At 44.2% G+C, this 144,179-nt stretch overlaps 2 protein-coding genes and 2 non-coding genes across 4 annotated transcripts; 2 read left to right on the top strand and 2 right to left on the bottom strand.

The window, feature by feature from the left end:
• Positions 1-824: 824 nt before the first annotated feature.
• p4htmb (prolyl 4-hydroxylase, transmembrane b) lies at positions 825-86,340 on the bottom strand. The gene is made up of 9 exons (XM_087994080.1): positions 86,005-86,340; positions 68,333-68,414; positions 38,449-38,639; positions 32,332-32,428; positions 24,828-24,990; positions 18,159-18,344; positions 14,676-14,766; positions 6,255-6,378; positions 825-5,268 (listed from the first exon to the last, which is right to left on the bottom strand). Exons 1-9 carry the CDS (start codon positions 86,287-86,289, stop codon positions 5,057-5,059), a joined length of 1,431 nt encoding a protein of 476 aa, XP_087850206.1. The 5' UTR covers positions 86,290-86,340; the 3' UTR covers positions 825-5,056.
• LOC122558826 (secreted frizzled-related protein 5) lies at positions 44,475-62,590 on the top strand. The gene is made up of 4 exons (XM_043707635.2): positions 44,475-44,680; positions 49,975-50,144; positions 58,124-58,210; positions 61,891-62,590. Exons 1-4 carry the CDS (start codon positions 44,502-44,504, stop codon positions 62,211-62,213), a joined length of 759 nt encoding a protein of 252 aa, XP_043563570.2. The 5' UTR covers positions 44,475-44,501; the 3' UTR covers positions 62,214-62,590.
• Positions 86,341-90,209: 3,869 nt separating the features above from the next.
• trnan-guu (transfer RNA asparagine (anticodon GUU)) lies at positions 90,210-90,283 on the top strand. Its single transcript has one exon. It is a non-coding gene; the product is annotated as a tRNA-Asn (tRNA).
• Positions 90,284-91,677: 1,394 nt separating this feature from the next.
• On the bottom strand, positions 91,678-91,750 carry trnaf-gaa (transfer RNA phenylalanine (anticodon GAA)). The gene has a single exon. It is a non-coding gene; the product is annotated as a tRNA-Phe (tRNA).
• Positions 91,751-144,179: the final 52,429 nt, after the last annotated feature.

Genomic DNA, 144,179 nt, shown 5'->3' on the forward strand with positions numbered 1-144,179 from the left:
TTAAATATTATCTTTCAAATTAAACCAAACAAAACCCAAAATTTGGTTTTTTAAAAATATTTCCAGTTGATGACTAGGTTGTTCTCCTTCAAGTAGATAATGTTCAAGAGAAATTTAACAGTGGTATTCAAAACTGAGGTGTTTTGATAAAGTAGAACAGGAGAAATAGTTTTTCCCTCACAGGAGAGTTTGTAATTATAGGATATGAATTTAATGGAACTGGGAAAAGCAGAGCATGACGAGTTGGTATGATTTAGTATGTATTAGCTGTAAAGATAGTGGAAGTAATTTCAGCAGTAACAAAGGAGAGTTGATAAACACTTAAATTAAGAAATATAAATTACAGCGTTATGACAAAAATTGAGCATAGACATTTTGTGTTGTGTATTTGGATGGGCAAGGCACAAGAGTAGGATTATGAAATTATTTGGTGTATGGACTGTAGTGTAAGCGCTTTTTTGTCTGTGTTTTATGGTAACATAATGTAGACATGCCAAATCTACAATTTCCTTCAGTCTCATTCCTGATCCAATACTGTAGCTGACAAACAGATTAACTGTAGTACTATTCCAGTGAAAAAAGGTCAATTCAACACACATTCAGTGAGAAAATGCAGTACGACAGGAAACAAATATAAGGTTCAAGCTTCAGGTTCCTGGCTCTAAGAAGCTCAAATCAGACCAGCACTTAATTAAAAATCACACAATACCAGGTTATAGTCCAACAGGTCTATTTGGAAGTACTAGCTTTCGGAGCGCTACTCCTTCATCAGGTAGCTGTGTGAAGGAGCTACCTGATGAAGGAGCAGCACTCTGAAAGCTAGTACTTCCAAATAGACCTGTTGGACTATAACCTGGTGTTGTGTGATTTTTAACTTTGTCCACTGCAGTCCAACACCGGCTCCTCCACATCAGACCAGCATTGGAAGTTTTTGCAAAGAGCAAAAGCTTTTGTTTTCGAGGTGTGGGGGTGCGATACACAACTGCTACCTCCTTTTGATCACTAGAAAATATGCACATGTGGAAATAAGTTAAGAACAGGATCAAGATTAGATGGGATTCCCTCCATTGCTGAATAGCTTATGGATATATCTGAACTGCACAAGAGCCTAGAAATCAGGATTCAGGAACAGACGAGAAACAAAATAAAGACTCCAAACCAAATAGCTCAATGTCCCGTGACTGTTTATATGAACTTGCCCAGGTACAAAAATATATTGACTAACTGTCCAACTTGCAAATCTAGAGTCTGTGGTTATTTGCTACTCTTTACATTGCTGTAATGTTCAGGGTAAGCAATGTTCCTACATTTTTACAGAACCATCCCATAGTCGAAGAGGTTGTTCCATGTTCTGGGCTTTTGTTGCTACTTCTGTTTATCCCAGAATTCTGATAGATGATTTTCACGCGTACATTAGACACCTTTAAACATTCACACCTCCCCATACCCCTCCATAATGAGTCTTACTTCAGCACAAGGAAGGTGGCAGGTAACAGTCTCAAAATTAATATCTAGTTAATTCGATTCATATTCTAAAAAAACTCCCAAGAGCTTGCAAGAACCAGTACAGACACTACATTTTGGAAAATTAAATATCATCCTGAAGAAGGAAATGCCAGGTTAGCAGCATTAGCAAAACTTTCTGAAGATTTGAAAGATAGCAGGAGAAGTCCATCTAATCTGGCCCAAAATCTCACAAAGAAATAGTGAATCTGGATGTACTGGCGGGGAATCTCTGTGATTGAAAGCAATGATTAGCAATTTCTAAAAACAAGGTCAGGTGGGTAGAAAATCTTTAGGGTTAGGGTTAATGTTTTTAATTGTTCTTAACTGAAATCCACTCCCCATGTGTCCTTTCTAGAAATGATCACTAATTAGTGACCAGGATAAGTGGCTGAACATTCCTCTTTTCTCTCCAGGTCAGGCTCACTCAGAACATTTTTATCAAATTACCACCTTGGTCAAGATTGGTTAACATCATTGCAGACCAAGTATCTGCCCCGGGTTATTACAGCTCAGCATCACGTGAGCAGGAAATTTACTTACCGTAGTTATAATGAAGCCAGGTTGTGTAATTCAAATAGCTACATCTGAACAAAGAAGGGGAAAGTTCTCCTATTTACTATTTCTGAGGAAACCCTAAATGCTTGCACAAAGAACATGGTAACAGTATGACGACAGATAATGACCAGCCTGAAGCATATACTTAAAGTGAATGCAGCAGAGAATGGACAACTCTATCTGAAATTGTGGTGCCCAGCCTAAGAAAATTATATTGATAAGCTTAATTGGCTTCTTGTGGTTTCATACATTACATGAAACTAGTTGCATTTAATACTACCAGGATGGCCAAAAGTCAGGGGTAATATTAAGGGACACTTTGTAATTCGATGCCAGATAACCAGGGTGGAGGGTTACTGAAGAACAGTCATGCTGGGATCAAGGTTAATTCTGCTTCTCTCACCACAGATATTGTCAGACCTGCTGAGTGTCTCCAGCATTCTGTGTTTTTTTTTGCAGGGTATTGTGCAGTCTCAAGAGACTCACTGGCCTACTCCAGCTCTCTCTTCTAATATTGGAAAGTGGACAGTAGGAGAGGAAGAATCAGGACTTCACTCAGCCAAGATGCCCTCTGTTGTGCATCAGTCTGTTGACACATATTGTCCAGGCTCACCAAATGAGTCATGGCTATTTGGATGAGTGGTTGGGGACGACCTGACCATGGAATCAAACTCTAGCAAGAAGCAACATCAGGAGAGGAGGATGACAGAAAATGAAAGGGAAAGGAGTTAATCCCAAAACAAAACAAATATTGAAAGGAACTGTGTAGAGAAGGCTAGGGTCCTATGGCAGTGCTGTAACATTCTAATACTGCAGCTTTCAGTTTACATCCAGGTATGACAATCAAACTAACTTATTTGCCACAATAGGATGAACTTAGGCAGCATCAACAGAGAAATTCTTCCCTTCCTACCTCAGCCGCTGTTCAGCTCTTGAATGGAAGTGACCACTTACTTGAGAGGGAAGATGTAGATGAAAGAATAAAACTATCACCTTGTTTCCTATCAACCTAATATGTTGAGAAACAAAATGCTTTATATTTTGATACCTATGATGCTTTTCTTTGCATCATAGATGACTCCTAGTTGTCTGAGAAACTATTGGTTAAATTCAAGAAATGGTCACTTAGCTTGGTCCTGAGGCTTATGGGTGAATGTGGAGAAAGTGAGGACTGCAGATGCTGGAAATCTGAGTTGAAAAGTGTGGCGCTGGAAAAGCGCAGCAGGTCAGCAGCATCCGAGGAGCAGGAGAATCAACGTTTCAGGCATAGGCCCTTCATCAGGAAAGAAGCTTGTGAGCCAAGGAGGCTGAGAGATAAATGGGAGAGGGTTGGAGTTGGGGGTAGATAGCTGGGAATGTGATAGGTAGATGAGAGTGGGGGTGAAAGTGATAGGTCGGAGAGGAGGGTGGAGCCGATAGGTGGGAAGGAAGATGGACAGGTAGGACAGGTCAAAGGGGCGGTGCCGAGTTGGAAGGGTGGGACTGGGATAAGGTGGGGAGAAGGGAAATGAGGAAACTGGTGAAATCCACATTGATCCCGTGTGGTTGGAGGGTCCCAAGGCGGAAGATCCCCTCGGCCCACAAGCCTCATTCCTGATGAAGGGCTTATGCCTGAAACATCAATTCTCCTGCTCCTCCGATGCTGCCTGACTGGCTGTGCTTTTCCAGCATCACACTTTTCAACTTATGGGCGAATGTACCTCGTTATGCAGTACGAAATCATGAAGTTCCATAAAAGGTCAGGTATGACCTCTGGTCTGTGTTGAAAATTTGGGTGGACAGATTAACAATCAAGATTCAGGACTATTCGGTGCAGCTTGCTGGATTGTGTATTTCTAGTCATCTATAAAGAGCCATGTCAGAATCAGTTCTGATCGTTCCTCTGATTAAAACCATTTGTTAATGATGGAGTGATCGATCATATGGCTATTTGGATGAGATGATAGAGGGTATTTAGTCTGACTGTGTATCTTCAATACAGTGTTGAGTGGGAGTAAGATGGAGTCCCACAGTTGACCTTTATTGAAAGCAGCTCCAAATGGTCATGTCACTATGTTATTTCAAAAAAAGCTATTATTTCTCTTCTGCTCTCCTGAAGGTCCTGATTATTTGTTGAAATGTGGCTCCAGAAGCACACTCTGCCATTTAGTCCCTGGTCCAAGTAGCCATTCTTCTCCTCAGCTTAGCATTTGTTGGCAAGATTCAACAATCAAAACCATTACAATCAAATCTAATACTTTCCCTTTACCTAGTGAGACACTCAAATCTCATAATCAGGAGGTATTCACTCCAAATGACTGACAGCTCCCCATCACCATCTTGACAGATTAGTGAATTCAGCATAGAAAAGAGATTTAAGCTAGGACTTTCTTGGTTTATAGAGCTCAATAATCCTCCTAAAAAGCTTTAAATGGACTGGTTGAGCAGATTTGAGATGTATTGTCAAAAGAAAGAAGAAAGAATGGTCATAAGAATTGAATAAGGAAGGCACAAATGCTGGGAAATCCAAAATTTAAAACAGGATTCTGGAAATACATAGCATCAACTCAGCAACTGCACTGGACTATCATACTATTTTAGGTGTGATCCTCTGTTTGAACAAATGAAAAATAACTCATCTTTAAACAGGAGTTATCTGAGCAGTTCAAATGCCTGCCCACATTCTTGGCCAAGGCAGGGCAGATTAAGAGTGAAATTGAAAGAATAAAGTAATAAAAACAAAATGACTTGGTGCCACTTCTAATCATTAGCCACTGATCCGTGTTCTGAAGCGCATGTCAGGCAGGGACAGGATCAGGCTGAGCTGTGATGCAACATGCAGTCAAACAGCCTGCCAGTATTCACCCATTGGAAGCTGAAGGTAAAGTTACACATTCATGACTGAAGGCAATTGATCACAAGATATTTTCTCTCTAAACCCTGATTGAGGATGGACAAATAAAAAGGGAAGTTTGTCCACATTAAGCATTCAAAGACATTCTGTTTTGGAACACATTCACAGTTCGACATGCAAGTCTTTATAAATGTTATCAACTGCCCACTCTGCAGGAGCTTCTTCATGTGTGTATTTGGAAACTGCTTGTTGGAACTGAATTTGACGCTGCACATCTGGGTCGATGTTGATCCAGTTGTTGGCAATCCATTTGGTCCCTTTGGTGACAACGCAGCCACCATGTAACGAGTACTCATCCTGTTCACCCACCCAGCCTGCAAGAGTTGGGAGAAAACAATTACCACCACGCTTTAGAAGTTTCTAGTTCTGAACCTTGAGGAATGAAATATAATCCTTGTTGCCATTGAAAGAAGATGACTGTCAAAGACAGGGAGCCTGAAGTAGACAGTACAACAGCATCAAGATTGCAAACCTTAGAGCCCTAAACTCGAAGCAGACTGACATTAAATAGTTTCGAGCATGCTGAAATACGCACCACAAACAAATAATAGGAAATGGAGAGAGAAAAAAAGGCAACTAACACAGATCTACCATGACCCTTACCTGCTGTGGTTACGTAACATGGAAACACAGTTGGGATTTACAGTATCTACTGCTGAAAAAGGGGCCTAAGGAGTACAACAAATTAAAAAGCAACAATTCTGTTATTTATTGTTCCTTAGTTTTCACTATATCCTTGATCTTCCTGCTTCCTCTTCTTTTCCAGTGGTTTAAAGACTAACATTTTCATTTTCTTTCAGATTCTGATGAAAGATTATTGACCTGCAGTGTTAACTCTATTTTTCTTTACAGAAACTGCACAATTTGCTGAGATTTATAGGTTTTCTTTGTTTTTATTGGAACTAAATTCTACTCTTTCCAAATGTCAAGAGCTACCTTTATGTACTCTATTTTATGACAGACCTTAATGGGGTAAAACAGTGTATTAAAAAAATCAAATAAATTATGATAAAACACAGTTTGATTGTTTTTTTGCCTGACCTAACTCAGGGGGCACAGCATTTTTAATCTAGCCACAACAGACAGAACAATTATCCATTAGGCAGACAGGAGATCCTCCCAAATTAGTTTTTAATTGCACTTCACAAGCAACCATTTCAGAATAATGCACCAATAATTATTTCCCAGGAACTAGGAAAGGGCATATTTTTAATTGCAAAGTACTTTGGTAAGTCTTACTTCCTTCTCTTGCAAATATAAACAAATATAAACAAATGCATGGCCAAATTGGTCTGAGTACCTTCACCATCAGAGAGGTAGTTGTACCAGAAGAGAGCAGTGCCTTGCAAAGGCTTCACCAGCAGATTGGCTTGGTCACAGTTTCTCCGTGTATCTCGTAAATCCACGTCATTCTGGATTAAAGACTGAGGAAAGAGTAATAGCAAAGAGCACAGTTCTTTAGTTCTTAGAATCCAATATAAATTATCTGTAGTGATTATTTGAAATTGAACTTGCTGTAATACAAAGAGACAACTGCACACTGAATATAATGTTGGCAAAAATGCCAGCAGTTAATCATTTATTGGTGGACAGCTGAATTTATAGTTAGTGCTATAGTATCAAAGGCTTCCCCCCATTTTCCTTATTATGAAGTGCAATACTGGGAACTAATGACGCAATCTGATTACATGGGAGTTAACAGCCTGTCAGTACTTCCTCCCACAGCGGCTCCTCATGAATACTATTCAATAACTATAGATGATCTCAGTCCTGTGTTAACACAGCATCTTAACGTAGATCTTTTCCAGAACCAGATGGATGGAGAGTGATCAGACCTGAAGCTACGTGGCTGATAATCTCCTCTTTAGCCCAACAGTCACATAGCAGCGTCTGAGTGTTTTTGGTTCAGTTCTAGATCATCAGGAATGGATTTTTCAAATCAGCAGGCAAACCTAAATAATAAGAGGTTTACAACAGGATAAATGTTTGGAAATGCCAGCTGTGTTGCACAGCCACTGTACTAATTTTACATTACAAAGTAGTTTAAAATATTTTTCCTTGACATTTTGATAAATCTACAATTATTAGGGTAGAGTTTCCACTAGTTTTATTCGCCCAACCTCAGGTGAAACCAGCTAAGTTAATGCAGTGGACCTCAGAAACCCAGAAACATCAAGTGGAATGAGGGTTCGTTTGACCTGTTAATGTTATTTACAAATCAATTCAACCAAATCCAGGACCATCCAAAAAAACAATAAAAATCAAAATGATGAGCATGACAAGTTATAAGTGCCCAGTCAAGGAGGTCCTTCAAATGCATTTTTATTCAGGCACCCAGGCAATAGCTGGTACATCTGCTAAGTTTTTATATGTTAAAAGCTACTACATTTACAACAAAAATGACGATGCACAGAGTGAAACTAGAAAATGGTTTGGTTGGAATTGAAAAAATAAGATTTAGCAGTTTAAAATCAGATTGCTTGCAATAAGAGAACAAGACATTCTTAACAGAAATACTTGTAGTTGGTGATCAATCCATTTTCAGCTGAATTAATAAAATTACGTCAGGTGACTTTTCTTAAGTACATCAATAACTTTTTTAATAGAAATAAAATATTAGCTATCATCTAACTTGTGCTTCCTCATGGCAACCCCTCCACCAACTGGAGTCTGCTTGCCAACCAACCAGCATGCTCTTCTCTAACAGTACGGAAACACTATTCTCCCATACACAGGTATTCTTGCAAATTGTCTTGATGAGCGTAAGACAAAGCTTTTGGCATATTTTTTCAGCAATAGTCAAGAAAGATAATGATTCTGTTCTATTGTACTAATACACTGTATCGAGGAGACATGCAAAACTGGTCTCATTAGGAATAAGGGGCAAACTCTCCACTGGTTGGAGTCATACCGAGCATATAGGATGATGGTTCTAGTTGCTGCAAGTCAGACATCTCAGCACCAAGTCATCTCTGCAGGAATTCCTTAGTGTCCAAAACATCTTCAGCTACTTCAGCAAAGACTTTCCCTCCATTATAAGGTCAGAGGTGGGGATGTTCACCGATGATTGCACAATGTTCAGGACCATTTGCAACTCCTCAGATACAGAAGCAGTTCATGTTCAAATGCAACAAGATCTGGACAATATCTAGGCTTGGCCTGACAAATGGCTAATAACATTCGCGCCACACAAATGTCAGGTAATGGCCATCTTCAATAAGAGACAGTCTACTGCTGGTTGACATTCAATGGTGTTACCATCACTGAATCCTCCACTATCTATACCCAGAGGGTAGCATTGACCAGAAACCCAACTAGACTCACTATAGTAGCACAGCAGCTACATGAGCAGGTCGGAGGCTAGAAATACTGCATAAAGTAACTTACCTCCTGACTCCACCGAGCATGTACATCAACTGCAAAACCTGCGCCCACACCTCCTCCCTCACCTCCATCCAAGGCCCTAAAGGAGCCTTCCATATCCATCAAAGTTTTACCTGCACATCCACTAATATCATTTATTGTATCCGTTGCTCCCGATGCGGTTTCCTCTACATTGGGGAGACTGGACGCCTCCTAGCAAAGCACTTTAGGGAACATCTCCGGGACACCCGCACCAATCAACTACACCACCCTGTGGTCCAACACTTCAACTCCCCCTCCCACTCTGCCGAGGACATGGAGGTCCTGGGCCTCCTTCGCTGCCGCTGCCTCACCACCAGATGCCTGGAGGAAGAACACCTCATCTTCCGCCTCAGAACACTTCAACCCCAGGGCATCAATGTGGACTTCAACAGTTTCCTCATTTCCCCTTTCCCCACCTCACCCTAGTTCCAAACTTCCAGCTCAGCACTGTCCCCACGACTTGTCCTACCTGCCTATCTTCTTTTCCACCTATCCACTCCACCCTCCTCCCTGACCTATCACCTTCATCCCCTCCCCCACTCACCTATTGTACTCCATGCTACTTTCTCCCCACTCCCACCCTCCTCTAGCTTATCTCTCCACGCTTCAGGCTCTCTGCCTTTATTCCTGATGAAGAGCTTTTGCCCAAAACGTCAATTTTGTTGCTCCTCGGATGCTGCCTGAACTGCCATGCTCTTCCAGCACCACTAATCCAAAATCTGGTTTCCAGCATCTGCAGTCATTGTTTTTACCTACATCATCTACAAGGCAGAAGTCAGGACTGAAAAATGTGTTGCTGGAAAAGCGCAGCAGGTCAGGCAGCATCCAAGGAGCAGGAGAATCGACGTTTTGGGCATAATCTGAAGAAGGGCTTATGCCCGAAATGTCGATTCTGTTGCTCCTTGGATGCTGCCTGACCTGCTGCACTTTTCCAACAACACATTTTTCAGCTCTGATCTCCAACATCTGCAGTCCTCATTTTCTCCTAGAGGTCAGGACAGTGATGGAATACTCCCCACTTTCCTGATGGATGAAGCTCTAACAACACTCAAGAAGCTTGATACCATCCATGATGAATCAGCCTTCTTGATTGACATCACACCCACAACATCTACTCCTTCCACCACTGACACTCAGTACCAGCAGTGTATACTGTCTATGAGATGCAATGCAGAAATTCAGTGAAGATCCTCAGGTAGCATCTTCCAATTCCGTGACCACTTCCATCTAGAAGGAGAAGGGCAGCAGATACACAGGAACACCACCAGCTGCAGGTTCCCCTCCAAGACACTCAGTATCCTGACTTGGAAATATATTGCTGTTCCTTCACTGTCACTGAGCCAATATCCTGAAATTCCCTCCATAACAGTATTGTGGGTCTACCTGTAGCACATGGGCTTCAGTGGTTCAAGAAGCCAGCTCACCACCACCTTCTCAAGGGAAATTAGGGATGGGCAATAAATGGTGGCCAGCCAGTGATCCTACAACTGCATAAAAACAAAATACGGACTTGAAAAGAATTTTATGCTTGTGATTAAATCATGCATTTTTATGGAAAACAGACCTTTAATTTAATCAGTATAATTGTGCCCAAAGTTGAAACTCTACACTTGTAAAATGTCTTGCTATTAAGATATGCAAAGGTTTGAATCAAATTTCCCTCCTTCCTGATAATATTTAAGTAAGTTTATGAAAATGTTGGAATAAATTCAGAAGAAATTCAGCACGGTGACACAACACTAAATATATTTTGAAGGAAATCTAATATATCTCCTCTAAATCCCACTGTGAGAGACTTAGCACTGTGCAAATGTTGTATGGCACAAGGGTTGCAAGCAATGTGGACAGCTGCCAATGAAGTGCTAACATAATGATACAATGGTATAGAACCTTTGGCTTACAAGGTGAATGTGAGGACTGCAGATGCTGGACATTAGAGTTGAGAATATGGTGCTGGAAAAGCACAGCAGGTCAGGCAGCATCCAAGGAGCAGGAGAATCAAAGTTTCAGGCAAAAGCCCTTCATCAGAATGAGGCTGTGAGCTTAGGGGGTGGAGAGATAAATGGGAGGGGTGTGGGGCTGTGGGGAATAGATACAAGCCTGCGTAGTCTGAGACATTCAATTTACTCCTGTTTTGTTGGAAGAGCTAATGGGAATGATACTGCTCAACATAGCAGAAATACAAAAGCAAACTACATACAACATGATGTTCTGCTTTACCAACTGATTCATAGAGTCATAGTTATACAGTTTAGAAACAGGCACTTCCCTCCAACTCGTCCATGCCGACCAGGTATCCTAAATTAATCTAGTCCCATTTGCCAGCACTTGACCCATATCCCTCTATACCCTTCCTATTTATGTATCCATCCAGATTCTTTTTAGTCATAGAGATGTACAGCATGGAAACAGACCCTTCGGTCCAACCCACCAATGCCGACCAGATATCCCAACTCAATCTAGTCCCACCTGCCAGCACCCGGCCCATATCCCTCCAAAACCTTCCTATTCATATATGTGGTGTAAAATTATGTCCCAATACATGTGTGATGGGCCAAGCAGTGGAATGTGGTGAAAGGGTTAAAATTGTGTCCCAATACATGTGTGAATCTAACCGAAAATGGAAGGTGTCGCTTAGTCCCGTGTGAATCTTATTACACACCTTCCCGTGTGAATCTTCTTATCTGTATGTGACCATAATGGAATGTGTTTTTCAGCCTTGCTCTGCTGTTCACATGAATGTTTAGATCTCGAAAAGAGTATATCAGCTGGAAAAGTCTCCAGTTCGGTAGAGTCTGCTCCGGGGTTGCGTTTAACCACCGAGCGTGGGTTGTTGGCAACCGCTCTACGAGAACTGACGGCTCCCAGTTCCGGTAACACGTAGAGTGAGTATAAACCAGACCCGTTGTAAGTACGAGACCTGGTTGTGGCGACGCTGCGGGGAATAAAACACTTATATTCTAGCAGACTCGCCTCTTGGCTGTTTGTTCTGTGTCAGACTACTTTCCTGCGAGCCTGGTCCTTGACCTTGAGAATTTTTTAAAACAATATACCCCTCCAAATGGCTTTTAAATGTTGCAATTGTACCAGCCTCCACCACTTCCTCTGGCAGCTCATTCCATACACTTACCACCCTCTGTGTGAAAAAGCTGCCCTTTAGGTCTCTTTTATATCTTTCTCCTCTCACCCTAAGCCTATGTCCTCTAGTTCTGGACTATCTGACTCCAGGGAAAATACTTTGTCTATTTATCCTATCCACGGCCCTCAGAATTTTGTAAACCTCTACAAGGCCACCCCTCAGCCTCTGACGCTCCAGGGAAAACAGACCAGCCTGTTCAGCCTCTCCCTATAGCTCAAATCCTCCAACCTTGGCAACATCCTTGTAAATATTTTCTGTATCCTTTCAAGTTTCACAACATCTTTCCAATAGGAAGGAGACCAGAACTGCATGCAATATTCCAACAGGGGCCTCACCAATGTCCTTTACAGCCGCAACATGACCTCCCAACTCCTGTACTCAATACTCTGACCAATAAAGGAAAGCATGCCAAACGTCTTCTTCACTATCCTATCTACCTGTGACTCCACTTTCAAGGAGCTACGAACCTGCACTCCAAGGTCTCTTTGTTCAGCAACACTCCCTAGGACCTCACCATTAAGTGTATAAGCCCTGGTAAGATTTACTTTCCCAAAATACAGCATCTCGCATTTATCTGAATTAAACTCCATCTGCCACTTCTCAGCCCATTGGCCCATCTAATCAAGATCCTGTTGTAATCTGAGGTAGCCTTCTTCGCTCTCGCTCATTACACCTCCAATTTTGGTGTCATCTGCAAACTTACTAACTATACCACTTATGCTCGCATCCAAATCATTTATATAAATGACCCAGCACCAATCCTTGTGGCACTCCACTGGTCCCAGGCCTCCAGTCTGAAAAACAACCCTCCACCACCACCCTCTGTCTTCTACCTTTGAGCCAGTTCTGTATCCATTAAATATTGAAATCATACCAGCTGCCACCACTTCCTCTGGCAGCTCATTTCATACACGCACCACCCTCTGCATGAAAAAGTTGCTCCTTAGATTCCTTTTAAATCTTTCCCCTCTCAGCTTAATCCTATGCCCTCTTGTTTTGGGCATTCCCCACCAAGGGGAAATAATCTTGTCTATTTACCCTATCCATGCCTCTCACAATTTTATCAACCTCAAAAAGTTTACCTCTCAGCCTCCAGGAAAATAGTCCCAGTCTATTTAGTCTTGCCCTATAGCTCAAACCCTCCAACCCTGGCAACATCCTTGAACCTTTTCAAGTTTCACAACATCCTTCCTATAGTAGGGAGACCAGAATTGTACCCAGTATTCTAACAGTGGCCTAACCAACATCCTGTACAGGCACAACATAACTTTCCAACTAATATACTCAATTCACTGACCAATAAAGGAAGCATACTAAATTTCACTATCCTACATATCTGTGACTCCACTTTCAAGGAGCTATGAACCTGCACTCCAAGGTCTGTTTGTTCAGCCACACTCCCCAGGACCTTACCATTAAGTGTATAAGTCCTGCCTCATTTGCTTTTCCAAAATGCAGCACCTCACAGTTATGTAAACTAAACTCCATCTGCCACTCCTAGGCCCATCAGCCCATCTGATCAAGATCAGTCTTTGATCCTGTATTTTGCTATCATAAGAACAGAAATACTGTCAGGACTTTCTTATTCTCTCACCAATTTTTTTTTACCTTTCCTTATTTTCTCATTATTTTCATCATCTTACACCTCACCACATCTTTATTGTGCTGATCACTACTTCATGTTGAGTGCCAGTCAGTTGGTAACCCTCTTGCCTCTTAATCAAGTTCCATTTCCAAGATCTCAAGACATAATCTAGACTGCTACCCCAGCGCAGTATTGAGGAGCACCACACCATACCACACCACTGGAGGTGCTCTTTTTCAGATGAGATATCAAACCAAAATTCTTTCAAGCTTCTCAGATGGAAATAAAAATCTCAACTGAACAATTCTGAAGACCTGGGGTGTTCTCCCTGGTTTCTTGGCAAATATATGCCTGTCAACCAACATTATTAAAACAGATTGCCATAAAGACCAGACATCACTGTATCTACATAGAATGTTGCTCATTGCAAATTGGCTGCCACATTTCTAGTACTTCATATAGGCTATCGCATGCATTGGAATGTCCTGGTGTTGCGAGAGTTGATATATAAGTCTTTCCTCTCTTTTTTTGTACAAGTCCGCTTCAGGGCCTCAAGAACTGTGGGACATCTCATCACCCTCATTCCTCCCAAACAGTCATTCTCTAACCACCAGCTTATCCCTACCTTCTATGGATTTCACCCTTGGTACTACACTGCACTTCTGTCCTTGGCTTTTCACCAAGATTTCTCAAGGCAAAACAACCAATACTGTTAATAATTTCAGTCAAGGACAGCACTATCTAGAGTGACAAGTGAAAAATGTAGCAAAAACATTTGAGTTGATGTATGCCATATGTTATATTACTCCCTAATTAATACATTAAAATATAATAATTGAAGTAAAGATTCAGTGGATTTAGATTTAAATACTATATCAGATTTTTAAAAAAATACAAAAAGACTAATTCACAATTTTGCAATACTCAGGACTATGTCTGGTAAAGAGGATGTAAGGAAGTGATGAACATTTGTTAATTTAAACATCACATCATCAATTCTTAAGTTGCAAATTTAAACTAAACCTCTAAAGTATTTTATTGCCTGTAAAAATATTTGAGACATCGGATACTGAAAAATGCTTTCTTTCTCAGTGACAAGTATAACTTCTGTGAAGTTCTTTAAGACTGAAGGATGGCAGACTGGCTCTTGATCATCTATCCATTGCATTCTGTAGAGATAATGAACAGATTCCCTCAGTGGTTCAGAAGCATCTCCATCTCTGGGTCACACAAGTGAGGAAGGTATCATAACCACATGTGATGATCACTTTGGCAATGAGTGGTTGCTGCTTGGCTACTGTGGAATGCACTGTAATGACAGACTACATAATTTTAAACAAAGGGTTGAATATACAAACCGAAGAACTGGTCACAGCACTCATTTTAGGACGTGACTAATAATTTGATCAATAAAAGTGCAGAATCCTACTGAATAGAAAGTACAGCAGCAAAGGCCACTGTTTGCCTCATAGGTTCGACCTATAGTAATATGTGCTTCTTAGATGCTAATTGGCTGACTATCTACTCACCACACACTGTTTATGTAACACAATGACTTGTCAATAAAGTAAATAATTATTTTTTCCTCTTACCAGTTCATCATACGTTCTGTTGTCTGCTACAGGAAAAGCCGTTTCCCCTCCTCCAGAAACATTGTTCAAATAAAACAGCACTGTCACATACCTAGAACAGAAAAAAGGTTGAAGGTGGAGTGAGGATTAAGAAGGAAGTCAGCACATATATAGAAACATTGAAAATAGGAACAAGAGTAGGCCACTGGGCCTACTCCACTATTCAACATGATCATGGCTGATCATCTAACTCAGTAGGAACAAATTACTGCAGCTGCTGGAATCTGCACTGAAAACAAAAAATGTTGGAAATCAGAGCAGGTCAGGCAACATCCACAGAGAGACAGCAAGCTAATAATCATTAGACCTCTGATGAAGAGTCATCTAAACTCTAGCTTGCTCCTTCTCCATGGATTCTGCTTGTCCCGCTGTGATTTCCAGCAGTTTTTGTTTTCATCTGACTCAGTATGCTGGTCCTGCTTTCTCACCATATTATTTGATCCTTCTTGAAGACATTCAATGTTTTGGCCTCAACTGCTTTCTGTAGCAGGGCACTCCATAGGCTCACCACTCTCTGGGTGAAGAAATTTCTCCTAGTCTCAGTCCTAAATAGTCTATCCCATTTCTTTGGATTCTGACCCTGGTTCCAGACTCCCCAGTCCTCAAGAACATCCTTGCTATGTTTACCCTATTAGTCCTTGTAGAAGTTTATAGATTTCTAGGAGAACCCCCATCATTCTTCTACATGCCAGGGAGTATAATCCTAATCAATGCAGTCTCTCTTCATTCATCAGTCCTGCATTCAGCATTCAGTGTGGCAAATCTTCATTGCACTCCCTCCATAACCAGAACATTGTTTTCTCAGATAGGGAGTTCAAACTTTTAACCACACTCCAATTTTGGTTTCACCAAGGCCCTGAACAATTGCAAAAAGACACCCCTGCTTCTTTATTCAAATCTTCTTGCTATGATGGCCAATTTACCATTTGCATTCTCCACTGCCTACTGCACTTGCATGTTTACTTTCAGCAATGATGTACAGGGACATCGAAGTCTCATTGTGACTCCCCCTTTCCCAATCTATCAATCATTCAGATAATAACCTGCTTTCCTGTTTTTGTCACCAAAGCGGAAAATCTGACATTTATTCACATTATAGTTCATCTGCCACACAGTTGTCAATTCTATTAACTTGTCAAATCAATGAAACATTTCTGCATCCTCCTCACAATTCACGTTCTAGCCAGCTTTATTTCATCCACAAACTTGGAGAAATTACATTTAGTCAATACGTTTGCACTTACACAATATCTTGGCAAAAACAAAAAAGGTGCAGTCAACCTAAATTGAAAAGTCTGGAAAGTCTCCACAATAGACAACGAATGATTAGAAAGAATTATTTGCTCATTCCAACCCCAGTAATGATCATACCCCAAGCCTCAGCACCAACTGTGCCTCTGCTCCCAGCTTTGGGTTTGTTTGCTGCTAATTGTGGCCAGATTAGTATTCTGCAGCCAACTTCAATTTGGGCCTCAGGATTGGAATGTTCATTTTAGTACTGGTGTAAAAATAAGTGATATTGGATCAAATGCTGATCAAGACAGTCTGCAGAACATAGTGTATGCAGAGCGGCTAATTCGATTTCCGTCATAGTTCGGTGCCAAAGTTAACTTTCCCTCCAACTAGCTTTAATGCTGGATTAGTGGTGCTGGAAAAGCACAGCAGTTCAGGCAGCATCCAAGGAGCTTCGAAATCGACGTTTCAGGCAAAAGCCCTTCATCAGGAATAAAGGCAGTGCTGTCAGACTTCCACTGTGTTTGAATAAAGGGACTATGGTATTCTTAATAAACAGCAAATCTTTGTATGCTCTGTAAATGGTTATCCTTGCTGCTGTCATGACTACTGTTCAGAACTCAGAATTACTTATGGACATACGAAATTTTAATTACAAATTGTTGTTTTTAAAAGAGTACATAGAGTCAAAAGATTACTGCTGATGTAAATTCAATGGCTGTTTGAAGAGAAGACCTGAATGTCACACCTGAGAATACCAAGGAAGCTTCAAACAACAATCCTTCAAAACTGGGGCAGACACATCAAAACAAACTGGACTGTGATCTGCTGTGACTTCAGTGGCTACTCTCCAGTCACCCAACCCCACCAGAGCAGCAAAATGTACCTCCTGAAAACTATGTCCCAAATAATAGAAGTATTTGTGTTTTCCTATTTCAAGAATACAGAAGAGTAAGGGGTTAAAAATCAATTTCAACCCTGTTGTGTGCACTAATGGGTAAAGGTATATGCTGTAAGGTACACAGTTGAGAAAACCTAGTTACCCCTGCCATGCAGGTAGAGAAAGGATGTCTCTCTCCCCGTTTGAATCCAGAAAAAATGTGAAATTACAGTGGAAAGGAAACAGGACAAAAGTCTTTCAGCTATCCAGCAAAGTCATAAATCTCCAAATCAATTCCTCACTTATGATTATCTGAGCTATAGTTCTGGTTTCCACCCTATTGTTGTTAGAATACTGAATAGACTCACAAACTCTTAGCATTCGCCTGGACCTGTGTTTTGGTTTTAGGCACCATTTACCTATTATTTACTTATCTATGCTATTTAACTCTGTGATCTGTCTGTATTGCCTGAAAGACAAAGCTTTTCACTGTGCCTCGGTACACGTGACAATACATTCAATTCAGTTATCATCCAACATAATGACCTCAACATCCTATCATCTACCCTACAGATCTCAGAGACTGAACTGTAATTTGTTTAAAACTTTTATCTTTGATTTGAACTCACCAACTATTTTTAATCTATGTGATGAACTTTTATTTCTACTTGTATTTAGCAACTTTTGAATAAACTCACTTTTAACTAATAAACACTTTGTCGACTCAAAAATGCCTTGTTTAATTGGCTCCATTTAAAACAAATAAATCTGGGCTTGAACAAAGACATCCATCAGCGAAGGGATCCCTTTAAAATGGAACTTGTTACAGTAAACTAAAGGGGCAGATGAATAAAGGAAAGGAGCCAGCGCATTCCTCCCTCAGTTGAGCTTGAGGATTTGGGGAATTCCATCAGGAACTGTAATAAATTGGGATTGATTGTAAGCACTGTCCATCATATAACAATACTAATATTTTTGTAGAAAGGTCACTAGACCCAAAAAACTCTGCGTTCCCTGCACAGATGTTGCCAGACATGTTGAGTTTCTCCAGCAATTTCTATTTTTGTTTAGATTTCCAGCATCTGCATTTCTTTGTGTTTTGTACAACAATATCATTTGTTCTAAAGGGAGCTGTTGGCCAAGCATTTATTCTTGATTTTGTACTCCCTCAGTATGTCATTATTCTTATTTGTCTGGTTACAATCTCCCATCTTATTTTGAAAAACAATAATTTCCTACAGCTACCTACATTCTCATAATTCCTTTAATAGACAGTCTAAACCTTTAAAAAAATAGAATAAAACATTTATTTGTTTGAATTTGTTACCAACCGGCAGGAAGTCTCTAATGGAGTGGATCCATTTGCTACCAGCTTTGTGTGGAAGCAGCTGGTCTCTGCGTAGATTGGTCCACTGTCATGGTGAGCATGATAATGCCCTCCTTGATCATACTTCACCACCTGCAATGGCTCACTATGCTCTACTATCTCAGGAGGTAACTGTGTCAATCTGATCACCCTGACAAGAGAAAATATTTAAAAATTATACAGTTGTTATGACTACTGGGCTTTACAAAACGTTATTTTCCAAAATGCATCCTTTAACTTAAGGGAAACTTGAGAATTCTTGAAGCACCACAGCTCAAAATTATGTCCATGTGGTCTGGTAGCCATGGGGAAGAAGCTCAAACAAAAGCTTATTAAAATCAAGTGACAAGTTTTTATGTCTTTCTACAGGAATTCTCAGAAAAACAGTATAAGATCCCTTGACATGCAGAAAGAGCAGAGAAGGACAGAGTTAACAGACAGAAATGCAGTGGGAGTTGGTTTTATGTTCAAAAGGATGGCGACAAAACAGCCAGAATATTTGAAGATATGGGGAACTCGGAATTGCCAAAGTGAGCCATGCAGTAGAAGTTGAATCTAGAAGTCTCAGGTTGAGTGGAATGAATCTCAAAGGACACTGGTGATTTCAGGTTTGCTTGACAGGAAGAACTGAGACTGGAGGAGAGCCAAAAGTAACTTTGGATTTGTTCCTGCAAAGTTACACATCCTTCAGAACTGTACACATTGAAAGTGGTTTTAAGATGCTTTTTGATTGCATTTTTTAATTAATGTATCGTTTCTTTAGTTTGGTATGTTCGTTCCCTATTAATTTATGTTTGATCTATTAGATTAGATTACTTACAATGTGGAAACAGGCCCTTCGGTCCAACAAGTCCACACTGACCCTCCGAAGAGTAGCCCACCCAGACACATTTCCCTACATTTACCCCTTCACCTAACACTACAGGCAATTTAGCATGGCCAATTCACCTAACCTGCACATCTTTGGACTGTGGGAGGAAACTGGAGCACCCGGAGGAAACCCACGCAGACACGGGGAAGAATGTGCAAACTCCACACAGACTGTTGCCCAAGGCAGGAATTGAACCAGGGTCTCTGGCGCTGTGAGGCAGCAGTGCTAACCACTGTGCCACCATGCCGCCCCTATTAGTGGATTTTAACTTTTTTATAGTTTTAAAACATCAAAATCTTGCTTTTTAGTTATTTTGATTTGTCATTTGGGAAGTTATCAATCATAATTTTATTCATGTTTATGCATTCTTTTCTAAAAAATGGAATGCATATGATGATTATCAATCCACAGCCAAAGCAATCATTCTTAATGAGAGAATTTGGGCAGAGTACCAGCAATCCACCTCAGTCAAACATAGAACTCTCTATATGCAAAGTGTACTTTCTGGAGGACAGGTTAGCGATCGTGAATGGAGACCTCAACTGATTTTGCTCAGAGATTTGCAAATGAATTTCAGTGCTGATCTGGTTGAGATGTTGTTAAGATGGTTGCAAGTTACGGTTAATCAAATACAATTACAGCAAATGGCAGAATTTAAGCTAGAACTCTCATGATATGCACGGATCTGCATCACATCAGATGTGCACTAAATCCACAGTAGTCAACCACTATACTGAGGTGGGATATTTTGATCAGTCAGTTGATGAAGCTGGATTAAGTTAAAGGACTTAAAGCACTACAACTAGCGTTAGCACCTCGGCTTGGAGGGACATTCCATTTGGTGGGGGGGGGTTAGGTGTTAAACAAATCTTTCAGATTGAATTCCAGATATTATGTAGTACCAGGTGTTTGGGGTCAGCTGAAATGAACAGCAAAATTAAGTGAAAAGGTCAGAAAATTGCTGAAGAGCTTATGTTGCTGAAATATTTCATCTTTCACTCATCTGGACAAATGAAAGAATGTCTTATCTCAACTGATCACAGTTATTTATTCTCCAGGAGAACAGGCTGACAGACTGGTGAATCAACTTTGACCGGCCAAGATGGTATCATGGAAAATGCAAGCTCCCGCAACTACTGACAGAGCATATTGCAGCAGTGATGAAAGAACTCAATGACATCAGGCTCATCCGAGAAAACGGGATCTTTCTGGACAGGACCTTCAGTGAGGTTATTACACCTACCATACCAGAAGACGATGAGGAAGGTAGAGAGGAGACAAGTCCAAGAGACCCAGTGGAAGTACCTGTCAGGAACAGGTTGAATCTTTTGGAAACAGTAGAGACAGACGACACTGCCAGTCCACGAGGTGGTCAGGTCTGCCAATCAAACGTTGGCGTGGAGGCAGAGCCGAGGAGTCAGACATCACACAAAGCCGTGGTAATAGGGGACTCCATAGTGAGAGGAACTGAACGGGGTTGCGGTGGCAACAGGCAGGATTTAGGATGGTGTGTTGCCTTCCTGGTGCCAGGATTAAGGACATCGCAGACAGAGTGCAGGAAATCCTCAAGGGCGAAGGTGAAGAGTCAGAGGTGGTGGTACATGTTGGCGCAAATGACGTCGGGAAGAAGAGGAGGGACATTCTACAGCGGGACTTTGGAGAACTCGGAAGAAAGCTGAAAAGCAGGACGTCCAGGGTGGTTATCTCCGGTTTGCTTCCAGTTCCTTGGGCTGGAGAGGCCAGGAACAGGGAGATAGTGGACTTGAATGTGTGGCTGGGGAACTGGTGCAGGAAGCAAGGATTTAAATTCTTGGATCACTGGGGTATGTTTTGCGGTAAGGATAAATTATACAAGAGGGACGGGTTACACCTTAATAGGTGGGGGACCAGCATTCTGGCAGGCAGGTTTGCCACTGCAACACAGCTGCGTTTAAACTAAATAGCGGGGGGGGGGAGGGGACAAACTGGAAGTTTAAGAAGGAAATTGAAGGGAAAGTTGGAACAAGAGAAGTCAAGAAAGACAATGGTATCAATGGAGCAGAAAACTCAAAAAGGGATCATGCCGTAAGGTTGAGTGAAATAGGGATTGATAGGAAGGGTGAAGGCAGTAACAAATTAAAAATATTATGAATGCACGAAGCATTAGAAATAAGATGGATGAGCTTGAGGCTCATTTGGAAATTTACAATGTTGTGGGGATAACGGAGACGTGCCTTCAAGTGGACTGGGCTTGGGAAATGAATATTCAAGGCTATACGTGCTGTCGTAAGGACAGACTGATGGGCAGAGGGGGTGGGGTGGCCACGTTGGTGAGCAAAATTAGGGCGGATGGTATTGGGGGCAAAATACTGACTTGGATTGAAAATTGGTTGGCTGATAGGAACAAAGAGTAGTGATAAATGGCTCCCTTTCGGAATGGCAGGCAGTGACTAGTGGGGTACCACAGGGGATCAGTGCTGGGACCGCAGCTTTTTACAATATACATTAATGATATTGATGATGGTATTAAAAGTAATATTAGCAAATTTGCTGATGATACAAAGCTGGGTGGCAGGATGAAATGTGAGGAGGATGTTAGGAGATTACAGGGTGACCTGGACAGGCTAGGTGAGTGGACAGATGCATGGCAGATGCAGTTTAATGGTGGCAAGAACAGGAAGGCAGATTATTACCTAAATGGAGTCAAGTTAGGTAAAGGGGCAGTACGAGATCAAGGTGTTCTTGTACATAAGTCAATGAAAGCAAGCATGCAAGTACAGCAGGCAGTGAGGAAAGCTAATAGCATGCTGGCCTTCATAACAAGAGGAATTGAGTATAGAAGCAAAGAGGTCCTTCTGCAGCTGTACAGGGCCCTGGTGAGACCGCACCTGGAATACTGTGTGCAGTTTTGGTCTCCAAATTTGAGGAAAGACATTCTGATTATTGAAGGAGTGCAGAGTAGGTTCACGAGGTCAATTCCCGGAATGGCGGGACTATCTTACATTGGAAGATTGGAGCGACTGGGCTTATATACCTTTGAGTTTAGAAGGCTGAGAGGGGATCTGATTGAGATGTATAAGATTATTAAAGGATTGGACACTCTGGAGGCAGGAAGCATGTTTCTGCTGATGGGTGAGTCCTGAACCAGAGGGCACAGTTTAAAAATAAGGGGTAGGCCATTTAGAACAGAGTTGAGGAGAAACTTCTTCACCCAGAGAGTGGTGAGTGTGTGGAATGCGCTGCCCCAGAAGGCTGTGGAGGCCAAGTCTCTGGAAATTTTCAAGAAAGAGTTGGATAGAGCTCTTAAGGATAGTGGAATCAAGGGTTATGGGGATAAGGCAGGAACAGGATACTGATTGAGGATGATCAGCCATGATCATAATGAATGGTGGTGCTGGCTCGAAGGGCAGAATGGCCTACTCCTGCACCTATTGTCTATTGTCTATAATCAAAAAGATTCAAGGCATGGTCACATTTCTGTTTGTAGACAATGGGACACTGTGTAATGATGTTTATTACTTCTAACAGGTGTAAATGAGCCAAGTTACTAGCCTGGCTGATTTTTACTTCAAATTATTCTGGAAATGCAAAATATCTCAAAAATATGAATGACAGGTTAAGCAATACATTTCATGCTACCACTCTGTAGCCGGCATGGACGGGTTGGACCGAAGGGTCTGTTTCCATACTGTACATCTCTATGTGAATGGGATATTCTACTAACAGTTTCCCACATCAGTCTACAAAGACATACTGCTAATACATAATTACATAAAATGTATGAATTTACAATTGCATTTAAAATGCATAAAGTGCTGGTATAGTGCCAGGTACACACGCTATATGTCAAAGCAGCAGAGTGATTGAAATAAAGAACACATTCCTTCAGTTGTTGCTAATAAGCAGAGTTTGGACTATACTCAATCATGCTTGCAAAACCCAAAACAAAGTATGTTATATATGATTCTGCAATCGGGCAGCACTTGTTGAACGCTCCTGAGTATGTTAATAGATACATTCACAACCAAGTTAACTAGGCTGCACTGGCAATTTTTCAGCCAGAACTGACTTGTGAATGATTCAGTAGCCTTTTCTCCAGCAATTGTTTTAATCAATGGAAGTTCAGCATTCTTATGTTTGCTCTAATGGGCTCTCTTTTCAGCAAAATTCAAGTTCCATATTACCAAGCAATGAGCTGAAAGGAAGGTAGGAAAGTTGCAACAAGATTGCCTCTTTGAGCCTGTGAGTTCAAAATCAATCAAGGTCCTCCAGTTGGAGAGTATAAAGCCTACCATTAATGTGATATACTGTAACCTGTTGAACATGGATTGCCATGATACATGCACGGAATTAATGCTAAGCCAGTTCTATGCACCTGCATCATTATGGCATAAAATGGCAATAAAAAGCATATAAACACCAGAACTAGCTCCCAGAGACCTGCACCCCAAATAGTGGTGAAGATGATGGGGAGAACATAGAGAAGCCTAGAATGCTGTCAGATCTACACAGTTTATTATTTTATCAGCTACTATGAGAAGACTGCACAACTATCTCTGACGGTACTCAACAATAATACCTTGAAACAGTTACTTTCCATACTACATTTAACTAATTGAACATTTTATTCAGGGAAAGTAACCCAATTCTATTTGCATGTCAAAGCAATTACCTATAAACGCAATGTGCCATAGTGTAAGCAAACAATTGGATAATTACTTTGCATAACCACAGGTTCCCTTCCAACAGCATTCACATTTACTCAGGTCTTAATGCTATGTATGTGACTTTTAAATTCAAAGTGAATTATCAATGGAACTGTGTTGGGGGAACATGGTTGCACTTGCCAAGTTCTGAATTGGGAGCCTAATATTACTTTCTCATTACTGGATGGTTTTCAATGCTGGAACTTGCGTAACAGAACATAGAAGAATACAGCGCAGTACAGGCCCTTCGGCCCTCGATGTTGCGCCGATCCAAGCCCACCTAACCTACACAGCCCACTATCCTCCATATGCCTATCCAATGCCCACTTAAATGCCCATAATGAGGGAGAGTCCACCACTGCTATTGGCAGGGCATTCCACGAACTCACGACTCGCTGAGTAACACGAACCCTAACATCTGTCCTATACCTACCCCCCCTTAATTCAAAACTATGCCCCCTTGTAATAGCTGACTCCATACGTGGAAAAAGATTCTCACTGTCGATCCTATCTAAACCCCTAATCATCTTGTACACTGTAATGTATCAGATCTGCTCATATCTATCCTGTGCAGCATAGACAAGCAGAAACTCTGAGGTGTTAGCCTGCAGTTCTACAGCTGCTTCCCAATTATTGTGTGATAAGTTCCTGGTGTTGAACGTACCAGTATGGGGAGAAGGCAAATACAAATCAACAAAAGGAAAAGTCACACTATTCTAGTCATAAGTAGGTGGCACTTGCTTACATTCATATTAGCTTGGGTAACTAGTGCTGAAGGTGTGAGTGCTACCACATTTATAATTACTCTAGCAATAATGCCACAACACAGCACAACAGCAGACTACTGAAAATGATTTCAGTGAGTTAAACTTTGGAGTCATAAACATCGCGATAGGTAATCAAATAACTTTAAGGTTGCACGATCTGGAATTTGTTAATGACAACCAAAGTAAATACATTCTTTAATAAAAATCTAGTGTAATTAAATTACTGGCTTGCTTATCACCCCTGTTTCAATAGAAACCTTGGCAAAGACAGAACTTCAGTACATCTTTCTTTGTTTCATTTGAAAGCTCACCTACGTCGAATAGCTCTTAAGATCTGATGTGCTCCTTCACCCTGATACAGCCACGTATGTTTGCTGTTGCGAACCAGTTCGGTCTTCTGCACCCCGCGTTGTCGCAGGTATGTTTGGAAAGCATTTGTATTAAGTTGTTTAAATTCCTCCAGGCTTAGCAAACCTGAAAAGAAAATCATTTTTATTTCTTCCCAATCTCTAACCTCAATTTCTTCCTCTTCTCTCTCTGAGGCAGGAACTCTTGATAAAGTACAGTTAAATAGAAGCATTCAGCCTTTAAGCCTGAATCATTATCCAAATCATGACAGATATGGATCAGAAGTTAATGGTAATCAAGTGAAAATGCACCACTAGTTGATGTCATACCTAGCATAAGGGAAATAGTTGTTCAAGGCTAGCTATTTAAGCCCCCAACTGATCAAAGACTTTCACTTGAACATGTCATAAATTGGGGTGTTCACTGATGACATTTTTGTGACCAGTGTTATTTCCAACTCCTCAGCTACTGAAGTATGGCTGTATCAGCATGCAGCAAGACCTGGATAACATTCACTCTTGGGTTAATAATGCGTCGACCCATTTACATGACCCAATTGCCAGGTGATGGCCCTTACCAACAGTAGAGAATCAGCTCTGATGACGAGACATCCAGACTTGAAACGTTGGCTTGCTCTCTCTCTGTGGATGCTGTCTGACCCACTGTGACCTCTAACAGTTGCTGTTTTCAGTACAGAATCCAACCATCTCTCCCTGACATTCAAGTCATTTCCACTGCTGAATTTCCACAACATCAACATTATGGGAATTATTACTGACATGAAACTTAACTGGACCAACCACACAAATACTATGGCTCAAGAGCAGATCAGAGACTGGGAATTTTGCAATGAATAATTGATCCTCTGAATACCAGGGAGAGTCCAATGTCTAGAAGGCGAAAGTCAGAAGTCTGATGAAATATTCTTTACTTGCCTGGAGAAGGCTCCAACAATCCAAAGAATCAGATCAAAGCAAGTTCTGGCCTGTTTGATCAGACGTTCATTCCTTCCACCTCCTGTGCACAGTGGAAGCAGTGGGTACCATCTTCAATGTGCATTATAGCAGCTTGTCAATGCTACTTTAACAGTACCTTCTAAACCTGCAGCCCTCCAAATCACAGGAAAATCTGGACTTGGAACTATATTGCTTTTCCCTTCACTGTCACACAGTCAAATTCCTCAAATTATTACCCAACAGCATTTTAAGTCTATCAACACCACATGGACTGTGCTGCTTCAAGAAGGGGCCTCATAACCACCTGCTTAAGGCCAATGAGCAATGGACAATAAATACGGGCCTTGCATCCTGAGATAATATTTTTTAAAAACCTGCCAATGCGTCATATCCTTGCAATGCCCTGCCTATGGAAGAAAAGTCTGTAAATGAAGTATTTCCATTGATATAGTGCATTTCACGATCTGCAGACAATCCAAAGTACTTTCCAGTCAATTAAATAATATTGCAATATAGTCATTGTTGTAACGTGGAAAACATAGCAACCAAGTTGTTGGCATCAACACCCCACAAACAGCAATAATCAATGAAAACATCAAGTTGTTTCAGTGATAAAATTGTTAGGGATCAATATTAATCAGAATACCAGAAGAAAGTTAACAGCTCTTCCACAAATAATTCCATGGAATCCTTTACACAATCCAAGACAGTTGGTTTAACATCTCAATTGAAAGATGATACTTCAACATTTCTTTTAGAAGTTTACGTGCTCAAATCTCTAGAGCCTTGAAAATCTTAAAGGTTGCAATGTTTAATAGCTGGCCAGCATTTATTGCTCATCCCTAGTTGAGAAGGTGGTGGTGAGCTGCCTTCTTTAACCACTGCAGAGCATTTGCTGTAGTTTAACCCAAGTCAAGATGGTGAGTGGCTTCGAGGGGAACTTGCAGAGGGTGGTGTTCCCATGTATCTGCTGCCCTTGCCCTTCTAGATGGAAGTGGTCATGGGTTTCGAAGGTGCTAGTTAAGGGTTTTTGGTGAATTTCTGCAATGCATTTCGTACACCCTGCTGCTACTGAGCGCCAGTAGTGGTGAGAGTGCACACTTGTGGATGTGACGCCAATCAAGCAGGCTGATATGTCCATTCTTCTGATAAAAGGCTAGAGAGCAAGTGTCAGAAGACTATATTACAGAAAGAGACACTAAACATCACATCAATCCTGGTCATACCAACATGTGTTCTGACAATGGCTTGCTGCTCAAAATCAATGGCTATTTTTCTATCGTAACTCAGGGAATACTGTCCCATTCTATACCAGCTTGGGCTGGCCACACTATACCAGCTTGGGCTGGCCATGCCCCAGTTAAATGGTTCGATAGTACTCATCCCTTCTGAGCACAGGGTAAAATAAAGAAAGGTACTTGCAGAACTGCATCTCAGTATAAGTGTTCTTTAAGCAAAAAGAAAAATTGTGTTGTAGTGAAGAAGGAAAGGAAGATACATGTCAAAAATAGAGAAAGATTAGAAATATCTTTCCTGTAAATTGTAACATGACAAAAAAAGGTAATCAGAAGCTAATTGTCTGAAACCCAGCAGGCAAGAAGTCATAGCAGGGATTAAGGCAAGCTAACAGTAAGCAGTACGCCCTCCCTCAGAGAAAAGAAAAGTGGAAGTGCAAAAAGCCATAATGGATGTATTACCCCCTGTGGATTGTAACTCATTATGGGGGCTTAAAGCTTAATGTACACCGTCAATTCCACCTAATACCTTCTTTACATTATCTACTCTCATGACTATTCAGCTGAGGTGAGGATGATTAACACTGAATAGAATCTCTAGTTTTCAGACTCTCGTTTGACAAACCCCCGCAAATGTTGGCATTATTAAGAACCCCGTTTTAACTTTGAAAAAAGCTATCCAAAGGAAAAGAAACAAAGCTGAAACTACTTTTATTACTACGTCGACAGAAAACACGTCAACAATTACACAAAGAAATATAAAGTCTAATAATAGGTGAAGTCAAATCAAATGATTTTGGGAGATTCAACTAAATAACAGACTCCTCTTACGGACCTCTTCAGAGTGTGGGTATTGTATCGTAAGGTACTGAAGTATTTATTCCATTGTTTTGTTCCACGCTATGAACAATTTCATGAGCTCCCAGTCAATATTTTTCTAATAAAATCAGACAAAAATCAGCTATCAAAAGATTTGATGAGACCCCATGCTTATGGAGGAGTTAAGATACATAATGATGTTGACATATACACAGTACTTCTGTGCCTGTACTTCTGATATTATGGTTAATTTGACTTTTGAACAGCAGACAATGATCCTTTGAGTAATCCCAGCTAATGCCAAGTTTCCAATTTAAAAAAAAAGCACCAATATAAATACCCTCACCTCTGCATTCCAAGCAAGGATTAGAATCAGGAGGGTGTATGTTAGTAGATGCTGGAAAGGAGTGGGAATCTTGCAGAGGTCTTCCCTAAGTCCTGGAACTGTGTTTGGAACTCTGGCTGATAAAAGTGAACTCTATTTAAGTGCTTTCTTTTTATTCTTTTCTAACTCAAAATGGCACCAGATTGTGGTGATGGAACACTTGTCATTGTACCTCTCTAGATATATGTGATAATAAATCAATCATGCATTCTCTTTTTGAAGAATATTCTCAGAGATGTGATCTATATAGACTTCAGTAAGGCGTTCAACAAGGTTCCCCATGGGAGACTGATTAGCAAGGTTAGATCTCATGAAATACGGAGAGAACTAGCCATTTGGATGCAGAACTGGCTCAAAGGTAGAAGTCAGAGGGTGATGGTGGAGGGTTGTTTTTCAGACTGGAGGCCTGTGACCATTGGAGTGCCACAAAGATCGGTGCTGGGCCCTCTACTTTTTGTCATTTATATAAATGATTTGGATGCAAGCATAAGAGGTACAGTTAGTAAGTTTGCAGCTGACACCAAAATTGCAGGTGTAGTGGACAGCGAAGAGGGTTACCTCAGATTACAACAGGATCTGGACCAGATGGGCTAATGGGCTGAGAAGTGGCAGATGGAGTTTAATTCAGATAAATGTGAGGTGCTGCATTTTGGGAAAGCAAATCTTAGCAGGACTTATACACTTAATGGTAAGGTCCTACGGAGACCTTGTAGTGCAGGTTCATAGCTCCTTGAAAGTGGAATTGCAGGTAGATAGAATAGTGACGAAAGCGTTCGGTATGCTTTCCTTTATTGGTCAGAGTATTGAGTACAGGAGTTGGAAGGTCATGTTGCGGCTGTACAGGACATTGATTAGGCCACTATTGGAAAATTGCGAGCAATTCTGGTCTCCTTCCTATCAGAAAGATGTTGTGAAACTTGAAAGGGTTCAGAAAAGATTTACAAGGATGTTGCCAGGGTTGGAGGATCTGAGCTACAGGGAGAGGCTGAACAGGCTGGGGCTGTTTTCCCTGGAGCGTCGGAGGCTGAGGGGTGACCTTACAGAAGTTTACAAAATTATGAGGGGCATGGATAGGATAAATAGGAAAAGTCTTTTCCCTGGGGTCGGGGAGTCCAGAACTAGAGGGCATAGGTTTAGAGTGAGAGGGGAAAGATATAAAAGAGACCTAAGGTGCATCTTTTTCACGCAGAGGGTGGTACGTGTATGGAATGAGCTGACAGGGGATGTGGCGGAGGCTGGTACAATTGTGACATTTAAGAGGCATGTGGATGGGCATATGAATAGGAAGGGTTTGGAGGGATATGGGCCGGGTGCTGGCAGGTGGGACTAGATTGGGTTGGGATGTCTGGTCGGCGTGGACGGGTTGGACCGAAGGGTCTGTTTCCATGCTGTACGTCTCTATGACTCTAAACACTCTAGCTTTTCCATTTCCATTGCCTAATTTTGACTACAGCTTACTTTAGACTCTTCGCATTGAATAGGAAGCTTCTCATTGACTTCAACTTTGATTATGCATCCCCTTCTGAAATACCAGCCGACATTTCACTTTTAATCCTGCTGCTTCAGTTTTGATTTTAGATTTCCAGTTTACTTTTCAGTTCTAAGAAAAGCAGAGACCATAGCGTAAGTTGCTTTTGCTCATGAAATTGTTCATAGCGTGGAACAAAACTATGGAATAAATACTTCAATACCTTACGACACAATATCCACTCAATAGCTGGTCTACATGAACTAATTGATCCAAAATAAAAATAAAAATTCACAAAATGACAGGTCTGGAGAATTCCAGTTCACGCTGCACAAAATCATACCACCTCACATTGAGGGCTGAATTGGGAAAAGAGTAGGTGAGTATGTTCAAAATGATGTAGTGAATTTTGTCATGCAGTTGTCTAAAATTGCATCTGCTCTTGTCAATTTTTTTCCTCTGAAGAATGCAAATAGCAAATTTGCAAGAGCAGTTGTATTCCATTGACAATAGGGTCATTCTCTACTACTAGAAAAGCAGGAATACCAAAATCTATTGTGATCCTAATCAACAAGCTCCTTTAGTTTTACATCCGCAATTAGTGAGTGGAGACGACAGCATCAATTTATGAATCTGTCTTTCTGTATGAATGAAGTAGCATGATAACTTCCTGGTTTTGTGTGCGTGTGTAACATTGCCCAAAATCAATAGGAGTAAATCTAACAACTGGTAAAACTGTAAAAGAGTCCATTGTGATATAACTGTCTCTTTAGACTAGCAAAACATTACTTCATCAAGGAAATATCATGAAGATTTTTCGACCAAGTAACTTTCAGTAACCAAAAATCTCTTCTTCAGCCTCAAACCTGGTTTTCCATTCTTCATTTGTCCCTCTTCTCCCCCCTCACACATCCATTGCTGCACTACTTGTGTCTTTGGTTTGTTTTTGGAATGTTGGTAAAATTGACAAGGCTACATTTATTGCTCATCCCTCATTGCTTGCACAACTGACAGCCTCTTAATGCAAGCCAAACCAGGCCAGGTAAAGGTGGCATATTCAATGTCCTATAGACAGTTATGAGGTAGTTGAGTTTGTACAATCCTTCAATAGCTATTGTGGTTATTCTGGTACAAATCTAAATTTGCTGAATTTATATATTACTATTTTATAATTTACTATAGTGGGATTTATTAGCACACATTCTCAAAATGACTGGTGTGATATCATAACGCTACACAATTGTACCTATTCAAAGTCTATTACTTATGTGTGAATTTAGAAATAATCTGTGACCTTTTGTATGTTTAGGGCAACACATGCGTGCAGTTTTCAGCAAGGCTTAAGTCCAGTAAGCAAGATGACATTCTCTGGCTGAACATCCTTTCTTGATCCTAATTCCATGTTGGGCAGCCGCAACTTTTGTGAAATCAGATAACTTGGGTCTTAGCACCCAACTTGGTAACTTTCCAGTCTGTATTTCCCAGCTTCCACAATAAGTTGTTGAATTGTCTGGGGAAGAAAAGCAGGAGGCTGAAAGAACACAGCAAGCCAGGCAGCATCAGGAAGTGGAGAAGTCAATGTTTTGAGTGCAACCCTTCTTCAGGACTGAGTGTGAGTGTAGGGGGAACTGCAGATAAAGAGGGTGGTGGGGGCAGGGTAGTGAAGTGGGGCTAGGTAGAGGGTACACCTGGTTGGTCAATGGAGGAATGAATCTGGTAGGTGTCAAGGGAAGCATGAAGGGCTAAAATCTACGAATCCAATGACGACTAATTCCTTGAAAATCTGTTTTCAAATTGGTTTTAACTATGTCACAAGATTATTAAATTATGTTACTCATTTGCAGTCAAACACATGTAAAGTGTAGCAATTTTATGATATCGCAGAACCTTACAAATCATATCACTTTATCTCAAAATCCTTTCCCAAAGTAACTTAAATCTTATTCTTCTGTTTACTGATTGCAACAGTAGTAGACTCACCAACTATAAAGGCATTTAAACAGTCACTGGATGAACATATGCCGCAGGGTGGCATGGTGGTTCAGTGGTTAGCATTGCTGCCTCACCGCTCCAGGGACCCGGGTCTGATTCCCGCCTCGGGCGACTGTCTGTGTGGAGTTTGCACATTCTTCCCGTGTCTGCGTGGGTTTTCTCCGGGTGTTCCGGTTTCCTCCCACAGTCCAAAGATATGCAAGTCGGGTGAATTGGCCATGCCAAATTGCGCATAGTATTAGGTGCGTTAGTCAGGGGTAAATATAGGGTAGGGAATTGGTCTGGGTGGGTTACTCTTCGGAGGGTCAGTGCGGACTTGTTGGGCCTAAGAGCCTGTTTCCATATTGTAGGGAATGGAATCTAATCTAAATATTGAATAGTGTAGGATAGATAGGCTTCAGATTGGTTTCACAGGTCAGCACAACATCGAGGACCGAAGGGCCTGTACTGTGCTGTGATGTTCTATGTTCTATCAGTGGAACCAGTTTCTCCCAATTAACACTTATAAAAACTTTTCATAATTCATCATTTTGAGTTCTACCTTTAAATCTCCTCTTAACCTTATCTGGTCATAGCTTTTCTAGTCTTTCCATCAGGTTAAAGCTTTCTCACCATTTCCATCAGGGTCAGCCTCAAGACCCGCGTAGATTTCTCGAATATTTTCAGGAGTAATCCAGACACCATCACCGAAACGTGTATGGGTCAAGACCTGTAATTAAAAATAAATTCTTATTCAAAAACATTTGTTAGCTTGCCATACAATATTAATAATCAGGCAAACATAAAGATATAGAGGGAGTGGAGTATAAATCTGGTGAGAATACGACAGGGTAACCTACTGTGAAATACTACACTTTCTAGCTATAAGAAATGAAGTTGGTAGAAGTTAATTTTTTTCAAATTTCAAACTACCTTCTAGTCTAGTATCCGATGTCTTCATGTCCAGTTGCAGTGCCAGTCTGTCTGCATCACACCACAAAACGAAAGGAATGATAGCTCCAGATCACAACAAAGTTCCCTTCATACCTGTTCCAATTTTTCTGTGACTTGATGCTGAGTTTTCCTCTTGTCCCAACTTAGAGTCTACACGAGGTCTACTTCAGCTTAGAATGCATTCTCAGAATAGAGACAGAATAATAGCACCCTGCCCTTTGGCATTGTGAGTGTATCAATACCAAATAAATTACAGCAGTTGAAGAAGGCAGCTCAATATCACCTTCTCAACGGCAAATAGGGATGGACAATAATGATGCCATGCACTTTAATGGAGGATACAGAATGTTTTGTGGATACAGTAGACGAAGTATTCCTTTTAGTATCAATGGTGAAATCTGAAGCAGCTAAACATCTGAAAGACAATATAAACTTGGAGATGCCCGGGATACAGGATCTAACATAAATGAAATAAGTTTAAATTAGTATTGACCAGCAGTGATTAATGTTAAAATACCTAAAGGCAGTCTTTGGTACTTATTCCGATTTCATATTCCACAGCACTTTGTAATTATACTTCACAGAAGTGTAATAATAAATCAAGCCAAAATGAGACAATATTAGGAATGACGATAAAAGCAGTAGTTAAGGCAGTTTTAAAAAGAGGTAACAAAGATATATGAGTAAGACAGGTCGAGATTTAGTAACAAAGTTAGGTATTTTTGGGCATTGGCAGCTGAAGACAAAGACATTAATGACATATAATAAGGATGAGGGCTAGGAAGAAGTTCTTATTTCCACCACACAGCTTGTTTCTGGCAGTAATAAGTGGTTAGGGATCAAATTAGCTTTTGTTGAAAGTAAGAAAGCTTGCAACAAATAACAGGGCTTTGGTTTAAAAAATAAACTTGTCTTCAGAATTGAAATAAAGAAGGGCTGTCCTTTAAAAATGGAACTGAGAAGTCTGAGTCTATACCCTCTACAGTTTCAATGATCTCATTGAAACACAAAATTCTTAAGAGAATTTGACATGGTCAACGTTGAGAGGCTGTTTCCCCTGGCTAGAACTATGGACCACATTACAAGGTGTTCAAGACGATAAGGATAGAATGGAAAAGTGACATTGAGTTACAAATTCAGCTATGTTGTGACTAAATGGCACAACAGACACAAAGGGACCAACTCTTGATCCTGTATTTTAATATTCTTACCTGGACAGAATAGGTGAAACTGACACAAAGTCCAGGGAATTGCAAGAGGAAATGAGTTATGCACCAAGACATATTTTCTTTATACACAGGGTCAAGTTTCAATTCACACTAAACCAGGCTAATCCACAAAGATTTCACCAGCTGCTTTGGTGTGTGAGGTAGCTCTCACATTCTCTGGTGCACAAATACTAACTTACAGTTAGTAAGGAGTTAGTTGGGAGGGAGAGTGACAGGATGGTTGTTATGGGTAACTTTCCAAATATTGACTGGAAATACTATAGTTCGAGTACTTCACATGGGTCAATTTTTGTCCAATGCGTGCAGGAGGGTTTCCTGACATACTAGATAGACAGGCCTAAAAGGGGTGAGGCCACATCAAATTTGGTACTGGGTAATGAACCCAGCCAGGTGTTAGACTTGGAGGTAGGTGAACACTTTAGTGATAGTGAATACAATTTAGTTATGTTTACTTTCATGATGGAAAGGGATAGGTTTATGCCACTGGGCAAGAGTTATAGCTAGAGGAAAGGCAATTACGATGCAAAGAAGCAAGATTTAGGGTGCACAGAATGGGGAAGGAATCTGCAGTGGATGGCATAATTGAAATGTGGAGCTTATTCAAGGAACAGATACTGCGGATCCTTGATAAGGATGTCCCTGTCAGGCAGGGAGGATGTTGTCGAGTGCGTGAGCCGTGGTTAATTAAGAAAGTTGAATCTCTTGTCAAGAGGAAGAAGAAGGCTTATGTTAGGATGAGATGTGATGGCTCAGTTAGGGCGCTTGAGAGTTACAAGTTAGCCAGGAAAGACCTAAACTTCACACTAGAAAAAGACAATGTGGTCAAGGAGAATACTGTGATACAGGTTACCAGAGTAGATGGGATTGAGGTTCACAAGGAGGATGTGTTAGCAATTCTGAAAAGTGTAACAATTGATAAGTTCCCTGGGCCGGATGGGATTTATCCTAGGATTCTCTGGGAAGCCAGGGAGGAGATTACCATGCCTTTGGCTTTGATCTTTATGCTGTCATTGTCTACAGGAGTAGTGCCAGAAGATTGCAGGACAGCAAATGTTGTGCTCTTGCTCAAGAAGCGAGTAGATAAAACCCTGGTAATTATAGATGAGGGAGCCTTACTTCAGTTGTGGGTAAATTGTTGGAAAGGTTATAAGAGATAGCATTTATAATCATCTAGAAAGGAATAAGTTGATTTGGGATAGTCAACACGATTTTGTGAAGGGTAGGTCATGCCTCACAAACGTTATTGAGTTCTTTGTGAAGGTGACCAAAAAGTTGGATGAGGGTAAGGCGGTTGATGTGGTGTATGTGAATTGTAGTAAGACATTTGATAAGGTTCTCCATAGTAGGCTATTGTACAAAATACAGAGACATGGGATTGAGGGTAATTTAGCGGTTTGGATTAGAAATCGGTGGTTGAAAGAAGACAGAGGGTGGTGGGTGATGGGAAATATTCATCTTGGAGCTCAGTTACTAGTCGTGTACCGCAAGGATCTGTTTTGGGTCCACTGGTGTTCGTTATTTTTATAAATGACCTGGATGAGGGCTTAGAAGGATGGGTTAGTAAATTTGCAGATGACACTAAGGTTGGTAGAGTAGTGACAAAGGATGCTGCAGGTTACAGAAGGACATAGATAAGTTGCAGAGCTGGACTGAGAGGTGGCAATGGAGTTTAATGTGGAAAAGTGTGAGGTGATTCACTTTGGAAGGAGTAACAGGAATGCAGAGTACTGGGTAAGATTCGTGGTAGTGTAGATGAGCAGAAAGATCTCAGTGTCCAGGTACATAGATCCTTGAAAGTTGCCACCCAGGTCGATAGGGTTGTTAAGAAGGCATACAGTATATTAGCTTTTATTGGCAGAGGGATCGAGTTTTGGAACCATGAGGTCATGCCGCAGCTGCATAAACTCTGGTGTGGCCACACTTGGAGTATTGCGTATAGTTCTAGTCATTGCATTATAGGAAGGACGTGGAAGCTTTGGCAAGGGTTCAGAGAAGATTTACTAGGATGTTGCCTGGCATAGAGGCAAGGTCTTATGAGGAAAGGCTGAGGGTCTTGAGAAGGAGGTTGAGGGGCGACTTAATTGAGACATATAAGATAATCAGAGGGTTAGATATTTTGGACAGTGAGAGCCTTTTTCCTTGGATGGCAATGGCTAGCAAGAGGCGACATGGCATTAAATTGAGGGGTGATAGATATAGGACAGATGTCAGAGGTAGTTTCTTTACACACAGAGTAGTAGGGGCATGGAATGCACTGCCTGCAGCAGTAGTAGACTCGGCAACTTTAAAAGCATTTAAATAGTCATTGGATAGGCAATGCATGAGAATGGAATAGTGTAGCTTAAATGGGCTTCAGACTGGTTTCACAGGTTGGCGCAACGTCGAGGGCCGAAGGGCCTATACCATGCTGTAATGCTCTATGTTACACATTTGATAAGCTTCTCATATCAAGGAACATTTAACTTATCAATAAACTGACTAGCTTTTATCAATGAAATTATTAAATGCTTCAGTATACGTTTTTTGAAATAAAGCTATTTCCAGTGGTTTTAAAATAGCACTATGGCTTTTTGGACAGCAGCAGTTCAAGAGTTGGCTCTCCACCTTATTCTGGAGAGCAATTAGGGATTGACAATAAATGCTGGCCTTGCCAGTGACACTTGCATACAAAGAACCAACACAAGCAAAGGGATTGGACATCTTTTATTTAAAATGTCTACTTTTGGTGATAAACTCATTTTTCATGGCATGAACAAAATTATATCAGATTGCCACTTTTAAATTCATCAAAATCGAAAGAAAAAAGGAATTATATTATGGTTCAAAATTGTATTAGTTTACAGGTTTTAGTTTTGTGATTACTTACATAGATTTTAGTGGAATTTTGAATGGTAACCTAATGCCCAGCATACTTTGGACCCAACTGTCCAATTTCTTCCAAATCAGAAATTTCACACCAAACTGTAAGTTTTGGGGATGCTTCCCAGCAGAGGGACTTTTCCCAGCCAATTTACCATACTTGATAACAGCTGCTTCAGAATTTAAGATCCCTCTCTTTGGCAAAATTTTAGTTTTAAAATATATTCCTAATACTCTAAGAAAAATAAAGAAACAATGAAATTCACAGCTGACCCTGGACATTTAAAAGGATGGGTATATAAATAAGATGAGTTTAGAGGGATATGGGCCACATGTTGGTGAATGGGACTAGATTTATTTAGGATGGCTAGTCAGCATGGACAAGTTGGTGCAATGCGTCTGCTTCCGTGCTGTATATCTCTATGATTCGATTTATACTACTCCCCTTACCCCTCTGACTTGGTCAAGGGGAGAGGCTACAAGTTGAACCATGTGGTTTGCAATCACTGATATCATTCTGTTCAATAATTCAGCCAACAGGAAGTCAGCATTACTTACACAAAGTCTACAAATCTAATTTGGAAGTTTCAAATACTTCGACTTGTCATAAATATTACATTGTTGCACTATTGACTGCTTTAAAAGTAGCTGGCTAAAGTGTGAAAAGTTACAAAATTTCCATGAAGAACAGGTTTGACTACTGCCTGCTGTTTCAACAGACTTAAGTGACAAGCTTACTCGGGATCAACATGATATGTGATGTAGAAAATGGGAAACATAAGAATCATTGGTCAGGAATTCTCATGTGGGATTTAGATAGGGAGAGAGCTTCACCTTTTACCATATTGATTAAGTACACAGTCTGGGAACACATTACACTCATTCAACTATCGTTCAGATTGATATTCATTTGTTGAATGAGCAACAAAAAGATTTTCCACCTTTCTTGTCCAGAAGCCAACATCTAACTGAGAAAGAACCTACCTCTATTTATCCTGGAAAAAAACACCACCATATCATTCAATAAACTAATTAAAATAATCCAGCTCTTCTTTTATTCAATTTTTTCATTCAACGGTTTAGAGATATTATTACACATCTCTAGAGCAGGTGGAATTTAATGCCTGGTTTCCTGGCTCAGAGGCAGAGACACTAATACTGTGTATCAGTAGCTTTTAAGAATCCAGCTTTGCTTTCATATCCAGAAGTGTTCTTGCACACAACTGAATGTTTTTCTTTCCCCATCACCAAATCACATGTGGTATTTTTATATCCGTTAACCACCATCAGTAAATCAAGAAACCAGCTTTGTTTTTGATGATCAATTCATGATTTTTAAAAATATTTTCTTAATCAACCTGTTCAGAGATGTTACTACACACCTCTGGAGCAGGTGAGAGTTGAATCCAGGTCTTCTGGTTCAGGGATAGGGATACTTCCATTGTGCCATAAGAGAGCCACGATAAGAACCCAGCTCTTATAAACAAGTTGGATGAGCATCGCGTACTCCAATTAACTCTAGCTCTGTTCTGATTTACCCTTAAAAGAATTTGCATAACTAACACTGACAATGCTAATCCTGACTACTCCCAACGCAAGATGTCTGTAAGGTGACAAAAATTAATCAATTGCTTGGAGCCATAAATTATTTTAAAAGCCCTGACATTGATAGAACAGTGAGGTATCTTCCTTAAGTAACACTAAATACCTCTTTCATTTGTAGCTGTCCATCCTGATTGTAGTCAAGTAAGTTGAAAATTTCCTCCTTGCTGATATCCATCTCGTCAATGGCCTCCTGCTGAATGTCAGATGGCATAATCTGGCTCTCTTGGAGGCCCTTCAACTTTGCTAGATGTATGACAAGTTTGCATTCTTCCTCTGAAAGGAAGTTAGCAATTTCTGAAGAAAATATAATAAACAAATTATAAATAACTGCAAACACAAAAGATTACAATACGCAGTAGAAACATCAGAAATCTACCACAATATACAATTGCCTAAACTTGATCATTTCTTGAGCATATTGATTCATTTGCTTCTTCAGAGACTTGAACATATAGACTAGCCTTACATTTTAATGTAATACCAAGCACATTACAACAATGAATGCACATGGCTATGAAATACCTGACATATTCTGAGGTGTCACAAAACACCACATAAAATACAGCTTCTGCATTCACAGCCTATTTATGACAGTTGAAATTGTGTGGCCCTTTATGATTTATTCATCAAGATGCATAATTTCATGGAATGGTATGTTTGAGCCTACATGTCTCTCCTCTTCCACAACCTTTATTGAATATTCTCAAGACCCTGACTCATGCTGAGAAAAGAGTTCAAACCTCCCACAGAAAATGAACAAATTTAAGTACATTTAATAAATAACCTTGAGTTAAAAAAAATCTCAATAGTGGTTATGAAAATACTGAACTTTTATAAAAAACCCATTCACTTGCAGGATGCTGGCCGGGCCAGCATTTTTTCCCCATTCCTAATTGTCCAGAATCAACTGCATTACTGTGGGTCTGGAGCCACACATAGGCCAGACCAGGTGAGGACAGCAGTTTCCTTCCCTAAAGAACATGACTGAATCAGATCATCTTTTTCCCCCAGTGATGGACAATGGTTACATGATTCTCATTAGACCCTTAACTCCAGATTTTTTGTTGAATTCAAATTCCACTACCTGCCATGGTGGGATTCAAACATGAGTCTCCAGGATATTCTCTGGGTCTCTGGAGTAGTGGTCTAGTGATAATACTTCCCCGTCAATGGGTGTTAATATAGTTGGGCCTATGTCTGACTCTAGACACAGGACAATGTGTTGGGCTCTTAACTGTCTTATGTTTTACTCATTTCATATTGCTATGAGAAAGTTGAAGAATAAAACCGTCCTGACTAATCAGCATGGACTTAAGCATCAAGACATCACAGAACAACAGAACTTTGCAGTACAAAGGAGGCCATTGTGCCTGTTCCTGCTCACCAAAGAGCTACCTAGCTAATCCTATTCTCCAGCCCTATCTCACAACCCTCTAAAATTATCACTTTCAAATATACCCAAGGTCTTTATCTTCCAAGGTCTTCTTTGTTAACACTAGGAACTTTGCTAAAATTTAGAAAATTGTCCCACAGATGAGTCAAGTGACAGGCTGATATAATCATACCCATTGATTCATAGTTTACAGTTAATGTCTAAGTCTCTTCCATCACCATCCATGGTATGCCCTGGCCTACCAGAGATGATGGTTCAGTGGTGTAAAATCAGGAGTCAGTAGTTTTTTTTTATTAGATTCCCTACAGTGTGGAAAAAGGCCCTTCGGCCCCACAAGTCCACATCGACCCACCCAAACCCATTTCCCACTGACAAATGCACCTAACACTATGGGCAATTTAGCGTGGCCAATTCACCTGACCTGTCTTCAATATTGACTTCAGATCCCATTAAGTGTCTATGGCATCAGGTCAAACATGGGCAAGGAAACCGCCTATTGATCACAACCTACCTATTACCCTCCTTCACCAGCTGAATCAATGAACACCACTTATAAGAAACACTGAGGTAACAAGAAGAGAAATTTTGCACTAGGTAGGGACATCAATGACCACTATAAATAGTGGTTTAGTGGTATTACTACTAATAGTGCCCTGAAGGGCATTTCTGCCAGAGTGGATGTGCCAGAGTGGTCAGAGAACCAAAGAAAGAAAACCTACGTGATCATGTCATCACCAAGATAGCTGTTGCAGATGTATGTGTCTTATAGCAATATTGACAGAAGTGGTTGAGGGCATTTAACATTTGAATACACCCTACATGGTGTAGTGTTGCACATGAAACAGATTTAGAACAAAACCAAGAAATGCTGGGGAAACTCAACAGGTCTAGCAGTTGTGTGGAGAAAGAAAGAGTTGATTCTTGTAAGAAAAATCATACTTGACTTGATACATTAACTCTTTCTCCACAGATGCTGCCACATCTGCTGAGTTTCTCCAGAATTATCCATGCTTGTTTCAGACTTCCAGCATTTACATTATTTTGCCTCTGATCAGAACAAATCTGGTAGGCAAAGACTGGGCTCCCATGAGGTGTTGTGAGTCATTTCTAGTGAAGAAAACTGTATTCAACCATAATCTGACACTTCATGTTCAGAGTATCAGGCACTCTACTCTGTTCACTACTCGTCCAGCTGCAGCAGTTTGTACCAACCAAAAGATGCACAGCAGCAATTCACCCAGGATTCTTAGACAGCTGCTTCCAAACTCACAATTTTTACCACCTGGAAGGATAAGGGCAGATGGCATATGGAAGCGCCTGTAAGTTCCCCTCCAAGTCATTCACTATCCTAAAAGTTTCTTCACTGCTGCTGGATCAAAATCCTGGAATTCTTTAAAATAAAAGCAAAGTACCAAAGATGCCAGATTTTTTTTAAGATTCCCTATAGTGTGGAAATAGGCCCTCCAGCCCAAATCGACCCTCCGAAGAAACCCATTTCCCTCTGACTAATACACCTAACACTATGGGCAATTTAGCATGGCCAATTCACCTAATCTGCACATCTGGACTGTGGGAGGAACCCAGAGCAAACCCACGCAGATACGGGGAGAATGTGCAAACGCCACACAGTCACCCGAGGCTGGAATCTAACCTAGGACCCTAGTACTGTGAGGCAGCAGTGCTAACCACTGAGCCACTGAGCCACCGTACCACCATATCCGAAACAAAAACCAAAATGTTCAAGAAACACAGCAACTCGAACAAAGTCTGTGGAGAGAGAAAGAGTTAAAGTTATCAGTAATCGGTTTCGAAGAATAATCATATTGGCCTCAAAACATTAACTGTTTCTCTTTGCAGATAATGACTGACTTGTTAGGCTTCTCCAGCATTTTCCAATTTTATTATTCCTGAAATTCCTTCTCTGGTACTATTTTAATAAATGAGTTATGGTAACAAATACTCGCCTTGCCAGTAACACCCACATCTTATATCTTATGTTCTTAGGTCAGGAAATAAGACAAAAATCCATTTGGTCGTTGCCAACTCCATAATTTCAATTTTAAAAAGTCAGCAAAATAAATGTTCTTTCTTTCTCAAAAGGATCCCTAGCAATAAAAAAGATTTCAGTCATAAAATTAACAAAGCTTTGAAAAGGCTTCATTTGATGCTCCTTTACATCTAAGTTTTTTTAAATCTAACTGCAGCACCGGGTATAATTCTCATGAACGCTGGTTTTTAATGTACTCAACTGGCTTCTAACAGAACTGTTAAGTGAATGCAGAAATAATAAAAAAATTGTCACCAAACATATTCTTAATGAAAAGGAAAGCAGACGGGTCACTTGCAAAACTCGATTGCCATTAGAATTTTTTTAAAATGGAAACCTAACTTTCTTACTCATATTCAGAATTCATTCCGGAGTTTTCAGTGAGGCCTCCTGTTTGACAATTGTTAACAGCGGGGGAGAATCCTCAATTACTACCGTCAAATAAATTAAAATGACTAAAGAATTCCCCCCGCCAGGACGCATCTTCCCTCGCTAACTTCAGTTTAGTTAAAAAGTGGGATTTGTACTCTCCGGAAGAATTCTCACCGTTTCCAAAGAGAAGAACAAAACACACACACACCGTGTTTCGATCTTTTCCAACCACCATAATAAAGGCATTATTACAGAAAGTGAATTGTTTCAGCAACCAAGAAAACTTGTAATATCCAAATTAATCCCAGCCAGAATATACAATTGGAATGCGCTCTCTTTGTAAATATTCGACTATGACTTGAAGTCCAAAGATTTAAATAACGGGAAGGAAACTACAGAAATGTATGTTTTCATTACAAGGTTTTCTAGCTATCCAAAAGGGAATCCAACCGACTCCCCACAATTAGCTCACGGGACGAATGTTCTCCCTAAGGCAACAAGCACACAATGTGAAAGCAAATTATACTTAATTCGTAAAAGATTGGGAGTGTTTCATCAAACAACTTTATATACATTTCAAATGTCAATACATTGTCGGGATTTTACACCAAAATGACCTGAAAAAAGCATATTTCACTGCATTCTCGTTTTACGTATTAAAATGACCTCACGATTTGCCTCCGCAAAGGATTTGTGTGCTTTAAATGAAATTGACCTCCCTTGAGAAGACGGTACTGTGTACGGTTCGTCCCCACAGGGCTTTGATGCTACAGTGGTAGCATTCTGGGTTCAAGTCCCATCTGCTCTGCAAATATGTCATAATATATACAAACAGGTTGATGATAAATATTAATTAATATTTTTCACGAAATCGCTACTTGATCAAATTATCAACACAAACTGTTTGCAAGTAGTCCAATTCAGAACAAAAAAGCATTATTTGCCAATATATTTGACGTTAAAGACATTAGATCAGTTTTCAAATCATGGCTACTTTGGATAAGAAACAAAAACAAATTGCTGAACCTTTGGGATCACAGGATTCTAGACTTCACTCTGCTCTCTCTCCACAGATACTGCTAGACCTGCTCGGTTTCTCCAGCACTTTCTGCCTGTTTGTTTCAGATGTCCAGTATCTGCAGTTCCTGGTTTTATTTTACATTGGAAAAGAGTTTATTTGTTAATAAAGGCCATTAATGAAGGTCAAAATAATTATGAACTGCCAGACAGCAGACTGGGTGTCATCTGTATCCAGAGAGGTCTGAAAGAAAACAAACTTTGGAATATAATTTACTTCATTTAAGATGCTAACTAGAACGTACGAAACAATTATTTTGTTAATTATAGAATTGAGAATTCACCCCAGAGTGAAAAATAAGCTGGATCGACGGCTCAAGATCGTAGATAAATCTAGCTTCCCCCAAACAAAATCTAAAATGCTGATACAATGTGTAAACATCTAATTTGTTGTGCCGTTGCATCCTGGGTCCTGAATGTAAATAGAGCAACCACAACAGCAATAAACAGGCGGGGAATAGAAGAATATGGAGAAAGTGAGGACTGCAGAGGAATACGGACCGTGCAGCTGAGCTAACTTTGGAATGGGGTCAAGGTCAGCAGAGACCGAAGGACCTGTTCCTGTGCTGTCCTGTTCTGGTGTGTTCCTTGAAAAGCATGCCCTAGCAGTAAGTGAGCTTCGTGGACTCACTGTAATGTGGTTGCAACTCGCCTTAACCCACGTTTAATATTTGCGTGGTTCGCTGCACAAAATAAACGTGTTTAATTTGATTTCCTCCGAACACAAATACATTTCCTGATGTAGCGGTTCCCTGCCAGACAATTATCGAGCAGCTGGAGGGGACCAAGACGAAGAGCAGTTTCTAAATGCCCTAATATGAAGCGTCAATCTGATGTAATAATTCGGAGGTCTTTACAATAGCAGCCATTCCTTCCCCTCATTAAAGTACCTGCTGCTCCCAGCTTCAAACCACCCCCTCTCCTGAAAATCCAAACAATAGCAGTAATTTGTAAAAAAAACACTTTGGCATTGTTTTGGTTCGACCTAATGAGTAGGGATTAAGCAGTAACTTTACTATAAATGGTCCATGGAAATTTGGCAATAGTCGGAATATCACGGTCTGCTCAGTTCGGTTGAGTTCTTTGGTCTGACCCAAGTGACACGGGAACCACAAGAACTGTGATGGCATGCACAGCATCTAGACATGTTCCCAAACTCAGCCTGCAGAGTTTATTATTCATTGTAACCTGTCTGTTGCCTGTGGCTTCTCACGGGCTGTCGGTAAACCTGGCCAGTTCCACCAGATGCTTGCACATCCCTAAGACGATGGCTCTGTGCTACGACATCGGCTATACTGAGATGAGAATCCCTAACTTACTCGGGCACGAAACACTGCCTGAAGTAATCCAGCAGTCCACCAGCTGGTTATCCTTACTGGCCAGAGAATGTCATCCAGACGCCAGGATCTTCCTCTGTTCGCTTATTGCACCGGTTTGCATGGACAGGTAAGCAGCGTAAACAGTACTCGCCCAATAACCCACGTTGCTCTTCCTCATCTGACACGTCAACCGTAACAGTGTGAATATACAGAAATCAAATTAGCATCAAGTATCAAACGAAAAGAGAAATACGTAACGAGTTGCCTTGTGAAATGTTTTTTCTTTGCTCTCGGGTTTACATGCCCCAAGGTACCAATAAACATTTACCCTGTGTCAGTGACACTACTGTCAATTTGTAAAATGGAATCAATTAAGTATTTGTTTAATACGAGGCCTTTTTGAGTGATGTATTTTATTTTGGTTTTGTTATGTATCAGTCTAACATCGCTGAACGGTTTTATTTTCTGAAAGCGAACTGAAATGCAATTATTCCAGTTTTCAAATTCCCAACCTCGCCGCCTCCAGTTATGCGACAGGCGGTTTTCAGGTGAGGTTCATTTCTATCAGTTTTCACTTTTTTGGGGGAGGGGTTGGGTGGGCAAGAAGACACTCCTTAAATTCTTATTTCTCTTCCATTTCCCGTCAACATCCGTGGTCTAATCTTGTTTGTCGGGCTCTCCAGACAGATTAACATTCTGGTACATCACTTGTTTTCCCTTTTCCTGTGGGAATTTAAAATTCCTGGTTCTCACTGGACATCTGTCTTACATGTCGCACATTTTCCAATAAGAAATCACTGAGCTGAGATCAGGAACTAGAAGTCTGGCTCAAATCTTGTATTCCCAGTCAACAGAATTAAAAAGTAAGGCAAGTTGCTTAGCCCTACTTGAGAGCAGCATGCGTATAATAGAAAACATTTGGGGCTACTGGAGGGTGTGTGCAGAGATTTGTTTAGAAGAATGATACCCGAAATATCTACGCATAGATATCAAGAAAGTTTGTTTTCTCTTTTCAAAAGGCTAGAGGATGATCGAGTAAAGGTCTTTAAATGTGAAACGGTTTGATAGGGTGGATACGTGGAGAATATTTACTCTTGTAGGGAAGAGAAAGGGAGGACTGCAGATGCTAGAGATCAGAGTCCACAGTGTGTTGCTGTGAAAGCACAACAGGTCAGGAGCAGGAGAATCAATGTTTTGGGCATAAGCCCTTCATCAGGAATGAGGCTTGTAGGCTGGGGCTGAGAGATAAGTGGGAGGAGGGATGGGTAGCTGGGAAAGCTATAGGTGGATGAAGGTGAGGGAGAAGGTAATAGGTCAGAAGGGCGGTGCCAAGTTGGAGGCTTGGGACTGAGATAATGGGGGGGGGGGGAATTAGCAAAGTGTTGAAATCCACATTTATCCGGTGTGGTTGCAGGGTCCCAAGGCGGAATATGAGGCATTATTCCTCCAGGCTTCGGGTGGTAACGATTTGGCGCTGGAGGAGGCAGAAACCCAGGACCCACATGTCCTTGACAGAGCGGGAGAGGGCATTGAAGCGTTCAGCCACGGGGCGGTGGGTGCAGGTGTCCCTTGAAATGATCTGCAAGCAGGTGCCCTGTCTCCCCGATGTAGAGGAGACCACACCAGGCGCAATGGATGCAGTAGATGACATTGATAGAGGTACAGGTAAATTTCTGACAGATGTGGAAGGATTCCTTGGGGCCTTGGACGGAGGTGAGGGGAGTGGTGTGGGCGCAGGTTTTGCACTTCCTGCGGTGGCAGGGGAAGGCATCGTGAGTTGGGTGTGGGCTGGTGTTGGGGGGGGGGGGCATCGTTTTGACGAGAAAGTCGCAGAGGGAATGCTGATAGGGGTACGGAGGGAACTATATCTTATAGGGAAGAGTTTAACAAGAAGACATCAATAAAGGACTTTCACCATGAAATCCAAGAGTGAATTCAAAATAAATTTTTATTTCAACCTAAGAATGGCAACAATGTAGAACTCATTACCTGGGATGAAATGTAGATGCATTTAAGGGAGGCAAGACAAGCAAATGAGGGAAAATAGAATAGAGTCACAATAGGTTTAACTGGGAAAGATGGGAAGATGCTTAAATAGATCATTAACACTGATATGGCCTGGCTGGGTTGAATAAGCTGTTTCTGTGCCATTTTTTAATGTAATAATACTCAGTACCAGTTCCAAAAACACAGCAAGCTCAATGCAGAGCATGAATTGAGGCTGGCTATTTCTCTTCTGTTTGATTGGGGAGAAAGTGAGGTCTGCAGATGCTGGAGATCAAAGTTGAAACTTTATTGCTGGAACAGCACAGCAGGTCAGGCAGCATCCAGGGAACAGGAGATTCGACGTTTCGGGCACAGGCCCTTCCTCATTTGCTTGTCTTGCCTCCCTTAAATGCATCTACATTTCATCCCAGGTAATGAGTTCTACATTGTTGCCATTCTTAGGTTGAAATAAAAATTTATTTTGAATTCACTCTTGGATTTCATGGTGAAAGTCCTTTATTGATGTCTTCTTGTTAAACTCTTCCCTATAAGATATAGTTCCCTCCGTACCCCTATCAGCATTGCTGAGGAAGGGCCTGTGCCCGAAACGTCGAATCTCCTGTTCCCTGGATGCTGCCTGACCTGCTGTGCTGTTCCAGCAATAAAGTTTCAACTCTTCTGTTTGATTGCCCATTTGACATGAGTTTAAGTTTCCTTCAGTTCATCATCAGTACTGTATATGTAAGCCATCATCTTTGGTTCATGCCAGCATCTGTATATGATTGTTTCAATTCTGTCAGCTTCCCTTGCTGCCTGTTCAAATGAAAGCAGGTGATGTGGACCTTTGGTAATCTATTCAACTTAAAGTTGTCTACCTCATCACATAGTCAGTAATGGAAACAACTTTATTTCATAGTTCCATAAAAATACTCAATTGTGCTCCTTAGCTTACTTAGTGTTGAAACAGGCCCTTCAGCCCAACAAGTCCACACCGACCCACCGAAGCGCAACCCACCCAGACCCGTTCCCCTACATTTACCCCTTCACATAACCTGCACATCTTTGGATGAAGAATCATCTTTGGACTGTGGGAGGAAACCCACACAGACACAGGGAGAATGGGCAAACTCCAGTCAGTCGCCTGAGGCAGGAATTGAACCCAGGTCTCTGGCGCTGTGAGGCAGCAGTGCTAACCACTGTGCCACCATGCCACTTATTCTCTTCCTGGCTGAAAGCCAAACCCATGAGCTCTTGAATGAAATTCTTAAACATTCTATTCAGAAGTGTCCTCTTCTCTATCCTTAAAATGTCAGTTGTTCCACAGTTCTACTGTAAGCCCATGGTTTCAAACATGTTCCTATTTCAAGCATCAGCATCAAACTGGAGCATTTCCACACACATATTCTAGCTTGCTCCCTCCTTTTTTTGATTTTTGGATTACTGCTCGTAATCTTTGGAGACTGAACTGGCAACATCCAAAATCAGAATGTCCTACAATCTTTCTTCCACATTTTAAAGCCGGAGATTAAAAATATGCACATAGCTACCATGGCACGCCTCAGTGCCCCATATGCTGTAGGGGAATGATAAGTTGATTTGCAACATTAATAAGAGATTTGATGTTGACCATAGTTTGTACAGTAAGGTTTGCAACATCTGAACTCAGTGCTTTGTACATTTGACCCAGTTTTCACCACTGTATGATCATCCAATACTGCAGTTATTTAAAGCTACAGTACAAAATTTCTGGGACATGAAATTTTGTCTCACATCGGAAACACCCCAACTTCTAAACTACATGAAATGGTGACCACCTACATTGTGATATAGGGATAAAAGATTTCTGGAAGTTGTTCTAACGTAATGGTTTTGACTGGCGCAGATTTGCATCAAGGGCCTTTTTTGTGCTGTAGACCTCAATTATTCTATGACGTTAGAGCATCTAAGATTGACGCGATCTGTTAGTATTAAAATTGCATCAAATGGGAAAGGAATGCCAGAACACAAATGTATAGGTGCTGCAAAAAAAAAACACCACACCAATGAAGAACTATTTAGTTTAGTGTGGATTATGATATAGATTCATGGAACCCCTAGTATGGAAGTAGACCATTTGGCCTGAGTCCACGTCAACTCTCTGAACAGCATCAGAGAGACCAGACCAGACCAACTCCCCACTACCCTGTCCCTGTAAACCTGTACTCCCTGTGGCTAATCCACCTAACATGCACACTTTTGGTGGTGTGGGAGGAAACTGGAGCACCCAGAAGAAACGTATGCAGACACGTAGAGAATTTGCAAACTCTGCACAGACAGTCACCCGAGAGTGAAATTGAACCTGGGCCTATGGAACTGTGAGCCAACATACCACCCACTAATATAGTTGTCCTGGGGTTGTGAGTACTTTCAAGTTGTGTTTATTGGTGATGCCACAATTAATTTATGTACTGAAAAAACAAAAACAATCTAAGCTTGATTAGACACATTTTAAGTGGAAATTCTTTAAGGAGATACAGGAACATTTAGGTCTCACTTCCTAATTATTTGGGGAAGTGGTGACCTAGCAGTATTATCGATAGACTACTAATTCAGAGACTCCGCTAGTGTCTAGAGACCTGGGTTCAAATTCTGTCATGGCAGATGGTTGAATTTGAATTCAATGAAAGTCTGAAAGTAAGAGTCTAATGATGATCATGAATCCACTGTTAATAGTTCGAAAACCCATCTAGTTCACTAATGTCCTTTTAGTGCCCATTCTTACCTGGTCTGGCCTATGTGACTCCAGAACCACAGCAATGGACAATTAGGGATGGGCAATAAATGCTGGCCTAGCTAAATGACAATCACAGCCCATGAATCAATAAATGCTAATGAAATTACTGAACACAGCTTTGAAATGCATCATTTTCAAGAATATGCTTTTGTAACAGGTCAGTAATTTTGGACAAAAAACACATTTTTCTTTTAATCTAAAGAAAACATCACCTCTTTATATTCACTATATAAAATCTAAAATCAGAGGGACACAGTCTGAATAACGAATCAGCCTTTTAGGACTGAGATCAGGAGAAAGTCCTTCACTCAGAAGGTTCAGCACTATTGAAATTCTCATCCATACAGTGTTGTAGATATTCTCAGTAATTGAGCATCTAAGTCAGATTGACAGATTGTTGGAATCAAGAGATATAGATAGATGTGGGAATGTGTGGCTGAGGTAGAAAATCAGTTACAATCTGAATACATGAGAGAGTAGGTGTGAAGGGTCGACTGCCTATATCTACTCATATTTCTTCTATTTATGATCTTTTGAAATTATAAAGCCACATAATACACAGATCACAGCCAGATGTTCAAACTGAAAGAAAGGAACAAAACTCATTGCAGAACACTCGCCACAGTTAACACAATATCCTCTTGATTTTTGCCCTTTTTAAGGTTTATATACCCCTGTCGCAGCCTCTGTGTATCAGTGAGGAACAGCTGCGCTCCTATCATGGCTTGCTATGGTTATCCATGGCCAGAGATACTGAATTGCAACAAGTTTCCCCCTGACCATGGCATGTGCATTTCTTCCATCAGCAACAAGACAGCATCACATAGAAGCAGTAAGTAGTTTTGATTCAACATTGTTTTTTATTTAATGGTATATCTTTCAAACAAATCCAAACAATTTTTAAATCAAATCTCATTCTTTTCTGGTTATAAGTAAACTATTTCAAGTTGGTTTCTGATATCCTGTAAATGTGAACAAACAGACAATGGAACAAACAAAACGCAATGAAAGTTACAAGGATTATCTAATCTTTTCCCTCAGGATAAACTTAATAATGCATACATTATTCATTGCACTAAACCAGAATGTAGCACCACACCAGTTCTTACTTGGAATTCTTCACAAGATAAATGCTGTCAGGTGAAACCTTTAGCATAGAGTCAGAGATGTACAGCATTGAAACAGACCCTTTGGTCTAACCCGTCCATGCCAACCTGATATCCCAACCCAATCTAGTCCCACCTGCCAGCACCCAGCCCGTATCCCTCCAAACCCTTCCTATTCATATATACATCCAAATGCCTCTTAAATGTTGCAATTGTACCAGCCTCCACCACATCCTCTGGCAGCTCATTCCATACATGTACCACCCTCTGCGTGAAAAAGTTGCCCCTTAGGTCTCTTTTATATCTTTCCCCTCTCACCCTAAACCTATGCCCTCTAGTTCAGGACTCCCGACCCCAGGGAAAAGACTTTGCCTATTTACCATATCCATGCCCCCCAATTTTGTAAATCTCTAAGATCACCCCTCAGCCTCCGACGCTCCAGGGAAAACAGCCCCAGCCTGTTCAGCCTCTCCCTGCAGCTCAGATCCTCCAACCCTAGCAGCATCCTTGTAAATATTTTCTGAACCCTTTCAAGTTTCACAACATCTTTCCAATAGAAAGGAGACCAGAATTGCACGCAATAACCAATGTCCTGTACAGCTGCAACATGACCTTCCAACTCCTGTACTCAATACTCTGACCAATAAAGGAAAGCATACCAAACGCCTTCTTCACTATCCTATCTACCTGTGACTCCACTTTCAAAGGAGCTATGAACCTGTACTCCAAGGTCTCTTTGTTCAACAACACTCCCTAGGACCTTACCATTAAGTGTACAAGTCCTGCTAAGATTTGCTTTCCCAAAATGCAGCACCTCGCATTTATCTGAATTAAACTCTATAGTTAAAAAAGAAAAGTCCTTAAGAGGAAGAAAATGAGAGAACCATTCATGCTATTGTTCTGTTTTCCTTGCATTCTATTTGAGATCTGGAAGCAATTCAGCTACCAATGCTCTCTTAAGGAATAAAATATTAAATGGGGGATCTTTACATCAAGGGACTGGTTATGGAAAACCTACAGAGATGCCAACTGATCAGGTAATAGCACAGCCTGATGAAGAAATCTCAAATTCCTGGTCTGTGTGGTTCAGTTAATGCCTTAGTATACCCACTATGCCTGTGGAATGATCAGTGCTTCAGACAAATGCAATACATTTTATTAACTTACTAAAACATACAACATTCAGCTGAACAGTATAGTGGCTAAGTATCTATTTTATTGCCCATTTACCCACCCTCCCCTCTGTGAAGTACTTAACTTCTTTGTTTCAATATGCTAACTGGGTTGAATGTCTTCATTCTCCCTACGTTTACTGTACTGGCACATCAGACATTTTCCCATCCTCAGTCATGGACTTAGCATTATCTCTGTCAATGTACTGATAATTCTGATTATGAAGACAAAAAATTGAAATGTTCACCAGGCTACGTTGAAGCTTGAACAATTTCAGTTAAAGATTTGTCAATGAGTTCTAGCAGGGTGTCATGCTCATTCTTTTTCGCCTTGAATGCACCTTCATACAAAATCTGCTAGTTTCTATCACCTGACTTTTCTATGGCAAAAAAGTGCTTGACTTCCAGTCTTGGGCCTTTGAACCCATGCTCCCTACCTGAACTTTGGCCTCTCTCTGGACCCTCAGCCACCATTCAGCTACTAAAACCCAGCACAAACCCCTTTCCACTCGCATAGATTCCTTCCTGCAGTTTCGTCCCAGCCAGCATTTACTTATCAAGTTGCTTGCTGCTTTTCCAATCATGGATAGTTTCTCTCCCACATTTGTTCCTCATAGATTTACTAGAGGCACAAACTGTTAACCACTCTCCAAAATAATTTCAAGGACAGTTATGGATGGGCAACAAATGCTGGCCTTGTCAGTGACACCTCTAAGAATGAAGACTTAAAAAGAATGATATTTAGCCTACTTTGTATTGGCTTGTCACTTGGCCCTTTAGAGTGTTTTCATCTTATTAGGTTCCGTTGCTCTCATGACAAGGTTGTCCTTCTCCTCTCAAGAGTTGTCTGTGATTCTTCCTGTTTTCTGCTTTCAACACACTCTGAATAGTTTTCTTTCAAGCCAGATCCTCTTTGGACTGTCTGACAAAGACTCATCAATAATTCCAAGATTTTATATCTTATAAATTGTAATTTAAAGCTCCATGTCTCAATTTTCCACTATACTGGAGAGATCATTAATGAAATTTTGTAGTCCCTGGATGCGGAACTCTTGCTCAATCAAGTGTTTTATTTGTTCTCAGGAATAAACTAATTCTCAAAAGCTTGTCAATTTTTTTCTATAGTATCTGTGCCTTCTTTTGAGTTTGGTAAGTTATAACATCGGCAGTAGATCCCATGATTATAGTATAGTGTACTTATTTAACATGAGTTTGAAGTATGGTCTTCAAGGATATCCAATCCTATTCTATTTGACACATATCTAACATGAAATCTTGTGTACAGCATTATTTCTCCAATATTTTCCTAATGTGATTTAGTTTTCTTAAGGCTATTAAATTGTGCACACAATTTCAATGCTGCTGCGATTTCTTCCCCTTAAAGACTTTTACTTCTGTAATTAGCTATAAAGTCTCACTTTCCTTGTCTAAATGCTAAACCATCCAGTATATCAGTACCATTTTTTTCATAAATTTGATTGTTAATGTACTTCTTACTGGGGCTTTTCCTGGATTTTCACAGGTCAGACAAAATTGAAGTTTCCTATTTTATTGCAGGCAAATAGACAATTTCCTGTCTTTGACAGCCTAATAAACAATGCATGTTCTTTTCTACAATTCCCAAAACAGACCTTGTGCTCAAAGTCTTAATCAATTCTTCCCGTCAGGCCCAGAGTTTAAATTATGGATCTACTGCTTTATCACAAAGATTTCGTTCCCATCTTCTTTTGTTAAGATTGTCTACTTTAGCTTTTAAATTGTTCCTTTTGTCATTTTTATCCTATTTTATGATCTTATAGTTGCTACGACCTTGAATATAAAGTACTTCTGTAGCTCTGAGTTTCTTTACCATAGCAGTGCTCATGATTTCTACTCACTATGGTGGCAACACCCATTGTGAGCTGTACTTATTCTTTCTTTCTTTCCTTCTAGACGTTTTCAGCTGATTTTGTCATGTTAATCTAAGGGTTATCTCCTTGCGCAATAAAGATTCGTAATTTTGTACAAAGAGGTTCACGACATAAATTTCTTAGCCAAGCCTCTAACCAGGAATGCTGCTACAGATACGTGTATCCTGATGAAATCTGTAATGATCAAGTTTGATAAGTCTTCAAGCTATTTTATATCTTATACTGCTTCTTTTGCATGTCTTACCAAGTTTGATGTCAAGGCTTTAGTCTTGCCCCAGGTTTCAACTGACTGCTGGTTATTCAAATGCTTGCAACTCCTGATTGTCTACTTTAGTACTTAAAAGTGGCAATGTTCATAAAGCTGTGAACTCACTTGGTCTTCTGGACAATTTCTTCTTCTGGGATTTTTTTTCATCATTTTCCCTTATGGTATGAAGCAACAATGCCCACTGCTGATCACCATGTGGTATCTGTGGGTCGAAGGACGTTGCCACCAATCCTCTTCCCTTGGCTGTGTCTAATGGCCTTATCGGTTTACGGAGGTAAAGGATTAATCATTGAATAAAATTAATAAGAAAATGCTCTTTTCTGAAAAAAAAAAGCAATAGCAACACATTACATCAGTCAGATAAAATGTTACTACTAAGACTATAAGGAAAAGCATGAATATATGATATCCTACGTTGCTCTGCCTTATTGCCACCAGATTGGTTGAATCTCAATGGAGTCTGCAACTTTAATCCTTTCAGAACCTTTGTACCAGAAATGAACAACAGAAATCAGTAAACAGTGCTAGGAACTTGTCAGGTTAACATAAAAACTCAAGGTGTGTCATGTCTAAGGTCTGTTATCCAATGTGACTACAATGTAACTCCATTACCTCTTAACTAAAGAGCACAAAATATTCTGATTGTTGCCAAGAATAAAAGGAAGGGACAGAATGTGTGAATGTCATTTTGCATCCAGGAATCTCAAAAGTGTAGAGAAATTTCATAGTCAAACAAATTCAAAGGCTTTGCATTTTAACACATCCAAAATGAGCTTGATAAACTGATGGCACAAATCAAGGGAAGTGGTTGTGATCTCAGTCTAGGTCGCGGGCATAGTCTCAGGATAAAGAGGCCCAATTTAAGACTGAGATGAGGAGCAATTTCTTCTCTCAAAAGGGTTAATAAATTACAAGTTATTTAGGCTTCATATGATGAGGAACTTCTTCACTCAGAGGATGGCAAATTTTCTATCCCAGAGGGCTGTGAAAGTTCAGTCATTAAGTTCAACAGAGATTGATAGATTTCTAGAAATGAATTACAGGAAGGAACATAGTTAAAAATCACAACACCAGGTTATAGTCCAACAGGTTTAAGTGGAAGCACACTAGCTTTCAGAGCGTCACTCCTTCATCAGGACTACCACCGGATGAAGGAGCAATGATCCAAAAGCTGGTGTGCTTCCAATTAAACCTGTTGGATTATAACCTGGTGTTGTGTGATTTTTAACTTTGTATACCCCAGTCCAACACCGACATCCTCAAATCAGGAAAGGGACATGGTATAGTGCAGGAAAATTATGTTGAATTAGGTGATCAGCCATGGCCTAGAATGGCAGAGCAGACTCAAAGAGCTGAATCATCTACTCCTGCTTTCATATTTCAACATTGATGTAGCTGAGGATATGAAATAAGCACTGGATATGTCAGCAACACCATGCCCCAAGAATTTATTATAATACTCAAGCTTCATTGTGATTTGTCATTTAAATATTAATAGTATTTAAGGTGTGCATCTTTTACAAATTGCAATAATAACAGGGACGCAAGAAATATAGTTAACATCACATTACATTTTTCATCCTAAATGCTGGTATGACAAATTCTAGTCAATATAAGCATTTATGGAATGTGCATTTCAATGGGTCCACAATACAGTCAGCCAAACCAAGTACTTAAATAATAGAAAACAAGCTTCATCTCTTCCTTATCCACTATTGATGCTGGCAAGTTTTCAAGCAGATACTCAATACAGGTAATTTAGAACATAAGAACTAGGAGCAGGAGTAAGCATCTGGCCCTTTGAGCCTGCTCTGGCATTCAATTAGATCATGGCTGATTTTTTAATGGCCTCAACTCCACGGACCCACCCTCTCACCACAACCCTTAATTCCTTTACTGTTTATAAAAAAATTATCCATCTTAGCTTTAAAAACATTCAATAAGGAAGGCTCAACTACTTCACTGGGCAGGGAATTCCACAGATTCACAACCCTTGGGGTGAAGAAGTTCCTCCTCAATTCAATCTAAATTTGCTCCCCCTAATTTTGAGGCTATGCCCTCTTGTTCTAGTTTCACCCAACAGAAGAAACAACCTTTCTGCTTCTATCTTATAGAAATATATAAAATTATGAAAGGAGTAGACAAGATTTCCTTCATTCTTCTAAATTCCAATGAATATAATCCCAGTCTACTCACTCTCTCCTCATAAGCCAACCCGCTCAACTTGGAATCAAACTACTGAATCTCCTCTGCACCCCCTCCACCACTGCCAGTATATCCTTTCTCAAGTAAGGAGAGCAATACTGGATGCAGTACTCCAGGTGTGGCCTCACCAGCCTCCCATACAGCTGCAACTTAATCCCCCTCCTTTTAAACTCAATCTCTCTAGCAATGAGGACAAAATTCCATTTTGCCTTCTTAATTACCTGCTGCACCTGCAAACCAACTTTTTGCAATTCACGCACAGCAGCATGCTGCAATTTTGTACCATTCAAATAATAGCCCCTTTTACTGTTACTCCTACCAAAATGGATGACTTCACATTTGTCAACATTGTACTCAATCTACCAGACATTTGCCACTCACTTAAACTATGTCCTTCTGCAAACTTTCAGCATCCTCTGCATGCTTTGCTGTACCATTTATCTTAGTTTCATCCACAAACTTTGACACACTACACGTGGTCCCCAAATCCAAATCATCCATGTTCTCTAATTTCTCTCCATCTTGTAGTGTCTTGGAGCAGTAAGATCAGTACAATTGCTGCAAAGACAGAGATAATGTATTTCGTACAGACCAGTGATTAGACAGACATTACATCACTGGAGGTGTTGCACAATGATACTTTCCTCATTCTTCACTTCAATACATCGCACGCTATTTCTTTTTCCATTCCAAACAATTTCTGGTTAAGCTCGTCTAGGCATATAGCTTCATCATTAAATTAATCCAGTATACCACAGAGTTACAGGGTAAAAACAATGACTGCAGATGCTGGAAACCAGATTCTGGATTAGAGGTGCTGGAAAAGCACAGCAGTTCAGGCAGCATCCAAGGCGCAGTAAAATCGACGTTTCGGAAAGGCCTTTTGCCCGAAACGTCGATTTTACTGCTCCTCGGATGCTGCCTGAACTGCTGTGCTTTTCCAGCACCTCTAATCCAGTACCACAGAGTTACAATCCAATTACCTAATGTAGAGTACAGTAGACTACATAACCCAGGTTGGCAGCACGGTGGCTATAGCTCAAACACTCCGACCCTGTCTACGTCATCATATTGATAGCTGAACAGTCGCTCTGGATTCTTAACTTTTGCAGTTATGTTCAGTTATTTTGTCCTTTTTTTGAGTGGTTGGTTTGCTGCAGTCAGATTAAGAGTTTGTCTTGACCTTTTCCCTTCTGACTGCCTTGTCAGCTAGTTCGGTTGTCAGATCATTAGAATCATTTTACCTGGAATGCAGAGCTACATTAGGTGATTCTTCAACTGTGACGTTCATAGCACACTAGCACTTGAACCCAGGCTTGCGTCCACAATGCCTCATTCCTTATGAAGGGCTTTTGCCCAAAGTGTCGATTCTCCTGTTCCTTGGATGCTGCCTGACCTGCTGTACTTTTCCAGCATCACACTCTCGACTCTGACCTCCAGCATCTGCAGTCCTCACTTTCGTCCACAATGCCTCAGTTCTCTAGCAGACCATCTTCCATGAGCATCCTTAGACCAGGGTAGCAGTAGTTTTTAACCTATTTTTAATTTTCACAAAAAATGTTAAGTGGTGGTGGTTTTCTCCGGGGAAGGGAAGGAATACTCAACTCCCTTCTACCTCTTCTTGTTTGGTGTCTCTTTTGGTTTGAGGTCGCCCTGACACTTTACAGGTGCAACATTCTATGGGTCCCACACAGAACTCTGCAAGATAACACTCATCCACAGTCTGTCTCAGTCCTCTTAAAAAAAAGGGATTTAGATTTACAAGTTAAAGATGTCCATTGCACTTTAAGACTCTAATTCGTTGACATAACAAGGCACTCAAAGCTATTTTCACCAGATGGATCATATGAACACAGAATTAGGAGCAGGAAGAGGCCATCTGGTCCTTTGCACATTCTGCTATTCATGAAGATCATAGCTGAACTGATTACTCCACATTTATTTCAACTCAGATAACCTTACAGCTCTTACTCATCAAGAATCTACCTTTTACCTCAGAAACATTTGAATGAAGAATAAAAGAACTAATATAAGCTTCAACTCCTATCCCCCAAACAAAGTTGGAAAAACACAAGACTGGTTCATTGTAAAGCACCGTAACCATAATACCTGCGTCTAATAAATATATATTTCTGTTCATTACATAACAGTGCCTCAAGCAAGCTGTCAAGACTGTGAATTAGAAGAAACTACCTCAACAAAACAAATACTCAATATATTTTGTTCACATGATTTTGGTAAGTACAATTTGAGACAATAATGAAAGGGTAGAACAGAGGCTCAGTGGTTAGCATTGCTGCATCACAGCGCCAGGGACCCATATTTGATTCCACCCTCAGGCAATAGTCTGTGTGGAATTTAAAGTCTCCCCGTCTGCGTGGGTTTACTCCAGTTTCCTCCCACAGCCCAAAGATGTGCAGATTAGGTGGATTGGCTATGCTAAATTGCCCATAGTGTCCAGAGATGTGTGGGTTGGGTGGATTAGCCATGGGAAATGTTCAGAGGGTCAGTGTGGACCCGATGAGCAGAACAGCCTACTTCCACACTGTAGGAATTCTATGATTCTATCAAGTGACTCTCAAATCTTTTTCTTGCTAACAGAAGCTAATAGCTAATGAAGCTAATATCTAGTAGAAATATTGTCAAATTACTGGGACTAAGGTCAAGGGCTCTGTTTGCAGCTTTTGACTGAATCTGCAAAACAAGAATGAGACTTTGAGGAATATGTGGCAGAGAATGTTGACAGGAAGAATCGTCCACAGTCTCCACTTTCTTTGTCCAATGGAAATTTCTCAAGAATGTCAGAAATATTTGTTTAGGGACAATATTGGGAAATATTTGTTTAAGGGCGGCACGGTAGCTAGCACTGCTGCCTCACAGTGCCAGAGACCCGGGTTCAATTCCCGCCTCAGGCAACTGACTGAGTGGAGTTTGCACATTCTCCCCGTGTCTGCGTGGGTTACCTCCGGTTCCCTCCCACAGTCCAAAAAAATGTGCAGGTTAGGTGAATTGGCCATGCTAAATTGCCCATAGTGTTAGGTGAAGGTCAGTGTGGACTTGTTGGGTCAAAGGGCCTGTTTCCACACTAAGTAAACTAATCTAAAAAAAAAGTCTCTCAGCAGTGCAGTAGTTTCATTAACAGACTGAAGAATATCAGTTTCAATCCTATCAAAATAGTTATCCGATCAAGGTACTTGCAAGGTGAATCCTTTTGGTCATAAAAATCCAACTGATTGACGAAAGGTTTCTGGGAAAGAAATCCTGTTCACGAGCTTTTCTGGCTCATTTGGGTTCAGGCTAAACAATGTTAACTCTTAATACTTGAAGTGGCCTTGCAAGACACCCAATGGAAAAATAAATCAAAAGAAATCGTTTAAGTTATGCAGCTTTCAGTACGGACAGACTTTAAAGATTTTCAATAAGTAACTTTTATTTTCAATTACTATTGATCAAAGTAGCCCATTCCAGATCAGTTCTTGTATTAGACCATAAAGGCTGGGAAACTAATATTGTTTGGAAAATTACAAGTTGTTGCTAGTCATAGCTCAACAAATACAGACAGCCCTCCCGTAACTTACCCAAATGGCCAGTACTCATGTGAGCCTGGTCGATTATAACCTTGTATACAGAATGGCATCATAGCTGATCTCAATCTTGGCCTAGGCAAAGAGAGAGTGAGTATGAGGAGAGACTGGCAGCTAACATAAAAGAAATAGTGCAGGTATATAAATAGTAAGGGTGGCAAGAGCAGGAGTAGGGCCAATTAAGAACCAAAATCGGATAAACGCAGGAAGGCAGCGACATAATTGAGGTATTTAACAAATACTTTCAATCTATATTTACAAATGGAAGAGCTGCTGCCCATGCTACAGTGAAACAGCTAATAGACTAGAAGGAATGTAAATTGATGAAGAGGAGGTATTAGTGGGCTGTCTGGATTTAAGGAGATAAGGCACAGAGACTAGATGAGATGCATCTCAGAATACTGAGGAAAGTGAGCATTGAAATTGTCGAAGCACTGATCAGATATCATTTCTACTCTAATAAAGGTATTCAAATATGGTTATAGTAGTAGGTAGGAAGAAATAATTTCCAACTGGTGAAAGGACCAAGGATAAGGAGGCACAGATTTAAAGTAATTGGCAAAATATGCCATGGAGCAAATAGTAACAATCTGGAATCAGTAAGCTGAGAGTGGGGTGGAGGCAGGTTCAATTAAGACATGTCAAAATAAATTCTAGAATCAGAGTCTGGCACAGTGGCTCAGCACTGCTGCCTCACAGCACCAGGGACCCAGGTTCGATTCCAACATTGGGTGGAGCTTGCACATTCTCCCCGTGTCTGCGTGGGTTTCCTCTGGGCGCTCTGATTTCCTCCCACAGTCCAAAGATGTGTAGGTCAGGTGAATTGGCCATGCTAAATTGCCCACGGTATTAGATGCATTAGTCAGAGGGAAATGGGTCTGGGTAGGTTACTTTTTAAGAGGGTCAAAGGGCCTGTTTCCACATTGTAGGGAATCTAATCCCACCAGTGCAGAAAGAGGCCATTCAGCCCATCACTTCCACATCAACCCTCCAAACAGCACCCTACCCAGACCTGTAACCCCGAATTTACCATGGCTCACCCACCAGCCTGCTCACTACGGGGCAATTTACCATGGCCAATCCACCTAACTTGCACATCTTTGGGCTGGGGGAAGAAGCCAGAGCACCCAGCAGATAAAGGGAGAACGTGCAAACTCACAGAGATAATCATCCAAGGCTAGAATTGTGCCCTGGTTGCCGACATTGAGAGGCAGTAGGGCTAACTACTGAGCCATTGCACTGTGAAATTAAATTGTTATCTGTAAAAGACGACTACAAGGTTACATTGAATCACATTGGATGAACTTGGAGATTCAGTAGATACAATCTGTCAAATGGCCTCCTTCAGTGTTGCAATACAACAGTGGGATACTCTACTTAATGCAACATGAAAGTGAAATTCTTACTGCTGCTCAATTTAGGTTTAGGAAGTTATCACAGAGAAAGAATCAAAGCAGGGATTATACTGTCTGCATAACTTAGTGTTATATTGGGAACCATAGGAAACTATGGTTAAAAGTCAGTTTTGCACATTCAATTCAAGTCACAGCCAGTGCAAACCTGTATGTCCCAAGCATCAGAGTGGTGAATAGGGCATGAACTTAACTTCTTACTTAAAGTGACAGTGAAACATGGGACACATCACCCAAACAAAGTGAGTTTTTTTTTTAAATCCTCAAGAATGTTTTTTCCATGTCATTAACATCTCCTTCAAGTAAAGCTTCCATGCAGCAAGTTTGAAATGAAGTTTCAGCAATTTCTAAACAGGCAACTGTGAAGAAAATTATCACAATTTCAGTAAGTTCAACATAGATTGCGCACAAACTGGAAATCCTTCATTCATTCACTCTCTTGCCTGCCCCTTTGAAAGTCACTAACTTGCAACAGATGGTTCCAGGGGATTCTGTAGCCTTCCCAGAGCACTCTCACATGCAAGTTCAAGACCCATTGTCAATGGCACAGTCATCCCAATTGAACCTGCCCACAATCAAAGTCTGTACAAGCAATATTTTTTACCAGGGACAGCTGGATAGCAATCAGGAATGGCTGACTGCCTTCGTTCACCCAGCCCAAACAAAAAACCAGAGAACAGTGCTTGAGAGTAGGGAATAAAAATGGAAGCATCCAAGTTATGCTTTATTGTTGCAACAAACACTATTGTATAAAATCTTTGCCAGCTCTATTTGTCTGTCACAATTATTTGTACATTACACAAACTTCTCTATAACTTGGCAAGATTGTCAAATTACTTGGTTTATTCATAATTTTATTTTTCTAAATAGTGAATTTTGAAACATTGAAACTTACTACTCAAAATATTCTCCCTCCAACAGCAGTAAAAATCAGAATTTCAAAGAGAAACACGAGTTTTACCAAGATCTCAGATTTTGAGATGGACAGCAAAGTGGAGGTCTTCAAGCACGGGCCCCTCCTCAAAACCGAGATCCATCCCAGGCTTCAGCACTGGCTTGACTTGGATGCCACTTGCGTCCAGAACATGACACGAGGCAACCGTACAGGAACTTTTGTAATTGTGGGACGAATCCAGGATGGCAAAATTTTAGTGTACAAGGTTTTCTTGTGGCAAAAGCGCAACAAAAATCTCATGCATGCTGTTAGAAAGTGGAAACACTACAGATGCCGCACGCAATACTGAGATAGAACGGTATATTTGTAAATATGTATTAAGTAACTGTAAAGATCCTATAAAGTACTTTATCTTTTTCAGTGCTGATGTCCATTCTTAATAGCAAATTACGATCAAGAGTCAGAAATTTAGAATTGGGGCAGAAAGTGATCTCTATGAAATAGAGGGAATTTCGACAAGTATCAAGGTGGAGTCTTTTATTGACATGAAGTCTGCAAGATTTATAAACAAAGTAATATCTACTTATTCCCAGCCCATTTGTTGTCTGTGTATGCTCAAACAATCAGGACTACACAGGCTACACTAGATTAAATTTACATTAAATTAGTACCTGTTTTATCTTAACAATCTAATCATTTTGAGGCTTTGAATTCTTCGATATTTTTCCTCCAAATATCTGTTGTTGATCAGCTCCAACCATTGTCAGCATCATACCTTTTTCTTTAAGAATATGAATTGGCCCCTTGACTCTTTCAGTTTTTATTCAACACGATATTAATCGAACATGAGTCAAATTACTTTTGCAAAAACTTTAGTCAGACTGCAGCAGTAAGATCAACTACAAAACTGTATGATATATATTGCTGAAAATGTGTTGCTGGAAAAGCACAGCAGGTCAGGCAGCATCCAGGGAACAGGAGAATCGACGTTTCGGGCATAAGCCCTTCTTCAGGAAGGGCTTATGCCCGAAACGTCGATTCTCCTGTTCCCTTCATGCTGCCTGACCTGCTGCGCTTTTCCAGCAACACATTTTCAGCTCTGATCTCCAGCCTCTGCAGACCTCACTTTCTCCTGTATGATATATATTGCCAACTTTGTCTATACAGAGATAGCAAAGACTAACTAGGATAATGTCCATGCTTGAAAGATTTAAAAAGTTCAAAATGTTGGAACTGAAAAGGTTAAACAGCAAATCTAAGAGATAAAATTCTCAAATGTTTCAAGGGAGTAATGCATTGTTCTGTGAATTAGTAAAAAAAAAAGGCAAAGATTCCATGTTAGAATCACACAAAGAAGAAAACTACTCAGTCTATCATCCTTATGCCAGCTCTTCACAAATTCTCTTGTTTTTCCACACAGTATTGTTAATTATTCCTTTATGATTATCATTGGAAATAAGCAAAATCTGTTTTATTTGCAGTATTGTTTGAACAGGGTGGTTTACCACAAGAACTCATGAAATAACCACCAATTCTGGCTAAGAAATAATAAAAGCATTAAAAATTATAGGCAAATGAAAATGGCATATATAGTTTCAGTTATAGAGTAGAATGCCTTTGTGTTGTAAATTCTATACATACAAATTTTTTTGAGATTATTAGTTGATATTAGTCGCTGTTTGCAAAGTACAAATGCACAATGGATACAAACCTCTGATAAAATTGTTCTTCATTTAAAGTGGTATTTTGATACACTTCCTTAGTAGGTTGAAGTGTATTGTGCAGAATGGACTGAGTCTGTAGAATAGGAAGGTCAAAGTAATGCATCCTGAATTAAATTACATCCAGGCATTGTGACAGTAGGAAATCTACCTTTGGGTCAGCCTTCCTTTCAGAGTGAAGTAGAAAAAAAAGTTAATTTTCTGCACTTCTTGACCACCATTACTTTTTCTGAAATGCATGTGTGGACATGTATGGACTTCAGTAAGGCGTTTGACAAGGTTCCCCATGGGAGACTGATTAGCAAGGTTAGAACTCATTAATACAGGGAGAACTAGCCATTTGGTTACAGAACTGGCTCAAAGGTAGAAGACAGAGGGTGGTGGTGGAGGGTTGTTTTTCAGACTGGTGGTCTGTGACCAGTGGAGTGCCACAAGGATCGGTGCTGGGCCCTCTACTTCTTGTCATTTACATAAATAATTTGGATGCGAGCATAAGAGGTACAGTTAGTAAATTTGCAGATGACACCAAAATTGGAGGTGTAGTGGACTGCGAAGAGGGTTACCTCAGATTACAACAGGATCTGGACAAGATGGGCCAATGGGCTGAGAAGTGGCAGATGGAGTTTAATTCAGATAAATGCGAGGTGCTGCATTTTGGGAAAGCAAATCTTAGCAAGACTTATATACTTAATGGTAAGGTCCTTGGGAGTGTTGCTGAACAAACAGACCTTGGAGTGCAGGTTCATAGCTCCTTGAAAGTGGAGTCGCAGGTAGATAGGATAGTGAAGGTGGTGTTTGGTATGCTTTCCTTTACTGGTCAAGAGTATTGAGTACAGGGGTTGGGAGGTCATGTTGCGGCTGTACAGAACATTGGTTAGGCCACTGTTGGAATATTGCGGCCAATTCTGGTCTCCTTCCTATCGGAAAGATGTTGTGAAACTTGAAAGGGTTCAGAAAAGATTTACAAGGATGCTGCCAGGGTTGGAGGATCTGAGCTGCAGGGAGAGGCTGAACAGGCTGTGGCTGTTTTCTCTGGAGCGTTGGAGGCTGAGGGGTGACCTTATAGAGGTTTATAAAATTATGAGGGGCATAGATAGGATAAATAGACAAAGTCTTTCCCCTGGGGTTGGGGAGTCCAGAACTAGAGGGCATAGGTTTAGGGTGAGAGAGGAATGATATAAGAGAGACCTCAGGGGCAACGTTTTCACCCAGAGGGTGGTACGTGTATGGAATGAGCTGCCAGAGGATGTGGTGGAGGCTGGGACAATTGCAACATTTAAGAGGCATTTGGATAGGTATATGAAAAGGAAGGGTTTGGAGGGATATGGGCCGGGTGCTGGCAGGTGGGACTAAATTGGGTTGGGATAGCTGGTTGGCATGAACGGGTTGGACCGAAGGGTCTGTTTCCATGCTGTACATCTCTATGATTCTATGACAAGAACTGGAGCAGGCTCAAGTATGATGCTACCCAATGTCATATAACCTGTCAATTTTTTTTATCCATATGCTATGAGCAACACATCAGTAATGTCATTAAAACCTTACATCAGCAGTATTGTTACAATCCTTATGACAGAACCGCTAGGTCAAAATCCTGGAATTTCCTTCCTAACACTACATGAACCTAAGTGTTCAAGAAGATTGTTCAAAACCATCAAGGGCAAATGGTCAATAGAACATAGAACATAGAACAATACAGCACAGAACAGGCCCTTCGGCCCACGATGTTGTGCCGAACTTCTAACCTAGATTAAGTACCCATCCATGTACCTATCCAAATGCCGCTTAAAGGTCGCCAATGATTCCGACTCTACCACTCCCACGGGCAGCGCATTCCATGCCCCCACCACTCTCTGGGTAAAGAACCCACCCCTGACATCTCCCCTATACCTTCCACCCTTCACCTTAAATTTATGTCCCCTTGTAACACTCTGTTGTACCCGGGGAAAAAGTTTCTGACTGTCTACTCTATCTATTCCTCTGATCATCTTATAAACCTCTATCAAGTCACCCCTCATCCTTCGCCGTTCCAACGAGAAAAGGCCGAGAACTCTCAACCTATCCTCGTACGACTTCCTCTCCATTCCAGGCAACATCCTGGTAAATCTTCACTGCACCCTCTCCAAAGCTTCCACATCTTTCCTAAAGTGAGGCGACCAGAACTGCACACAGTACTCCAACTGTGGCCTAACCAAAGTCCTGTACAGCTGCAACATCACTTCACGACTCTTGAATTCAATCCCTCTGCTAATGAACGATAATACTCCATAGGCCTTCTTACAAACTCTATCCACCTGAGTGGCAACCTTCAAAGATCTATGTACATAGACCCCAAGATCCCTCTGTTCCTCCACCTGACTAAGAACCCTACCATTAACCCTGTATTCCGCATTCTTATTTGTTCTTCCAAAATGGACAACCTCACACTTGGCAGGGTTGAACTCCATCTGCCACTCCTCAGCCCAGCTCTGCATCATATCTAAGTCCCTCTGCAGCCGACAACAGCCCTCCTCACTGTCCACAACTCCACCAATAAATGCTAACCAAGCTAGCAAAGGCCTTATCTTGTGAACAAATAAATTCAACTAAATTAACCAAGATGACAATCAGCCACAAATGAAGACATTCTCAACAAGCTTCCAACACAATTCAAAATGGATGCGTTATGATGCAAAGCAGTGGCAACAGCATGGGTTCAATTCCTCCACTATCTGAGGTTACCATGAAGGACTGTCCTTATCAACTTCGCCACTTGCTTGAGGCATAGTGACCCTCAAAGTAAACCACCACCAGTAGTCACTCTCTAGTGACAGAGTAGGCCTATGGTCCTCTGGCAATATGGTGACTTTACCATACTTTTTATTGTAAGAAGTAACTTTCCAGAGTAAGTAGTTAGATAATTAGATTAGGTAATTCAAAATTGGTCTGTGGTTAATGAAAGGAGGATGCAACTGCTGGTGAGGCAAGGGGTTAAAATGGAGGAGCCCCAACCCTGCAACTGCCCAACAATTACAAGGCTCTTGCGAACTGTGTGGACAAGAGCATGGTCTGCAAGGAAGACAAGCAAACTGAACAGGATACCTTGGCAAGGGAGCCATTCAAATGTGGGAAGGAAATTAGAATGTAGCTATGAGAGGGGACAGTATGCCAAGGGAGATAGGTATTATTCTCTACTTGCCCTGTGTCAGGGTTAAGGTCTTCTTGTGCTTAAGGAGAACTCAGAGAGCATGAGATCATAAAACACAGGAGCAGAATTAGGACATTGGACCCATTTGATCCAACAGGGAGAATTGACAGAGTACATGTGGAAAATTTATTTCTTGTAGGAGAGTCTAAGATCAGAGGGCATGATCTTAGAAAAAAGGTTCACATATTTAAGACAGACATAAGGAGGATAAGCGGGCTGTGATCTTTGGAATTCTTTATCCAACTCCAAGTTAAGGCTGATTCATTAAATATATTGAAGACCGAGATAGACAGATTTTTGATTAGTAAGGGAATCAAGGGTTATGGGGAAAAGTGGACTTGAAGAATATCAGATCAGCCACGATCTCATTGAATGGCAGAGCTGACATCATGGGCAGAATTGCCTAATTTTGATCTTGTCTTATGGTCTCAACAGTAAATTAGAGTCAAAAATCCATAAATTATACATGGAATTAGAGGTAGAAGGATAATCTCATGACTGTCCTTATTAGTCCCTGCACAAATGTGACACCATAAGTAGTCTCTCAGTTTTTCCAAGCTGGCCTCCAATATGGGCAATGGTAGCTCCACCTTAAGTTCCATGGAATCAGTTGTGACACAAACTGCACACTCCGAGAGAACCACCTTAAAGTTGCATTAATCTTAATTACACAGACTCCCAGAGACTCCTTTATCCAACTCCAAGTAAATCTTGTTAAATGGTCAGGTCTGCTGTGGCAAAACCGAAGAATAATCTAGACATATCTAATTCACTGTTATTATCCACAGCTCCTTGCTAATGTTACTTCTGTTTTTTCCTGTTGTGGCTCTTCCTTGTCTATGCCCATAGGTCTTCTGTATCTTAACCGCTTTCCTGTTGATATTGCTTCTATATCAAGAGTTACCGGGTCACATGGACGAGTTTTTTTTTGTTCTCTAGGAATATTTCTACTGATCCTATTATATTTGATATAAGCACTATAAAAAAAACTTTTGAATATTCTGAAAAGCAATTACAGACACTGTAGAGCTTTAAAGAGATTATAAGTTTTCCTTACTGTTGTGCTTCTAGTCAAAAATTGTGATAGTATTGTCTCTTCGGGACAAAGGGAAAAAAAGTAGAACTAAAAGCAAAAGTGCTACAGGTGATATATTCAGCTTGTTTCATATTAAAGATTTGCCAGTGATTAAAATTTCTCATTTGAAGTGAGACAAAAACTAAGGCTAATTCTACATTACTACCTCTATTGCCTTTCTTGCCAATACAGTGAATTTGAAATGCTACCCCAGTGTGTAATTCATACATCTCAGGTGATGAGTTGTATTTGGACATAGGAAGGTTTTTCGTCAGTGGCATCAGGACATTATTATTCTAGTCCCAAGTGCCTGTAATGAAAGACAACAAAAAAAACTGGATTTTCAAGGCACTAACCCAATGATAACAAGACCTCCAATTGTTATCATTGTTAAAGCTTTCTTTTTTTCTGGATTCAAACACAATAAGACAAAGATTCAAATTCTAATTGTCCAAGACAATTAAAAGCTCCATTCAGACCCTTACCAAACAGAAGTGGTTTTAGGCTCAGTGTTTTCAGGTAGTGTATTTTGTTAGGGACCAGATCCACCTTTTGCCTGTGGCCAACCTGCAAAGAAAGAAAGGTTACATTATATGGAGTGACAAAAAAATTAACATTAAGAATGTAAATTAGAGCTTCAGAGCAGTGACTGATAACCAAAGTAACAAAATAAATATGCCCTTACACTAACTGTTCACATTAAGCAGCATTTTAAAAGGTACAAAAGTGATGAGCTTTTCAATTAGCGACCTTCTCATATCATAGGCCCACTAGGATCCCTCTGATACCTTCCTTACATTCTGACAAAGACAGTAGGGGAAAAGCTCACAAGTGATCCTTCTCTCACAGCAAATTCACAACTTCTTACTCCACCATTTCTTATTTATAACTGCATCAATACTCGTAACTATGGTGATCACTCCTCTGAACTTTCCTTTCATGTTTTGCCTAAACTCCAAATATGCTTTTACAAATTTTTTCTTCATCCTTCTCCCAATAACAAATAGAAATGCAGGCTTCACTGTTCTTTTTCATACTCTAACACAAGATTGCACAACCCTGGAATTTTTCCTATCACTTATGGATGGTACCACTCTGGAACACCTGCTCATCGATCAATGTCACAATATCCTTCCTAAAGTGTGGTGCCACACTGGACACAATGCTCCAACTGGATTTAGCCAATGATTTATAAATCAATAATTAGAGTTAAACCTTCTTGCTCTTGTACTCAATACCTCTATTAATAAAGCCAAAAATTCAGCACTTTGTTTTAAACAGGCTTACTAATTTGGCAAGCCACCTGCAAACATCTGCACCTGTCAAATCCTAGCTTGCATCATTTCCCTTTAAGATTGTACCATTTAGTCTATACCTTCTCATTGTTCCTTGTGAAATGCATCACTTCACACCTTTCTGCATTAAATTTCACCTACCACCTGTATGCCCATTTCATGAAGCTGTCTGTTCGCAAAATACCCATACTGTATTATATCATGCATACCCCACTTTCTCTGCTCTCTGCACATCTACAATGCTGTTAGTATTTATTACTACACCTAGTTCAGTGTATTTTACTCTCCGTGGTTTATTTCCCCTGCCAACCGTCTCCAGTCACTTCAAGTTAACCCCACACCGGCAAACTTTTCCAGTCTACATGAACCAGACTCCCTGAGCCAAATCATTTCACGTCCCACTACTCTTCCATAACCTCCACTTCAAAACCACACACCACTGGACCCTTCACATCTCCTTTGACCCAGACACCTCTCTGGGCCTCTCCCCATCTCCACCCGAGCTGCTCCACCTTCTGCTCATTCTCCAAACCTCCCCAACTCTAGCCCCTCCACCTCTCTTTCGACCCCATCATAGTTCCTCTCCCATTCAATTCAACTTTCCCAATACTCTAATTAGCCTCTGACCTCTTCTGTTCCATTGTCCCTACACCACAAAAATGCCTCACACATACACCGCATTTATATACTCCTATCCTACCACTTCTATGCAGCTCCCTATTGCATCACCCTGACACTCTTCCACAACTGCCACTTACTCCCCCAACAGCCCAAGTCGCCTCTCTTCTGTCCCTCTCCTCACCCATCCCTTCCACACTCTCTCACTACACACGTCTCGCCACCCCACCCACCCTTTTGTCCCTCCGCCACACTCCTCTCCTCCATCCACATCACCTGTCCTCCCACCATTCCCCTTCTCCCTCCTTCACCAATTCCCCCTTCTCCATCCTGTACCCATCCACCTCTGTCCCCTAACCCCAACCAATCCCAGCTTCTAGCACTGCTCTCTCTGCTCTCCAGTCCCCAACAGCTCCCTCTCTGACCCAAAACTAACTGCCCCCTTCCCCCCCCCTGCCCCCAAACCTCAACTCTTCCCCATGCCCAACTACCACTCTAGTCCTTCCACTCATTCGCTTCCCCCACCGGTCCAGCCTCACCAACACTTCAACCCCCCTTCTCCCCCCCCCCCACTCCTCCAAAGTCTGGACCTCCCTCCCCATTTCCACTCCGCACCCTCCCCAATAGACAAGTCCCCTGGGCCGGATGGGGTTTATCCTAGGAACCTCTGGGAAGCCAAGGAGGAGATTGCCGAGCCTTTGGATTGATCTTTAAATCGTCATTGTCTACAGGAATAGTGCCAGAAGACTGGAAGATAGCAAATGTGGTTCCCCTGTTCAAGAAAGGGAGTAGAGACAACCGTGGTATTTATAGACCAGTAAGCCTTACTTCTGTTGTTGGTAAAGTGTTGGAAAACGTTATAAGAGATAGGATTTATAATCATCTAGAAAAGAATAATTTGATTAGTCGGAGTCAGCAAGGTTTTGTGAAGGGTAGGTCGTGCCTCACAAACCTTATTGAGTTCTTTGAGAAGGTGACCAAACAAGTAGATGAGAGTAATCGGTTGATGTAATGTATATGGATTTCAGCAAGGCGTTCGATGAGGTTCCCCACAGTAGGCTCTTGTACAAAATGCGGAGGAATGGGATTATGGGAGATTTAGCAGTTTGGATCAATAATTGGCTTGCTAAAAGACAGAGGGTGATGGTTGATGGGAAATGTTCATCCTGGAGTCCAGTTACTAGTGGTGTACCGCAAGGGTCGGTGTTGGGTCCACTGCTGTTCGTCATTTTTATAAACGACCTGGATGAGGGCATAGAAGGGTGGGTTAGTAAATTTGCAGACGACACTAAGGTCGGTGGAGTTGTGGATAGTGACGAAGGATGTTGCAGGTCACAGAGAGACAAACATAAGCTGCCGAGCTGGGCTGAGAGGTGACAAATGGAGTTTAATGCGGACAAGTGTGAGGTGATTCACTTTGGTCGGAGTAACCGGAATGCAAAGTACTGGGCTAATGGTAAGATTCTTGGTAGTGTAGATGAGCAGTGAGATCGCGGTGTCCATGTACACAGATCCTTGAAAGCTGCCATCCAGGTTGACAGGGTTGTTAAGAAGGCATAGTGATTTAGCTTTTATTAATAGAGGGATCGAATTCCGGAACCATGAGGTTATGCTACAGCTGTACAAAGCTCTGGTGCGGCCGCACTTGGAGTATTGTGTACAGTTCTGGTCACCACATTATAAGAAGGACGTGGAAGCTTTGGAAAGGGTGCAGAGGAGATTTACTTGGATGTTGCCTGGTATAGAGGGAAGGTCATACGAGGAAAGGCTGAGGGCCTGGAGGCTGTTTTCATTACAGAGAAGAAGGCTGAGAGGTGACTTAATAGAGACATATAAGATAATCAGTGGGTTAGATAGGGTGGACAGGGAGAGCCTGTTTCCAAGTATGGTGACGGCGAGCACGAACGGGCATAGCTTTAAAACGAGGGGTGATAGATATAGGACAGATGTCAGAGGTAGTTTCTTTACTCAGAGTAGTAAGGGCATTCAATGCTTTGCCTACAATGGTAGTAGATTCGCCAACTTTAAGTACATTTAAGTCGTCATTGGACAAGCATATGGACGTACGTGGTATAGCGTAGGCTAGATGGGCTTCAGATTGGTATGACAGGTCGGCGCAACATCGAGGGCCGAAGGGCCTGTACGGCGCCAAAACCCTGGTGCCCTCCTTCTCAAACCACCCCCCCAAAATCCTGGCCCTCCTTCTCAAACCATCCCCCCACCCCCCCCAAAACCCTGGCCCTCCTCCTCCCACCGCCCCCCCAAAACCCTGGCCCTCCTTCTCCCACTGCCCCACCGACCCCAAAAAACACTGGCCCTCGTTCTCCCCCCGCCCCGCCAAAATCCTGGCCCTCATTCTCCCACCACCACCCCCAACAAAATTCTGGCCCTCATTCTCCCAGCACCCCCACGACCACCCCAACCCCCGACCAAAACCCTGGCCCTCATTCTCCCACCACCACACCCCCCAAAACCCTGGACCTCATTCTCCCACCACCACCCCCCACCAAGGTTCTGGCCCTCATTCTCCCAGCACACCCACGACCACCCCCCCCCCCCCCACACCCAAAACCCTGGCCCTCATTCTCCCACCACCACCCCCGCCAAAATCCTGGCCCTCATTCTCCCACCACCACCCCCGCCAAAATCCTGGCCCTCATTCTCCCACCACCACCCCCGCCAAAATCCTGGCCCTCATTCTCCCACCACCACCCCCGCCAAAATCCTGGCCCTCATTCTCCCACCACCACCCCCGCCAAAATCCTGGCCCTCATTCTCCCACCACCACCCCCGCCAAAATCCTGGCCCTCATTCTCCCACCACCACCCCCGCCAAAATCCTGGCCCTCATTCTCCCAGCACCACCACCCCCCACCAAAATACTGGCCCTCATTCTCCCAGCACCCCCACAACCACCCCCCCGACCCACCAAAACCCTGGCCCTCATTCTCCCACCACCACCCTCGCCAAAATCCTGGCCCTCATTTCCCACCACCACCCCCGCCAAAATCCTGGCCCTCATTCTCCCACCACCACCCCCGCCAAAATCCTGGCCCTCATTCTCCCACCACCACCCCCGCCAAAATCCTGGCCCTCATTCTCCCACCACCACCCCCGCCAAAATCCTGGCCCTCATTCTCCCAGCACCACCACCCCCCACCAAAATACTGGCCCTCATTCTCCCAGCACCCCCACAACCACCCCCCCCCACCCACCAAAACCCTGGCCCTCATTCCCCCACCACCACCCCCAAAGATCCTAGCCCTCATTCCCCCACCACCACACTCCCCCAAAATCTTGGCGCTCATTCCCCCACCACCACCCCCCCCAAAATCCTGGCCCTCATTCCCCCACCACCACCCCCCCCAAAATCCTGGCCCTCATTCCCCCACCACCACCACCACCCCAAAAATCCTGGCCCTCATTCCCCCACCACCACCACCACCCCAAAAATCCTGGCCCTCATTCTCCCACCACCACCCACCCCAAAAATCCTGGCCCTCATTCTCCCACCACCACCCACCCCCAAAATCCTGGCCCTCATTCTCCCACCACCACCCACCCCCAAAATCCTGGCCCTCATTCTCCCACCACCACCCACCCCCAAAATCCTGGCCCTCATTCTCCCACCACCACCCACCCCCAAACTCCTGGCCCTCATTCTCCCACCACCACCCACCCCCAAACTCCTGGCCCTCATTCTCCCACCACCACCCACCCCCAAACTCCTAGCCCTCATTCTCCCACCACCACCCACCCCCAAACTCCTGGCCCTCATTCTCCCACCATCCCCCCCCACACCCCCCAAAATCCTTGCCCTCATTCTCCCACCATCCCCCCCCACACCCCCAAAAACCTGGCCCTCATTCCCCCACCATCCCCCCCCCACAGCCACCAAAATCCTGGCCCTCATCCCCCCCCCCCCCAAAAATCCTGGCCCTCATTCCCCCACCACCACCACCCCAAAAGTCCGGGCCCTCATTCCCCCACCCCCCACCCCCCCCAAAATCCTGGCCCTCATTCCCCCACCCCCCCAAACATCCTGGCCCTCATTCCCCCACCCCCCACCCCCCCCAAACATCCTGGCCCTCATTCCCCCACCCCCCACCCCCCCCAAAAATCCTGGCCCTCATTCCCCCACCCCCCACCCCCCCCAAAAATCCTGGCCCTCATTCTCCCACCCCCCACCCCCCCCAAAAATCCTGGCCCTCATTCTCCCACCACCACCCACCCCCAAAATCCTGGCCCTCATTCTCCCACCACCACCCACCCCCAAAATCCTGGCCCTCATTCTCCCACCACCACCCACCCCCAAACTCCTGGCCCTCATTCTCCCACCACCACCCACCCCCAAAATCCTGGCCCTCATTCTCCCACCACCACCCACCCCCAAACTCCTGGCCCTCATTCTCCCACCATCCCCCCCCACACCCCCCAAAATCCTTGCCCTCATTCTCCCACCATCCCCCCCCACACCCCCAAAAACCTGGCCCTCATTCCCCCACCATCCCCCCCCCACAGCCACCAAAATCCAGGCCCTCATCCCCCCCCCCCCCCCAAAAATCCTGGCCCTCATTCCCCCACCACCACCACCCCCAAAATCCTGGCCCTCATTCTCCCACCATCCCCCCCCACACCCCCCAAAATCCTGGCCCTCATTCTCCCACCATCCCCCCCCACACCCCCAAAATCCTGGCCCTCATTCCCCCACCATCCCCCCCCACAGCCCCCAAAATCCTGGCCCTCATTCCCCCCCCCCAAAAAATCCTGGCCCTCATTCCCCCACCACCACCCCAAAAGTCCTGGCCCTCAGTCTCCCACCAACCCCCCTCCGCCAAAATCCTGGCCCTCATTCCCCCCCCCCCAAAAATCCTGGCCCTCAGTCTCCCACCACCCCCCCCCCCAAAATCCTGGCCCTCATTCCCCCACCCCCCACCCCCCACAAAATCCTGGCCCTCATTCCCCCCCCCAAAAATCCTGGCCCTCATTCCCCCACCCCCCCCAAAAATCCTGGCCCTCATTCCCCCACCCCCCACCCCCCCCAAAAATCCTGGCCCTCATTCCCCCACCCCCCCCAAACATCCTGGCCCTCATTCCCCCACCCCCCACCCCCCCCAAACATCCTGGCCCTCATTCCCCCACCCCCCACCCCCCCCCAAAAATCCTGGCCCTCATTCTCCCACCACCACCCACCCCCAAACTCCTGGCCCTCATTCTCCCACCACCACCCACCCCCAAACTCCTGGCCCTCATTCTCCCACCACCACCCACCCCCAAACTCCTGGCCCTCAATCTCCCACCACCACCCACCCCCAAAATCCTGGCCCTCATTCTCCCACCACCACACACCCCCAAAATCCTGGCCCTCATTCTCCCACCACCACCCTCCCCAAAATCCTGGCCCTCATTCTCCCACCACCGACCCCCCCCCCCCCCCCAAAAATCCTGGCCCTCATTCTCCCACCACCCCCCCCCACCCAAAATCCTGGCCCTCATTTTCCCACCCCCCCCACCAAAATCCTGGCCCTCATTCTCCCACCACCACCACCCCCCTCAAAATCCTGGCCCTCATTCTCCCACCACCAACCCCCCCACCACACTCCCCAATACCCTGGCCCTCCTTCTCCCCCCCGCCACCACCCCACCCCCCCAAAACCCTGGCCCTCATTCTCCACCCCTCCATCACCCCCCCCCTAAACTCCTGGCCATCATTCTCCACCCCTCCATCACCCCCCCCCCCCCTAAACTCCTGGCCCTCATTCCCCCACCATCACCCCCACCCCCCACCCCAAAATCCTGGACCTCATTCTCCCACCACCACCACCCCCCCCCCAAAATCCTGGCCCTCATTTTCCACCCCCACCCCCCCCCCCCCAAAATCCTGGCCCTCATTCTCCCACCACCACCACCCCCCTCAAAATCCTGGCCCTCATTCTCCCACCACCAACCCCCCCACCACACTCCCCAATACCCTGGCCCTCCTTCTCCCCCCCGCCACCACCCCATCCCCCCAATACCCTGGCCCTCCTTTTCCTCCCCGCCACCACCCCGCCCCCCAAAACCCTGGCCCTCATTCTCCACCCCTCCCCCCCCCCTAAACTCCTGGCCATCATTCTCCACCCCTTCATCACCCCCCCCCCCTAAACTCCTGGCCCTCATTCTCCCACCATCACCCCCACCCCCCCAAAATCCTGGCCCTCATTCTCCCACCATCACCCCCACCCCCCCCAAAATCCTGGCCCTCATTCTCCCACCATCACCCCCACCCCCCCCAAAATCCTGGCCCTCATTCTCCCACCATCACCCCCACCCCCCCCCAAAATCCTGGCCCTCATTCTCCCACCATCACCCCCACCCCCCCCCAAAATCCTGGCCCTCATTCTCCCACCACCACCCACCCCCAAAATCCTGGCCCTCATTCACCCACCACCACCCACCCCCAAAATCCTGGCCCTCATTCTCCCACCACCACCCACCCCCAAAATCCTGGCCCTCATTCACCCACCACCACCCACCCCCAAAATCCTGGCCCTCATTCTCCCACCACCACACCCCCCAAAACCCTGGACCTCATTCTCCCACCACCACCCCCCACCAAGGTTCTGGCCCTCATTCTCCCAGCACACCCACGACCACCCCCCCCCCCCCCCCACACCCAAAACCCTGGCCCTCATTCTCCCACCACCACCCCCGCCAAAATCCTGGCCCTCATTCTCCCACCACCACCCCCGCCAAAATCCTGGCCCTCATTCTCCCACCACCACCCCCGCCAAAATCCTGGCCCTCATTCTCCCACCACCACCCCCGCCAAAATCCTGGCCCTCATTCTCCCACCACCACCCCCGCCAAAATCCTGGCCCTCATTCTCCCACCACCACCCCCGCCAAAATCCTGGCCCTCATTCTCCCAGCACCACCACCCCCCACCAAAATACTGGCCCTCATTCTCCCAGCACCCCCACAACCACCCCCCCCACCCACCAAAACCCTGGCCCTCATTCTCCCACCACCACCCTCGCCAAAATCCTGGCCCTCATTTCCCACCACCACCCCCGCCAAAATCCTGGCCCTCATTCTCCCACCACCACCCCCGCCAAAATCCTGGCCCTCATTCTCCCACCACCACCCCCGCCAAAATCCTGGCCCTCATTCTCCCACCACCACCCCCGCCAAAATCCTGGCCCTCATTCTCCCAGCACCACCACCCCCCACCAAAATACTGGCCCTCATTCTCCCAGCACCCCCACAACCACCCCCCCCCACCCACCAAAACCCTGGCCCTCATTCCCCCACCACCACCCCCAAAGATCCTAGCCCTCATTCCCCCACCACCACACTCCCCCAAATTCTTGGCGCTCATTCCCCCACCACCACCCCCCCCAAAATCCTGGCCCTCATTCCCCCACCACCACCCCCCCCAAAATCCTGGCCCTCATTCCCCCACCACCACCACCACCCCAAAAATCCTGGCCCTCATTCCCCCACCACCACCACCACCCCAAAAATCCTGGCCCTCATTCTCCCACCACCACCCACCCCCAAAATCCTGGCCCTCATTCTCCCACCACCACCCACCCCCAAAATCCTGGCCCTCATTCTCCCACCACCACCCACCCCCAAAATCCTGGCCCTCATTCTCCCACCACCACCCACCCCCAAACTCCTGGCCCTCATTCTCCCACCACCACCCACCCCCAAACTCCTGGCCCTCATTCTCCCACCACCACCCACCCCCAAACTCCTAGCCCTCATTCTCCCACCACCACCCACCCCCAAACTCCTGGCCCTCATTCTCCCACCATCCCCCCCCACACCCCCCAAAATCCTTGCCCTCATTCTCCCACCATCCCCCCCCACACCCCCAAAAACCTGGCCCTCATTCCCCCACCATCCCCCCCCCACAGCCACCAAAATCCTGGCCCTCATCCCCCCCCCCCCAAAAATCCTGGCCCTCATTCCCCCACCACCACCACCCCAAAAGTCCGGGCCCTCATTCCCCCACCCCCCACCCCCCCCAAAATCCTGGCCCTCATTCCCCCACCCCCCCAAACATCCTGGCCCTCATTCCCCCACCCCCCACCCCCCCCAAACATCCTGGCCCTCATTCCCCCACCCCCCACCCCCCCCCAAAAATCCTGGCCCTCATTCCCCCACCCCCCACCCCCCCCAAAAATCCTGGCCCTCATTCTCCCACCCCCCACCCCCCCCAAAAATCCTGGCCCTCATTCTCCCACCACCACCCACCCCCAAAATCCTGGCCCTCATTCTCCCACCACCACCCACCCCCAAAATCCTGGCCCTCATTCTCCCACCACCACCCACCCCCAAACTCCTGGCCCTCATTCTCCCACCACCACCCACCCCCAAAATCCTGGCCCTCATTCTCCCACCACCACCCACCCCCAAACTCCTGGCCCTCATTCTCCCACCATCCCCCCCCACACCCCCCAAAATCCTTGCCCTCATTCTCCCACCATCCCCCCCCACACCCCCAAAAACCTGGCCCTCATTCCCCCACCATCCCCCCCCCACAGCCACCAAAATCCTGGCCCTCATCCCCCCCCCCCCCCAAAAATCCTGGCCCTCATTCCCCCACCACCACCACCCCAAAAGTCCGGGCCCTCATTCCCCCACCCCCCACCCCCCCCAAAATCCTGGCCCTCATTCCCCCACCCCCCCAAACATCCTGGCCCTCATTCCCCCACCCCCCCAAACATCCTGGCCCTCATTCCCCCACCCCCCACCCCCCCCAAACATCCTGGCCCTCATTCCCCCACCCCCCACCCCCCCCAAAAATCCTGGCCCTCATTCTCCCACCACCACCCACCCCCAAAATCCTGGCCCTCATTCTCCCACCACCACCCACCCCCAAAATCCTGGCCCTCATTCTCCCACCACCACCCACCCCCAAACTCCTGGCCCTCATTCTCCCACCACCACCCACCCCCAAACTCCTGGCCCTCATTCTCCCACCACCACCCACCCCCAAAATCCTGGCCCTCATTCTCCCACCACCACACACCCCCAAACTCCTGGCCCTCAATCTCCCACCACCACACACCCCCAAAATCCTGGCCCTCATTCTCCCACCACCACCCTCCCCAAAATCCTGGCCCTCATTCTCCCACCACCACCCCCCCCCCAAAATCCTGGCCCTCATTCTCCCACCACCACCCCGCCAAGATCCTGGCCCTCATTCTCCCACCATCACTCCCACCCCCCCCAAAATTCTGGCCCTCATTCTCCCACCACCGACCCCCCCCCCCATAAAATCCTGGCCCTCATTCTCCCACCACCCCACCCCCACCCAAAATCCTGGCCCTCATTTTCCCACCCCCCCCTCAAAATCCTGGCCCTCATTCTCCCACCACCACCCCCCCCCTCAAAATCCTGGCCCTCATTCTCCCACCACCACCCCCCCCCCTCAAAATCCTGGCCCTCATTCTCCCACCACCACCACCCCCCCCCCCCAAAATCCTGGCCCTCATTTTCCACCCCCACCCCCCCCCCCCCCCAAACTCCTGGCCCTCATTCTCCCACCACCACCGCCCCCCTCAAAATCCTGGCCCTCATTCTCCCACCACCAACCCCCCCACCACACTCCCCAACACCCTGGCCCTCCTTCTCCCCCCCGCCACCACTCCGCCCCCCCAATACCCTGGCCCTCATTCTCCACCCCTCCATCACCCCCCCCCTAAACTCCTGGCCCTCATTCTCCACCCCTCCATCACCCCCCCCCCCAAAAATCCTGGCCCTCATTCCCCCACCACCACCACCCCAAAAGTCCGGGCCCTCATTCCCCCACCCCCCACCCCCCTCAAAATCCTGGCCCTCATTCTCCCACCATCACCCCCACCCCCCCCAAAATCCTGGCCCTCATTCTCCCACCATCACGCCCACCCCCCCCAAAATCCTGGCCCTCATTCTCCCACCATCACCCCCACCCCCCCCCCAAAATCCTGGCCCTCATTCTCCCACCACCAACCCCCCCACCACACTCCCCAATACCCTGGCCCTCCTTCTCACCCCCGCCACCACCCCGTCCCCCCAATACCCTGGCCCTCCTTTTCCTCCCCGCCACCACCCCGCCCCCCAAAACCCTGGCCCTCATGCTCCACCCCTCCATCACCCCCCCCCCTAAACTCCTGGCCATCATTCTCCACCCCTCCATCACCCCCCCCCCCCCCCTAAACTCCTGGCCCTCATTCTCCACCCCTCCATCACCCACCCCCCCCCTAAACTCCTGGCCCTCATTCTCCCACCATCACCCCCACCCCCCCAAAATCCTGGCCCTCATTCTCCCACCATCACCCCCACCCCCCCAAAATCCTGGCCCTCATTCTCCCACCACCACCCACCCCCAAAATCCTGGCCCTCATTCTCCCACCACCACCCACCCCCAAAATCCTGGCCCTCATTCTCCCACCACCACCCACCCCCAAAATCCTGGCCCTCATTCTCCCACCACCACCCACCCCCAAAATCCTGGCCCTCATTCTCCCACCACCACCCACCCCCAAAATCCTGGCCCTCATTCTCCCACCACCACCCACCCCCAAAATCCTGGCCCTCATTCTCCCACCACCACCCACCCCCAAAATCCTGGCCCTCATTCTCCCACCACCACCCACCCCCAAAATCCTGGCCCTCATTCTCCCACCACCACCCACCCCCAAAATCCTGGCCCTCATTCTCCCACCACCACCCACCCCCAAAATCCTGGCCCTCATTCTCCCACCATCCCCCCCCACACCCCCCAAAATCCTGGCCCTCATTCTCCCACCATCCCCCCCCACACCCCCAAAATCCTGGCCCTCATTCCCCCACCATCCCCCCCCACAGCCCCCAAAATCCTGGCCCTCATTCCCCCCCCCCCAAAAATCCTGGCCCTCATTCCCCCACCACCACCCCAAAAGTCCTGGCCCTCAGTCTCCCACCAACCCCCCTCCGCCAAAATCCTGGCCCTCATTCCCCCCCCCCCAAAAATCCTGGCCCTCAGTCTCCCACCACCCCCCCCCCCAAAATCCTGGCCCTCATTCCCCCACCCCCCACCCCCCACAAAATCCTGGCCCTCATTCCCCCCCCCAAAAATCCTGGCCCTCATTCCCCCACCCCCCCCAAACATCCTGGCCCTCATTCCCCCACCCCCCACCCCCCCCAAACATCCTGGCCCTCATTCCCCCACCCCCCACCCCCCCCCAAAAATCCTGGCCCTCATTCTCCCACCACCACCCACCCCCAAACTCCTGGCCCTCATTCTCCCACCACCACCCACCCCCAAACTCCTGGCCCTCATTCTCCCACCACCACCCACCCCCAAACTCCTGGCCCTCAATCTCCCACCACCACCCACCCCCAAAATCCTGGCCCTCATTCTCCCACCACCACACACCCCCAAAATCCTGGCCCTCATTCTCCCACCACCACCCTCCCCAAAATCCTGGCCCTCATTCTCCCACCACCGACCCCCCCCCCCCCCCAAAAATCCTGGCCCTCATTCTCCCACCACCCCCCCCCACCCAAAATCCTGGCCCTCATTTTCCCACCCCCCCCACCAAAATCCTGGCCCTCATTCTCCCACCACCACCACCCCCCTCAAAATCCTGGCCCTCATTCTCCCACCACCAACCCCCCCACCACACTCCCCAATACCCTGGCCCTCCTTCTCCCCCCCGCCACCACCCCACCCCCCCAAAACCCTGGCCCTCATTCTCCACCCCTCCATCACCCCCCCCCTAAACTCCTGGCCATCATTCTCCACCCCTCCATCACCCCCCCCCCCCTAAACTCCTGGCCCTCATTCCCCCACCATCACCCCCACCCCCCCCCCCAAAATCCTGGCCCTCATTCTCCCACCACCACCACCCCCCCCCCAAAATCCTGGCCCTCATTTTCCACCCCCACCCCCCCCCCCCCAAAATCCTGGCCCTCATTCTCCCACCACCACCACCCCCCTCAAAATCCTGGCCCTCATTCTCCCACCACCAACCCCCCCACCACACTCCAATACCCTGGCCCTCCTTCTCCCCCCCGCCACCACCCCGTCCCCCCAATACCCTGGCCCTCCTTTTCCTCCCCGCCACCACCCCGCCCCCCAAAACCCTGGCCCTCATTCTCCACCCCTCCCCCCCCCCTAAACTCCTGGCCATCATTCTCCACCCCTTCATCACCCCCCCCCCCTAAACTCCTGGCCCTCATTCTCCCACCATCACCCCCACCCCCCCAAAATCCTGGCCCTCATTCTCCCACCATCACCCCCACCCCCCCCAAAATCCTGGCCCTCATTCTCCCACCATCACCCCCACCCCCCCCAAAATCCTGGCCCTCATTCTCCCACCATCACCCCCACCCCCCCCCAAAATCCTGGCCCTCATTCTCCCACCATCACCCCCACCCCCCCCCAAAATCCTGGCCCTCATTCTCCCACCACCACCCACCCCCAAAATCCTGGCCCTCATTCACCCACCACCACCCACCCCCAAAATCCTGGCCCTCATTCTCCCACCACCACCCACCCCCAAAATCCTGGCCCTCATTCTCCCACCACCACCCACCCCCAAAATCCTGGCCCTCATTCTCCCACCATCACCCCCACCCCCCCCCCAAAATCCTGGCCCTCATTCTCCCACCACCACCCACCCCCAAAATCCTGGCCCTCATTCACCCACCACCACCCACCCCCAAAATCCTGGCCCTCATTCTCCCACCACCACCCACCCCCAAAATCCTGGCCCTCATTCTCCCACCACCACCCACCCCCAAAATCCTGGCCCTCATTCTCCCACCACCACCCACCCCCAAAATCCTGGCCCTCATTCTCCCACCACCACCCACCCCCAAAATCCTGGCCCTCATTCTCCCACCACCACCCACCCCCAAAATCCTGGCCCTCATTCTCCCACCACCACCCACCCCCAAAATCCTGGCCCTCATTCTCCCCACCACCACCCACCCCCAAAATCCTGGCCCTCATTCTCCCACCACCACCCACCCCCAAAATCCTGGCCCTCATTCTCCCACCACCACCCACCCCCAAAATCCTGGCCCTCATTCTCCCACCACCACCCACCCCCAAAATCCTGGCCCTCATTCTCCCACCACCACCCACCCCCAAAATCCTGGCCCTCATTCTCCCACCACCACCCACCCCCAAAATCCTGGCCCTCATTCTCCCACCACCACCCACCCCCAAAATCCTGGCCCTCATTCTCCCACCACCACCCACCCCCAAAATCCTGGCCCTCATTCTCCCACCACCACCCACCCCCAACATCCTGGCCCTCATTCTCCCACCACCACCCACCCCCAAAATCCTGGCCCTCATTCTCCCACCACCACCCACCCCCAAAATCCTGGCCCTCATTCTCCCGCCATCCCCGCCCACACCCCCCAAGATCCTGGCCCTCATTCTCCCACCATCCCCCCCCACACCCCCAAAATCCTGGCCCTCATTCCCCCACCATCCCCCCCCACAGCCCCCAAAATCCTGGCCCTCATTCCCCCCCCCCCAAAAATCCTGGCCCTCATTCCCCCACCACCACCACCCCAAAAGTCCTGGCCCTCAGTCTCCCACCACCCCCCCCCCCCCAAAATCCTGGCCCTCATTCCCCCCCCCCCCAAAAAATCCTGGCCCTCAGTCTCCCACCACCCCCCCCCCCGAAATTCCTGGCCCTCATTCCCCCACCCCCCACAAAAATCCTGGCCCTCATTCCCCCACCCCCCACCCCCCCCAAAAATCCTGGCCCTCATTCCCCCACCCCCCACCCCCCCCCAAAAATCCTGGCCCTCATTCTCCCACCACCACCCACCCCCAAACTCCTGGCCCTCATTCTCCCACCACCACCCACCCCCAAACTCCTGGCCCTCATTCTCCCACCACCACCCACACCCAAAATCCTGGCCCTCATTCTCCCACCACCACCCACCCCCAAAATCCTAGCCCTCATTCTCCCACCACCACCCTCCCCAAAATCCTGGCCCTCATTCTCCCACCACCACCCCCCCCCAAAATCCTGGCCCTCATTCTCCCACCACCACCCCGCCAAGATCCTGGCCCTCATTCTCCCACCATCACCCCCACCCCCCCCAAAATCCTGGCCCTCATTCTCCCACCACCGACCCCCCCCCCCAAAATCCTGGCCCTCATTCTCCCACCACCCCCCCCCACCCAAAATCCTGGCCGTCATTTTCCCACCCCCCCCACCAAAATCCTGGCCCTCATTCTCCCACCATCACCCCCACCCCCCCCAAAATCCTGGCCCTCATTCTCCCACCACCGACCCCCCCCCCCAAAATCCTGGCCCTCATTCTCCCACCACCCCCCCCCACCCAAAATCCTGGCCGTCATTTTCCCACCCCCCCCACCAAAATCCTGGCCCTCATTCTCCCACCACCACCCCCCCCCCCTCAAAATCCTGGCCCTCATTCTCCCACCACCCCCCCCCCTCAAAATCCTGGCCCTCATTCTCCCACCACCCCCCCCCCTCAAAATCCTGGCCCTCATTCTCCCACCATCACCCCCACCCCCCCCTCAAAATCCTGGCCCTCATTCTCCCACCATCACCCCCACCCCCCCCTCAAAATCCTGGCCCTCATTCTCCCACCATCACCCCCACCCCCCCCTCAAAATCCTGGCCCTCATTCTCCCACCATCACCCCCACCCCCCCCCCCAAAATCCTGGCCCTCATTCTCCCACCATCACCCCCACCCCCCCCCCCAAAATCCTGGCCCTCATTCTCCCACCATCACCCCCACCCCCCCCCCCCAAAATCCTGGCCCTCATTCTCCCACCATCACCCCCACCCCCCCCCCCCCAAATCCTGGCCCTCATTCTCCCACCATCACCCCCACCCCCCCCCCCCCAAAATCCTGGCCCTCATTCTCCCACCATCACCACCCCCCTCCCCAAAACCCTCCTCCTCCTCCCACCATCACCACCCCCCTCCCCAAAACCCTCCTCCTCCTCCCACCATCACCACCCCCCTCCCCAAAACCCTCCTCCTCCTCCCACCATCACCACCCCCCTCCCCAAAACCCTCCTCCTCCTCCCACCATCACCACCCCCCTCCCCAAAACCCTCCCCCTCCCCCCATCATCACCACCCCCCTCCCCAAAACCCTCCCCCTCCCCCCACCATCACCACCCCCCTCCCCAAAACCCTCCTCCTCCCCCCACCACCACCCCCCTCCCCAAAACCCTCCTTCTCCCCCCCAAAAAACCCTGGACCACCTCCTCCCCCCCAAAAAACCCTGGACCACCTCCTCCCCCCACCACCACCCCGCTCCCCAAAACCCTCCTCCTCCTCCCACCACCACCCCCCTCCCCAAAACCCTCCTTCTCCCGCCCAAAAAACCCTGGACCACCTCCTCCCCCCCAAAAAACCCTGGACCACCTCCTCCCCCCACCACCACCCCGCTCCCCAAAACCCTCCTCCTCCCCCCACCACCACCCCCCAAAAAAAACCCTGGACCTCCTTCTTCCCCCCCCAAAAAAAACCCTGGACCTCCTTCTTCCCCCCCAAAAAAAACCCTGGACCTCCTTCTTCCCCCCCAAAAGAAAACCCTGGACCTCCTTCTTCCCCCCCAAAAGAAAACCCTGGACCTCCTTCTTCCCCCCAAAAGAAAACCCTGGACCTCCTTCTTCCCCCCAAAAAAAACCCTGGACCTCCTTCTTCCCCCCAAAAAAAACCCTGGACCTCCTTCTTCCCCCAAAAAAAACCCTGGACCTCCTTCTTCCCCCCAAAAAAAACCCTGGACCTCCTTCTCCCCCCCCCCAAAAAAAACCCTGGACCTCCTTCTCCCCCCCCAAAAAAACCCCTGGACCTCCTTCTTCCCCCCCCCCCCCCCAAAAAACCCTGGACCTCCTTCTCCCCCCCCCAAAAAACCCCTGGACCTCCTTCTCCCCCCCCCAAAAAACCCTGGACCTCCTTCTCCCCCCCCCAAAAAACCCCTGGACCTCCTTCTCCCCCCCCAAAAAAAAACCCTGGACCTCCTTCTCCCACCACCCCCCAAACCCTGAACCTCCCTCTCCTTCCCCCCATCTCCAAACTCTGGACCTCCTTCCTCCAAACTCTTGACCTCCCTCCCCCAGTCTTCCGCCAAATTCTGGAGCTGCCTCTCCCCCCTCCTCCCTCCACTCCACTCCAGAATTACCCCTCTCCCAACCCCAGCCTCTGGAGCTCCTGCTCCCACACTGACACTGGCTCTGCGCACGCGTTCTCCTCCAGGCTGCCCCGCCCCCCAGTACCTTGATGCCCTCCAGCCGGCGCAGGCGGCCGAGCACCGTATCATGTTGTTGCTGCTTCGAGACCGGTTCCGGTGATGGCGCTGGTGGCGAGAGGTGTTGTCCTTGCGGCGGGGCCGCGCCTTGACCGCTTGGCGGGAGCGCGCCGCTGTCGGTGGGCGAGTGCGCGCTCTCGCTGGTGTAGTAGACGTACAGCAGCAAGGCCATCACATTGAGGATGTAAACGTGGACAAACACCATGACAACCACGAAATAAGATCGCGAGCACACACTGTCCTTCTGCGACATCTTCAGCCAGCAAACATTTGACAGGTTTCCCAGCCCCCAACTCCCAGCTTGGTTCCGGTAAGCGGATCCTTTTGCCTCCCCACCCCCCTTTTTCCTCAGTGTACCCCTCTCCCTGCCCCTCCCCCCATTTTACCCGCTCCACCCGCGGCCGTTATTTTCAAACTTGAGCTCGCGAGCGACACGGAGCAAACCTCCGGGATACGTCATCACGTCTCCTCACGCCAACGTCGCCACGCCACGCCACGCCCCTTCCCCTGGGATCAAGGGATGAATTCATTGGGGGGAGGCAGAGGATAGGTGGGGATATGGGATAAGATAGGTGGGGAAGGGGGTAAAGATAGGGAGTAGGAGGAGGCAAGGATAGGTGGAGATGTGGGATAGGATAGGTGGGGAAGGGGGTAAGGAAAGGGGTAGGAGGAGGCAAGGATAGGTGGAGATGTGGGATAGGATAGGTGGGGAAGGGGGTAAGGAAAGGGGTAGGAGGAGGCAAGGATAGGTGGAGATGTGGGATAGGATAGGTGGGGAAGGGGGTAAGGATAGGGGTAGGAGGAGGCAAGGATAGGTGGGGAAGGGGTAAGGATAAGGGGATAGGAGGAGGCAAGGATAGGTTGGGAAGGGGATAAGGATAAGTAGGGAAAGGGAGAATAGGAAGTGGAGGGGTGGATAGGTGGGGAATGGAGGACGAGGGGAAGATAAGTGGGGAATGATAGGGGAGGATGGGTGGGAAATTGTGTGGAGGTGGATAGACGGGAATTGGAGTGAGATTGGAGATTGATGGGGAACAGAAAGAATGGTAGATAGGGAATAAGGGAGATTGTGAGCTGGAAGTGGTACGGTTAGGGGCAATCATTTGGGAAAGTGCGGGGAAATGAGATGAAATTGGATGAGTAATAGATCAGAAATTAAGTGATGTTTGTAGGGATAGGTAGGTGGGGAAGTGAGGTGAGATTGTGAGGGATGGAGATAGAGCTGATGAAGAGTGGGTGAGGTTGATTGTGTAGTTGAAGAAGTGAGGTGATGATAGGGAAGACAGATGGGGTGAATATACAAGATGTGGATGGAGAGATGGGTGTGGAAGTGAGATGAGGTTGATGAAGTGGAGTTGGGTTGGGAATGATAGATGAGGATGGGGAGATAAATGGGGAAATGTGAGGATGGGGAGGATAGTTGGGGAACTGGGGTAAGGTTGAGGGGTAGGTTGAGAACTGGGGTGGTGCTGTGGGTGGGATAGGTGGGGTGAAGATGTGGAGAGATAGGTAGGGAAGTGGGTGAGATTGGGGGGCAGCATTAATATGAGAGCAATCTGGTTTATTGAAATGACAAGCAACTGCAAGACTGGTGTCCTCCCATGTACAAAACTGGTGTCCTACAAAACAATCATCTAGTTTGTGTTTGGTCTCACCAATGCAAAGGAGACTGCACTGTGAGCAGTGAATAGAGTAAACTTGATTAAAGGAAGCACTAATAAAATGCTGTTTCACCTGGAAGGTTTGTGTTGGGGTCTTGCAGAGTGAGGATTAAGGAGATGAGTAGGCAATTGCTACACCTTCTGCAATTGCATTGGAAGATGCCATGGTTGAATTAGAAAATGTTAGGTATAATGGAATAGACCATGATGTCAAAGAGAAAATGGTCTCTGAAATACTGAAAGTGAAGGAGAGGGGAAGATGTGTTTGGTGATGGCATCTTGTTGGAGGTGGCAAAAATTATGGAGGATGATCCTTAGAATGCGGAGGTTAGTGTGGTAGAAAATGAAGTTAACTTGAATGGTATCATTGGGATGGAGGGGAAAGGTGAGGGCTGAAGTGCAGAATATGGTTTGGACACAGCTGAGGGCCCTGTCAACCACCATAAGGGGGAATTTCTCTGTTGAGGAAAAAGGAAAGCATATTGGAAGTACCCTAATGGAAGGTGACATTGAAATAGATCTGACAGATACAGATAAACTGGGAGAATGGGATGGAATTCTTGCCAGCTGTAATGTTTCAATGAAGCCAAACACAAACTCAAGGAGCAACGTCTCATTTTCTGCTTAGGCGCTTTACAGCCTCTAATGCTCAATGTTGAACTTCGCAACTTCAGAGGCTTACCATATGTTGGTTCAGTTTTTCTCTCCCTCCTCTCCATCCACACACATGCATATACACACACACACGACCTTGTTCTGTTTCTGTTTTGATTTACTTTGTTCTTGGTAGAGAAAATCCATTTTTCCCCTTTCACTCATTTACTAGTTTACACTCATTTTACAATTCTATTTCTCTTTCACCATGATTAATTCTATTGTCTTTTGTACTGGGCCTCTGTATGTTTCCCTTGCCCTTCCTCCACCTTCATCAAAAGTATACTTTTAAAAAAATTACAACCCTTTCAATTCTGAAGTCATTCCTGACTCAAAATGTTAACTGATACTGCCATACTCACATCCTTCCTGTAGTACGGTGACCAAAAATGCACTCAGTACTGCAGCTTTGGCCTAATTAACATATGTACAATTCCATCATAACTTCTTTGCTCTTCCTTTGAGTATTAAGCCAGTCAATGATTTTTATTCTGTCATCATTCTTTAAATTTATGCGTTTAAGTTCCAAGTGTCCATTATTTTCGACTACATATAGCCAAATTATGTTACTGTGGCAAGCACTGCTCCAGTAGCTGGAATTGTTTATGCTGCATTCCCAACTTAGAACACCAGAGAGTGCCAGAGCCATATAAAAGTGTGGGAATGGGACAGATACGCAGATTATTACTAACAGGTGACAATTTACCAGTGTTATCCTAGCAATGTAGGGAGTACACATATCTATGAAGTTTGAGTTCCCTGGTGCTAATCGGCTACATAATGTGTAGCAGAAAGTAGTCGGAGTTAGTATCCTGATTCCTTTCTTAATGTTCATTCCTGCAATTTGAGTGTTTATGGTCAGAGAGGCAAACTAATCAAATCTTGGGCATATAAACAAAGGAGAAAGTGAGGACTGCAGATGCTGGAAAGCAGAGTGTTGTGCTGCAGAAGCACAGTAGGTCAGGCCACATCCAATGAGCAGGAGAATCAACATTTTAGGCATAAACCTTTCATCAGGAAGGGCTTACGCCCGAAACATCGATTCTCCTGCTCCTCGGATACTGCTTGACCTACTTTGCCTTTCCAGCACCACACTCTCGACATATAAGCAAAGGGATTGAACACATACACCAAGAAGTGGCAATAAGCATTGCTGTGGCCTCACCAGGAGTGTAGAATAAAAGCAAAATATTCCAGATATTGGAAATCTGAAGCAAACATATAGATAAGTTGAAGAACATGTTTGTAGAAGAGTCATTCCAAATTCAAAACCTTACTCTGTTTCTCTCTCCACAGATGCTGAGTTTCTTCAGCATTCTCTGTGTTTGATTCTGGAGTAGAGAAGGTGATTAAGGATATGGGATGCATTCTTTCATTTTACTATATAATACAATATATCCCTAGAATAAGTTCAAGCATGAAATTTTAAAACTTAAGGCACAGCTAAAGTACACCATTTGGTCACCTACAGAAGGGATACAATCACACCATAGAAATGATATACAGGAGATTGACTAGGATGTTGCCAAGACTGGCAAATGTTAGCTATTGTGAAATGCATGTTGAAAAGCAATGGATATTCAATTTAATTTAAAAGGCTGAGGAAACTTGCATTAGATTAGATAGTTTAATCAAGGTGGCTGATTGGCTTTTTCCTATGCCATAAGTTTCTACTCTGTTCAATTCTGGTCAACTTATGACAGCAGGCCACACAATAAACCATACCTATTGGTCACAGCTCTAATGAAGAGTCATCTAGAGTCGAAACGTTAGCTTGCTCTCTTTACGCGAGTGTTAGTTGACCTGCTGTGATTGTCAGAATTTGTTGTCTTCATTATAGGAAGTTGTCGTTGGTCATGTCTCTGTGGCGCAATCGGTTAGCGCGTTCGGCTGTTAACCGAAAGGTTGGTGGTTCGAGCCCACCCAGGGACGACTTATTTTTAAAAGAGGATGACTTGAAAACACTAAGTTTGAGGCAATCTTTCTGTTTCTTTGGTATTTTTTCCTCCCACTGCAATCCATTTCTAGCTATATCTCTAACCAACTGTTTTTAGGCATTTCAACCTTAATTTTGAGGCGAAATATTTATCTTGCAATAGGAAGAGACATAACATTTCCCTCCGACCACGTGAAAGGCAGAACTTATGAAATGGATCGTTTTTAAAGAGATAATTGCTTTCCTTCCGCTACTTAAGGTTATAGCAATTTTGCAATTCATTCGACGGTTTATTTATAGCTAGGTAAAAACAATGACTGCACGTCGATTTTGCCTGTCCTCGGATGCTGCCTGGTTTATTTATAGCTGTCTGGTCAAAGCACACGTTTTACTACAATTCAATCTTATGCACTTTTTTTTAAAACGCCATTTTTGTATCAGCTGAAAAGTAATGATTGTATAAGATACATGTCGATCAGGGCACGGGAAATATTAGTGCATTTATTCCAGTATGAGAGGGTTTGTTGCAGTTTCTATTCAGTCTCTTCATGATGTTGCCCTCCTCTGTAAAGAAGAATGTCAGGTCGCGAAAAAAACAGAACGGTTTAGAAAGGAGATCAGGGTTTCTTTGGGTTGGCACATACAAGACGGAGCAAATGGTCCTGTCCTGTGCTGTATCCCTTCTATAGTTCTGTGGAACATTCAAACAAATATCATGTCAATGAGAAGATCTGCATGACCACACTGCTCAGCTTGATTAGATAGTGCGAAAGTAACCGTGTTTGTCAGCCGAAATAGCTCAGTTGGGATAGCGTTAGACTGAAGATCTAAAGGTCCCTGGTTCAATCCCGGGTTTCGGCAGGTGGCAATCACTTTTGGAGGATGCTAGTTTTCAGTGCTAAAAGGCAATGGTAATATCGTGATGAATAGGAGCAACAGCAGGGCAAATGGTGAAAAAAATTCCAACTGAAAGCTTGTAATGATTTATAATTACGTTATCTTTCATCGAGCGAACTTTTTTCTTTATTAAAGCCATAACAGCACGGAATCAGACCTGTTCTGGAATTCATGTTTGTGTCCATGCTTTCAGTGCAAGCTTCGGGGCATGTTTCAGTCAATGCCGACCATAATCCCAAACTAAACCAGTCCCACCAGCCTGATATTGAGCCATGTCCCTCTTATTCCAATGTCGTTTAAACCTTATAATTATCACATGCATACCGCTTCGGGAAGTTCATTTCACACGCAAACCACCCTTACCTAAACTTTGTTCCTTAAATACCTGTACTTCAAAATGGATTTGGCAAAGAGAAAATGGCAAAAACAAAACAATGGATTGTATCACGACTTCCAGGAGAGAAAAAGCAAAATGCAGAGACGTAACAAAACATGCCGAAACCCGGGATTGAACCAGGGACCTTTAGATCTTCAGTCTAACGCTCTCCCAACTGAGCTATTTCGGCTGACTTGGATGCTATCTTCTCAGGCTTCACTGTGAAGGCTAGATCTACATTAGCACTGAGCTAAAGGAGGTATTTGAAATTTTAGCAGGCCTGAACGTAAATAAATCCCTCAATGTCAACGAGATGCATTCCAGTTTTTTGTGATAGACAAGGGAGTGGATTGTAGGGCCTCTGACATTAATTTTCAAATCCTTTCTAGCCATAGGAGGGGCACCGGAGGTCTGGAGGACAGCTAATGTGGGAGCATTATTCAAAAATAATGTTAGAGAGGAACCAGAAAACTAGGAGAAAGTGAGGACCGCAGATGCTGGAGATCAGAGTCAAAACGTGTGGTGCAGACCGACTGTGTTTTTCCAGTGCCATACATTTTGAGGTAAACCAGGAAACGAAAGGCCAGCCATCGAGTATAACATTGTGTTAGGGAGTCTGTAGGCAACCATTCTGAGGGATAAAGTTAATCTCCACTTGACCATGCATGGATGAGTTGAGGATAGTCAGCGTGGCTTAGTAAGGGAAATCATGTCCAACAGTTAATTGAATTTTTCAATCAGGTGACCAGATATGTAGATGAGGGGAGTGCAGTTGATCCCTTGGTGTCCAGGGAAATTTGGCAAGTTAGATCATAATTGGCAAAGTGACTGGAAGCCTGCTTCCAGTGGTGTTCCATAGATTTCACTGCTGGGTCCTTTGATGTTTGCTGTGTACAATAGTATTCTTGACATGAATGTATGAGGTATGATCTGTAAGTTCACAGGTGACATGTAATTGGTGATGCGGTATATATCGAGAAAGAAAGCTTTAGGCCAAAGGACAATGTAGATGTACTGATCAGATAGGCTGAGTAGTGCCAAATGGAAGTTAATCCTGAAAAGTCTAAGGGGATGCAATTTGTGTGGAGTACATGTTGAATGGTAAGACCCAAGGAAGTTTCCTTAGGGCAGGCAATGAGGTACATAGATGAAGGGCATAGATGGAGTAGAAAGAAAGAAACCTTTTCCTCTAATAGATAGATGGAATAATGATCAATAACCAAGGGACATAGATTTAAAGGGGATTTGAGGAAAACCAGCTTTGCACCCTGAGGAATGGTGGCTGGGACTCACTGCCCGAAAGTGTGGTAAAGAACCTAAAATGCCATGACATGGAAGATGACACCAAAATTGGCAATGTAGTGAACAGTCAAGAGGGTTACCTGAGGGTACAACGGGACTTTAATCAGATGGGCAGACGGGCCATTGAATGGCAGATGGGGTTAATTTAGATAAATGTGAGTGCTACATTTTGGAAAGGCAAATCAGGACAGAATTTACACACCTAATGGACAGAATAAAGAGACTTTGGACTGCACGTTCAAAGCTCCTTGAAAGTTGAGTCACAGGTAAATAGAATAGTAAAGATGGCATTTAAATGCTTGCCATTATTATGTGACGATGCTGTTACTTTAACAAGGTTGTGTTATCCTTGGCTTTTTCGAGAAGTGTTGTACGAGGCAGAGTTGCCAAGAGGTCTGGCTTGGATCAGTTTTAGGACCAGTTTGATTATAGCTAACAGATACTGCCTCAGAAAAAAAGTCTTTCAAGTTTAAAAAAAACTTGTATAATGAAAGAGGAGTGGGCAGTACTTCCAACTCAGATTTTCTCTGGTTTGGATTTGGTTTGGGTTTTAGCAGTCTGGCTGTTCAGAGAAAGCAGTCAGTCAGTTTGGAGGCTGCTCGTCAAAGAAACAGCTCCATGGAAGATGGTGTTCCATCACTGCCTCTCTCCGACATCTCTCCTGTGACAACCTGGGTTTGATATTTCCTTTTTTTTGCCAAGGAGTGTTCATGGAGTTTGCTGCAAATATTTGGAACAGCATCGCTAAGTTGGGATAATCTGTTGGGTTTTCAGATAGGTTAAGTTATTCTGTATTCTGTTCCCTTTTCTTTGTGTTTAATTCAGTAATCTTGTAAATAAATTCTGTTTTGTTTAAAACCAAGTGGTTTGAGAAGCTGCATCAATCCTGGAATATCCACATTTAACCTGCTTAAAACAACTCGTCAAGTTAGGGTCCGGGCTACTTTCTTGAAATGTTTTGAGGGGTCTGGCCTGATCCATAACAAATGGTCAGTACATTGAGTATAGGAGCTGAGAGTTATCATTGCAGCTGTAAAGGATATTAGATAGGCCACTTTTGAAACACTGTGTTCAATTCTGGTCTTCCTGCAACAGAAAACATTTCGTGAAACTTGAAAGGGTTCCGAAAAGATTTACAAGGACATTGCCAGGGTTTCTTCCAAATCTCGCTGTTTTCTCGCCGGACAGGTCGATTCAGCCACTGCCTCTTTACGCCGTCTATGTCTACACTGTCGTTCATTCTGCACAATCATTTCTGTAGTTGACAACTTCGCTCTGGTAAACTCGCTCGTCAAATGCACAGCGAGGAACTGGTCCCTCCAGTCCTCAACATGTTCCACATCATGCACCATTCACTGTCAACATCTCTTGCCAGCTTCACCTCCGTCTCTCCCCAACCTCTCGAAATGCTGCACGTGATGCCAACTGTCTGCAAATTACTGATGCCACTATCTATCGAAGCTGCTTTGCAAGCAACCCAATGCACTGGAACTATTTTAACTAATCGCCTCTACTCCAGCTTCAGTCCACCCACTGTGAAAATCATCAGTTATTACTCTGCAGGCTTGAGGATTCCCAAGTTCTCCGCAACCATCTCCAAAATGGCATGTAAGTCACTGCCTGTTTACACGACTGACTCTGTTTGTGAATACCTTTCCATCGTCATTCTGCACAATCATTTCTGAAGTGACCGCTTGTGTCGAAAACAAGGACAGTCCAAAGCGATTTCCTGAGGCGCAACTCTGGAACGCTCAAATCGGCCTAAAGTCAGGCGGCCATGCGCATGTCAGCATCTCTCCTGCAACTTTTCCATTGCGATCAGGGATCACCAGTCTTTGCAATTTGGAACAGCTGGCCCTCAGCAAGTTTATGATCGAGGGAGTGTTTGATAGAGAGAGTGTAAAGGCTACCATGTAGATGTTGTTGACTCAAAGACTGTTTTGTGCATTCGCAGATGTTGGTCAATGAAGAGTCAGGAGAATTTGAATTGGTGCAGGATTGAGGGTTTGTCGATTTGATTATTTGACTGTTTTGGAATGCTCGCTATACAGCGAATGAGAAGAAATTTGCAAAGAGTCAGGAAGCAAAAGGTGTAGAACGACACACTAATCACTGCAGAGGCATGATGCAGAAGGAGAGATGCAATCAAAATCACTCTTGCAACACAAGGGGCAGATCTTCAGATTAACTCGCCTCTATCACAGATAAAAAAAAAAGAGGAAGCACTCCAGCTTTTGCCGAAACCCAGGATTAAACCAGGGACCTTTAGATCTTCAATCTAACACTCTCCCAACTGAGCTATTTTAGCTGTGGAGGGAAATACATCAGATTCAGCACATTGCTCGCTACCACATTCACTTGGGATTTGCCCTGCATATTTGTTCCAAATTTCCTCACAACATTAACTTCTTCCGGCAAAATTCCCCAACATCATTTATCCTGTTTTCTCGGCGGACAGTTCGCTTCGGCCGCTGCCTCTTTATACCGTCTATATCTACACTGTCGTTCATTCTGCACAATCATTTCTGAAGTTGACAACTTGGGTCTGCTCAACTCGCTCGTCAAATGCACAACGAGGAACTGGTCCCTCCAGTCCTCGACAAGTTCCGCGTCGTGCTCCGTTCACCGTCAACATCTCTCGCCAGCTTCACCTCCATCTCTCCTCTACCTCTCAAAATGCTGCACGTGATGCCATCCGTCTGCAAATGGTCAGTATCAGTCTAAGCTGCTTTGCAAGCAACCCGATGCACTGGAACTATTTTAACTAATCGCCTCTGCTCCAGCTTCAGTCCGTCCACTGTTAAAACCTTCAGTTATTACTCTGCAGGCTTGAGGATTCCCAAGTTCTCTGCAACCGTCTCCAAAGCGGCATGCAAGTCACTGACTGTTTACCCGACCGAGTCTGTTTGTGAATACTTTTCCATCGTCATTCTGCACAATCATTTCTGAAGTGACCGCTTGTGTCGAAAACAAGGAAAGTCCAAAACGATTTCCTGAGGCGCACCTCTGGAACGCTCAAATCCACCTAAAGTCAGGCAGCCATGCACATGTCAGCATCTCTCCTGCAACTTTTCCATTGCGATCAGGGATCACCAGTTTTTGCAAGTCGGAACAGCTGGCCGGCAGCAAGCTTATGATCGAGGGAGTGTTTGATAGAGAGAGTGCAAAGGCCACCATGTACGCGTTGCTGACTCAAAGACTATTTTGTGCATTCGCAGATGTTGGTCAATAAACAGTCAGAAGAATTTGAGTTGGTGCGGGATTGAGGGTTTATCAATTTGATTATTTGATTATTTTGGAATGCTCGTTACGCAGTGAATATTAAGAAATTTGCCAAGAGTCAGGAAGCAAAATGTGAAGAATGACACACCTATCGCTGCAGGGGCACGATGCAGAAGGAGGGCAGCAAAGGGTGAGATGCAATCAAACCTACCCTAGCAACAGCAAGACGAGGTGCAGAGTTTCCGATTCACTCGCCTCCATCACAGCTAAGCAAAAGATGGAGCACGCAAACAATGCTGCAGTTGCCAAAACCCAGGATTGAACCAGGGACCTTTAGATCTTCAGTCTAACGCCAGACAGGTCACTTCAGCTACTGTGTTGAGAACAATGGCCATCAAAAGTGATTCTATAATTTTGTCACTGTCTGTCTTCTTTCAGCTCACTAATTTCTGATCCAAACTGCTAAATCACCCACAATCCCATGTCTCTATATTTTGTGCAATAGCCTCTCATGGACAACCTTATCAAGTACCTTACTGAAATCCATATACACCACATCAACCACTTCACTCTCATCCGCCTGTTTGGTCACCTTCAGTATGGTGTGTGAGGCGTGCCTTACCCTTCACAAATCTGTGTCAGTATCCCTAATCAACTTTTCCCTCTCTGGATGATTTTCAGTCCTGTCTCTTGTAACCTTTTCCAACATTTTACCCACAACTAAAGGAAGGTTCACTAGTCTACAATTACCAGGGTTATTTCTACTCCATTCTTGAACATGGGGACAACATTTGCTATCCTTCACACTTCTGGCACTATTCCTGTGGACAATGTCAACATATAGGATCAAAGTCAAAGGCTCAGCAATCTCCACCCTGGCTTCCCAGAGAATCCTGGATAAATCCCATCAGGCCTAGGGGACATCTATTTTCACACTTTACACAATGAACACCTTCTCCTTGTGAACCTCAATCCAGTCTAGTCTAGTAGCCTGTATCTCAGTATGCTCCTGGACAGCATTTTCTTTTTCCAGTATGAATACTGAGGAAAAATATTCATTTAGTGCTTCCCATCTCTGCAGACTCCATGCACATCTTCCCACTACTGTCTTTGATTGGCCCTCATCTTTTTCTAGTCATCCTTTTATTCCTGATATACCAATTGAAAGTGTTAGGATTTTTCTTAATCCCATCTGCCAATGACTTCGCATATCCCCTCCTGGCTCTTCTTAGTTCTCTCTTTAAAACCTTCCTGGATAAGTTGTATCTCTCATGTGCCCTAACTGAGTCTTCACATCTCATCCTTACATAAGCCGTCATAGAATCACAGAGTCATAGAGATGTATAGCACAGAAACAGGCCCTTCGGTCCAACTTGTTCATGTTGACCAGACATCCCAACCTAATCTAGTCCCACCTGCCAGCATCCGGCCCATATCCCTCCAAACCCTTCCTATTCATTTACCCATTCAGATGCCTTTTAAATGTTGCTTTCGTACTCGCCTACACCACTTCCTCTGGCAGCTCATTCCATACACGCACCACTCTCTGCATGAAAAAGTGGCCCCTGAGGTCTCTTTTATATCTTTCCCCTCTCACCCTAAATCTATGCCCTCTAGTTCTGGATTCCCCCACCCCAGGGAAAAGACTTTGTCTATTTATCCTATCCATGCTCCTCATGATTTTATAGACCTCTATAAGGTCACCCCCAGGCCTCCGACACTCCAGGGAAAACAGCCCCAGCCTTTTCAACCTCTCCTTATAGCTCAAATCCTCCAACCATGGCAACATGCTTCTAAATCTTTTCTGAACCCTTTCACGTTTCACAACATCCTTCAGATAGGAAGGAGACCAGAATTGCACACAATATTCCAAAAGTGGCCTAACCAGTGTCCTGTGCAGCCGCAACATGACCTCCCAACTCCTAAAGTCAATACTCTGACCAACACACATAGGACAAAAACTGCTCCATCTAAAGTATTCGAACTATAATATTTCTAGTCAGTGTTGCTGAGACTTAGACTGATATGACACAAAGATTTTCATGAATGAACAGTCAATGGAATTTGATTTGGTGCAGGATTGCAGCAAATGAGAAGAACTTTGCAAAGTGACTTGGAGCAAAAGAAGTGAAAGGTCCGGAATGACCCACCAATTGGTGCAGGAGCCTGATGGAGAACGAGGGCAGCAAGCTCGGAGATGCAGTCAAACCAATTGTAAAGCGAGGTAGAGAGCATCTGATTCACCCTCATCCATCAGAGCAAAACAAAAACCTCACACAACGAGGAAACCCTCATTTTGCCAAAATGCAGAATTGAGACAGGGACCTTTGGATCTTCAGTCTAAAACTCTTCCAACTGAACTATTTCAGCTGTGCAAAACACCCATTAAGTCCCACACTTTGCTCACTGCCACATTTACTTGGGAAATGTCCTGCTTATTTGGTGCAAATTTCTTCACAACATTCCCCTCTTTGTTCAATATTCCCTCATATCATTCATCCTCTTTTCTTACCAGACACGTTGCTTCAGCCACTGCCTCTGTCCACCGTGTACTTTGTATATCATTGTTTTTCCACAGTTCATTGTGGGCAAGAGTTTCAGATTCACTGTTCCCCAACAGTGGGCGGCACGGTGGCACAGTGGTTAGCACTGCTGCCTCACAGCGCCAGAGACCTGGGTTCAATTCCCGCCTCAGGCGACTGACTGTGTGGAGTTTGCACGTTCTCCCCGTGTCTGCGTGGGTTTCCTCCGGGTGCTCCGGTTTCCTCCCACAGTCCAAAGATGTGCAGGGTCAGGTGAATTGGCCATACTAAATTGCCCATAGTGTTAGGTAAGGGGTAAACGTAGGGGTATGGGTGGGTTTCGCTTCGGCGGGTCGGTGTGGACTTGTTGGGCCGAAGGGCCTGTTTCCACACTGTAATCTAATCTAATCTAATCTAATAAAACAGAGCTGAACCAATACTCAAAAGGAAATGATCTCCTTATTTTACCAAAACCCGGCATTGAATCAATGTGTGATGTTTGTTGTTGTGGAATTTGTTGTCGGTGGAGTTGTGGATAGTGTGGAAGGATGCTGCAAGTTACAGGGACATAGATAAGCTGCAGAGCTGTGCTGAGAGGTGGCAAATGGAGTTTAATACAGAAAAGTGTGAGGCGATTAACTTTGGAAGGAGTAACAGGAATACAGAGCATTGGACTAATGGTAAGATTCTTGGTAGTGTGGATGAGCAGAGAGATCTCTGTGTTCATGTACCTAGATCCCTGAAAGTTGCCAATCAGATGGATAGGGTTGTTAAGAAGACATACAGTGTGTTCAATTTTATTGGTAGAGGGATTGAGTTTCAGAACCATGAAGCCATGTTGCAGCTGTACAAAAACCTGGTGCAGCCTCACTTGAAGTATTGCATACAGTTCTGGTCACCGCATAATGGGAAGGATGTGGAAGCATTGGAAAGGGTGCAGAGGAGATTTACCAGGATGTTGCCTGGTATGGAGGCAAGGTCTTATGAGGAAAAGCTGAGAGTGTTGAGGCTGTTTTCTTTAGAGAAAAGAGGTTGAGAGGTGACTTAATTGAGACATATAAGATAATCAGAGGCTTAGATAGGGTGGGCAGTGAGAGCCTTTTTCTTTGGATGATGATGGCTAACACAAGGGGACATAGCTTTAAATTGAAGGGTGATAAATATAGGAGAGATCTCAGAGGTAGTTTCTATACTCGGTGTGTAGTAAGGGCGTGGAATGCCCAACCTGTAACAGTCGTAGCATCGCCAACTTTAAGGGCATTTAAATGGACATTGGATAGGCATATGGATGAGAATGGAATAGTGCAGGTAAGATGGGCTTCAGACTGGTTTCACAGGTTGGTGCAACATCGAGGGCCAAAGGGCCTGTACTGTGCTGTAATGTTCTATGTTCTGTGTATTTAGAATGATGGCAATCTTACTGTACGTAGAATCGTTAGCAATCTCTATTCCATCCTCACCAGTGAAGGTCTACCAGCAATTGGCAAGTTTTAAAGAAGACCTTTGACAACTTATCAACTGGCACAGCAAGGTAACTTGTTGCATTGATTCATGTCAAAGGAGCATTCAACTGTGGATAGAGGTCTTTAAGGCTATTATCGAGTCATAGACTCAGACAGCATGGAATCAGACCCTTCGGTCCAACTAGTCCACATCAAATATGTTCCCAAACTATACAAGTCCCATTTGCCTGCGTTTGGCCCATATCCCTCCAAATCCTTGCTATTCATGAACTTATCCAAATGTATTTTCAACATTGTATTTTGTACCCGGATCTGTCAGAGAGTCATTGAGATGTACAGCACAGAAACAGACTCTTCGGTCCAACTCGTCCATGCCGGCTAGATATACCAACCTAATCTAGTCCCATTTGCCAGCACTTGGCCGATATCCCTCTTAACCCTTCCTATTCATGTACAAATCCAGATGCCTTTTAAATGTCACAATTGTACTAGCCTCCACCACTTCTTCTGGCAGCTCATTCCAAATACACACCACCCTCTGAGTAAAAAAGTTGCCCTTACGTCTCTTTTATATTTTTCCCCTCTTACCCTTAACTCATGGCCTCTAGTTATGGACTCCCCCACCCCAGGGAAAAGACTTTGTCTATTTATCCTATCCATGCGCCTCATGAATTTATATACATCTATTAGGTCACCCCTCAGCCTATGACACTCCAGGGAAAACAGCCACAGCCTATTCAGCCTCTCCCTGTAGCTCAAATCCTCCAATCTTTTCTGAACTCTTTCATGTTTCAAAACATCTTTCCAATAGGAAGGTGACCGGAACTGCATGCAATATGCCATATGTGGCCTAACCAACATCCTGCACAGCCACAACATGCCTCCTCATTCCGGTACTCAATGCTCTGACCAATAAAGGAAAGCATACCAAACACCTTCTTCACTACCCTATCTACCTGCGACTCTACTTTCAAGGTACTATGATCCTGCACTTCAAGGTCTCCTTGTCAGCACCACTCCCCAAGACCCAAGTACTGCTCAGATTTGATTTCCCAAAATGCAGCACCTCGCATTTACTTAAATTAAACTCCATCTGCCACTCCTTAGCCCATTGACCAATCTGATCAAGATCCCATTACAATCTGAGGTAACCTTCTTCGCTGTCCACTACACCTCCAATTTTGGTGACATCTGCAAACTTACTACCTTTTCCTCCTATGTTCATATCCAAATCACTTATGTAAATGACAAAACGTAGTGCACCCAGCACCGATCCTTGTGACACTCCACTGGTCACAGGCCTCCAGTCTGAAAAACAACCCTCCATCACCACCATTTGTCTTCTATCTTCAAGTCAGTTCTGTATCCAAATGGCTAGTTCTCCCTGTATTCCATGAGATATAACCTTGTTAACCAGTCTCCCATGGGCAACCTTATCGAATGCTGTATTGAAGTCCATATAGATCATGTCGACCACTCTGCCTTCATCAATCCTCTTTGTTACTTTTTCAAAATACTAGATCAAGTTATTGAGACATGATTTCCTACGCACAAAGCCATGTTGACTATCCCTAATCAGGGCTTGCCTTTACTGATACATGTAAATCCTGTCTCTCAGGATTCTCTCCAACAACCTGCCCATCACCAACATCAGCCTCACCGGTCAATAGTTCCCTGGCTTGTCCTTACCACCTTTCTTAAACAGTGGCACCACATTAGCCAACCTCCAGTCTTCCTGCACCTCACCGTGACTATTGATGATACAAATATCTCAGCAAGGGGCCCAGCAATCATTTCCCTATCTTCCCACAGAGTTCTAGGATACACCCGACCAGGTCCTGGGGATTTATCCACCTTTATGCGTTTCAAGACATTTAGCACTTCCTCCTCTGTAATATGGACATTTTTCAAGATGTCACCATCTATTTCCCCACATTCTATATCTTCCATGTCCTTCTCCACAGTAAACACTGATGCGAAATACTGGTTTTGTATCTCCCCCATCTCCTGGGGCTCCACACAAAGGCTGCCTTGCAGATCTTTGAGGGGCCCTATTCACTCCCTAGTTACCCTTTTGTCCTTAATGTATTTGTAAAAACTCTTTGGATTCTCCTTAACCCTGTTTGCCAAAGCTCTCACAAGTCCCCTTTTTGCCCCCCTGATTTCCCTGTTAAGAATACCTCTACTGCCTTTATACTCTTCAAAGGATGCACTTGATCTCTCCTCTCTATACCGTACATATGCTTCCTTCTTTTTCTTAACCAAACCTTCAATTTCTCTAGTCATCCAGCATTCCCTACACCTACCAGCCTTTCCTTTCACCCTAACAGGAGTATACTGTCTCTGGACTCTCATTATCTCATTTCTGAAGGCTTCCCATTTTCAGCCGTCCCTTTACCTGTGAACATCTGTACGCAATCAGCTTTTGAAAATTCTTGTCTAATACCATCAAAATTAGCCTCCCTCCAATTTAGAACTTCAACTTTTAGATCTGGTCTCTCCTTTTCCATCACTACTTTAAAACTAATAGAATTATGGTCGCTGGCCCCAAAGTGCCCCCCTACTGACACCTCAGTCACCTGCCCTGCCTTTATCCCAAGAGTAGGTCAAGTTTTGCACCTTCTCTAGTAGGTACATCCACATCCTGACTCAGAACATTTTCTTGTACACTCTTAACAAATTCCTCTCCGTCTAAACCCTTAACACTATGGCAGTCCCAGTTTAAGTTGAAAAGTTAAAATCCCCTACCATAACTACCCTATTATTCTTACAGATAACTGAGATTTCCTTACAAATTTGCTTCTCTACCACTTCCTCTGGCAGTTCATTCCACACAGGAACTTTGTGTAAAAGTAGCCACTTCTCACCTTGTTAAAACTTTCTCCTTTCACCTTAAAAATATGTATCCTAGTTTTGAACTCCCCCATCCTAAGTAAAAGACCTTTGCTATTAACCTTATCTATGCTTCTCGTGATTTTATAAACTTCTATAAGGTCATCGCTTAACCTCATACGCTCCAGTGAAAAATGTTCCAGCCTAGCCAGCCTATTTTTATAACTCAAACCCTCCATTCCCAGCAACATCCTGGCAAATCTTATCCAAATCCTCTCCAATTTTATAATATCCCTCCTTTGGCAGGGTGACCACAACCGCACACAGTACACAGAAGAGGCCTCACCAATGTCCTATATAACCTCTATGTAAATCCTAACTCCTCGACTCAAAGGTCTGAGCAATGAAGGCCAGCATGCTAAATGCCTGCCGACCTGTCGTGCAAACTTCAAGGAATTATAGACCTGAACCCCTAGGTGTCTCTGTTGTACAGTACTACCTTGGGGAAATGCAGTAAGAGGGTGGTCCCAATTTGGAGGGTTGGATCTGGAATATGGTGGAGGGGGGAGGGGAGATCAGGAAACTGGTGAAATCGAAATTGATTCCGTTCGGTGGGTGGGTCCCAAGGTGGAAGATGAGGTATTCTTCCTCCAGTCGTTGGGTGGCTAGGATTTGGCGGTGCAGGAGGCCCAGGAATTATATGTTCTTGACGGAGTGGGAGAGGCAATTGAAGTGTTTGGCCACGGGGCACTGGGGTTGACTGGTGTGTGTGTGCCCCGGAGATGTTCCATAAGTTTACGTCCTGTCTCGCCAGTGTAGAGGAGACCACCTCAAGAGCAATAAATGCAGTAGATGAGGTATTTGGATGTGCAGGAAAATCTGTGCTGAACGTGGAAGGCTCCTTTGGGGCCTTGGATGAAGGTGAGGGGGGAGGTGTGGGGGCAAGTTTTACACCTCTTGCAGTTGCAAGGGAAGGTGCTCGGAGTGGAGGGTAGGTTGGTGTGGGGCGTGGACCTATTGAGGGAGTAGTGGAGGGAATGGTCTCTGCAGAATCCTGATTGGGGTGCAGAGGGAAATATATCTCTGGTGGTGGGGTCTGACTGTAGGTGGTGTTAATGGCGGAGGACGATGTTTTGTATCTGGAGGGTGGTGTGGTAGAAAGTGAGGATCACGGGGGTTCTATCCTTGTTGTGGTTGGAGGGGTAGGGTTAAAAGGCGCAGGTGTGGGAAGTGGAGGAGATGCCCTGGAGGACATTGTTGACCACGAGGGAGGGGAAATTGTGGTAATTGAAGTAGTAGGCCATCTGGGATGTTCTGGAGTGGAATTGATCGTCCTGGGAGTATATGTGGCGAGGTGAAGGACAGGGTTGACATGATGTAAACTGTAAAATCCAAAATCTGTGTTCAAATTGTACAGAACTCAACAGGTTCTCCAGAGCTTTCAGGTTTTCTTTTACCCAGGGCTATTTGAGGTGAGCAAATGTTGGTCTTGTCAGTGTTGATCATGTCCCACCTCAGAATTTTTAAAAAATCACCTGCTGAATTCTCCGATTCAAAATGCTCACCTTGCATTTGAATCCCTCTATCGCCTTGTCCCCTCTTTAGTTCTGTAACCCAATTGTTCCACCTTTTGTCAAATCTTGTGCTTCTCTGGTTCTGATCTCTTTTATCCAACCTTCATCATTCGGAGCCACCGTTGATCAATATCCTCCAACATGCACTGCCCCAGAATTCTCTCTCAAAACATCCTAGTCACAGGTGAGGTGTCAGAAGACTGGAGGTTGGTAAACGTGATGCCACTATTTAAAAAAGATGGTAAGGACAAGCTAGGGAACTATAGACTGGTGAGCCTGACATCGGTGGTGGGCAAGCTGTTGGAGGGAATCCTGAGAGACAGGATGTACATGTATTTGGATAGTCAACATGGCTTGGTGCGTGGCAAACCATGTCTCACTAACTTGATTGAGTTTTATGAAGAAGTAGCAAAGAGTTTGGTGAGGGCAGAGCGGTGGACATGATCTATATGAACTTCAGTAAAGTGTTCGACAAGCTTTCGCATGGGAGACTGGTTAGCAAGGTTAGATCTCATGCAATACAGGGAGAACTAGTCATTTTGATACAAAACTGGCATGAAGGTAGAAGACAGAGGGTGGTGGTGGAAGATTGATTTTCAGACTGGAGGCCTGTGATCAGTGGTGTGCCACAAGAACCAATGCTGGGTCCACTGCTTTTCATCCATATAAATAATTTTGATGTGAACAATGGGAGGTACAGTTAGTACATTCGCAGATGACACCAAAATTTGAGGTGTAGTAGACAGCAAAGAAGGTTACCTCAGAGTACAATGGGATCTTGATCAGATAGGCCAATGGGCCGATGAGTGGCAGATGGATTTTAATTTAAATAAATGTGAGGTGCTGCATTTTGGAAAAACAAATCAGGACAGGATTTATACACAATGTTAAGTCTTAGGGAGTGTTGCTGACAAAGAGACCTTGGAGTACAGGTTCATAGTTCCTTGAAAGTGGAATCGCAGGTAGATAGGATAGTGAAGGCGGTGTTTGGTATGCTTTCCTTTATTGTTCAGAGCATTGAGTATAGGAGTTGGGAGGTCATATTGCGGCTGGAGAGTATGTTGGTTAGGCCACATTTGGAATATTGTGTGCAATTCTGATCTCACTCCTGTAGGAAGGCTGTTGTCAAACTTGAAAGGGTTTAGTAAAGATCTACAAGGATTTTGCTAGGTTTGGAGGATTTGAGCTATTGGGAGAGGCTTAATAGACTGAGGCTGTGGTCCCTAGAACTTCAGATGCTGAGGGGTGACATAATTAAAGTTTATAAAATCATGAGGGGCATAGAGAGGGTAAATACACAAGGTCTTTTCCCTGGTTTGGAGGTGTGCAGAACTAGAGGGAATAAGCTTAGGGTGAGAGGGGAATGATTTAGAAGTGACCTAAGGGGCAATTTTTTCACTCAAAGAGTGGTACATCTATGGAATGAGCTGCTAGTGGAAGTGGTGGAGGCTGGTACAGTGACAACATTTAAAAAGCATCTAGATGTGTATATGATTGGAAGGATTTAGAAGAATATGGACCAAGTGCTGGAAAATGTGTCTGGAATAATTGAGGATATCTGGTTGGCATGGACGAGTTGGACCAAAGGGTCTGTTTCTCTGCTGTCAATCTCTCTGACTCTATCATTTATATTTTATGAGAAGAAGTGCTGATTGGTTGGCTAGTGGACTCTAATTTGTCACTGTGTTGCCATGGAGAATGCAGCAATTAATGATGACTGAGTATTTTAGGGCGAGCTAAGTTTGGATGTGAAACCCAGTCAGTTTACTCTAATTGTTTAGGGTATTACCCTGAGTAATGATCCAGCAAATAGCTGTCACTTTTTCTACACATGATAAATTAAGACTTGTAAGACAATATCTGAAAAAACCTTGGAAATAGAATCAATAATTCTCTTCAAAAGGAAATTTGACAAATACATCAAGGAATAAAAGAGAAAAAGTTATATTTCATGAACTTGGGACCTCAGTCAATGAAGTGGTTGTGCTGTGTAGTCACAGTGGTAATGTATGAAACATGGCAGTCAATATACAAGAGCAAGATTCCCAGAAACAACAATATAATAACATCCAGATTAATGGACTATTTTTAAGATCACAGGACCAACATTAAGCGTGAATTTGGAGTGAATTCCTCCTCTCTTCTTCAAAACTGGACCATGGGAACTTTTATGTCCAATCAGCAATCAGATGGCCTCAATGGAACATTTTCATCCAGAAGGTGTGATATAAGTCTCCAGAGGACAGACTTGAATACACAGCCTTCTGACTTCAGAGATATGTCCCATAGAATTATAACTAATGTGAATAATGAATGATGGGGAGAAATTAGATGAATTTGATAGCTCTTTCAAAGACGATCAATTGTACTTTGTCATTCCATAAATCTATGACTGAACTGATGAGCAAACTGGTGAGCTTGAAAGTGGGGATATTGGCATGTTTAAGTAAGAGGTTGCTGGTTTCAGTTTCACAAGCTGTAGATGGCAGCAGCTGATCTGAAAACGCAAGTGTGTGTGCAAGCAGGGAGCTGGTTATCAGCTGCCAGTGATGACCGCAGTTATAAATTTGCCTAGTCAGCTCAGCTCTGCTGATAACAGTCTCACAATAAGGTCAGTCTCACAATGAAGTCAAAGTGTAGAGCATAAACTCGAAGCTGATAGTGTAATATGGTACTCTGTTTCAACGCCTGCCTGTTACATTTATTAGCCCCATTCAGCTCATAATGTGCTGTGAATGAACAACATTATAAACAATATGTTATACCCACCAGTCCAATGCTATACAGCTCACAATACCACTGCTAAACACAGACACAAATATACCTGCATAAGACATAGGAGCAAGATTAAGCTATTCAGCCCATCAAGTCTACACCATCACTCAATCATGGCTGATATTTTACTCAACTCCATTCTCCTGACTTCTCCCCATAACTCTTGATCCCCCTTTAAATTAAACTGCTCTCAATATTGTGAATAAGGTCTGACCAGAGCTTTATACAGCCTCAGCAGTACATCTGTACGCTTGTATGTCTGCGTTCTTAAAAGGAATGCTAACAGTGCACTTGCCTTCCGAACTGCCAACTGAACCTGCATATTAATCTTCTGAAATCTGAACAAGGACTCCCAACTGCTTTTGTGCTTCAGATTTCTGAAGCCTTTCCTCATTTAGAAAATAGTGTATGCCTCTATTCTTCCTATCAAAGTGCATGACCTTACATTTTCCCACACTATTTTCCATCTGCCACATCTTTGTCCACTCTCCTTGCCTGTCCACATTCTTCTGCACTTTCCCCACTTCCTCAACACTACCAATCCCTCCACCCAGCTTTGTGTCATCTGCAAATGTAATAACAATGCCCTCAGTGCCTTTGTCTGGATTGTTAATGTATAACATGAATAATTGTGGTCCCAACATTAACCCCTGCAAAACTGTCCTTGTCATCGGCTGCCATTCTGAAAAGAACCCTTTATCCCTACTCTCTACCTTCTAGCAGTCAGCCAATCCTCTATCCATGTCAGTACTTAGCCCCTAACACTATGGATTTTTATTTTATTTCGCAGCCTTCTGTGCAGTACCTCGTCAAAGGCCGTCTGGAAATCCAAACTGATCATACCCACTGGCACTTCTTTGTTTAACTTGATTGTTATCTCCTCAAACATTTCTAAAATATTTGTCATGCATGAGCTCCCCTTGCCAAAGCCATGCTGACTCCCTTGCATTTTACCATGCACTTCTAAGTACTCCACAAACTCATCTTGAATAATGATTTGGAGGAGCCAGTGTTGGACTGGGGTGTACAAAGTTAAAAATTATACAACACCAGGTTAGAGTCCAACAGGTTTGTTTGGAAGCACTAGCTTCTGGAACACTGCTCCTTCATCAGGTGGCTGTTTACCAGAATTTTTATCTTTAATAATGAATTCTAAAGTCTTACCAATGTGTGCTTGCTAAGTCCTTGCCAGCCTTTCAACCCTCTTAAAGGTACAGTAAACCTACAACTTCATAAGACTTGCTCACTTAGAGTTAAAATCTCTCACAGCTTCAAAGTCTAGTTTGTGGGCCAGAGGCAAACTTAGGCAAAGTCATCCAAAAACAAATCTATGAACCAAGATCTTGACAGGTTTGGAGACAACAATGATTATTTCTCTGACAATTATGGGCAAGATAATAATCCAGTCTGATAGCCAATCATTTCTGCTTTCGCCCTTAGTTAAGCAGCAAATAAACATGTCAAAATCAGTGTAGTATTATGTCATCAGCTATAACTGGACATATCCCTGGAGGATTCATCACATGACTTCCCACTTAAGCTGACTACGCTCCATTCTCTTGTAATTAGTCAACAAACACATCCATCCTCACAACACCCAACTTCCCCACATCCAATTAGAAATGGAAATTAGTCTTTGCTACCAATTAAATGATTCTTGATGATCAGTCAAACAGCTTTTTCTTCCAGTTGTTAAGATGGGAGGAAAGCAGTGCCTTTTCAAGTCACAACATCAATGTAATTGTGTTATCTGATTTTTATCTGTCAACCAGGTTCTTTAATCAACATAAAATTATTGATTTATTCTCAAACTTATTCAATAAGGATGCAAAACATTATCACACTCAGTATATTATATTTAAATATAAATGTTTACCCTTCCAGATATCCCAACATATACAAATATCAGATGAAATAAAACAAAAATGGATTTTTCTTATTTATAGCAAAAACATTTGGCCAATAAGCTTTTGTTCATGAAGGCAAAAAGGATAAGATGCTGGAAACCAGATGCTGGTTTCCAGCATCTGCAATCATTGTTTTTACCTCGTTGATTTTAACCCTACTACGAATCCTCTTGCAAGGATGCCTGCCTTGAAGAAGGTTTCCTCCTCTCTCTACAAGAATCTCAGGGAGTCCCTCTCCCACTGCAACTCCCAGGTCATTTCCTCTGCCCTGAAGCTCTCTATGCTACTTTCTCCCCACCCCCACCCTCCTCTAGCTTATCTCTCCACGCTTCAGGCTCACTGCCTTTATTCCTGATGAAGGGATTTTGCCCAAAACGTCGATTTCGAAGCTCCTTGGATGCTGCCTGAACTGCTGTGCTCTTCCAGCACCACTAATCCAGAAAAAGGATAAGATGTCTAATCAGTTGGCTGTTGGTGTGACATTCTGGCGCACAAAGGCAGATGTCATTGGGCAAGTGCAATTGTCTCTGGGAACCTTTGCCCCATTCAGGAAATTGGAATAAATTCTTTCAGAAGTTCTTACATGCCAGAACAACTGGATCAAGGATTCAGATACACTGAAGCCACAAAAAGAGTTCTTTTTCAGAAACAGGAGTGCTGAGCTGGGAAGCTTCTTTCTTTCACAAGACTACTCCCCATTTACTCCAAACAACATCCAAAGTGGGAATTGAACCTGATAGTTAAACTCAGACAGGTGGTATCCAAGAAACAAGCAGTTGTCACAAGACATGTGACCACAAACAATGCCCAGACAGAAACAAAAATAAGTTATAATGCCCTTTCCATTGGCCTCTTTATAAAAACAAAGAAACCCAGGTAACCACATTCCTTCAAACTCATATCCACAAAATTCTGAAACATGAAGCTTTCCAAACACCTTCTTCAATATTTTTGCAATTAATGACTGAAGTCTTGACAGAAATAATAAAACTAAACATCTTTCCTTCAACGCCTGCATGATTTTCCTCCAGGGCTTTGCTAGCAGCAATGTCTTAAGAGATTCTTATTCAATTTCTGGAGACCAGTCATGAAGGGTTGCCAATCTGACATTATACAGCTATGTTTCCAGTTTGAATTTGACACATACATAACACGGTTAGCTTCTTTGCTAGATCAAGTAGATTATATCAGTATATTTAACTTGGTCTCATGTATATGTAAGGGATTAACAGCCTCTTCTAGAGATTCTTCTGTATCTATAACATGGTTGCAGTACTTAAGCATGCTCCACACTGCCTTCTGTGCTCTCTATGACTAACAAATGCTGTAAAATATTTTAGCTGTTGAAATGCAATGAAAATAAATGGGTGCATATTTGAATATTATGCAAATTGTGATAGCAAGGCACTTAGCATTACTCAGCACTGAGCGAAGCTAAGAGGTTGGCTGTAAGCTTTTCTTTAAATAAAGCATTGCTATGGGTTGTAAGCAGGCCATTTCAAAGTGGAAGACTGGAAAGCCTACACAATTGACAAAAATATCTGAGAAAATGTGCTTTCATTTGAAAAAAATATGAAAAATGCAATTCTTTCAAACACCAACTGGAATTTTGCATGAAGATGACCAATGATACAATGAAAATACTGATATGCAAGGTTTAATTGGATAGTTTTTATCAATGTTCTAGCAGAAGCACAATGAAGGCTAGCTTACTGCCACCTTCACAGGGCAACTGGGGAGGTTGGCTAGTGTGTGAAAGCCAAGAATCCCAGACGCCAGTTCTGCCAAGCCAGCAATGTCACAGCATCGGTGTCGGGGTGGGGAGATGTCCCTGCCCACTGTGATGGAAACAACGTCTTCAGAAGCACTAAATTTGGAGTTGAGACCCAACTCATCTTGGGTCATATGCTAAACTTCTGGAGTTGTGAATTCCAACAAAATTATGGTCACTGTGGAGTTATAACAGTCATGCTCCTATGTCTAATAGGTCTTTGTTCTCACTGAGGGGTGAAGACAATTTTGAAACCTTGAAATGGGGGTCACAGTGGGAAAACGTTAAGATGTTTGTCACTGGGCTGTGGCCAGACTGGCTAACAATGGGGCAAAAGCCAAATGGATGGCCATTCCAAAAGGATGTTATTAATGATACTTGTACAGGGAGAACAAAACTTTTTAATAATGTCCTGGAGCAGAGTTGCAACATTTGGTTGTATGAAATCTGACCTATTCCCTAAAGGTTGTTGTACTTCCTTTGGGGATTTGGTCTATGTGGCCTGATCTTGAACATGATAACATGTTCATTGTTGTTGGGGAGTGGTTAGGTCACTGAAGGTCAGCCAACAAAAGTTGACAAGAAATGACTGACTCTATTATTCGAATATTTAATATAGCACAGTGCAGACTGGGGTTCAAATCTGGGCCATTCCAGTCTGTTTGACTAGTGACACTAGTATCATGAAGGAACCTCATGATAATTTAATTAAACTGAGTTTCTTGTCAGGAAGTTAACCCACTGGGAATGTGGATCTGGAATTCAGGTTCACACTTTGCTGGGTTTTAGTTTTACCTCCAGATGCGTTCCTTAGGTTTACTTCCAGAGATAAAAAATGTGAGGATGCTGGAGATCAGAGTCAAGAGTGTGTTGCTAGAAAAGCACAGCAGGTCAGGCAGCAGCTGAGGAGCAGGAGAATCGACGTTTCGGGCATAAGCCCTTCATCATGTCGATGCTCCTGCTCCTCGGATGCTGCCTGACCTGCTGTGCTTTTCCAGTGACACACTCTTAACTCTACTTCTGGAGGTTTCAAGCACTGGTACAATGATAATATCACAAGGCTAGTAATTCAGAACCTGAGGCTATTGTCCTGGGAACAGGGGTTCAAACCTCACCGCAGCAAAATCAAATGGCCTAATGGCGAAACTTAACAATTGTTATAAAAACTCATCTAGTTCACTAATGCCCATCTTTTATATGAGGACATCTACCATCCTTGTCTGACTGACATGTGTCTCCAGACCTCACAGCAATATGGCTGATGCTTAGCTGCCCTCTGGGCAATAAGTGTTGGGCCAGCCTACATCTCATGAGCAAAGGAAGAAACACAACCTCCCAACTCCACCTGCCCTGACCTAGTGATCTTCTGCCATTGATTGCTCAATATAACCATTCTCAAAGGACACTATCATTCTGCAGCCAATCAGAAAACGAGATTCTTTGACGGGTGATTCCTGAGATTCTGCTAAATGGCTTTTATCATCTCCTCTCGGATACTTTAATGACCATTTGAAGAAAGTGGATAAACCTCCCTTGTTCCTCACAGTAAAATTCGAGACATTAATCTTTAATTCCTGGAGAGTCTAGAATAACCCAGAAGTGTATATAACCATGAGACTCAGGAGCAGAAGTAGGCCATTTGGTCCATCAACTCTGATTTGCAATTCAGTGAAATCTATCTAATTATACAGAATTGATAACCTAATAGGATGACTCTAGTGTTTATGTTCCACAGCTGCTTCCTCCCATGTCTCTTCATCCAACCCCCCGATCTATCCTTCTGCTCCTTTGGCCCTCATGAACCTATCTAGCTTCACCTTAAATGCATCTCTGCTGTTTATCTCAACCACAGTGCACATTCTAATCACTCTCTGAGCAAAGACCTTTATCCGGAATCCTTTATTGGATGTATTGCTCGCTATCTTAAGGAGGATCATAGAAATGAGATAGAAATAGACAGTCCAACAGTCCTGATCCATACTTGGGTCAGCATCTACCACTTTGCGACTCTCCCACACTTCCTCCACATCCATTGATGGCAGTAGTCTACAATCTGTCTTGAATATGCTCAATGGTTGAACATCCACAGCTCTCTGCTGCAGAGCATTCCAAACAGTCACCACTCTCAGAGCGAAGAAATTTCTCATCTTCCCATAAAATATTTTACCACTTATCCAGAGATGATGCCCCATGGTTTGAGACTCATTAGTCAGGGGAAATATTTTATCTACATCAACCTTTTATGCACTGTAAGAATTTAGCAAGTTTGAATGAGGTCACCCCTCAGATTTCAAAACTCTAATGAATACGGACCCAATCTCCAGAATCTCCCCTTATAAAACAATCCTGCCATCCTGGAGATAAATCTGATGGGAAAGAAAGAGTGATGGGTGGAGAAACTCAATGAAACTTTGTGCCATCTGCAACATTAGTAATAATGTTCTCAGATAGTTAATCAATAATCTGAGTTAAAAATCACACAACACCAGGTTATAGTCCAACAGGTTTAATTGGAAGCACACTAGCTTTCGGAGCGACGCTCATTCATCAGGTGATTGTGGAGGGCTCGATCGTAACACAGAATTTATAGCAAAAATTTGCAGTGTGATGTAACTGAAATTATACATTGAAAAATTGATTGTCTTGTTAAGCCTTTCATCCGTTAGAATACAGTGATAGTTTTCACTTCTTTCATGTGTAAATCACAAAACCCTTTTTTTAAAGTTGCATTCTCGGGTTAGATGTTAACAATGGTGATAGCAAGACAATATGTTGAAGGTGTTAGCCCGCTGTGTTCTCTGTCTATGACCTGATGTTTAGTTTGATTCTAATCTAAAAAGTGAGATAACAGAGTTTTACATAAATTCCTGCAGTTTTTGAGCTCACAGTTCTACATGAATGTATGCAGTTTTTGAGCAAAGTGCAATGTAACTCTGCAAGTACAAATTCACCACACAAAATATATGTGTGCATGTGGGTCTTTGTCTGTGTGTGTGTGTCTGTCTGTCTGGGGTGGGGGTTGTGAGTGTGAGAAAGTGTGTGTGTGTGTGTGTTTGTATGTGTGTATATGTAGTGAGTGCAGAGTGTCTTAAGTCTGTGAGGGGATGCATGTGTGGGAGTGTGTGTGTCTATAAGGGTGTGTGTGGGTATCTGTGTGCGCGTCTGTGTGTACCTGTGTCCGTGTGTATGTGAGAGTGTGTGTGTGTGTAGGAATATCTGTGTGTGTGTGTAGTGCAATGGTGATCACCTGTAATGTGACATGAACCCAAGGTCCCGGTTGAGGCCCTTCCTATGGGTACCGAACTTAGCTATCAGCCTCTGCTCGGCCACTTTCCTCTGCTGCCTGTCCCGAAGTCCACCTTGGAGGATGGTCACCCGAAGGTCCGAGGCTGAATATCCTGGACCACTGAAGTGTTCCCCAACTGGGACGAAACCCTCCTGTCTGTTGATTGTTGTGCGGTGCCCCTTCATCCGTTTTCGTAGCCTTTGCTCGGTTTCCCCAATGTACCATGCCTCCGGGCATCCTTGCCTGCAACGTATAAGATAGACAACGTTGGCTGAGTCACATGAGTACCTGGCATGTACAAGGTGGGAGGTTTTCCCACGCGTAATAGTGGTATCTATTTCCACAATCTGACACGTCTTGCAGCGTCCACCGTGACAGGGTTGTATGGAGTTGTCCTGAGAGCTGGGCAGTTTGCTACGAACAATGATCTGTTTGAGGTTTAGCGGTTGTTTAAAGACAAGTAGTGGAGGTGTGGGAAAGGTCTTGGTGAGGTGCTCATCCTCATTGATAATGTGTTGCAGGTCACGAAGAACATGGCGTAATTTTTCAGCCCCTACACAGTGACATCAACAAGTTTCATCCCACCATCAAACTCATCATGGACTACTCTCGAATGTCTGTCTCATTCTTGGACACGTGCGTCACCATCAAGGATGGAAACCTCAGCACCACACTCTTCCGCAAACCCACAGACAACTCACAATGCTACACTTCTCAGCTTCCACCCAAAACATATTAAAACAGCCATTCCCTATGGACAAGCCCTATGCATACACCGGATCTGCTCAGATGAGGAGGAACGTGACAGACACCTGGAAGTACTCAAGGATGCCCTCACAAGAACGGGGTACGATGCTCAATTCATCGACCGCCAGTTCCGACGTGCCACAGCAAGGAACCGTAATGACCTCCTCAGGAGACAGACACGTGCTGCAACTGACAGGGTACCCTTCGTTGTTCAGTACTTCCCAGGAGCTGAAAAATTACGCCATGTTCTTCATGACCTGCAATACATTATCAATGAGGATGAGCACCTCACCAAGACCTTCCCCACACCTCCACTACTTGCCTTTAAACAAATGCCAAACCTCAAACAGATCATTGTTCGTAGCAAACTGCCCAGCTCTCAGGACAACTCCATACAACCAACTCTAATTTGGTTTGGGCAGGTTTAGTTTCTCATGGGAGTCCCAGTGTGTAAAATAATGAACAGTAGACAGATCGAGGGATGTTGAGGAGACAGAGGGATGAATGAAAAGATTTTCTTTTCTGTTGCATTCCTCATGCACTCAAAGTCTCCCAAAGCAATATCTTTTGACGTGTAGTCAATGCTGTAACATAGAATGTGGTGCAGCCATTTTGCATAGAAGTTCTTGCAAACAGGCAATGTGTCGTTGAACAAATAATCTGGCTTTTATGCTGTAAATTGAGGAATAAGTATTGTCAAGGCCATCAAGTACAACTCTTCCACTCTTCTCTTCAGGCAAATCCAACCATTAAATTCCAAGCCATAATGAGGTCTGCTAAGGAATCCTTTTCCCCCACAGAGTCCAGCAGATGTTCCAAACCGGACAACTGGTGCACATCCATCAGGAAATGAAACTCCTTCCTTCCTGTACAGGTGGCAGCTCTCTGAAGGACTGCAAACACAGTGTCAGAGTGGGATTCTTTCGCTGTGGGATACCAAGTGTGTGAGATGGGAGAGCTTGAGAGTGAGGAAAGTAATAGGAGGGAGTTTGAGACGAAGGAGAAGCAAGTGTGTGAGAGGGACAGAGAATTTGTGAGAGAGAGGAAGGGCAAGTGGGAGTGTGCTGAGGGGGGAGTGAAAGCATGTGTGTGGTAGCGGGAGAGGGAGAGACTGTATATGAATCTTGAGACCGAGAGTGATCCAGACACACACCGACCCTTCCCTTCCCCTCCTCCCCTCACAAAAATCGACCCACAAAGCAAGGTGGGAGAGAAGAACCAGACTGAAAAGCACTACACTTCCAACCCCTCATTGTCGGATGAGGAACAGTGACGGCAGCTTTATAATGCATCCCTAAAGGCAATCACACAAGGTCAGCGTCAGCTAAATATAACACCACACTTCATGTCCTAGCATTCACTGGTGACCAGGACTTAGGACCTAAACTATCCCTCTCTAGCTCCACCTCTTTGCCAAGATGCTCTGTTTTATGAGTTAACTTTGCTGCCTGGCTTGTTAAATTACTATTTTTATTGACTACTCCTTCATTTCAATTATTGATTTATTGCCATAAATTTTTATTTTGTAAACTACATTTACTGTTGTGGCAAGCCTTGAACTTTCTGAAATGTGCTCACTAGCCAGACCTACATTATTTTTAACTGCCCTCACAAATGACCCAGTAATCCACTCACTTGTACCAAACCACTAAAAAGATTCAAAGGAATGTAAATGGACAGTGATAAATTCAGACCTGTAAAAATTCTCTTTATTAACATCTGGGAATGAGTGGCAAAACTGGGGAGAAAAACTTTCTCACTAACTAGTTAACAACAGCCTGAAATAGTCTTACGCACACAATCATTCCTCACACATAATGTCCCAGATAATGCCATCAATATTCCTTGGCGTGTCCTGTCCCATTGGAAGGACAGAGTCAGCAGAGGCTGTAACATAGTGATATACAGTCAGGAGTGAGTTGCCCAGGGACTCATCAACATTGTTGCCAGACTGTCTGAAGTCTCATTGCATCAGGTCAAACATGGGAAAGGAAACCTTCTGTGTTGACTACCAGCTAGCACACACCACTCCATCCCCAACCCCAGCCCCAAGCTATCAGCTGATGAATCCATGCCCCTCCAGCTTGAACACTACTTGGAGGAAGTATTGAGGGTGGCAAGGGCACAGGATGTGCTCTGGGTGGGGGACTTCAATGCCCATCATCAGCAGTGGCTTGGCACCACTACTGCTGACCAAGCTGATTAATCCTGAAAGGACATTGCTACCAAATAAGGTCTGTAGCAGGGGATGAGGGAACTAACAAGAGGGAAAACGTACTTGATCTCACCCTCTCCAAATTGCCTGATGCATTTGCATTTGTCCATGAAGGTATTGTGGAGATGAATTTCTGTTTGAGATTTCTCCTTTGAGACTACCTTCCTCATGTTGTGTGGTTCTACCCCTTTGGTAAATGAGATACATTTTGAATAGTTAGATATTCATGAGGCACTGTGGGTCACCAGCAGCAGCAAAATTGTACTCCAGAACAATCTGCAACGTCATGGTCCAGTATATCCCCCAATCTCCCATTACCCCATTGAACCAGGGGATCAACCCTGGTTCAATGGAGAGTGCAGGAGGGTATGTCAGGAGCAGCACCAGGCATGCCTAAACATGGTGGTGCCAACCTGGTGAAGCTACAACATAGAACTACTTGTGTGCCAAATAGCATAAGCAGCTGGTTATAGAAAGGGATAACTGATCCCACAGCCAACAGATCAGATATAAGCTCTGCAGTCCTGCCACGTCCAGTCATGAATGGAGGAGGAAGCTCCACAAATATCCCCATTCTCAATGTTGGAGGGACCCAGCACATCACTGCAAAAAATTATGGCGAACCATTTGCAACAATCTTCAGCCGTAAGTGCTGAATGGATGATCCATCACTGTCTCTTCCAAAGGTCCCCAACATCAGAGATGTCAGTCATCAGCCAATTCAATTAACTTCATACGAAATGACTGAAGGTACCGGAAACTGCGAATGCTATGGATCGTGACAGCTGGAAGACCATCCAAACTTGTTGTAGCCCTAGTCAAGCTGTTCCAGTATTGCTACAACACTGGCATCTCCCCAAAAATGTAGAAAATTGACCAGGTGTAAGCTGTATATAACAAAGCACGACAAATACAACCTGTCCAATTATCAATCCAGTGGACTACTCTCAATCATCAGTAAAGAGTGTATTGGTGAGCAGTTTACTGCTGAACAAATGCTACTTGATAGTACAGGTACAGAATCCTTTATCCGAAATGCTCAGAACCAGCTGGTTTTTGGAATTCAGAATTTTTCGAATTTCAGAATAAGTGGCAGTTAATGGTGAAATTTTAAAAAATCTTTCCAAAGAATAGACTTACTGTGAGTAAAACAGTGCTGCCCGCCACCCCCCCCCCCGCCCCCATGTCGGATCTGAATGACACGCATCGAATGGATGTCGATTTGAGTTAACTGTTTGCATGCCAAACAACCTTGTTAATGAGAAAAAAACTTCACAAAAAATACCTTTGGACTTTGGAGCTTTCGGGATTTCGGACAAAGGGTTGTCTACCTGTGCTATTAATGATGCCTTCTATCACTTTACTGATGATTAGGTGTAGTCAAAGACTGAGCTGCTGGAAAAGCAAAGCCAGTCGGGCAGCATCCGAGGAGCAGGATAATGAAGATTCATTCCTGATGAAGAGTTTATGCTTGAAGCATCGACTGTCCTGCTCCTCGGATGCTGCCTGGCCGGCTGCGCTTTTCCACTGTCACACTCTTCAACTCTGATCTCCAGCATCTGCAGTGCTTACTGTCCCCCTGATGGTTAGGTGTCGTCTACTGGAGTGTTAATTGGATGGGTTAGACTTGTCCTGGTTTTTGCCAGGGCCACTCAACTCCTGAATTCATTGCAGCTTTGGTTGAAACATAGTCAATAATCTCTCTGCCAGTTATACCTGACACAAAGGGAGCTAGTCATAGTGATTGGAGGTCAGTGATTTAAACTCCAGCATATCTCTGCAGGAGTTCTTCACTCCAAGTTCCCCTCAAAGCCACTCACCATCCTGACTTGGAAATATATCACCGTTCCTTCAGTATCGCCTGGTCAAAATTCTGGAACTCCCTCCCAAAAAGCATTTGGATGTATCTGCATTAAACGGACTATAGTGATTCAAGAAGGAAGCTCACCCGCACCTTCTCAAGGGTAATTAGGGATGGGCAATGAATGCATTCACAGCCAGTGTTGCCTGTATCCCATGAACGAATTTTCTAAAATCTGTGTCAGAAGGAAGATAAGACTTCAACTTGATATCACATCCAAAATAGAGCAATTCTGGAAGTAAAGAACCCACTCAATTCTATGCCAGGATTGCCAGACTAGATTTTATGCTGCAGCTTTAAAACACGTAACATTTCAACTCGAAAGCAACTGCTAATTGCAACACGCAACTCTTCAGTTGGAAAATTGATAAAACATGGGTGCATTACCAAGGTTATTACAGCACTTTCGGAATTACTTCCCGAACTAAATATATTTCAGACAGCAATCATCAGCTGCCTGTGAGAAACGAGGGTTGTGTACGTGCATGATGACAATAATTCAAACATTCACTCCCAGTTGGAGCTGGGGACCACAATAGGTAGAATAAACATTCCAGAGATTTTCCTGAATGCCTCTGGGAGATGTTGTACTAAATCAGGCAATGGTTCAAGTGCTCTGAGCCATAATGCAAGGAACCTGTGAGTCCTTGAGTTTAAGAAAGTGATTTGATGATTTTAAAGCAAGTGTTTACACTGAAGGCACTACGTAAAGTCATGGTTGTTTCTCAAATTATTGATCAGGTTGAAGAATACATCTGAAAGGAAACTTTATGAGTTTCTCCATGTAGGGTTCAGTCAGCTGTCATGAGGGGCAGTAAATTGACATGTTGTCAAATTCATTGTCAGTCATGCTTTTAAAATATCCACTGCAAGCAACATCGTGACTTTGGAATCCGCCCCACTCCACCTCTCTCTCTGCAGGGTGACGTTTAACTCTGCATGATAGTGTAAAATTGACGAAATTTAATTGTACAATTCTTCTCATGGGCTTCCCTGTTTTTAACTTAATCTTGGTGGGGGCAGGAAGCTGGGCTCCCATTGCCACCTGGTATCTGATTCCCAACATACAAACAAGGAATAAGAGTAGGCCACTCAGCCCTTCGAGCCTGCTCCACTACTCAATACCATCATGGCTGATCTGAAATTAACCTCAACTCTACACTTCTAATTACCCTCCAATTACCTTTCATCCCTTGGCCATCAAGAATCTATCTACCTTTGCCTTAAAAATATTTAAATATCCTGTATCCACTGCCTGTTGAGGAAGAAAATTCCAAAGACTTACAATCCTCTGAGAAATGTTTTCTCATCTCTGTTTTGAATGAATGAAATCATTAATTTTTAAATGGTGACCCCTAGTTCTAGACTCTCCCAGAAGAGGAAACATCATTTTTGATTTCCAACTGAATAAGTCCCCTCAGGATCTTAAACATTCCAATTAAGTTACCCCGACTCTTCTAAACTTGAATAAACAATGAATACCAGCTGAGCCTGTCCAGCCTTCCCTCATAGGGCAATCCACTTATTCCAGGTATTAGTCCAGTAAATAGTCGTGTGGTTATGAGGTCAGCCAGATGGACCTCATAGAGTATGTATTCCCTGATTGGGGCTGTTAGCTTGGTTCAATCAGGAAGCCCTGGCTAACAGATATAAGCAGGAGTGTCACTCCTCATCTTTGGGAACCTGGTGCGGAGGGGAAAGGGCAGGTCTGAGGACCTCCTCGTGGGTCTGCTCCTGGGCCTGGCCAAACTGGCCATCAACAGGTCCAGGCAGCGGGCCGTGGAGGGGGTCGTTAAGGCCGACTGCCTGCCCCTCTTCCGCGGTTATGTTAGAGCCCGAGTGTCCTTGGAGAAGGAGCACGCGGTGTCCACCAACACCCTGGAGTTGTTCAGGGAGAGGTGGGCGCCGCAGGGAGCGGAGTGCATCATTTCTCCCTCTAACTCTATTTTGATTTAGTCCCTACCCTCCCCTTCACTGTTTTGATCACACAGCACTGCCCTTTGATGTGAAGGGCAGTGTTTGTCACTGGCCACCCGGGTGTTTTCCTATCTTCCTGGTGGTGGACATTGAATAAAGATTGGTGCACTTTGTGTCTTCCACTGTGTCTCACACCTGCACACACACTGCATGGATGCTGTGGAAAAAATAAGCACTACCGCAGTTAGGCGGTAGTGTGGAAAAAAAACAAAAAAAAAGGGGTGTCAAACATCCTGTTCACTCTGACAAAAAAAAATAAACAGAAGTGTCACTCCTGATCTTTGGGAATCTGGTGCGGAGAGGGGAGGGCAGGTCTGAGGACCTCCTCGTGGGTCTGCTGCTGGGCAATCCTTGATCCCCTTCACTGTCAGGACCGACCATCTGAAGGTGCTGGGTATTTGGTTCGGGGGAGCTGGGGCGTGTGCCAAGTCTTGGGAGGAGCGTATCAGCAAAGTGAGGCAGAAACTGGGCAGATGGAAGCTACGGTCGCTCTCCTTCGCGGGAAAAAACCTGGTCATCAGGTGTGAGGCACTGTCATTGCTATTATACGTGGCATAGGTCTGGCCTATTCCCAGAACCTGTGCCGCTGCAGTCACCTGGGCCACCTTCCAGTTTTTATGGAGGTCAAAGATGGACCGGGTCCGAAGGGACTCGCTGTACAAAGATCTGGGCAACGGAGGAAAAAATACACCCAATGCCACCCTCACCCTGATGGCCACCTTTGTGTGTGGTTGCATCAAGCTGTGTGTGGATCCCCGGTACGCAAACACCAAGTGTCACTACATACTGTGGTTCTACCTGTCCCGGGTGTTGCGAAGGATGGGCCTGGCCTCGCTGCCGCGGAACGCTCCAAGTAGTTGGACCGTTCCCTATCACCTGTCCTTCGTGGAGAAGTTTATGAAGAAAAACATCTTTGACCACAAGTCCATCAGGAAGTGGTCAGCACGTAGTGTCCTTGAGACCCTTCGGGAAAAGGAGAGGGCGGATCCTATCGAGCGGTTCCCTGAGCAGACTGTCAAAGCCATTTGGCAGAATGCCTCATCGCCAGAACTTTCCAACAAGCACCAAGACATGGCTTGGCTGGTGGTGAGAAGGGCTCTGCCTGTGAGATCCTTTATGCACGCCCAGACTCTCAGCCGCACCGCATGCTGCCCTCGAAGCAGCTGCGGGGGAGGACGAGACTGTCACACACCTCCTTCTGGAATGTGCCTACGCAGAAGAAGTCTGGAGAGGAATGCAGTGGTGTTTGTCGAGGTTCGTCCTGAGCAGCGCCGTGACGCGGGACTCCATGCTCTACGGCCTGTTCCCCGGGACGCACACCGAGACGAACATCAACTGTGCCTGGAGGATCATCAACTCGGTGAAGGATGCTCTCTGGGCGGTCCAAAACCTGTTGATCTTCCAGCTGAAGGAGTTGACCCCGACTGAGTGTTGCAGACTGGCACATTCCAAGGTCCAGGACTACGTGTTGAGGGACGCGCTGAAGCTTGGGGCAGCTGCCGCCAAGGCGCGGTGGGGAAAGACCACTGTGTAACATCTGCCTGCCTAAAGAAGAACAGGGGGCCCGCGCAGTCATTTGGGCTCTGCTGACGCCTCAGCTAAAAATGTAATCGTACAGACCTGTAAATAGGAATGATTACTCTGTTTTCGGTATGCAAACAAATGGAATGTTTACATATGTATGGCATGTCCAGTTGTACAGATCATCAAAGTATTTTATGAATAAAGTATATTTTTGAAATAAAAAAAAAGTCTGCTGCTGGGCCTGGCCATAAACAGATCCAGGCAGCAGGCCGTGGAGAGGGTCTTTAGGGCCGACTGCCTGCCCCTCTTCCGCGGTTACGTTAGAGCCCGGGTGTCTCTGAAAAAGGAGCTTGCAGTGTCCACCAACACCCTGGAGTTGTTCAGGGAGAGGTGGGCACCGCAGAGAGTGGAGTATATTGTTTTCCCCTTCAATACTATTTTGATTTAATCCCTGCCCTCCCCTTCACTGTTTGATCATGCAGCATTGCCCTTTGATGTGAAGGGCATTGCTTGTCACTGGCCATTCGGGTGTTTTTCTTTGTTCGGGTGGAAATTGAATAAAGATTTGTGCACCTTGTATCTTTCACTGTGCCTCACACCTGCACACACACACACACACACAATATCGGGTGGGGGAAAAATAAGCAAAAAAAAAGAAAAGATGAGACAAAAATAAAATAAACAGGAGTGTCACTCCTGATCTTTGGGCACCCGGTATGGAGGGGGGGAGGGAGGTCTGAGGACCTCCTCGTGGGTCTGCTCCTGGGCCTGACCAAACTGGCCATAAACAGGTCCAGGCAGGGGGCCGTGGAGGGGGTCATTAGGGCCGACTGCCTGCCCCCCTTCTGCGGGTATGTCAGAACCTGGGTGTCTCTGAAGAGGGAGCACGCGGTGTCCACCAACACCCTCGGGATTTTCAGGGAGAGTTGGGCGCCGCAGGGAGGGGAGTGTATTATTTCCTCCTCCACCTCTATTTTGATTTAATCCCTTCCCTCCCCTTCACTGTTTGATCACGCAGCATTGTCCTTTGAGAAGGGAACTGCTTGTCACTGGCCACTCAGGTGTTTCCTTTCTTCACGATGGTGGAATATAAATAAAGATTTACAAACTTGTTGTTTTTCACTGTGTCTGACAGCTGCACACACACGCGACATGGGTGCAGAAGGTGTGGAAAGTAAATAAATATATAAATAAATAGACAGGCGTGTCAGAGTTTCTGCTCACTCTAGGAGCTGGCTCTGATGAGACTGGATCAGTGTCAAGTATTATACACATGTGAATAAAGAGTGATTTTATTGGTGATGCTCCTTGGATGCTGCCTGACAGGCCGTGCTTTTCCAGGATCACACTTTTTGACTCCGTATGTTTCGATGACTCTATCATACCATGTTAGCCAGCCAATCTTCTATCCATGCCAGTATGTTATCCCCTATAATGTGAGCTTTTATTTTCCATAAGAACCTTTAATGTGACACCTTATCAAGTGCCTCCTGGAAATCTATGAACGATACATTGGTTCATTACTCTTTATCTGCTGCACAAATTTCTGTGAGTAAGCAAACCCACCCACTCAAAATACCCTGGAAGGGGGCATTAGATTCCATATGTTAGCTGCATTCTGCCTACAAGTGCTGCCTGCCCTGCTGAATATTTTCAGCATTCTCAATGATTTTGATTTGGGATTTAAGCCAACCTTCAATATCCCCATTTATTAGAATGAATAATCAGTAAATGGTAATGTCTCTATTTGAGCCTCTTGGGTTCACTGCTGGACGGTTGCCTACAATTATATCTCAGCATGGTGTAGAAAACAATAACAGCAACTGTTTGCATTTGTATAGCTGTCTTCCAGGTTTATGGGATGTAATTGGAGCATGTACAGTTCCCATTACATCATACTAAATCCAAATCAGGCTGTAACGAGAAACGCAGTTAACAAACAACACTGACCCACTGCACACTGTAACACCATCTACAAATGGACACATTCTGAAGTATAACTAACCCAGCTCCAAATTCCTCTGACCCCGATGAACTCAATCACCAGGGTGACGCAGAAACAGAGAAAGAGCAACAGCAAACAATTTTCCAAAGAATTTATATCTCAAATATTAACTCTCAATGGCTTCACCAGATGGCTTATGCTGAGGCCTTTAGCATGACACTAATCCTCTCACGCACTCAAAAGCATGTACTTACTGGAACCAAAACTCAGGTGAGACAGCTTTACCGTAACCCTTTGGTGGCTGCACTCTGATTTTTCTATGTTTTCTCTCAGTTTCTGTTTCATTCTTTTCTCTGTGATCTCACCTAACCCCATCCCTATCTCACTTACCTTCTACTGAAACCTTCATCTAAGCCTTGCTTGCCTCCAGTCTTGAATATTTCTATGCTTTCCTGGCAGAACTCCATTAATTTGAGCTCATGCAAAACATTAATCATCCAAATCATTAATCTCCTGATTTACAAGACACTAATCTGGGAAATATACATTACATGGTTGGAATAGGATTATAAAACAAATCTTTTAAACACAGGTTCACAGAATTGGGGCAATGCGGAATATGGCCATTCAGGACACTGCGTCAGCACTGACTCTCCAAATGAGCAGCTCACCTAGTACTATCCTCCTTGTCACTCCTTTTCAGATTCGCTTCTGAATGCTCCAATTGAACTTGCCTCCACCGCACTCTCAGTCCCTCTCAACTATAAGAATATTGAAGACAGTCAAACAAAGGTGGGGAACCCACTGAAAGCCCATTAGTCTGCTCTGTGGTTGTGTTGCAACAAAAGACCCTAAGAACATAGAACCAGGTAGATGGTTGGCAGGGTTTCATTTGACTAAGAAAACACAGATCATAGGACAACACGATGAGCATTTAGGACTGAGATATTGATTTCAAACTTTTCATCCTTGTTTTAAAATACCTCTAGCATGCATCAATCCCCATCGCTACAATCTCTTCCAGTTTCAGTCATAGAGATGTACAGCATGGAAACAGGCCCTTCGGTCCAACTCGTCCATGCCGGCCAGATATCCCAACTCAATCTAGTCCCACCTGCCAGCACCCGGCCCATATCCCTCCAAATCCTTCCTATTCATATACCCATCCAGATGCCTTTTAAATGTTGCAATTGTACCAGCCTCCACCACTTCTGGCAGTTCATTCCATACATGTACCAGCCTCTGAGTGAAAATATTGCCCCTTAGGTCCTTTTTATATCTTTCCCCTCTCACCCTAAACCTATGCCCTCTAGTTCTGGACTCCCCTCACCCCAGGGAAGAGAATTTGTCTATTTATCCTATTCATGCCCCTCATGATTTTATAATCTTCTATAAGGTCACCCCTCAGCCTTCGATGCTCCAAGGAAAACAGCCTCAGCCTATTCAACCTCTCCCTATAGCTCAAATCGTCCAACCCTGGCAACAGACCTTTTGTAATGTTTTTCTGAACCCTTTCAGGTTTCACAACATCTTTCCGATAGGAAGGAGACCAGAATTGCACGCAGTATTCCAACAGTGGCCTAACTAATGTCCTGTATAGCCTCAACATGACCTCCCAACTCCAGTACTCAATACTCTGACCAATAAAGGAAAGCATACCAAACGCCTTCTTCACTATCCTATCTACCTGCGACTCCACTTTCAAGGAGCTATGAACCTGCACTCCAAAATCTGTTTATACAGCAACACTCCTGAGGACCTTACCATTAAGTGTAGAAGTCCTGCTAAGATTTGCTTTCCCAAAATGCAGCACCTCACATTTATCTAAATTAAACCCCATCTGCCACTTCTCAGCCCATTGGTCTATCTAATAAAGATCCTGTTGTAATCTGAGGTAACCTTCTTCGCTGTCAACTATACCTCCAATTTTGGTGTAATCTGCAAACTTACTAACTATACCTCTTATACTCACATCCAAATCATTTATATAAATGATGAAAAGTAGTGGATCCAGCACCGATTCTTGTGGCACTCCACTAGTCACAGGCCTCCAGTCTGAAAAACAACCCTCCACCACTATCCACTGTCTACTACCTTTGAGCTTAATCTAATTTGAACCCATTGGTCAGTCCTGTTGTTGATTGCTCTACCAGAGGTGGCTATGCTTTCAGCTGCCAAGGTTCAATTCTCTGGAATCCATTCCCTAACTCTGTCTGACTCTTTACATCCTTTACATCTTTTAACACTTATGGCTGAGTTTTCCCTTTTTATTTCTAAGTGCAAGGGATGTACATGTTAGGTAGTGCCCACCACAGCGATAGCTCACCAGATCACCTGCCAACCAGCTCACTGAGAGAGTGAGTGTCTCACCCTATCACAAGCTTCAACATCTGGCTTGCAGGGTTGCCAGAAGCTGCCAGTCAATCAGAAGACCTAAAGGCCGCTTATTGAGGCCTATCCTGCAGGGGATTCATTAGCTAGAAGATAAGTCCTTTTCTTCCTCTCATGGGTTGGAGTCATGGAGAGATGGTTTAGAGGCTTTTGGACGGCTGCTCCCTTACCCACCATCCATGTCTTTGATTGACCTAAGAATGGGGCAAGTTGCTCTGATTTCCCTGATAGAACACTAGTCACCTTTCCTGCTCACCAAGGTGGCTGGTGATTGGGTGGTCGTGGGCTGGGAATGTTAAGTGGCCATTAGTTGACCATTTGAGGACCTTAATTGGTGGTAAGTTGAAAAAGGTGCGTACAGAACCTCTCACTCAGAATTTAATTGCAATGGTGATACGACATGTCAACTCAACCATTTAGCTCCCCTTCTTGCTACCTCCCTCATCATCTCCAGGGAGGAGAATGTCTGGCCTATGTTTTTGTCCATCTTTTTGGACCATGTAGTCTAGCATCGCCTTGTGTGGATGACTTTGCTTTATAATGCTCCAATGATATGCTGTTAGGAATTACACTACATTACAAATACATTATTGTTGTGGTAAGAAACCTGTTTTATTGAGTGAGGCCTACTCCCGCTCCTGTTTCTAATGATCTTTTTAAAAATGCCCTGCTGGCAACTTTCAAGCAATGTGGTGACTACATTGAACTTGCAACAGGAGCAGAGTGTTTTACAAGCCTGCAATGTAGCAATAAAGTCTAATTAAACAGTCATGGGATAAAGAGTGAACTCCTTATATGGGATGGTCAGCTAATTAGTCTGCGTCAGCCTGAAGGCATTTTTGCAATGATTCGGTATTTACTGCTTTCTCTCCCAGAAGCCAGGAGCAAGAGCCAACTACATTTCTGCAATTCCCAGGCTAATTATAGTGACATAACCCCTCAACAGCTAACCTGCTGTGCAGGCAGCAAACTCTACTCTACTCACCCTTCCTACTGATTTGTTTTGAGAAATGACTGAAAATTTCCTTTCAATGTCATGACCCATTCCATCCTTTGAAAGTGATTCTTATCATCTGACCCTATTAGGACCTCATATTCTCAACCTCATCTTTAGAATATTACACTTAGCCTGGTCTTACTAGATAATGGGGAGAGAACTGAAGCGATTGCGTAGGAGCTTATAACTAGGAGCCCCTCATGCCAGCTCAGACATTTGATAAGGTCGTGGCAGAACTGACTCCGCATGACCACTCAGTAGCCATTGATTCCCTTGTTCATGATTAATCTATTTATCTTTTCTGAGGAGGTATATATTTGTATTGAAAGCAGTCTAGAGAAGGTTCTGAGTTTGTTCCTGGGTATAGACTATATGGACCATCCACAAGGTTATGGAATTTTCCCCACTTGCCTGGGTGAGTGTGGCTCCAACAACACTCAAGAAGCTTGACACCATCCTGGACAAACAGCCCACTTGAATGGCATCACATCCACAAGCATCTCCTCCCTCCACCACCGACGCTCAGTAGCAGCAATGTGTCCTAACTACAAGATGCACTGCAGAAATTCACCAAAGATCCTCAGACAGCACCTTCCAAACCCATGACCACTTCCATCTAGAAGGACAAGGGCAGCAGATATATAGGAACACCACCACCTTCATGTTCCCCTCCAAGCCATTCACCATCTTGACTTGGAAGTATATCTCTGTTGCTTCACTGTTGCTGCATCAAAATCCTGGAATTCCCTCCTTAATGACATTGTGGGTCAACCCACAGCAGGTGGACTGCAGCAGTTCAAGAAGGCAGCTCACCATCATCTTCTCAAGGGGCAACTAGGGACGGGCAATAAATGCTGGCCCAGCCAGCGACACCCACATCCCACAAATGAGTTTAAAAAATTGAGAAATTTTCTTATGAGGAGCGATGTACCAGTCTAAACTTATAGGCTTTGGACTCTAGAAGAATGAAAGACACCCTTATTGAAACAATCAAGATTCTTGGGGAACTTGACAGTGTAGGTTCAGATTAGTTATTTCTCCTTGTGGGAGAATCTAGGACCAAAGGGCCCAATCTCAAAAATAGAGGTCGCACATTTAAGACAGAGCTAAATTGGAATTTCTTCCCTCAATCTGTGGATTTTTTTTCCACAGAGGTCTGTCTAGACTGCTTCATTGAGTATATTCAAGGCTGAAATAGACTTTTAATCAGAAGGGAAATCAGAGATTATAGGGAAAAGGCAAAAAAAAGAAGTTGAGGACCATCAGATAATCAATTATCTCATTGAATGGTAGAGCAGACTTGACAGGCTGAATGGCCTAATTCTGTTCTGACGTCTTATGAGCTAGCCGGAATCTTAAATGTATTCAATTAGTATACCACCTTGTTCTCTGAAGAAGAGAATTCCACAGACTCAAAACCATCTGAGAGAAAAAGAATCCCTGCATCCCTTTATTAAATAGGAGACCCTTTATATTTAAAACTGTGTCTCCTTGTTCTGGTCTCCCTCAAAGGGGAAATATCTTTTAGGCATCCACCCTGTCAAGTTTACCCAAGGTCATTGATGTTTCCAAAATATCAGCTCTCTTCCTTCTAAACTCCAAAGGATACAAGCCAAAACTTTCTTCATAAGATGACTCTTTCATCCCAGGAATTAGTGGTGAGAGCCTTACATGATGAATGTGAAGAATATTTATGTTATCTACCTGAACTTCAAGAAGGTAATTGACAAGGTACCACACAGGAGGCTACTGAGTAAGACAAGGGCCCATGGTGTCAGAGGCAAGGTGCTAACATGGATAGAAGCTTGGCTGTCTGGCAGAAAGCAGAGAGTGGGGATAAAAGGGTCCTTCTCAGGATGGCAGCTGGTGACAAGCCATGTTCCAAAAAGCTCAGTCTTGAGACCAAAACTTTTCACTTTATACATTAGGGATCTAGATGACGTATCAAGAACCGATCTATCTCAAAATATCTTAAATATACTCAAGATATATTTATGATGATACAAGGATAGGTAGAGGGACAGGGAGCATTGAGGAGGTAGGGAGCTGGAGAAGGATTTGGACAGGTTAGGGCAAAGAAGTGGCAGATGGAGTACAACGTGGGAAAGTGTGAGGTCATGCACCTTGGTTGGAAGATTAGACTAGTTTCTAAATATGGATAAAATTTAGAAGTCTGAAGTGCAAAGAGACTTGGGAGTCCTAGTCCAGGATTCTCTCAAGGTAAACTTGCAAGTTGAGTCAGTAGTTAGGAAGGCAAATACAATGATGGCATTTATTTTGAGAGAACTTAAATATAAAAGCAGGGATGTACTTCTGAGACTCTATAAGGGTCTAGTCAGACCACATTTGGAGTATTGTGCCCCAGTGTTGGGCCCTATATCTCAGGAAGTATGTACTGATCTGGAGTGTGTTCAGAGGAGGTTCACGAGAATGGTGCCAGGAATGAACAGCTTAACGTATGAGGAATATTTGAGGACTGTGGGTCTATACTGGAGTTTAGAAGTTTGACAGGGGATCTAACTGAAACTTAAAGAATATTGAATGGCCTGGACAGAGTGGATGTTGGGAAGATGTTTCCATTGGTAGGAGAGACTAGGACCCGAGGGCACAGCCTTAGAGTAAAGGGAAGACCTTTTAGAACAGAGATAAGGAGAAACTTCTTCAGGCAGAGAGTGGGGAATCTATGGAATTCATTGCCATGGAACGCTGTGGAGGCCAGGTCATTGAGTATATTTAAGATATTTCGAGATAGATAGGTTCTTGATTCTAAAGGGGATCAAGGGTAATGGGTGAAAGCAAGAGAAGGAATTGAGAAACTTATCAGCTATGATTGAATGGCAGTGGGCTGAACTACCTGGTCAGGTAGGTCAGATTCAATGGGCTGAACTACCTGGTCAGGTCCATGCCCCCCAACAACCCACCCTCCCATCCTGGCACCCTCCCCTGCCACCGCAGGAATTGCAAAACCTGCGCCCACACCTCCTCCCTCACCTCCATCCAAGGCTCCAAAGGAGCCTTCCACATCCATCAAAGTTTCATCTGCACATCCACCAATCTCATTTATTGTATCCGTTGCTCCCGATGCAGTCTCCTCTACATTGGGGAGACTGGACGCCTCCTCGCAGAGCGCGTCAGGGAACATCCCCGGGACACCCGCACCAATCAACCCCACCGCCCTGTGGCCCAACATTTCAACTCCCCCTCCCACTCAGCCGAGGACATGCAGGTCCTGGGCCTCCTCCACCACCGCACCTCACCATCTGACGCCTGGAGGAAGAATGCCTCATCTTCCGCCTCGGAACACTTCAACCCCAGGGCATCAATGTGGACTTCACCAGTTTCCTCATTTCCCCTGCCCCCACCTTGCCCCAGGTCCAGTCTTCCAGCTCAGCACTGTCCTCATGACCTGTCCTACCTGCCAGTCTCCCTTCCCACCTATCTGCTCCACCCTCCTCCCTGATCTATCACTTCCATCCCCATCCCCATCCAACTATTGTACTCTTTGCTACCTTCTCGCCAGCATCTCCTCCACCTCCCGCCCCCCCTCCCCCCCATCTCTCCACCCTGGAGACTCCTTGCCTCTATTCCTGATGAAGGGTTTTTGCCCAAAACGTCGATTTTCATGCTCCTCTGATGCTGCCTGACCTGCTGTGCTTTTCCAGCACCACTCTGATCTAAACTCTGGTTTCCAGCATCTGCAGTCCTCAGTTTTGCCTAATTTCTGCTCCTATGTCTTAGGGTCTTACATTGATTCTGTAGTTTGGGTTGCAGTGACAGGGTTCCTGGAAAAGAAGATTGAAAAGACATTCTAAGTGATGCCAAGCTATTGGCTGGGGAACAAAACAGTTGTACACAACATTAATTTATTAGATCAACTTTGGCAGTGCTCAATGAACAAAATGAGAACATGCATTTCAGTTCTACATGAACCCACATGGCTCTTATGGAAAAATCAAGGAGGTTACGATAAACCTCTATAAGATATTGGTTCAGCCTCAACTGGAGTGTTGTGCCCAATTCTGGATTGCATTCTTGATGGCTCAGTGGTTAACACTGCTACATTACACTGTCCATGACCTGGGCTCAATTCCACACTCAGATTACTCTCTCTGTGGTTCCCAGAGGTTCCCACATTCTCCCAGTGGTTGCGTGGGTTTCTTCTGGGTACTCCGGTTTCCTCCCTCAGTCCAAAGATGTCAGGTTAGATGGATTGACCATGCTAAATTACCCATAGTGTCCAGAGATATGCAGGCTAGGTGGGCTATCCCTGGGAAATGCAGGATTATAGGAATAGGGTGGAGGCGTGGGTCTGGGAGGGATGCTGTTTGGAGAGTCAGTGTGAGACTCAATTGGCCGAATAGCCTGTTTCCACACTGTGGGAATTCTCTGACTCAAGGAGAATTTGAACACAGGGTGCAGGAAAGATTCATGGGATTGGCTCCAGGGATGAAGAACTTCAGTCTTGTAGAGAAATTGGCAAAGCTAGTACTGTTCTTCCTGGGCAGGACAATATTAAAAAGAAATTTGTTAAGGAGATTTGATTGAGGTTTTCAAAATCATGAAATGTCAGAACAGAGTCAATAGATGGAACCATTGAGAATCTGAGGACATTGGCTTAAGCTGATTGATGAAAACAATAATTCAAACATGACGAAAAGCTACCATATACACTTGAGTAATAGAGCTGAAAATGTGTTGCTGGAAAAGCGCAGCAGGTCAGGCAGCATCCAAGGAACAGGAGAATCGATGTTTCGGGCATAAGCCCTCCTGAAGAAGGGCTTATGCCCGAAACGTCGATTCTCCTGTTCCTTGGATGCTGCCTGACCTGCTGCGCTTTTCCAGCAACACATTTTCAGCTCTGATCTCCAGCATCTGCAGCCCTCACTTTCTCCACACTTGAGTAATAGTCAATCTCATGTAAAAATCGACTCCTATTTTTGGCCAAATAATCTGGAATTTTCCACATATCTCATGTAAAAGTTGGCCCTCGTTCTTCACAGATAACAAATTAACGTTTATGAGTCAGTGTGCCAGCTGTCACATATTGCTCCAACTTTCCAGTCTGCCAGGTGTGCCGCTCCTGGTTTTCAGAATTACCATAATTTTCTTTTCTCTCTTTATTTGTTGAGAGATCAATTAGACTTCTGCTAATGATACGGTATGAGTTTTGACTGGCATGAATTTCAACCCCTCAAATGTAGTATCCATGTAATAGTTGACCCCATAAATTTAACCTTAAAAAGCGGTGAAACAAATTTAGACCATTATTCGAGCATATACAGGATTTTAGGTGGTGAGTGATGGGGATCTGGATTGCATTCAGGTGATTGTGGTGGAGGCAGATTCGAATGCAGGTTTCAAAAAGGGAATTGATAATTCTTTGAAGAGAAAAACATTACAGGGCAACTGGAAATGGCAGGTGAGTAGGAGTGAAGAATGATGATGACGAAGCATAGCTATATCTCTACCAATCAGAATCCACGTACCAAGCAATCAGCACACCCTTCTCATCCAATAAAGGAACAATTGTGAAGTGAGAAGCAACTTCTGTCACATGGCAAGTAATTAAGATATGGACTACACTACCTGCAAAAATAGTGGAGGCAATTCCATTTTTTTTCTTTTTTGTTCTTTTTTTCCCCTAAACTGAAGAGACGCTAAATCTCCTGGGGTTTTTTTTCTGTTTTTCTCTTCTTTTAACTCTTTTGTTTCTTTTTTTCCCTACACTCTCGCCTAACTGCTGTAGTGCTTATATTTTCCCCAGCACACATGTTGTGTGTGAGTGTGTGTAGGTGTGAGACACAGTGAAAGACAACAGGTGTACAAATCTTTATTCAGGAAGAAAGGAAAGGCCAGTGACAAGCAGTTCCCTTCTCATCAAAGGGCAATGCTGCGTGATCAAAAAAAGTGAAGAGGAGGGCAGGGATTAAATCAAAATAGAGTTGGAGGGGGAAATGAAACACTCCACTCCCTGTGGTGCCCACCTCTCCCTGAACAGCTCAAGGGAGTTGGAGGCAATTTCAATTGAGACAATCAAGAGGGTGCTGGATAATTATTTAGATAAAACTGTACAAAGGAGGTTGAAATGAGGTAATGATGCTCATTTAATGAGCTGGTGCACACATGACGGGCCAAATGGCCTCCTTCGGTCCTATAAAACAATTCTGTGATAAAACTGTTTCCTTTTACACTGGCATTTCTCAAATTGTCTGGGTGAGTTCAAGAGAAAAGAAAACAGAATTTCTCTTTTTCAGCAATACTCAAATTCTGAAATACTAAATAGAGTTGTAGAGATATACAGCACAGATACAGACTTTCGGTTCTACTCATCCATGCCGACCAGATACCCTAAAGAAATCTAGACTCATTTTGCAGCAGTTGGCCCATATCCCTCTCACCTTTTCTATTCATGTACCCATCCAAATGCCTCTTAAATGTAATTGTACCAGCCTCCACCACTTCCTCTGGCAGTTTATTTCATACATGTAACCCTCTTTGAATGAAAATATTGCCCCTCAGGTCCCTTTGAAATCTTTCCCCTCTCACCTTAAACCTATGCCTATCTAGTTTTGGACTCTCCCACCCCAGGGAAAAGACCTTCTCTATTTACCCTATCTATGCCCATCATGATTTTACAAATCTTAATAAGGTCACCTCTCAGCCTCCGACACTCCAGGAAAAATAGTTTGCCTATTCAGCCTCTCCCTCTAGCTCAAACCATCCAACTCTGGCAACATACTTGTTAATCTTTTCTGAAGCCTTTCATGCTTCCTGGGGAGCGTTGCTGAACAAAGAGACCTTGGAATGTATCTTTCCTATAGCAGGGAGACCAAAAAGCCAGTCAGTATTCCAAAAGTGGTCTAACCAACGTCCTGTACAGTTGCAACATGACATCCCAATTCAAAGGCAATGTCTTCTTCACTATCCTATCTACCTGAGTCTCCACTTTCAAGCAACTATGAACCTGCACCCCAAGGTCTCTTTGTTCAGGAGCTCTCCCGATGACCTTACCATTAAGAGTATAAGTCCTGCCCTGATTTGCCTTTTCAAAATGCAGCACTTTGCATTTATCTAAATTAAACTCCATCTGCCACTCCTCAGTCCATTGGCCCATCTGATCAAGATCCTGTTGTACCCTGAGCCGAAAGTGTGTTGCTGGAAAAACGCAGCAGGTCAGGCAGCATCCAAGGAGCAGGAGAATCGATGTTTCGGGCATGAGTCCTTCTTCAGATTCCTGAAGAAGGGCTCATGCCCGAAACGTTGATTGTCCTGCTCCTTGGATGCTGCCTGACCTGCTGCACTTTTCCAGCAACACATTTTCGGCTCTGGTCTCCAGCATCTGCAGTCCTCACTTTCTCCTGTTGTACCCTGAGGTAACCTTCTTCACTGTCCACTACACCTCCAATTTTAGTGTCATCTGCAAATGCACTAACCATACCTCCGTTGTTCACATCCAAGTCGTTTATGTAAATGATAAAAAGTAGTGGACCCTGCAACGATCCTTGTAGCACACCACTGGTCACAGGCCTCCAGGCTGAAAAGCAACCCTCCACCACACCCTTCTACCTTCAAGCCAGTTCTGTATCCAAATAGCTAGTTCTCCCTCTATTCTATGCGACCTAACCTTGTTAACCAATCTCCCATGAAGAACCTTGCTGAATGCCATACTGAAGTCCACATAGGTCATATCCATCACTTTGCCCTCATCAATCCTCTTTGACATTTCTTCAAAAAGGTCAATCAAGTTCATGAGACATGATTTCCCATGCACAAAGCCATGTTGACTATCCATAATCAGTCCTTGCCTTGCCAAATAGATGCAAATCTTATCCCTCAGGATTCCCAGCAACAACTTGCCCACCATCGATGTCAAATTCACTAGTCTATAGTTACCTGGATTTTCCTTACCACCTTTCTAAAATAGTGGCACCACGTTTGCCAACCTCCAGTATTCTGGCACCTTACCTCTGCCTAACAATGATACAAATATCTAGCAAGGGGCCCAGCAATCTCTTCCAAGATTCCACAAAGTTTAAGGGTACACCTAGAACATAGGAACCAGGAGCAGGAGTTGGCCATCTGGCCCTTCGAGCTTGCTCCACCATTCCTGATTTCCCTTTTAACTAAACTCCTACTGCCTTTATAATCTTTTCAAGAATCAGTTGATTTCTACAGTCTGTATGTGTTCAGAAGAATCATTAAAGTTTTGTAATCAGAAACACACTCTTTACCATTTATCTCTCTCACTCTCACACACATGCATGCAAATACACACATCCCAACCTCTCTGTTTTTCTCTCTCTCTCGTAAAGTCATAGAGATGTACAGCACGGAAACAGATCCTTCGGTCCAACCCGTCCATGTCCACCAGATATCCCAACCCAATCTAGTCCCACCTGCCAGCACCCGGCCCATATCCCTCCAAACCCTTCCTAGTCATATACCCATCCAAATGCCTCTTAAATGTTGCAATTGTATCAGACTCCACCACTTCCTCTGGCAGCTCATTCCATACCCATACCATCCTCTGTGTGAAAAAGTTGCCCCTTACGTCTCTTCTATAGCTTTCCCCTCTCACCCTAAACCTATGCCCTCTAGTTCTATGCTCCCCCAACCCAGGGAAAAGACTTTGCCTATTTACCCTATCCAAGCCCCTCATAATTTTGTAAACCTCTATAAGGTCACCCCTCAGCCTCCGACACTCCAGGGAAAACAGCCCCAGCCTATTCAGCCTCTCCCTATAGCTCAAATCCTCCAACCCTAGCAACATCCTTGTAAATCCTTTCTGAACCCTTTCAAGTTTCACAACATCCTTCCGATAGAAAGGAGACCAGAATTGCACACAATATTCCAACAGTGGCCTAACTAATGTCCTGTACAGCCGCAACATGACCTCCCAACTCCTGTACTCAGTACTCTGACCAATAAAGGAAAGCATACCAAACGCCTTCTTCACTATCCTATCTATCTGCGACTCCACTTTCAAGGAGCTATGAACCTGCACTCCAAGGTCTCTTTGTTCAGCAACACTCCCAAGGACTTACCATTAAGTGTATAAGTCCTGCTAAGATTTGCTTTCCCAAAATGCAGCACCTCGCATTTATCTGAATTAAACTCCATCTGCCACTTCTCAGCCCATTGGCCCATCTGATCAAGATTCTGTTGTAATCTGAGGTAACCCTCTTCGCTGTCCACTACACCTCCAAATTTGGTGTAATCTGCAAACTTACTAACTGTACCTCTTATGCTCGCATCCAAATCATTTATATAAATGACAAAAAGTAGAGGGCCCAGCACCGATCCCTGTGGCACTCCACTGGTCACAGGCTTCCAGTCTGAAAAACAACCCTACACCACCACCCTCTGTCTTCTACCTTTGAGCCAGTTCTGTATCCAAATGTCTAGTTCTCCCTGTATTCCATGAGATCTAACCTTGCTAATCAGTCTCCCATGGGGAATCTTGTCGAACGCCTTACGGAAGTCCATATAGATCACATCTACCGCTCTGCCCTCATCTATCTACTCTTTGTTACTTCTTCAAAAAAACTCAATCAAGTCTGTGAGACATGATTTCCCATGCACAAAGCCGTGTTGACTGTCCCTAATCGGTCCTTGCCTTTCCAAATACATGTACATCCTGTCCCTCAGGATTCCCTCCAACAACTTGCCCACCCCACCACCGAGGTCAGGCTCACTGGTCTATAGTTCCCTGGCCTGTCCTTATCACCCTTCTTAAACAGTGGCACCACGTTTGCCAACCTCCAGTCTTCCTGCACCTCACCTGTGATTATCGATGATACAAATATCTCAGCAAGAGGCCCAGCAATGACTTCCCTAACTTCCTACAGAGTTCTCGGGTACACCTGATCAGGTCCTGGGGATTTATCCACCTTTACCCGTTTCAAGACATCCATCTCTCAACACACACACACACACACACCAGGAAATTAAAACCGAAAGTCTAGATATTAATCCACTTGAATGTCAGAGAACAATGAGGAAATTGAGTCAGGAGTTAAACATTCATGTGACTCCTGATAGCTAAAGGGCAAAGTTGCAGATTTTTTTCAAAGTTAGTGATGATATGCCAAGATTATCTTTAATGATTGAGACCTAGTCTACCCAACCTCTTGACACAATTCCTGCATACCCTCGATCAAAATAGCAAACTTCTCTGAACTGACTCCAATTATATTTTCCCTTGGATAAGGAGACCAAAACCGTTTACAGTATTCCACTAGGAGTCTGAGTAGTGTCTTGTATAGTTTCATAAGGTTCTCTACTGTTATATGCCACTCCCTTTGAAATAAAGGCCAACATTTCCATTTGCTTTCTCTATTATGAGTTGAATATGTGCTAGCTTTTATGAATGAGGGACTTCAATCCTTCTGTGCTGTAGCTTTCTGCAATCTTATTCCATTGAAGTAATATTCTGATCCTTTATTTTCCTGCCAACGTACAGCGGTGAGGTGAGAGTGACAGCCCTTGGCATCAAGGCCACATTTGACCAAGTGTGGCATCAAGGAACCCTAATAAAACTGGAATCAATATCTGCTTAGCAACAGAGGTAAGATTTCATTACTTTTGTTTTATCTCTACAGTTACTGCCAGACCTGCTGAGTTTCTCCAGCAATTTCTTTTTGTTTGTGTATGTGTTTCAGACCTCCAGCATCTGCAATTCTTTTTTTTATTATATACATAAAAATTAAAGTCACCTATGCCTAATTTTTTACATAACCTCATTTCTGCTGATTTATTCTCTGTCCTACAGTCACTTTTACAGGGCTTATATGGGACACTGCCACCAGTGTGTGCTTCCTCTTGTCATTTCATAAACTCAGTTCGCAATCATGGAATCATTAAAGAGCAGAAGGAGGCCAAACAGCCCACCAGCTCTCTGTTAGAACTGTCTTGGTCAGTTATTTTGGAGTATAGGCGCAGGCACAATGCTGCCTGGACATGGGAACAGGAAGCCTATCTCAGTGAAGTTGAAGCTCTGGGATGTGACACTGATGACTAAAGAAATAATACAGGATCTCAGCTGTAGGAAATGACCACACTCTTATCCACAAGCCAAGAGAAATGCTTTGTTCTCAGCAAAACAAAAGCTGCAAAGTAACTGAACCTTAACTGGCCAGCGACGAGAATGTTTCAGTTCTGCTGTAAAATGATCATCGCCAAGATGGACAGATGGGTGGTGGAAATATAGAGGGAGAGGCATTCAGCAGAGACAGTCAGGGCCTGGCATATTCAGAAAGTGATAGTGGGGTAAAGAAGGAGAGGTAATGGGGTGGTGAAGTAGCAGTGGAAAATAAAGGGAGAAGTAATAGGATAGAAGGAGTGACAGAGTACAGGGAGAGTGACTGAGATATAGCGAGAGTGGTTGTGTGATATAGAGAGTGTCTGACATATAGAAGTAGTGGCAGTGAGATGTACAGACAGTGAATGAAGTATAAAGTGTGTGGCAGTGCGATATAGAGAGGGCAACAGAGGAGCAACAGGATATAGAGAGGAAATAGGATGTATAGAGAGTTCTGATATATAGAGAAAGTGTAAGTGGAATATAGAAGAAGTGCTATTGGGATATATAAAGGAAAGCACAATGGATTAAAATGGACCAGGCAGTAGGAGTTAGTTTGGTTGAGTTCACAATCATACACATCAAATACATGACAGTGCCATTTACTGTCATGAGAGGAGCAACAGGATATAGAGAGGAAATAGGATATATAGAGAGTTCTGATATATAGAGAAAGTGTAAGTGGAATATAGAAGAAGTGCTATTGGGATATATAAAGGAAAGCACAATGGATTAAAATGGACCAGGCAGTAGGAGTTAGTTTGGTTGAGTTCACAATCATACACATCAAATACATGACAGTGCCATTTACTACTCTGTATTTTTGTTACCAAAATGCTGAACCAATAAATTTCTGCCACAAATAGCTACTGCACTTGCAATCTGAAGTGAATACTATGACACTATGAATCATCAGGTGTTTGCAAACACTTCTAAAGTTAAACCATTAAAATAATGGCATTTGTGCAAATTCACACTTATGACCATACTTGCACTTGTTGTACATGTACACACCATTGATTGTACGGCAGTCAGCTCTCTCACCCCCTGCTCCCAATCAAAACAAACGTCTGTTTCTAAAAATTCATTGCCAATTTAAGTTTCTAAGAGGCCTATTAATTGACACAAGATCAATGCATAACAACAGTGTCTATGGCCAATTTTCTCCTGATAGCACAACCTGGGTTTCAGATCCTTTTAACATGGGGAACAACATGAGAGAATCGAGAAGAGAGTTCAGCTGAATTTTTCAAGGAATAGAAAACTTCAGTCAAACTGATCAAACTTCTCTGTATGGAAGTTAAGTATCAGCTTAGTTCATTGGTAGGACTCTCTTTTGAAGACGTTAAAGGTTCTCTCCAGAACATAAGCCACTGAGATGTCTGAATAGGGTATTGGGTCAATGAAAAGGGATCCCATGCACTATAGCCAAAGTGGAGAAGGAAGTTTCTCCTGTTGTCCAGATGAAAAAGAACACACTGTCACTTGACATTCATTTCATATGAGAGCTCTTGCTGTGTGCAACTGGCTGTTGTACTCATTGACACCAATATCAACTAGTTGACTGGGAGATTGCCTGGGCTATTTTGAGTATGTGGTAAGCTTCTATTCTAATTGCAACGTATTTTCTTCGAACTGAATTGCAAATTGCTTATCAGATTGCATTAGGATAGTATTGGTGAAATCATGCCTGAAATTTAACTGAACAAAAATCCCCAATTTTAGCCTTGAGTTTCAATGAGGCTTTTGTTGCTTCTAAATTATTTGATGACAACAGACGCATTTCCTGTAACTCTTGCTTTATTCACAGTACGCTGATAGTGTTGGCTTTTGATGTCATTAGGAAATGATGACTTCCTTCCCTTATTTCTCAAGGAAACAGAGCGCAGGGGAACAGCGTCAGAAATGTATCTACCATCTAGATGCTCAACAACCTCCTGTCTCTGGGCCTGCTGTTTTCTGAATGGTTCCTGAGAGATTGCCTTGGTGTTACTCACATGTTGGAAACTCCTTTTGCCAATATCTGTTTCCTTTGATTCTCACAGAATCATACTCTCCTCTCCCAACCTGCGCTTACAAATCAAAATAATATCAAGAGATTTCAGTTCTGGTCACCTTGTCACCCTGACTGTCAGGTCATAGAGTCATAGAGTCATAGAGTCATAGAGATGTACAGCATTGAAACAGACCCTTTGGTCTAACCCATCCATGCCAACCAGATATCCCAACCCAATCTTGTCCCACCTGCCAGCACCCGGCCCATATCCCTCCAAACCCTTCCTAGTCATATACCCATCCAAATGCCTCTTAAATGTTGCAATTGTACCAGCTTCCACCACTTCCTTTGGCAGCTCATTCCATACCCGTACCATCCTCTGTGTGGTACCATGCCCCTTACGTCTCTTCTATATCTTTCCCCTCTCACCCTAAACCTATGCCCTCTAGTTCTATATTCCCCGACCCCAGGGGAAAGACTTTGCCTATTTGCCCTATGCATGCCCCTCATAATTTTGTAAACCTCCATAAGGTCACCCCTCAGCCTCCGACGCTCCAGGGAAAACAGCCTCAGTCAGTTCAGCCTCTCCCTATAGCTCAAATCCTCCAACCCTGGCAACATCCTTGTAAATCTTTTCTGAACCCTTTCAAGTTTCATAACATCTTTCCGATAGGAAGGAGACCAGAATTGCACGCAATATTCCAACAGTGGCCTAAGTCTCTTAACCTTGTTGAAAATTCTATGAAGTAAAGACTCAACCAAGTGTCACAGGGCATGAATAAATTTATTAGAGAGATTTCAGAGCCTGCTCTTCAGTTTCAGAATCTTTTGGCTTTGCTGAGTAAAATACTTGTCGAAGCAACTCGTTTCACATTCATCAGGATAGTTTGCAAGAAGACCAATGTAAGGGAAGACAGCATTCTTACTGTACAAGAGAGTGCTGGTTGACAATCAGCAATCTCCTCCCATACAATTTCAATGTTGATTCCCTATTCAAACGGCATTCTTACAATTTGTCTTAATGAATGCAGATGAAAATCTTCAACAAAATGCCTTTCCAGCAACACTGATATTCTGTACGACCAAATGAATGTTTAGTTTCTTTCAGAATATCCAAATCTCTGATCTGATGTGAAATACATCTGTTTCCAGTTCCATGAAGTACTTGTTATTAAATGTGTTGAAGACAACACAAATCAAATTGTTGTGAAGATATAGTGCCAGTATGAGATTGAAAACTGATGAAATAATTCCAAGCAAAGATTTCGCCTTTGAAGTACGAATTTGTTGAAAAGTCAATAGTGCTGGGTATTTCATAGAAAATTGGTAACAACTTTATGAAAATTAAAAATTTGAGCTTATCCCGGCACAGGTATAAATTTGGGTTATTGTCTATTTGTGCCAAATTTGAAGCTGAAACTGAAATTACAAAAAGAAAAACATGTGTAACCATTTAGAGCTTGACATGAACAACCATGAAAATATCACACAACACCAGGTTATAGTCCAACAGGTTTAATTGGAAGCACTAGCTTTCAGAGCAGCGCTTTTTTGCTTCCAGTTAAATCTGTTGGACTATAACCTGGTGTGGTGTGATTTTTAACTTTGTATACCCCAGTCCAATACCTGCATCTCCAAATCATGAAAATATCAGATTCATTCATCTTAAAGTACAAAAGAACTCTGAATGCTTCAGGATTTGGGAATCTAAACAATTGAGTTCTCAGAACATGATTGAAATAGAAAACAAGTGCACAACATGTTACAAAGGAAATATTACGGTAACTGGAAAGGTAAAGAGGCAGGGAGTGGATAATAGATAAGATACTCGCAATGATGACAGAAAGAAGAAAGAAAAGAAATACACCTGAATATGGAAGCATGGTTAGCACTGCTGTCTCACAGCGCCAGGGACCCGGTTTCAATTCCCACCATAGGCAACTGTCTGTGTGGAGTTTGCACATTCTCCCTGTGTCTACGTGGGCTTCCTCTGGTTTTCTCCCACAGTCCAAAGATATGCAAGTTAGGGTGGATTGGCCATGCTACATTGCCCATAGTGTTAGGTGCATTAGTCAGTGGTAAATGTATGGGAATGGTTCTGGGTGGGTTGCTCTTCAGAGGGTCGGTGTGGACTTGGGCTGAAGGGCCTGTTTCCACACTGTATGCGGCAACTGCAACATTTAAGAGGCATTTGGATGGGTATATGAATCGGAAGGGTTGGAGGGATATAGGCCGGGTGCTGGCAGGTGGGACTAGATTGGGTTCGGATATCTGGTCGGCATGGACGGGTTGGACCGGAGGGTCTGTTTCCATGCTGTACATTTCTATGACTCTAATCTAATCTAAATTCTGAAGAAACTAAAGAACACATGGAGGCAGGCTACAGAAAAACACTGCGTTGTGATGTTTGATAAAGTATTGGAGAAATCACCAAAGGTGAGAGTTAGTGTCCAGAAGGTGAAATTCTTGACCAGATGGAGAGAAAGGGTTAACAACATAGAGTTGGCTCATTAAAAGATAGAGATGATGACAAAATATTGTTTGAACAGAGAGACAAAAAGATGGGCACAATCAAGCCAGAGATGGTAAAATATTGTTTCAAAGGATGACAGTAGCAAAAGGATGGATTGAAAATATATGAACAATGCAGTGACTCAAATTGAGTGAGTCCTTCAGATATAATGGCATCAAAAGAGGAAAAATTATGGTATCATATGTAAAGAATGCTTTGAAGTCGAAGAGTATAGGAAAAGCTCTGGGTGTAGAGGAAGTAACAAAGGTTGTCTAAAATCCCTTGAGAAACAAAAATTGAAGTAATAAGACCAATTTATGATTAAAGATATAACAAATGTACATTCCAAGCGACTTGACACATTCATTGTTTAATTTATCTAAGAAACTTAAAGCAGCGGAGTGCAATGAATTTAGAACTATAAACTTAATAAATCATCTCATTAAGTGACCTTGAAAGTCATAGAAAGAATAACACATTTGAAGTAGAAATCAGTGGAACACAATCTGAATTTAGACCTGAACTAGAAACAATAGAGGGAGTATTTAGCCAAGAACAATCTTGGATAAATATCTAGAGGTAATAAACCATACTTACTCAAGTATCAGAGACTATAAAGCATTTGATCATCTTTATCATCAAAAGTTAATAGACATATTGCTAAAATATCAAAATTAAAGGTTAAAATGCAAAAATAGACATAAAGATATATGCTTTAAC

This window comes from Chiloscyllium plagiosum, unplaced genomic scaffold, assembly GCF_037043375.1.
Source record: "Chiloscyllium plagiosum isolate Xiang-an unplaced genomic scaffold, Cpla_swu_hap1 HiC_scaffold_14, whole genome shotgun sequence".
Lineage (NCBI taxonomy): Eukaryota > Metazoa > Chordata > Chondrichthyes > Orectolobiformes > Hemiscylliidae > Chiloscyllium > Chiloscyllium plagiosum.

What these genes read in the sequence shown, in the direction of transcription:
- LOC122558826 (XM_043707635.2), top strand. Translation starts at nt 44,502, where the DNA reads ATGGCTCTGTGCTACGACATCGGCTATACTGAGATGAGAATCCCTAAC. An exon ending in GCACCGGTTTGCATGGACAG is followed by an intron (nt 44,681 to 49,974) that starts GTAAGCAGCGTA and finishes GCCCTTTTTAAG; the next exon opens with GTTTATATACCCCTGTCGCA. An exon ending in GACAGCATCACATAGAAGCA is followed by an intron (nt 50,145 to 58,123) that starts GTAAGTAGTTTT and finishes ATTACATAACAG; the next exon opens with TGCCTCAAGCAAGCTGTCAA.
- p4htmb (XM_087994080.1), bottom strand. Translation starts at nt 86,289, where the DNA reads ATGTCGCAGAAGGACAGTGTGTGCTCGCGATCTTATTTCGTGGTTGTC. An exon ending in GACAGCTACAAATGAAAGAG is followed by an intron (nt 32,429 to 38,448) that starts GTATTTAGTGTT and finishes TTTTAATTACAG; the next exon opens with GTCTTGACCCATACACGTTT. An exon ending in GGCTGACCCTGATGGAAATG is followed by an intron (nt 24,991 to 32,331) that starts GTGAGAAAGCTT and finishes TTTTCTTTTCAG; the next exon opens with GTTTGCTAAGCCTGGAGGAA.